The 144179-nt window shown below is 35.9% G+C and overlaps 1 protein-coding gene across 6 annotated transcripts; it reads right to left on the bottom strand.

Annotated features, from left to right (window-relative positions):
- Positions 1–64299: 64299 nt before the first annotated feature.
- Positions 64300–140213, bottom strand: LOC149545108 (E3 ubiquitin ligase BIG BROTHER-related-like). Of its 6 annotated transcripts, none has more exons than XM_089790514.1 (9): positions 140118–140213; positions 137824–137911; positions 136438–136682; positions 109421–109697; positions 109229–109269; positions 95796–95840; positions 95534–95655; positions 64896–65004; positions 64300–64609 (listed from the first exon to the last, which is right to left on the bottom strand). In XM_089790514.1, the coding sequence occupies exons 3-9, from the start codon at positions 136636–136638 to the stop codon at positions 64556–64558; spliced, it is 849 nt and encodes a 282-aa protein (XP_089646640.1). In that variant the 5' UTR covers positions 136639–136682; positions 137824–137911; positions 140118–140213; the 3' UTR covers positions 64300–64555. The 6 variants fall into 6 exon arrangements, with proteins under 6 accessions (XP_089646640.1, XP_089646643.1, XP_089646644.1 ...); XM_089790517.1 differs by having other exon boundaries at positions 109229–109260; XM_089790518.1 differs by lacking the exon at positions 137824–137911 and having other exon boundaries at positions 109229–109260; positions 139921–140213.
- Positions 140214–144179: the final 3966 nt, after the last annotated feature.

Raw genomic sequence — 144179 nt, 5'->3', positions numbered from 1 at the left:
TCCCAAATGGGAAACCTCAGCTACTGAAATCCAGGTTGAGTCCTATATTGGCCATCCTTTCCACTTGACCAAATACTCTTCATACTACCTATTTCTGGTGCTACTACCCACACGATGATCTAGAATGTCTTTTATCTCCTCCTTCTTAGAAGCAGGAATTGGACATGGCTCTAACATCAGTTCCTCATCTGCACCATCATCATGATACTCTGTTAAGTCTACAATGTTGAAAATAGGAGAAATGTGAATACCATCTGGAAACTCCACCTCATATGCATTTCCTGAGTCATGTTTCTTCAGAATTTTGCAGGGGCCAAATTTCTTCATTTTCAGCTTGTTGTAAGTACCGGCTGGAAATCTTTCTTTTCGTAAGTGTACCATGACTAGATCCCCTACTTGGAATTCCTTATGTCTTCTCCTTTGATCAGCCCTAGCTTTATACTCTTGATTCATCTTGGTAATGTGTGCTTGAACCTCCTCATGTAGACACTTGATATGTTCAGCAAATTCTTCAGCTTTAGCACTTGTCCTTTCGCCTTGCTCTATCTTCCTCAATTCTGGCGCAGTCCTTGGGCTACTTCCATATACAATGTGGAATGGTGATCTACCAGTACTCCTATTTACAAAGTTATTGTAAGCAAACTCGGCTTGTGGTAGAATCAAATCCCACCCCTTGGACTTATCCCCAACTAAGCATCTCAACAAATTACCCAAACTTTTGTTTACCACTTCTGTTTGGCCGTCAGTCTATGGGTGATGTGTGGAACTGTATTTCAAGTCATTCTCAACTTTTTCCACAATGTTCTCCAAAAATACCCCACAAATTTAATGTCTCTGTAAGAAATTATACTCCTTGGAAGACCATGTAGTCTTACCACTTCTCTGGAAAACAAGTCTACAATATGGACAGCATCATGAGTTTTGTGGCATGGAATGAAATGTGCCATTTTGAAGAACCTATCAACCACCACAAATACTAATTCATTACCCCTTGGTGTCCTCAGAAATCAAAGAACAAAATCCATACTTATGTCCTCCCATGGCTTTGATGGAATGGGCAATGGCTGATATAGTCCGGTATTGTGGCTAAATCCCTTGGCAACTTGACAAACCTGGCAACTCTGTACAAACTTCTTCACATCTTGTGAAATCTGAGGCCAAAAATAATGTTCTCTAAGAATGGAAATGGTCTTATCTTGACCAAAATGTCCTACCATCCCTCCACTGTGTTTCTTTTTAATCAGATTTTCCCTCATGGAACTCCTTGGAATGCACAATTGGCTGCCCTTGAATAACATATCATCCTGAATCAAATAGTCTAACCACCTAGTTCTATCTACAGCAACAGGCTCTTTAGAAGCTTTCCACACTTCAACAAAATCAGGATCTTTAGGGTACAGATTCTTGAGTTCATCAAACCCAACTACTTCAACCTGCATTACTGTAAGCAACAACTATCTCCTGCTTAGTGCATCTGCAACCCTGTTAGATTTTCCACTTCTATGTTTCAACACAAATGTATAGCTCTACAAGAACTCTACCCACTTCATATGCCTCTGATTCAATTTACCTTGGCTATTTAGGTATTGTAATGCCTGGTGATCAGTATACAAAACAAATTCCTTTGGCAATAAATAATGCCTCCATTTCTTTAAGGCCTGAACTATTGCATAGAACTATGGATCATAAATAGAATACTTCTTTGCATCATTCAATTTTTCACTAAAATATGCAATAGGCTTACCTTCTTGGCTCAATACAACCCCAATAGCGCTGCCACTAGCATCACAATTCACCTGGAACATCTTTCTAAAATTTGGAAGTGCCAACACAGGTTGTTCTGTCACCTTCTTCTTCAGCAATTCAAAACTTCTCGCAGCTGCTGCAGTCCATTTGAACTCTTTTCTATCCCCTCTTATTGTGTCAGTTAGGGGTGCACATATGCCACTAAAATTCTTAATAAACTTCTTGTATAAACTAACTAGACCATGAAATGATCTTACCTCAGTAGCAGACCTTGGAGTAGGCCATTCCAAGATGGCTTTTACCTTCTGTGGATCCATTTTGAGTCCTTCAGGTGATATAACAAACCCCAAATAGACTAACTCCCTTTTTTCAAAGATACACTTCTTCAAATTAATTAACAGTTTCTCTTCCCTTAACCTTTCAAGGACACTACGAATATGCAATAAATGTTCTTCCAAAGTCTTGCTGAAAATTAAAATATCATCCAAATAGACAATTACAAATTTTTCCAAGAACTTCTTAAGTACCTCATTCATAAGCTGCATGAAGGTGCTTGGGGCGTTTGTCAATCCAAAGGGCATGACTAACCACTCATAAAGACCCTCCTTGGTCTTGAAGACCGTTTTCCACTCATCTCCTTCTCAAATCCATATCTGGTGATAACCACTCTTGAGATCTATCTTTGTGAAGTACTGAGCTCCACTCAAGCAGTCCATAAGATCATCCATTCTTGGCAAAGGAAACCGATATTTGATGGTTATCTTATTTATAGCTCGAGAGTCTGTACACATCCTCCACTCTCCATCCTTCTTTGGTGCCAATATTATAGGTACTGCACATGGACTCAGGCTCTCCCGAATCAAGCCCTTCCTCAATAGCTCCTAAACCTGTCTATTTAGCTCCTCTGTTTCAGTAGGAGTCATCCTGTGAGCAGCCTTGTTAGGAAAACTAGCTCTTGGAATTAGATCTATCTGATGACTGATTTGCCTTACTGATGGCAATCCTTCTGGAACATTATTAGAGATAATATCTCCAAACTCACCTAGTAAATCTGAAACTTCAAGTGGTATTTCACTAATACCTTCTTTATCTTTCCTAGGAATCAAAGCATAGCACATACACTGATGTTTCATTCCATCTAAAAACTTTCTTCCATCAAAAAGACAAATCCTAGCACTGCTACATACCTTTTCACCTTCCTTTTTCATGGGCTTTATTTTGTGGAAAACTCCATCCTTTGTTAGAGAGTATGTGTTTGCATGACCATCATGTACTGCATGTCTATCAAACTGCCATGGTCTACCCAACAATAGATGGCAAACATCCATTGGAATAACATCACAGAGAACTTCATCATGGTTCACTTACCAGGACCTTATGATCATCTTTCACCCAAACAATCCAATAGGGTTGGGGATGTTTCTCCCTCTTGAGCTTCAGCTTAGAGACCATCTCCTTTGAAACCAAGTTGTCAGTGCTACCACCATCAATGATCACATCACAACATTTTTCCTCACATTTGCACCTAGTATGAAACAAACTCCTCCTTTGTCCTGGTTCAATCTCACCACTTAATAGGACCCTTTCATTTACCAAGGTCTCTCCTCTTTTTGCATCCTCTAAATGTGATGACTGTGTATCCTCATCCACATGAGCAACCCTAGCTTGACCCTCAGCTCTCCTATCTGTCCTTCCTTGTCGTTGAGGGCATTCAAAGGCATAATGACCTTCTTCATTGCAATGGAAATAGGCACCATAGAAGCCTCCTCTTCCTTTTCCATGTCCTCTACCTCTTCCTCTCTGATTTCCAAAGTCTTGATCACAGGAGCAGTTGAAACCCTCATTCCTTTGGTTCCTGCTAGTACACACATCTTCATTTTTCTTTTGGGTTTCATTTCGACCTCCAGATGACCTACCAGTTCCCCTTCCTCCTTGACCACGCCCTCTTTGTCTCCCTTCAAATCTCTTATTCAGCTTCTCTTCAACTTGTAGGGAAAACTGGTATGCCTCTTCAACGCTAGTCATTCTTACCAGACTTAATTCCTCCTGGATGCTAGGTCACAACTTACTGATATAACGAGCAACCTTCTCCTTATTTGCTTCTACATGCCTTGCTCTAATCAAAAGTCGATAAAACTCCTCTGTATATTCTTGGACTGATCTTCCTGCTTGCTTTAGCCCATGCATCTTCTTAAACAAATCAAGCTCATAGTCCACAGGAATGAACTGCTTCTTTAATTTGTCCACCATGCGATCCCACCTTGTGATCTTCTCCTTTCCTCTTATGTTTCTTTCCAATTGAACCTCTTACCACCAGATTTTGGCATGGCCTTTCAGTTTGGCCTTTGCAAACTTAACCCTATCTGGGTCCCTGATATTCTCATGCTCAAAGTATTCTTCCAGTTCATTGATCCAGTCGATCAACTCATCTGGTTTCAGATTTCCTAAAAATACACCCACATCAATTGTAGGTCTTTTCTCAAATTTAGTAATGGCCCTAAAAAGCCTTTCCTCTGCCTGATTCAAAACTTCCCCGTCAAATTCCCCTTCTGGTCCAATTTCTTCTTCTTCATTGTCATCCTCACTGTCGTCACCTGTGGCAACATTTGTTCCTCTACAGAGCTCCTCCTGCAATGCTTGTACCTGCCTTTGGAGGTCTCTAACCTCCTTAGGATTAACAGCTCCAACCCTTCCACCATGCTCTCTTCATGGAGGCATCTTCTTAACTCAAACCCACAACCACACAGTCCTTATGCAAATTGCCTCACAGTTGGCGCTCTATCTACACACTCAGGAAAACCCGCTCTGATACCACTTGATGGGGACACAACCCAAGCACAGAATGGACACAACAGGAAAAGAGAAATTGTATTAACTATGAAAATAAGCTAGTACATTTAGTACAGATAAAATAGACTTCAAAATATGCCCTAAGGGCTTACAATAGCACAAAACTGGAGATAATTTCTCCTTTTGGTACCTCCTCTCAATTTCCACTCCGAACTACCTTTTACAATGCCAAAAATGTCCTTAAATAGACCTCAGATGGTTAAGGACTAGGAGTACATTCTAAAAAGTGGTAGTAGGCATCCACCGACCAAGTAGAAGGCTCTAGAAGCCGCGTTAGAAGTTGGTGCAAATCTAGAAGAATCCAAAAATGGTAACCAAACTTTCGAGAGACATAACTTTTGAACCGTAGCTCCGATTGACGAACCGTTTACATTTTCAAAAAGCTCTTGAAGTGCTCTATAGCCTTATGGACAAGCTTTACTCGTCCCCATTTTTCGGCCCTTTTTGAGGTCATTTAATGCCCCTAACCTGACTTTGAAGCATTCTTAGGAGGTCTCCAAAAACTAAAAAACTATGATAACTTTCAAATTGTGGGGCCTTTTGACCTGATTCTTTTTCTGGAATGCTCTAAATTGCAATTACATTCATCTGGCCAATTTACACCTCCTATTTCACCAAAATGATGGCTCAATTACATACTCCTATTTTTTTGGCATTTACACTTATCCCAAGGTGTTCAAATACTCTATCCTAGAACACTGATAGTGGAACTGTGAGAGTTGGAACCTTTATTTGACCCAAATGGGTATCCAGAAATGAAAACACATGAAACAAAAACTAAGTCTAAGTACTTTTTTTTTTGGGTGACACAGGATTGCCCTTATACCTCTGGATGCTCCTGCATCAGATACCCAAGGTGGAGTACAAGTATAGATTGCCTGAAAAAGTGCCTATATGATTTTGATGTCTTAGAAATCATTGTAGATAGAACAGTATGAGAAAAGCCACCAACCCTAAGAAGAAACCCAAAATTATATATAATATTTGAATCATGGATTTGGTCACAAATCAAGCATGCAGAATGACTATGGTTTGTTTGAAACAATGTCACATTATTTTAAAAATTGCATACATTTGGAGTCTCGTGGATGTTTATTAAGAGGCACACGTGAATTCTTGCATGTAAGAAAGTTGTAGAAAGAGTGATGAACCAATTTGTAATGCCAAAGGTCCTTGATTGATCTTGGCTAAGTTATCTTTTCCCATGACTAACTGACAATGAAAGGTCACCTAATGATGTTCACAGGCCAAATGTAGTCATGTCACATTTAAAAAAATGTTCCCTTCCAAATTAGATTTTTGATGCCACCTGTCTAAAGAGGAACGTGTGGACTCTTTAATGTGATACATATATCCACTTGTATCAACATAATTATAAGGACTATAGAACATTAAGACACAAAAGAAAAGGGAAACACTTATTTACAAGAATCAATTCAACATAACTAAAATGTTATGAGAATAGAGATTTTTTTGGAATGGTCTATAAGAAGGAGATTTTTCTAAGGAACATGGGTTCTTTTGTTTCTAGCAGTCCTAAGGCTATAGGGGAAGATCATATTTTATGGATGTTGCTTGTAATAGAGAATGAGAGAGTGGTTTTATTTTCTTTATTTTGTTTGTAATTGTAGGGACGGGTTATCATATGATTTTATGTTTTGTGTTCATAATAAAGATAGGTTATATTTGTCAGATCTTATGATCTAAAAATGTAATTTTTGGATCCTTGTTGATCATATGCTCACATCTTTCATGTTTTAAATCCAATTCGGTGGTTATTCATAGTTGCAAAATAAAATAATATCTCTCTCCATTTCTTTGTGATGTAAAGAGGATTGATGGATTCTTCATATGGTTATTTTCTATTCTTTCTCTCTTTATTCTATTTGTAAACCTTGTAATTGTATTAATTCCATATTGATGGGTGAATGTTAGCAAACCTTTGTGTCTCCAAGTTAAAGACATAATCAATTTATCTAATTCATTGAATATGTTTTCATGAGGGTGTTGTACCTCTCATCTTTTAGGAGATTTATCAATCAATGATAACTCATCCAACTGTTAGTATCATTTTGTTCTTCCATTTGGGCATATTGAGTCATATTTTGCAATTCTTTTTGAAAGACAAATCTATTTACTAGCATAATGAATGCACCAAATAACTTCAAGGCTTTCTTAGATTAACATAAATTGCTAATAAAGACAATCAAGAACTATGCTTGAAGATGATCACTAGAACAACGTTGATTCAAGATTCATGAATGTTTACATAAAACCATGAAAACATTCACTACAGAGAGAATTAACCCTATCATGCTTCAACAATTAAGATTTTAGAAAAAGAACTCGAATGTGCTTTCCTTTATTTTCTTGCACTAAGAAAAGAGGAACTTTCGATTACAAAGACAAATCTATTCACACTTTTCAAAAATTGTCTTATCATCAAAATTCTAACATAAGTATTCCTTAATTCCAAAGTCCAAAAAGTCCCCTTACAAAGAAAAATGACCCCTTACGAACTACCCTTCTTTGGTAAATAAATACCTTCCAATTACACATTTTGAAAGAGGTTAATTAACATTAACAAAATTAACCAAGAGTAAGAAGGTATTAAGATTGAGATTGGAGAAATGTTTTGCTACGAACTAGCACAAGGGCTTATAAAATACATATGTATTGGTGACACACAAAGATAAATGCCATGATCAAATTACAAATCATCATTGGCCGAATCATCAAAATGGTGTTTAGTATATCAATTTTCCATGTCTTTGTCCACTTGAAAATGTGAATCTCTTTCTACTCATGGTATGGTTGGTGTTTGATGTATAATTCCTCAAAATGAGATTTCATCGAGGAATTTTATAAAATAATTTACCACTATTTCTCCACCATATCTGCTCCTTATGGAACTTATAGTCAATGCATTTGCAAATCTAAACACCTGTCCTTGTGTTATTTCAACTCAAGGCATCACAGACTGTGACAAGGTAGTAGGTTAGAACACTTGTCACCTCTCTTGTTTGACCACTTCATGGCCACAAATCTACTTGAGAAACCTTCACATTTAGCTTGTTTTACCATTGTATTCTACCATTTGATTTGATTGATAATTATAGTATGAACATGAGGCCAATCACCTTGTCATATAATAAGTAATTGAATCAAATATCCCCTAGCAAGGTGGTGACCCGAAACCCATGTGTACTTCCTTTTTAACAAGTCGTATCTCTGTCCATGATGGTATGATTTAATAAGCATGATGGTATCTATTGTTGTAGGCTCCTTATTGTAAGTGAAATGGCTCAGGCCTTTCAAGTTATGAACTAACTTTGTAACTCAATTACAATTGACGTGCAAACTGGTTTAAGCTCAATAGAAGAAAGCGTTCAATCGAACTAGATAGTATTTACATTCCTGGTTCCATTTCATTTTCCAGGTTTCAGTTGGGTGGAGTTTATATTTAGGCATCGTTGATAACTAATTTAACTAATTTTGTATTTTCATATATAAGAAACCTGGGTGCATTTCCACTATTCCCACACAATTTGCCAATATCTATACCTGCATAGCTTGCAACAGACGATCTCTTATAAATTTTGTTCCCAGTAGGCTTCGTTCATAACGTGGTTGTGCAAGTCACCTATGACACATTGCCGAGAGGGTCAGTATTAAAGATTTTATTTTTAAATTAGTTTCCTTTAATTGACACGAATAGTTGGCAACAATTTTATTTCCAAAAGATTAGGTTGGTTTTATAAATAAGACATGTATGTTATGTTCCTCAGCCCTTTGCTTGTACTGCCAAATAGGAAAAATATTTTAGTTACATAATTATAGACAGTTTATGATCATTGAAGAGATTTTTGATAAAGGGCACAAAGACCGTCATGACAAAGAAAAAGTGGAATAATCTATTTACTTATATGGTTATACCAATAGCTGTTAAAAACCTCTCTGTATTCAGGATGTTGATTTTGACAAAGCTAAATGTAGGAGTATCTAAGAAGCTTCTTGTGGAACTACTACATTTCTTCTTCTGAAATAGATTCTATTGTAAGATATTTCAAAAGATCCTGTTGTAAGATATTAAGGTATTGTATGTATATAAACTTAATTGAATATTAAGGTATTGTATGTATATAAACTTAAATATTCAATTAGATGCCAATGGATGTTAGGTACAAATAAATTGGCCATTGATTGGTCAAATGATGTATGCATTTATCCATCCATAGTAGTCAGCTGTTGAATTTGGCAATTCAATAGTACAAGATCAGTAAACACATAAAGTACACTGAAACAGAACATAAAACAATATGAAGACAGAATTTGAGTATTTCAATCTTTCTTTTTCAATCATATTTCCATTGTGATAAGTAAAGGTATTTTTTACATATATTAATTTGAGAGTTTGATTAGGACTTTTTTTTCAAATTTATTTATTTGTATTTCATAAGTGATGGTTCCTGTGAATCCATCATTCAAGGTGGAAATTATGAAAATCAGTCTTTAAATTATAGTTAATGGAAAGGTTCTATTCATCAAAAAAAAAAATCCATGCACTCATAAGTTTAATGTTGTTAGTTTTAAAAAGAGCACTACGGACATCATAGCTATCATTTCTAAAAAGGATTAAAAGCACAAAGGAAAAAAATAATAGAGATTGAATCTAACAAAATCAGATGATTTCCATTATAACTTAAGTTTCCTTACTATTCACATCATGACCACTTCCAGTAGACATGTTTTCTCACCACAAGTACCATCATTCAGCACTTATTGAAGTCTAAACCATTAAAATATGACTTGACATGAAGTGAGAAGATTATAAAAAACATGAACAATAATATCTAAACAATGTTTCAAAAACTATTCACATGTTGATATTGTTGCCTTAATCTTTTCTCAATTTTGGTGATTTTAGGTACCAAGAAAAAGGAGAGCATGCATCCTAATAAAGGTATCATTTCTTCTTAACAAATTGTCAAACACCCTTCTTCGCAAGCCAATTGAACATTAGAGTTTTAGAAATGAATAAGGGAAATAATAGACTCTTAAGATGGGCTCTCCAAGTGATTGGAATTTAGGGATTCCAAAGACAAGCCTAGTGTTTGAATCCACATAACACATGATAAACTATTGAAATTAAGTTGCTTGATACTATTATCCCACTGCTATGCCACACTAGCATCTTCCATGAGATACATGTAAGGCTAGAATGACCACCATGAGCAATTGATCAAGTATTTATAAAGTACTCATGGTTGTTGCTTAGAATAACCACACCCCTTTCAAAAGCTTCATCTCCAACACCAACCCTTTGCAAACAAAAGGTTTACGGTGTATTCTTCCATTTTCTTTTGTATTTTCTTTTACTATTCGTTTTTGGAAGTTAATGGGCAAGTCTATAGGGTAATATGTGTGACTGTTGGCCATAACTATTATCATGGTGGGCAACATTTTGAGATTCAAAGATTATTTTTGGGTTTAAGTCCTTCAAAATCATGGGAAGAGGATTATTTTTTGCTTAAGTAGGGCTTTAAGCATGCAGGTAAAATGGATCTGTATTTGGGCTTCAAAGTGCTTAGGGAAATGTGTTGAGGATTTTAATATTGAGATCATCATGAGTTGATTTGACATTGTTAAAGTACAAAGGGAGGGTGAATATCTTAAAAGGTAATGTGGGTTTCCTTATAATATTCCAACATTCTTAAATTTTATACTATTATAGATATAACATATTATTATTGTGAGACTCGGTGAACAAATTATTGAATAGCATCCATCACAATACTGATTGGCAAATGCACAATTGGAAATAGAGAGAGAATTGAGAAAGAGGGAAGAAACAAGAGCTAGAAAAGCATGTGAAATAGAGGAATGAAGGAAGTTGCAAAAGGGCTTAGCAAGACTATGTAAAGAAAGAGTTCAGGCTTCAAATTTTTGTTCTAAGAATAGCTTGGTGGTTTGTCAAAAAGTAGTTAGGAGGGCTTCAGAGGACAATGATAGGTCAAAATTGAGTTATAAATGTGTTAAGCTATGATGCATGACTATCCTGAAATGAAAGTATTGACCTTCTTGAAAATTGTAGAAACCTAGGACAACTCTAATACACCTTTTGAAAGGTAGATGGACAAAGTCAACTAAAATAGAAAAATAATCAATGTGTTGCAGTACTAGCATTTTTCATTAACCATTTTGTCCATATCAATTATATGTTGTCCATATCAATAACATTCCATATCAATTACATGTTGCCCGATGAAATTTGCAGAGGCTATTGAAAAAATTCAAAGAAACTTTTTATGGACTGGTACTGAGGTAAAAAAAGAGAATGCCTTTAATTGCTTTGGATCAAGTTTGCAAGCCCTTCAATGAAGGAGGATTGGAAATTAGAAAAATTAGAAGTATGAACAAAGCTCTCTTGGCCAAACAAGGATGGAGAACTTATCATGATAACAAAGAATGGAGTACCATTTGGAAACATAAATACCCTTTCAATGTTAATTCTCTAGCTGAATTCCTCTCCTCTCTTGATGTTATTCATCCTTCTTCTATATGGGGAGCTATTCAGGGACAAAGAAAACTCTTGGAAAAGGGTGTTCTTGGAAAATTGGAAATGGGTACAAGGTGAGATTTTGGGAAGATGTTTGGTTAAAGGATCATCCTCTTATTGAATATTTTTAGGATAAGGCTTAGGTTGATATATGCAAACAAAGATATGGCATTTTAGTTTCTCACTATTGGTAGAATAATTCCAGGGTGAATTTGTCTGATATTGATCAAGGTTTCAATAACATTCAATTATCTCTCAATGTTGTCTCTCTTTATCCTTCTCTTGAGGACAAGATAATATGGAATGTTGATCCAAGTGGCCAATTTAAAGTTTCTACCATCTTTGCTTCTAAGGAAAAGGGCAATCAACCTTTGTGGTCTTATGCTTGGATTAAGGGTTTCATACCCAAAATTAATATCTTCTATTGGATAATGCTTCAAAATAAAATTCTAACACTAGACAATTTGCAAAAAAGAGGCATTAATGTGGTTAATAGGTGTACTTTATGTAAAAATGGATTTGAAGATAGAGATCATTTGTTCATGAATTGTGCTTATACTCAACTAGTCTGGACTGAGATACTTAATAACTGGAGCTTGACCTGGGTTCATCAAAACAATGTTGAACTCTCTTTTAAAAGTTGGAAATGCCCTTCAAAGGACCCTAATGTTCAATTTCTTTGGAAATTAACTCTCCCTCATCTCTGGTGGGGCATTTGGAAAGAAAGAAATAATAGAATATTTAGGATGGGTGCTTGGATAGAATATCATTAGAGCTATCAAGGAGAATTTTAAATCTCAGAGGAAAACTGATCCAATCTTTCAATTTGATACTCCTTTGCAATCTGAATATCCTAATTTGAAAACTGATAATCAAAGATTAACCATAAGATGGAATACTCCTCCTAATGGTTGGATTAAAGGGAACTTTGATGGAGCTACTAAGGGCAATCCGAGAAGAGTGGGATGTGGAGAAGTTTTGAGAGATCATGTGGGAAATGTAATAGATGCAATTGCAGTTCCTATAGGTCATTCTAATAGTCATATTGCTGAAGCTATTTCTGCCCTATACACTATAAAGCTAGCAGTTGATCTAGGATACCCTAATCTATGGTTGGAAGGTGACTCTATGAATATTGTTAATATTTTGAATAATAAAAATTCTATTTCATGGACGATAGAAGCAACAGTCATGGAGATCAAATCCCTAATGCATAAATTTGAAAAATTTGTCATATCCCATACATATTGAGAAGCCAATAGGGTTGTTGACTGGATAGCTAATCATGTTGTATAATCGGAGTATAAGGTGAGGTGGCTTGATGAATTAAACAAGCACATTGATTTAAATGCTATCATTAATTATGATGCCATTCATTCCAAAGTGGGAAAGATTTTCTAGGATTAGAAATTTAATGATTTTATGGAGTGGCCTTATGGATGTCAGATTACCTTCCCCAAGGAAGTACAGTCATGTGAATGTAATGTGGCCTTTTCACATATCATTGAAAAAGTGAGCTCCTTTTGAAGTGATGAAAACCTGGTTTCATTTAAACCTATTTGCTCTTTGTGTTTGTTTGTTTATGGTTCTTGGCTCTTTCTATATTCTACAAATGGGGGGTGAACCGTGAAAGCAAGAACATAGTAAGTGTGATGATTGGAAGGTTCGGAAGGAAGTGTGAAACATTTTATAGAAAGGGAAGGTGACCAACTACCTAGAGAGACTACATGGTTTTAAACCTCATGTCACGACTGCCTTTTTTAAAAATTGGTCTGATGATAGGGTCACTCTTTATGGAGTCACTGTGAAATTAACGGAGGACTTCATTTCCAAGATCATAGGGCTCCCCACGAATGGCATTAAGTTCACCAAACAAACCAGTATCTCTAATGCTATCGACAAAAAATTTCTGAAGTTGAATACTAAGGAGAAATAGCTGGAAAAGAATGGAGATTTCTTTGATGTGGAATAGATAAAAGAAATTTTGAGGGATTTGCTATGTTTTATCTGTGAGTATTTCATCCTCGATGGTAAAAATAAAAGGTTTCATAAATTTTGTTTTGTTTTTCTCAATCATTTCAAGCATAAGGATAGACTTTCGTTCCCTTTCTATTTGCGATTCTCTTTGCTTCAAAATTTGCATGCTCATAGGAAGGAGTCTTGTCCTATTTTGCATGAAGGTTTGATACTTCTCATAGAGGGTTATTGTAAAAATAAATCCATATCCTCCACCCCTTCTAATAAACATAAGGGTTCTCACTCAAAAAACATTAAGAAAGAGGACAATGTAAAAGTAAAGGAGAAGGTTCTTAAACGTAAACCCTCTAATACTCAAAAACAAATTGTGGAGGAGGTTTATGAGTCTAAGAATACTGAAAGCTCTAAGAATGATATCAATGAGGAAGAGGAACGTACAGATGTTGGGGATTTTAGTTCCAATTTGGAAGGATATCCGAAGACCAAAGGTAAAAATGAGAAAGGGAATGAGAAAGACATAAGTGAAGGAAATTCAAAACAGAGCAACTCTGATAATGAGGGTAATTAGACTATTTCTGGTGGAGGTGATAAAGAAAAAGAAAAACAAACTAAGAATCTTTTTTATATGGGAGAGGAGGATTATATGGTTAAACCTACTTCACTTGTTATGGAGATTGGAGGACAAGAAAAGGAGGACTTTGTTCAGAATGAGAACCTTGTTGAGACTAGGGAGGAGGAATAAATGGAAAGGGAGGAACATGTTGACAAGGTTGGTTCCCCTCCTCATGAGATTGTAGAAGGTACCAGTGACTCTTTGCAGAGGGAAACCAAGCTTTCCTTCCTACATTCTGCTAAGCTCAAATTTGACTCCATTCTCCATGTCGATTCATGAATTTATAATGAATTGATGGGGCTGAAGAAGAAAGTGGAAACTCTGCAACACATCCTGTGTGCTAGAAAATGTGACCTGTTAGTAGCATGAGTTAACAAACCAACATTAGTTAAAAACCTTGAAAGTGTATCAAAGATTCATCAAAATGAAAGAAAACTAAACTAATGCTTGCTTGGGTTTTACAACCCTAAGCAGCCAATAAATCAAGTCTTCCAGCCACCTCTACAGCTCAACAAAGGCACCCATAAGAGGCCTTGTTGGTGTGTTAAGTGTAAGGAAACTCAGGTGTGGAAACAGCTTCCTACACTAATCTCATAAGGAAAGTATGATGCAAATCCTATTAAAATCTTCTACACTTGCAGATTCAATATCATGTAAACAACAATATTGCAACCAACCATGCATATAGAAGATAGACAGAGAAAGGAACACATAACAGAAGGATTTTTTGGTGGGGAAAAACCTTTTGGTAAAACAACCCCACCCCTTCAGAACCTGCACAATGTATTATCTTCAACACGAGATTACAATACACTTGCAATGCAAGTTCAACATCAACAACAGAAGACTCCAATAGCTACTCGCAGTACCAACAATACACCTTTTTCGCATTGCATCTCTTCACAACCCTAAAAATTCTTATAACGTGCACTTCACTTTAGGGCTACTCCCAAAAGGTAAATCGTATTAGGGTTTTACCATTCTTCGAGAAAATAGGAACCCCAAAAAAAATTTCAGGGCGATGCCTCGAACCCCACTATTGGAGTAGAGTGTACAGTACTCAAATATCTTAGTTGCCACATGTCTTCACCTGTCATTGAATCTTCCTAACATAGGTTTTCCATGTCATAGGAATCCATCATAATCGTTTTAGTCATGATCTCCTTACACACAATTCAAGATGTCGACACATCAACATTATTTGCAAGAAATACATTTTACAAAACAAATCATAAGAATAGGAATTATACAAGGTTGAGACACCTTATTCCTAACATTAAGATGGGGGGGTATGTTTGATGTGCTCTCCCAAACACAACAATGGAGTGAATCTCTTGAGTGATTATGCAAATGTGAGTGCAAATGCAATATGAACCTAGGATAAATGAGATGAACACCACCTCAAGAAATGGCCATGGAGAAAGCCATACTTGAGAGCATTCAAGGATGAAACTATGGAATGCAACTAAGAAACCAATGAGATGTGCAAACTAAATTAAGATGTAAATGAAATGGAGATGCTAATACATGAAAAAAATAGGCTAACAATGCATGAGATAAACTAAATCAGCTACCAAATAGTTAGTATGCACCTAAAAATCATTATGAAAATCAAACTACAATGCAAACTCTTAGCATGAGAACTCAAAACTCAAAATGGCATGGTAACAATGCAACAATGGGAGATGAAAATGCTTGAGACAAACCCTCTATTTATAGGCTCAAGAGAGAGCTTGGTGAGGTCGCATCCATGTAGATGCCACATAAGGTGACATGCAAGCCATGCAAATGGTCAAGAATTCTAAATTTTCTCACACATGTGTGAGAAAACTTGAGAAGAAGAGTGGGAGACAAGAGTGCAAAGGGGAGTGTGTAGGCATGCCATCTCACACATGTGTGAGCACACTCTTAGGCTAATGAGGGGGATTGGGAAGAAGATTAGGAATGATTAAGTGGGATTAGAGAAGAAGTAGGCTTAAGAGGATGAAAATGATGGTCATAGGCTAGGCTCTAGCTTAGGCTTAAGATTAAATTAAATGAAATTTAGTTTAATCATGGGTTTAGAGGAAATATAGGATGTGAGGCTTTAAATAAATAAAATTTATTTAAAAATGGAGAAACATGGAGGATCATGCATTAAATTAATTTAACACATTAAGGCTAGAAGTATTTAAATTAGATTTAAATACTTAAGAGAATGAACTAATTTAATTAAATAAATAGAAGAATGTGAGCAATATAATTAATTAATTAATAATTAATTACAATGTCATGGGCAATATTAAAATTAATTAATATAGTGTTTAGGGACGATTTTAAGCGTCTACACATCCAAGATACCAATTGTGCCAAAATCAATCAATTGGAAGAGTAAATGGGAGATATCCCAAATAAACTCAAAAACTATGAGCAAAATCTCAGAATGCTTATCAAGGAAAGTGGAACAAAGGATGGAACAGGTTACATCTAGTATCTGTATTGCTATTGCAAGCCTTAACAAAAGAGCTAATGAAGAAATAATATCTTTCGAGGGTCCAAGCAAGAGAAAAAGGTAGAGCTCGAGGAAGAAAGCCCTAAAAGATGTTGTTTCTTTGGCTACTAACTCCATCCAAGATAATACTATGATTGGTAAGGAGGCTATGAAGATGATTATGGAGCTGCAATAGCAGCTTTGGGTTTTTCTCTTTGGTTTTGTCCTGTTCTGGTCCTATTTACTGGATGTAGTATATGGTACTTGTATTTGGTCCTATTTTCTATTTTTTGGTCTAAACTTTATTTTTGGTTCTAGATCCTTGTAAAACCTAGGTACTTTTATTGGACTATGTTTGTGGTTTCAGGTCCCTCTAAAACCTAATTTTGATACTATTTTTAGTAGGTTTTAGGACTAGTTCTCCTAGTGGTTTTTAATGCTTTATCTTTTTTTCAGATGTTAAAGGGTTACAGGGTCCCTTCAAAACTTGCTTTTACTATAATCTAAAACATTACAAGATGCCTCTATTTATAGAGGTGTTTGATTGTTTCCAGAAAAAATATCTAAATTAGCTGACATAGGACAAATAGACTTTTCTAGAACTATCTAAACATAAATAACTTCTAGAACTTTACGAACCTAAATATTAATTTGACCTAACCCTATTCGAAAATTTAGTTGGAGTTTCTAGAATCCTCTAGTATTTCATTTGAGGGTGAAATTATGCATTCCAACACTCCCCCCTAATTTCAACCTCAAATGTTGTCGCATGAAAATTCTAATGTGCCATGATTATTATTTATTTTTCTTTGTCTATTTTTCATGTCCACATCCACACCTATAGACATTGAAACCTTTTGCCTCTTTGATGCCTTTCTCTAATTTGTTTCCCAATGTTTTTTAATTCCTTCTTATGCTTGAACATTTGTACCTAAATAAACCTCTAATCATTCCTGCAATTTTCTACCAATTTGATCCATAGCTCCATCCACAATCCATTTTGATGCAACCTACTATAAAATATTTGTTACACTCTCTTTTCAAACATGTCTTATCACAAAGTGTTGGGAATATGACCAATCAGTCAAATAAGATGAGATATGTGGTTGTCATTTATGGCAACATATGTTTTACAATATAGCTATGATTGTTTGTGATGAAAAATTGTCTAAGTATTGGACAATGTTACAACAACATGATGAGGTTTATTGATAGTGGAAAATTTCTTAAGAATATTCTTTTGTGTAGTTAACTACAAATGCATGACATCATCTTGATGATGTATACTAGTGTGCATGTTTGTACAGACAACGAAGTTCAAGTTATGAAGGCAATATTGATGCAGATACTTCATTATATAGAACAGAGCAAGTCAGCAAATTGAGTTGTACAATTTAAAGAATTATTTTGATTATTAATTCTTGATGAGCCAACTCTCAGGATGATATGTGAGCTAACTAAGGAAGGATTTATTAATATGATTGATATAAGTAAAGAACTTCATTTGTAAAGTTAGGTGTGAATGTGAGGTCATGTTATTTGATATGATAATGCGAGATATGATGCAAACTGATATATGTGCAATTACTCCTTGTTTATGACATTGATAAAATAGGGAGGAATATTATCTATAGCCTACCAAAGGCTTGTATGAATAGCTGACAATCAGAAGATTTGTGAAGTACAACAAGTGATCCAGTATTTTATGTATATATATTCTCTTGAAGAACTTAATTGTATAGTTGCATGTTAGGGAAGTGGGCTCTTCTTGCACACATTTGTATATGATCCACCAACTCCTAATAGGGTTGAGGCTTCTAACAATGCCTGGTCTCCTGATAGGACTCAAGATACTATACATTCTTCATAGAATCCTAATAGGGTCAATATCCTTAACCAAATTCTTTATATAGTGAATCATCTCGTGGGTTTCATCCCCACCGATGTTTTCCCTTGACCAGAGTTTCCCTAGTTAACAAAATATGGTCTTATGAGCTCTCTTTATATATGGTTTTTTATACTATTTAGCATTATTGGTTTACTTTCTTATGCATGTGGCAAAGTAATTAATAATATCCAGTTGTGGGAAAAAAGATTGAAAATACTAATTCATCCCCCCTCTCAATATTATCTATTTTTGGCAATTGGTATCAAAGCCTACTTATTCAGATGATGCTTAACAACTTGAATAAAATACCTATGGATATGGAACAATTGAAGAAGAATTTTGAAGAATCTCTTGAGAAAATTGATCTCCTTACTAATGAAAGAGATGGATTAAAGGATAGATACAAAGATGCAAAAGCTTATATTAGTAAACTAAAGGACAAGATAGATAACCTGAAGAAAAAAGGACTTGGTGAGTGAATTAGTGATGATGATATTGAAGATCTAAAGAAAGAAAATGAGATCTTGAAACATGAGTAAAAAATAGTAGAACTCAAGCTAAGCCTTTAAGAAAAATGGAGGAAAGAATGATTCTAAAAAAAAAGCTGAAAATGCAGATCTAAGATTCTAGTTACGCAAAGTAATATCTGAATTAGAATCTATCAATTTGGAACATGCAAAATTAAAGAAATACAATATTATTTTGAAAGGTGAACTGGTGCAAACCAAACAAAAACTTGAGAAATTATATACCAGCGGTGAAAAGATTGAAGAACAAATGTTTGTGCAAAGACCTAGTTATGATAAGACTCGACTTGAATTCTTTCTTAGACAATCTGTTAAGAAATCTATTGAGAGAAAAGAACTTGATCCTCTTGAAGTCAAGAAAGATTTAAACATGAGAAAATCTAATGATACATCCAAAGTCAAAGAGAATGTTATTTACTAAGAGAAATCTAAGGAATCTTATCAATATGGGAAAAGTAAAGAAAAAAAGGAATCTCATGTTAAATTCTTTACATGTGATGAACCTAAACATATTGGAGATGATTGCAAAGGTAAGTCTTTTAAACCTATTTCAAATTTTTATTTTCATAATTTTCATGGATATGAACATTATGCAGTGGATTGTAAGAAACTTAAATTTGATAATGATAATGCAAATAGTAGAATATTTAGGAACACTAACTATGCAGGTAACAGAAGAAGATCTCATAGCAATGAAAGTGGAGAAAGAAGACAAATTGTTTGTTACAAATGTAATAATCTTGGACACATTGCAAGGAATTGTAGAACACCTGACAACCAATATAATGAACAAAGAAGGAATATACTTGTATGTTAGTTATGTAATAACTTTAGACACACAAAAAAAATTGCAGAATGGATAGAAGAAACTAAATAGGAATCAGAACTAAAGAAGGAACAACAAAAGAAATGATGACAATCTGAAGGAAGAAGTGAAGGATCAAATAGAAGAATTCAAGGAAACATTTTTAAAGGCAAAAGAACTTGGAAGTTCTCATATAGTTTTGGAAGAAGTACAACCTAATGTACCTGATAATATAGTAAAGTCACCTATTGTCTATGATTCATCCTACCTGAATTAAGCATTCTCAATAAAACAATGCATCAGTCAATAAAAACTGATGTTAGAGAGAATACCACAAGTTGTGCAGTTAGTAGTATATACTAGACACTAAGAGAAGTATATAGTAAAGTGCACATTGCTTGATATGATCAATATAAGGTTATGTAGAAAAATAATCTCTCTATTACATAGAGACGATATTTTAAATTTGTGGCAGATACGCATTTAATGCAAAGTATAGATTGTAAAAGATTTAAAGAATGCAAATTGATTTACGAGCATCATTTGCTAGTGTAAAATCTTAAGTTTAATATTGAAGAGTACTTTGATAGCTATTTGAAGTGGTGAAGCTTGCAGATATGTGTGATCAGGCCTAAAATGTGAAATTAAGATATTTTTTGAATTTATTGAGCATATTTTTCTGATGCAGAGCACACAACAGAAGGGTTTCTTCTATTTTTGTTTAGAAGTTAGGGTTAGGAGCCTGTAATTCTTGGACTATGTCCATTTTGTCTTGATCATTTTTGTCAACATCTCCATCATCTGGGAAAATCATTTCTTCAACCATACCTATCACTAACTCTCCCTCATCTGTAAGAACCTTTTCCTCACAAGGTTCAACAACAACCTCTTGTTGTTTACTCTCACTCTCTACACCAGCATTCATCTGTTGTCCATGCCCTTCCAATGGAATGTGTACCATTTCTTGATCCTTGTCTTCATCAACAACTTCATCTTCATCTACTACTTGTTCCAAAATCAATTCTATCCTCTCCCACTTTGCAATACTTTTATCTAACTCTCTTTTAAGATTCTTGTAACTTTCTTCTTCTTGTTCTTCCAAGACCCTTCTTAGGCTTCTCAACTCCTCTTGTCTCATCCATTATATTTCTTTTTTTCTTGCTTCTTCTTCCTTCTTCTTTCTTTCTCTTTCTTCTCTCTCCTTTTTATTTCCATACAAGTACTCCTTCAATTCCTTAATAATTTCTCTTTCACTCTGTGTCAAAATCATCTTCTCAAACGAATCTAGGGTTTGTTAGATATCTAACCACCACCTTGGAACACTCTCAGAGGATAGTTCTACTCCAAGCATCAACGAGGGACCTTCAACCAACCAAATCCTAGATCTTCCTCCTAGACCTTTTGTTGTGCTCTGACACCAATCTGATGCAAAGCACATAGCAGAAGGGTGAATAAGCACAAAATAAAATTAAAACATGATACCTTGATCAGCAAACACCATCGATTCCAAACACAAATAGTCCCAAAATCAAAGTTCTTTTGAAACTAAATTATAAACAAAGAGTCACAATTAAGAAATTATAGAACCAAAGTTCTTTAAAGAAAATTCAATCTTTCTTTTCATTGTTCAATCCTCCAATACATTGCCTCATTATTTTTCGTTGATTCTTCATACCATTCTCCTACTCTACCCCTACTCCTATCAGATTTTATTGCATTGTATATATAACTTTGCAAAGATTGAATAGACCTAATAACTTCCCATAACTGGCTCCTCAACTAACCCTAACTTTTAAACAATTCATTATTGTATCAACAACACTAATGTTTGCCCCCCCCGATTACATCATTAAAACAATCATTTTAAAACTAAGACATAACCCAACCATTAAAATAAATTATGAAAAATGCAGATAGAATCTTGGATCATTGAATAATTGTTAGTCTCATGATGCCCCTGCATCATTTTCAGTAATGGTAACACAAGAAGTGTTTGATATCAATGATAGATCTAGATATAACTTCAAGAAACACCCATTTATTTCTCTACTTGATGACCCCATTGGAGCATTTTCACAAGTACCAGAAAATGTTCTTTATTTTGAGGACATAAGAATTTATATTCACTATAAGATAAAAAAACATAGGAGATATTGAGATCCATAAAGAATTGGATAGAATGTGCAACAATGATTTATCATTGAAACTAGAATATACATACCTAGAACAACTTAACCTAGCTAAGTACATGTTCTATACGAAATTTGAAAACCATGAATGGACAAGAATCATTTTGAGTAGAATTCATGATGACCTTCTTTGGTTAAGAGATTAACTTATATGTATTGATAATGACCTAATTCACAAGGTCACGGGTTTGAGCAATGAAGGATGCAATCCAGTGAACATAAAGAATGTGTGCAGAGTAGTTGAAACAAATCTCAACACAAGATTTGATGGCAGAAACATGAAGATTAACACCATTCAAGATAATGCGGTAAGACTCCTAAGTAAAATTTTGGGTTATAAGTTCAACCACGGATCTAGGATAGATTCGGTCTTAGATGGATTTCTTCATGCGGCTTATGTGATGGCAGTAAAGGGTGAAAAGGTTAATATATGTGATATTATCTGAACTCAATTGTTGGATAACATATCAAAGATCAAGAAGTCTAAGAGTGTAGTCTTTAGCTTTGAATCCCTATTGACTCATATTCATCTACGTAGCAAAGAAGTTTTCTAGTATTTCAAATTAGGATGGAAGCGATTGTGCAATGCAAACTATCACTCAAGTTTACAAATCTAAATTGGAAACAGTCAGGGATAATGATATTGATAGAATGATGAAATTATTCCAAGCTGAAATGAAGCAGAGGTATAGGATACCACCTGCACAAATAGAGAAATATAAGGATGAATTGTGTTTCATGGTAGAAATAGATTTCACATGCATAGAGGCAGTAGTTCCTCAAGTAAAGTTCATTGAACCTATGGGTTATGAAATGAGTACTGAACTAATTGAAGGCTATGTGTAGATAATTATACACTCTGAAGTAGATTCTAGATGCCCTAGATGGGGTACATATACTAAAAACATGAAAGAAATCCAAATAAATCTAATGGACAAGGACATTAAGAAGAAAGTAGACAAAGTAATTGATTCTATCTTAAAAGAATCAAGGATGTCAAGAATAGAATTTGAAGAGGTGAAAGGGATAGTCTTGGAGATGAAGGCTACCAGTCAAACTAAACTATTAACTCCTACACCTATTGCAATCACTAGACCTATTGTAGAGGTCACAGTTGCACAGATAAGTGTGCAAAAACCTATAGTGCCATATGCAGTAGTTGCACAACAGCAACCCTTGAGGAACCAAAAGAAAAAAGAGGAAGCATCAGTGCCAAGAAATTCTATAAGGTTTGAGAAAACAAAAATCATGCAGATCCCCTCTCTTGAGAAGAGAATTAAGCAAACAACATGTGGACTAAGTAAGAGGAGGAAACCCCTATAGATCAGTTCCTCAGAATCTAAAGAAGAGACTGGTGATAGACCGGTAGAGCCTGCATATCAAGAAGTAAAGACTTTAGTAGGAAGGAAAGCATGGAAGCCAATGGTTGAAAATATTAATATGCAAATTATTAATAACAAGAATTTTGTGCAATTGAATAAGTATTATAACTTGTACAATAATATGGATAGGAGACAGCTAGATAATGTTGTAGTTAGAAATATGATTTTGAAAGAAATAGGTTTGATAGCATAAAAGGTCAAATCTTTAAAGATTTGTATAATATACTGAGAAATAGAAAGAGTAGAGTAATTGAGGAAGATTAAAAAAAATAAGGATGAATATGGTGAAAAAGCTATGTATAGTAAACAATGAGGAAGAGTTAAAGTAAATTTTGAAAGGTATAGCACCCTTGCTAAGGAATAAGAAGAGATCCATTCTTCTTAAGGAAGGAAATTATGAAGAGGTAAATATGGAAACTCAAAAGGCAATAGTCACATACGTGTCTACTATGCCTAAGGAGGCTAAAATGAGTGTGCAGTCAAGGGAGACAAGCCCTACTATGGCAGTAGTCAATCCTTCTCCTAGTTCTAAGCAACTAGCTGAAGCTTCAATTCCAAGTGGTTCACCACACATTACCATTGACTATAAATCCATGCAAGTGGATAATACTAATTTAATAGTGGATAGAACTGAAGATCCATTCAAATATTTTGGCTCTGACATTGTTGGAAATATTGTTGACTATAACAACTCTACTGATGAAGAAGAAGAGTAGGAGAAAAAGAAAGAAGATGTATCTTTTGAGAAGAAATTTGAAACTATGTCAACTAGCACTGAGGAAACTACTACAAGTGTGCCCATAGCCACAGTAATTGTAAAACCCTGTACACCACCTACACAAGTAGTAGTGGTCACCACAACAGTACAGTCAGATGATGAAGATGAAGCATAAAACCTTATATCTTCTTTGAGTAAATTTCTTGAAAAGAAGAAATCAGTTAAGTCAATTGAGAAGACTTCAACCTCAGTTTTGGATAGATTAGAGAAGATAGTAAGTTATGTTGATACATCTACAGATATTCACTAAAGAGTAGCAAATATGTGCAAAATTTTTGACAATGAGTTTACAATGCTTACCAATGTTGCTACAATGCAAGCCTAGACTAAGCATGATGCTAATATTCTTAATACTATATGTACAAATATAAGGAATGACATAGAAATATTAAATATGTGCATTAAGGTATTGAGGTAGAGTATGTAGGAAGGGAAGAAGATATATGCTAAGTGCAACTTGGCATATCTTCACTTTCACAATTTTGATGAACAGAACAAAGGAAAGATAACTGAGCTACAAACGCTTACTCATAACTTTATGAAACAAGATCAAAAGTTAGAAAACTTTGAGCATTCAATAGAAGCAATTCATGATAGCATCTAGGATATACAAGTAGAAAAAGAGAAAGCCCTAAAAAGATCTACTCTTTTGAGAGATCATTTATCCCCACAAATTACATTGTTACAGAATCAGTTGGAGGAATGCTTGATAGCTAAAACTTCATATGACAAGTTTGTGGCTATAGATTTGAAAGTAGTAGAGTTAGCTGCATATGCCTTATGCGCACTAATAAGTGTGTCAAATGCACTAAAAGATAGTTGGAAGAAACACCTTGTGTAGTTGAAGACTGACTTCAGTGATTGTTTCTCCAGATTTTGATGCAACTTTCAAACTTTGACAAGATTTTTTCCTTTGTTGACACCTTTTTACATTGATGTCAAAAGGGGAGAAATAAGAAAAAATGTAATTGTAAGTTATAGAGTTGTATTTTGAAGTATAGTAGTAAGCTTTTCTTCAAGAAAACTTTGTAATCAGACTTATAAGGGATGTAATCTTTTTGATATAATCTAAGATGTGTTGTGTTGTGTATATCTTGTTTTGATTGGTATGACAATATTTTTTTTGGGAACTTAGCCAATTTTCCCAAAATGTTGCTATCAATGCGAAAGAGGGAGATTGTTGAAAATATGACCAATCAGTCAAATAAGAAGAGATATGTGGTTGTCATTTATGGCAACATATGTTTTACAGTATAGCTATGATTGTTTGTAATGGAAAGTTGTCTAAGTATTGGACAATGTTACAACAACATGATGAAATTTATTGATAGTGGAATATTCCTTAAGAATATTCTTTTCCACAGTTGATTAAAAATGCATGATTTCATCTTGATAATATGTACCAATGTGCATGTCTATATAGACAACCAAGTTCAAGTTATGAAGGAAATATCAATGCAGATAATTCATTGTATAGAACAAAGCAAGTCAGCAAATTGAGTTGTATGGCTTAAAGAATTATTTTGATTATTAATTCTTGATAAACTGACTCTGAGGATGTAATGTGAGCCAACTAAGGAAGGATTTATTAATATAATTGATATAAGTAAAGCAATTCATTTGCAGAGTTAGGTGTGAATGTGAGGACATGTTATGTGATATGATAATGCCAACTATGATGCAAATTGATAGATGTACAGTTAATCCTTGTTTATGACATTGAGTGAACAAAAAGGAAGATTGCCTATAGTCTAGCAAAGATTTGTATGAAGAGCTAAAAATTAGAAGAATTGCAAAGTACAACAAGTGATCTAGTATTGTATGTATATCTTTTCTCTTGAAGAACATAATTGTATAGTTGCATATTAGGACAATGGGCTCTTCTTACACACATTTTTATATGATCCACTAACTCCTAATAGGGTTGAAGCAACTCTTAATAGGGTTGAGGCTTCTAACGAGGCCTAGTCTCTTAACAAGGACTTGAGACACTATAAATTCTTCATAGACTCCTAACAGGGTCAATATCCTTAACCAAATTCTTTATATAGTGAATCATCTTGTAGGTTTCATCCCCTCTGAGGTTTTCCCTTGGCCAAGGTTTCCCTAGTTAACAAAATATGGTGTTATGAGATCTCTTTATGTATGGTTGTTTATATTGTTCATCATTATTGGTTTACTTTCTTGTGAATGTGGCAAAGAAATTAATAATATCCAGTTGTGGGCAAAAATATTGAAAATACTAATTCACCCCCCCTCTCAATATTATCTATTTCTAACACAATGCTTTTTCAAACCACAAATATTACAGGGATTTAAATCCCAACATCTATCCTACGTATGCCCTTTCCTATTATAGTGTGAACACTACACAATCTTTATGCCTCAATTAATTCTCTTAAACCTTTATTTATCTTTCCACTACTTGCATCATATCTAAGACCTGCATATTTTGGCCAAACTGTAGTCTCAATCAGATTCCTTAATCCTTGTTCATCCTTTCCTAGACCTTTACCTTTGAAACCCATTCTTTCCATGATCTTCAAACCAATACTATTATTATCATAACAAACAAAATCTACGAACTTCTTGTCATTTTCGTTCTTAAACTTTACGTAAACACTTTCAACTTCAACAAAATCACATTTCTTAATTATATAATCACTCAAATCATTTGTGTCACATGATACATCACATACAAATGATTTTGTATTCAAACATTCTTTCTCTTGTTTCAGAGTAGACAATTCCTTCTTTAACATACTATTTTCCTCTTCCAATTTCTTCACATTTTCTTCTAAAACTTTTTTCTTTTTCTCAATATCGTCAAATAACTTTTACTTTTCTTCTAATTCTTTATTTTTCTCTCTAAGCTTGCATGTTTCCTTCACTTTCCAATTATGTACTTCTTCCATAAATTTTAGCCTATCCTCTAGCTCTTCCATTCTCTCTTTATATTCACTAATTTCATTTAAAAGTCTACATTTTTCTTCTAACCTCTCTCTAATCATTGCAAACTTTTCTATCTTTAGTTTCAATAATTTTTCTTTCAAACAATCCATCTAAAGAGTCAAATTTATATTTTCTTTTAACACTCATTTTTTTCCCATTTTAATAAACTCAAATCTATCAAATGAAAATCCAAGCTCCCTCTTAAAACAAAAATCTGAAAACCTTTGTCACCATCAACTATTAACATCAAATTTCATACTTATCGTGATTCATATTGACACTCCTCAATGATAGAAATTATGATCTCTTTCCATAGACTCAATGTGCTCTGCAAACACTTCAATGCTTTCTTTACAACAATAGTCTCTTTCATGGAAATAATAGAAATCCTCCACAACAAGTGTCTCCAATAAAATGCTCACTCTTTCTTTTGATGGGAGCAATGATTTTCTTCTTCTCCAAACAAATTTCTTCACACCAAAAATTCTTCATAACTTCCACATGATCTAACTCATTGGCTAGATGACAACAATCATATACTTCTCTATTTCAGAAGATATTATCTTCACCTTATGAACTTCATAACCTGGCTTTGATACTAATTGTAGAAACCCAGGACAGCTCTAATACACCTTGTGAAAGGTGGATGGACAAAATAAACTAAAATGGAAAAATACTCAATGTATTGTGGCACTAATATATTTCATTAACCATTTTGTCCATATCAATTATATTTTGTCCATATCAATTATATTTTGTCCATATCATTAACATTACAAGATGCCTTTATTTATAGAGGTGTTTGATTGTTTCTAGAAACATCTAAATTAGTTGACATAGGAAAAATAGACTTTTCTAGAGCTATCTAAACATAAATAACTTCTACAACTTTACAAACCTAAATATTAATTTGACCTAACCCTATTCTATAATCCAACTGGAGTTTCTAGAATCCTTGAGTATTTCATTTGAGGGGAAATTACACACTCCAACCTCAGTTCAAAAAAATCATTTCTTTGCCAATGAAAAAATAAAATATATCATAGAGCATGTATATAAAAAATTTAAATATGAATTGTGTCTCTCTCCTTGTTTATTTTGCATCTCCAATTTATCAAGTCTCAAGGGGTATCAATTACTTTCTCAAGCACCGCACCTCTTCCAAACCAATAACTAAAAATTAAATTAAAAAATATGTAACATGGTGCGTAATATAAGTTTATTATTTAGCTCTAAAAACCATGATATCAAAGATGATGAACTGCTTGTAGATTTTGAACACTCCATATGACTTTGTCCCATCCAACTATAATGACCTCATGAGCTTCTATCTTTTTGTCAATTAGCATTGTTGCAATTATTTTTAATCTAAAGACAGTGACTGTAATGTTCCAACCTGTCTATTCTATGTTGCATCATTCCCTTATAACATCTGTGCTTGGTGATTGGTGATATTGCAAAAGAGAAACACTTCATCATTTGTCGTGAATGGTCAAGCGGATCACTATTTTTCATGCTTAAATATCCTTCAATGTCACTACTCTTGGTTCATTATTTAATACAAAACCTTGTCTTCATTGTGTTTCCATCATTCAACTTCATAGTTGAGGGTTTCTAAAAAAAATCTCCCTACACGTGTCCATTAATACTATACTTTTTTGCACTTTAATTGTATCGTACTCATAATTTTTCTTTAAATCTGGCTTGTTGTGTTTGGACTTTATGATTCCATGGAAACTCTTCATCTTACAACAACACATAATAATGTTAGATATCAATGATAAACAAAAAAAACAAATGTCCTTGGATCTAGCAATTTTGTAAGACATAGCTACTCAATCCTTCATCATTGGGTACCATGCCATTTGCAAAAGAAAGTCTTTAATTTTACAAAATCCTCCTTCATGTGGATTTTGATGCATAGCTTTTAGCACAGTATATTTTTACCAAAAAAAGAAATTTTCTTTATATGTTCCTATTTTGATATTGTATCGATAACTTCAATATATTGTCATTGATGTCAACAAAACTTCTATCTACTAGATTATTTGTTGCAATCATAGTCATACCAAAAAGATAATTATTTATTTGTTCATATTAGCAATAGATTCAAGAGACTTGAAGCATGCAAGAATCTAATGTTGCTCACATTATCCTACCATCATCTATACCTTAATTGATCTTGGAATGGACAATCACTCCAAGTAAATATATCTAATAATACTACTTAAGTGTGAGCACACAGAAGATACATGAATGCAATAACCTCAAATATAAAATGGCTTCATATTCTGCCATTACTTTGACAGCTGAATAGTTTGTTACTACTTGAGGGCTTGGCTCAAATAAATACTATATACATAACTAATGCCCTTTGTTATTAGCAGAGGATAATCTCAACAAATCTCAACAAATCATGAAGAAATTTGAACAATAAGACACCTCACAACCATAATGAGCTTTCCTCTTGAGTCATTACAAATTTCCATCAGTGTTTTCTTTAAAAAATATCTTAATCTTCTCTAGATTTCACTCCCACTCTTTAGTTTCCCAATTGTCTATTGCTCTAGAGAATGTTGCTTATCACCATAATCTAGATAGGACATGAATCTATTATGTAATTCAATCGCCTCTAATACTCATTTTGTCTATACAACAATTAAACTTTCTGATATTGACAATACCATTTCATCATTCATCTCCCATATCATTTCACAAATGGAGACTAAAATTTTAGGCTCCATCAGTGGGTCTGATTGGGGACATATGTCCCTTGTGGACATAATGAGATTCTAGTTATCTCTAGAGGAGCAGACATAGCATCCATGCTTAACATGGTACATAGTGAAATTGGGTGGCCCAAGGGCCCCCAAAAAGTGAACATCACTTCTTTCCTCTATCGAACTCTATCAAATACCTTATTCTACTCATTCAACACTTTGGATTTCCTAAATATGATATCATATCTCTCATTAGTAAAATATGATCTGTTAGTACATATAAAACAATCATCCCATGATATGTTCTTTTCTTGCTCAAAATTAGAATTTACATTTGTCTTACCAATAGGATTATTTGAGAAAAAGTAAATTTCATCATCTTTAAATCAAAACATATGATCTCTTACTTCATTTATTTGATTAGTATACATTAAAAAAAATCCTCAAAAGAAGGATGATGAACTTGAAATTAATTCCTTAAGCATATCATTAACAAATGTTATCATAGAGTCTCCATGGATACTTACCTTGGTATGTTGCTCATACTTTATACATGTGTCAAATACATCATCCTTATGAGTAATACTTACAAACTCTTCTTCATCAATGCAATCCTTGGCATATGACTCTTGTTTGACCTTTGATAGATCCACATATACATTGTGTTGCTCACTATACAAAAAATCCCTTGAGTTGTGCTCTTGATCAGTCATACAAGCATCCAAATTAGTTTTTTCTACACAACTTACTTGATCTCCATACCCTAGATGTTTTTCTTCACAACAAAGAGGCTTTGAAGACTGCTCAAAATCAGCAACTTTTACTCATTTTTTTAAAAGATCTGATCAATTGAGATATTTGAAAAAATCTCAGGACTAACTTCCAACATGTCCTTCTTATTATATACATTTGATTTCATCTCATCTTCACATTCTAAATGCAAATATTGACCATAAAATGGATTGGAAAGTGGCTCTTCCTTTGAAAATATTTCTTACATATGCTATGATTTTCATTACTTTTAGAATCATCCTTAGGCATGTTATCATAGTGCTGATATATGTGACATAAAAACATTTCTTCAAATAATGGACTCAAGAAAGAAACCTCGGGAATATCTTCATGGGAATCTTCATCTAAAACTTCTTCATGTTCATATGTTATCTCGGATGCACTTTCTTCCTATTCCTAAATATTCCCATTCTCCTCAATAAATGTATAAGAGCTATATTCTTCATTCCATTTTGCCAGTCCATCATATATAGGATCTTAAAATTCTTTGAAATTGTATCAAAATAGATCACTTTCTAAACTTAGACCACAATGCACATCTTCAAAAAATATGTCATCCTCCTGAGAACTATATGCTTCTTCTAGTTCCTTGGCTTCTTTCTCATGAAAGTAATAAGGATTTGACAAGATGAATGGATTTTCTTGTTTATTGAATGTTTCAAAGGACATTTTTGTTGTCTCACATAAGAGTTGGATAAATTAGATGATTGGATAGAGAAAATATCTTTGGTGAATAAGGTCATGAAAGGATTACATGAAGGTATTCAACATATTAAGAATAAACCTCAAGAGCAATTTTTGCAAGTAAATAAGTACTAACAACACTGCCAGCCTTGAGATTTTTGAAGATGAGTCAAAGACCAAGCTTTCCTCAGTACAAATAGTAGTTAAACCATTTAGAGATACATTTGAAAATGCTTCAACAAAAAATGACGCAAGATAAGAATTTAAAAATAGAAGAGGCATTGTTGGAACTAGATACTAAGCTTGAGGATTTTGCCATTACAAGAATAGAAGTAAGCAACCACCAAAAAGTAGTTAGGGATAAGTATGAATCATTGGATTTTCTAGAGGCTAGTGAAGTGGTGAATGTAATAGTGAAGTTCAAAAGAAAACATCCAAACATCATTTTGGTATAAAGGGGAAAAAGAATTATTAGATGAAGGAGGTCATATTTGGAAGGCCCATGGTGGATATGACAAAGGTCTTGATTACTACAAGTCTAAAGCAAGTGTTTAAGAACATGGAGAGAGATGAGTAAGAGCTAATAATGTTGCAAAAGAAGAATGAGCTATTGAGAGGATACCTACACAAAGTGGTGGGGCTGATAAACCTAGATCATCCTGAGATTGGTCTAGGAGCCAAACTGGAAAAGAAACAAGTTGGACCATAGATGGATTCATTTTTGGACACATATCAATAATAGTGTCACATTTTTTAGGAAAAGGGAGTACAAGTAATATAGGGAAATTTGAGCCTCTTGCACAACATCTAAAATAACATTGACAAATTAATTTCCATTATAAACCAATATTTTGGGCTAATGGATGAAGTGCATACCTGGGCCAACAATTTCCAAGCACTCAAATCTATCAAAGGGAAAAGGTACTAGATACTTATGGAGATATACTCCACAAAAGAGTTGGATAAATTAGATGATTGGATAGATAAAATATCTTTGGGGAATAAGTTCATGGAAGGATTTTATGAAGGTATTCAACATATTAAGAATAAAGCTCAAGAGCAATTTTTTCAAGAAGATAAGTACTACAATGTCATTAGCCTTGAAATTTTTGAAGATGAGTCGAAGACCAAGATTTCCTCAATGCAAATAGTAGTCAAACAATTCAACAATATATTTGAAAATACTTTATTAGAAGATTATGTGAGACAAGTATTTAAGATAGAAGAGGCATTGTTGGAACTAGTTACTAAGCTTGAGGATTTTGCATATACAAGAATAGACGTAAGAAACTATTGGAAAGTAGTTAGGGATAAGTATGAATCTTTGGATTTACTAGAGGCTAGCAAAGTGGTGGAGATTATAGAGAAGTTCAAAAGAAAACATCCAGACATCATTTTGGTATAATGTGGAGAAAACCCAGATGTTGGAAATTTAATTTTTACACTTAAAAGAATTTTGGATATTTTGGTCCTATCACCAAGGTGCATAGGTACACAAGTGCGCTTTTCTCATAGACACACTAGCAATTTTGAAGAAGAAGCAGTGCACTGACAGTTGACTGCTACTTGCTATTTTAGAGAATTTCATGCACCATTTATCACCTAGATAAACCTAGAGACCTACATAGCACCATTTAGAGAGTCATATTGTATATAATTACCTTTGTTTTATTAGTTTTTGTAGACACCTAAAAATCCTTTAGAAAATAAAATATATTTATTTTTTGAAAAAAGTCCCTGATGACATCATCATTTATTTATTAATTATTTATTTTATTTATTTATTTATTTTTATGCCATTAAATCCCTTTATCTTAATTAAAAATATTTAATTAAGGAATCCCTCCCAAAAATGTTTAAATCTTATTTAAACATTATTTCCTTATTTATTAATTATTTAATTAATAAATTGACCAAAAATTCGAAAATAAATAAATAATTTTTTTTTGCCCAAAACTTGGCCAATTTCCTTAAGACCACTAACCTCTTCCAAAATCTTCTAATCCTTCTAATCCCAACTCAAAATATTTAACTAAGATTAAATATTAATCCTCATATTTATTAAAAATATTTTAATAAATATCTCCTCAACCCAAACCCTTGAAATAAATAAAACTTTATTTATTTTCTAAAAAACCTTTTTTATCCTCATCCTAGAAAGTTCTAGACTCTTCTAGAAAGTCTTCATCCTCATCCAAAGCCTAGACTCTTCTAGAATATGTCAATCCTTATCTTTGACCCTAATCCTAATCCCCCCCCCTAACCTTGTCACATTCCCTAAACATGGGTTAAGACTTTCTAACCCAAGCAAAACCAACAAATATCTCCTCCTTCACCCACCCTCATTAAATTCCATCCACTTGCCCATCTCTAACATCCCTAATCTAATCCTAAGCCATCTCTAATCCTACCCTTAATCATTTGCACAATCCTAAACAAGCTTAAGACTTTCCTAAGCCAAGCCAAAGTCTATCCCCTCAAAATATCCCAACCATAAAACTTTATGAAGCCCACAAAGTCATAAATGACTCTTACAAGCCCATTCATTGCTCTTACAAGCCATTATGAGGGTCTTTATGAGCTTTGAGCCTCCTTTGTTGACCCCTCAACCCTTCTTGCTCTAACCAATGACCCTATGACATGTGTCACTCTCTGATTGGATGTAAGGAAGCACAATCCATGTGCTTTCCTCTCATTCAATCTAAACCTTCCATAAGCTTTTTCCCATCCTTGCATCCTAGCCCTTGATCCCTCGAGCCCTTTGCCTATTCAAGGAATCCTCTCCCAAGCCATTTTAACATAATCTAGAAAGTAAAGCCATAATGCCATTTTGAGAAGCCATTTTTACATCAAATCCATTCACCAAAATCTATCAAAAATCCTCCATTGAAGCCCATTTGAGCATTTGAGCATACATACATAATCAAGTCATCTTAGCTATTAGACACACCTCTACATCAAGTGATCATCCTCATTGAGAGAGCCTATCTATGGCTCATATTCTCATTTGAGGACTTCACTTTGTCTCTCATCAAGTTATGTTAAATTAGTATGCAAATGTTTTTTGATTGTTTTAATTTAGTGTTTCTAACATACTAAAGTAGCATATACAGTTTTTAGCATAAGTTTTTCATTGAAGAGCTCTCATTACTTCTAACACAAATGAAGGAGAGGGTTTCTTTTAAATACATGAAATTAATATGTATTCAAGGCTGTTATTTTAAGGCAACAATATATGCTATTAGTGCTCTCATTCTTAGTGTAGTTATTCTTATCAGAGTGTGTTTTTTTTTTAATACATGTTCATGAATAATAATGGATCCAATGGTTTTATTGTGTTCTTATAATTGTGTGATCTTTTAGTTCTAGTGGTTTCCTTATGTTGAACAAATTTTCCTGTTGTGACGAATTGGAGAAAGGATCATCTTTGTTCTTGCATAGTGTTTTGTCTCATGTGAGTGCACTTTCCATGGGCTTGCAATTTGATGACACATGAAACATATTTTGGTTATTATTGAAGATCTCATCAATGATTACATTAGCAGATTTGAGGAATCATTTCTCCTAATTTCATTGGTTTCCTACCAAGATCATTTTGATAATTTAATTTACAGACATGTTGTTATTATGGCTTACATCCATTAAGAATTTCCCTTTCAGTTATTTGCTTTATCCTCTTGTTACTCTATCTTTGTTTTTTTTTCTAACACTTGGTTAAAATAGGAATTCATATAGTTACATTGGTAAACTACATTCAACATTATTTTTTTAAAGGATATCTCTTTTGTGGTTATATTTGAGCAATAGGTGTGTAGATTGGCAAGTACTAGCAAAGGTCTCCTTTTGAAGATACACATTTATATTCAATTGAGTTACATGACAAGTTGATAAAAGTCATCTAAAACCTTGGAGTTGGTCATTGATCAACTTGTCAAGAGAGAAATCCGAAAGGATTTCTATTGTTAAGCATCGTGCAAAAAGACAACTTAACAAGAACAAGGCATCATAGAAAGCTCGAACAAGGAACATAGAATAAATAATAGAAAAAAAATAAAAAACTACATATTTTATTGATTTATAAAATAATTTACATTTTGTTCTTATATATTTAGAGATTCAACATAATTGAATGAGCATATGTTGGGTTACATAGATATCCCCAATACTACAATTAATTTTATTTCATCAATAATTAAGATCATGTGAACTATTCATTATTTTCTAATCTAGAAGTAAATATTATTAGTTTTTATACATCCAAATAAATTGACATTTTTTTCTCCCTATCAATGTTTCAAATGTTCAAAAACTCTTATATGCATCTTTTTTCTGAAATAAGAAATCTTATTTTACTTCTTAGTTTTAATAAATTATAATGAAAGATTTTTGCAAAGTTCCAACTTCTAAATCAAAATATTAAATGCATGTATCCTAGTAACAACAATATGTTATTCAAGTCAATCTCAAAGAGCATAGGAGAAATCGAATAATTAATAAGGGCATATATTTATGTTAGTTTGTACTGATGATGTAAGTGAGAATGTTGTTATTGTATGTAAAAGAGTCATATCAGTTGTTATGTTGTCATTATTGTCAAACCTTAGTTGGTTATACATTGTACTAATTTTGTAGATTAGGATATCATTTGATTGATGAAAAAGAATTAATTGATGAAGATATTTGAAGAAAGTGTGATGATAACAAAGTTTATAACTATTGGTATTCAATCATCTTAAAATTGGTATCAAAGCTTAGTGTTGGAAGAAAAAGTTTGAAGGAACTTGAGCTAAAGATCTGAAAATGTATAAGGAGAGGTACCAAAGATGAAAAAGGAAAAATTATCCTCACAGAAAATTAGAATGAGGCTACATGTATTTAGCATTGGAGACAATACTCTACATTGACTAGAAAATGTATATGTTGCTCCTACCTCTCTTATGACTGTGAAGAGTTGACATAGAAGAAGGATCATAATAGTATGATGATTATGATTGCATCTACCCTGAATGATGTCAAGTTTGATGATTTTATGAACTATAATAATGCAAAATAAATGTGGAACAAATTTTCACTTGTACATGGTGGAGATGAGAATGTACTAAGATAAAGAGTAAAAAGTCTGAGATGAGAACATGAGAATCATGAAAGGTGAAAATGTGAGTAAAATAAAAGTTTTTAAATGAGTTAACAATAATACTAAAGTTGTAAGGAAAGTCCTTAAAACTCTCTTACCAACCCATGCTATAAAAGTTTCTACAATTCAAGAAGTACGAGCATGTTTCTTAATTTTGATAATAGTGTGGTTGCACATGATAATTCAATCAAGACCTCACTAACCATTGGTAGTTCAAAGAAAGAAAAGAGAAGTAAAGATGAAAGTGACTCAGAATTAGAAGATGACATGGATGACATTGAAGCATTTCTTGAAAGGGGGTTACCTCTTGATAAAAATAAATTACCTCTGATGTGTTTCAAATGTAATGAAGTTGGTCACTTTTCTACAAGATTTCCTAACAAGTACAAGAATTAAAAGCAAGATAGAAATAATAAGAAATATCGTAAGTATAGAAAGAAAAAATACTACAAGTAAAAATAGAATAAATCATGCTACATTGTTGAGGAAGAACACACCGAGTAAAATACTGAAGATGAGAAAGGTGGAGTAGAAGTGATGTATGTTTTTGTTAAATGAGACATTAATGAGGAAAGGTATGAGGGTGATAAAGCACTTACTTTCACATATTATTAAGAATTATAAATGAATCATTGATAGTGGATGCTTACATCATATGATTGGGGATCTTAGTATGTTTGATAAATTTGGGGAATGTGATGGTGGAACTGTTAAATTAGGGAATGGCATTCCATGTCTAGTAAAAGGTAAAGATTCATTGACGTTGAATGAAATTAGATGTGATGATGCATATTGGGTGCAAGGACTAAGATATAATCTAAGTATTTTTCAATTGAATGATACATGTTAAATGTTAGAATTTCATAATAGGAAGGTCAATGTCTATGATGACAATGGAAATATAATTGGCACTTGTGAATAAACTAAAGTTAATCTATTTCATCTTCATCCTACATGTAATACATTCTTGTGTACAAAAATTGAATATTTATGATTGTGCCACAAAAAATTATCTCATGTTAATTTTGAGAGTATGGTCAAGGTCAATAAAAATAAAAGAGTTAGAGGCTTACCGAATTTGCATAAACTTGAGAATGTTATTTGTAAACAATGTCAGCTTGATAAGAAGACCAAATAAAGTTTTTCAAGTAAGACACATACTTCTAATGAGATTCTAGAGTTAATGCATATTAATTTGTGTGGACCAATGAGAGTAGAAATCTATTATGGTGACTGATATTTCATATTATTTGTTAATAATTATTTTAGGATGATGGTAGTCATATTCATGAATTTGAAGTCACTTTTTTTATATGCTCAAATAGTATAAAGCTAGAGTTGAAATTTTGACCAGTAAACAATTCAAATATTAAAGGCCTGATAGAGGTGGTGTGATGCAGGAGCATCCTGGTGTAAGAGAAATCTTGCATTACCCAAAAATATTTCCATTTTGTTTCTTGAATAAGAGTTGTCTCAATGCATTGTTGTTATTTTTGGAGGCTTCCTACTTAGTACTTCAGTCATACAAGCTTAGAATGTCCTAATTTCAGAGGTGGATGTTCATCTTCAATATATCAGCTTGCCAGTTGAGGCACAATGTTATATCATGAGTATTTATGAATTTGTTGCATATTTTTAGTTCACAATTTTGGTATAAAAAATAGGCTTAGTGTTGAAAGTCTTAGAGGCCCTAGATGGGCTCCAAAATTGTTTTAAAATTTTAGAATAATTGAGGGGGGGTGAATCAATAACTCAAGGTCCTTAAGTACCATTTTTACAATAAAACAAACACTCATTGTCTTGCTTGTCCTATTGTTGCTCGATCTCTACTATAAAAATATTTTCTTAAACATAATGTGCTTTGCATAAAGAAAATATCATCAAATGTAAAACATATAAAGAATGCAACATAGATTTTGACACTAGGATTTTATGTGGAAACTTAATTGGGAAAAACCACCAGTAACATGTCACTACTTTTCACTCTTTTGAAGTGAGCTCTATTAGGAGCCAACCCTATTAAAATTACAAAACACATTGTTAAACATGACCTTGTTAAAGGATTTAATCACCCTATTAGGAGTGGCATTGTTAGAGGAATTTGATCATTTCATTTAGAATATCACCTAGTTAAAGGATTTACATAGACTATTAAGTCTTCCAAATGATTGTTTGGTCAAACTTTGTTAAAAGGATTTCAATACAAATGATTTACAATGATAAGAAATAAAATAGTAGGTTTTGATCTATGTGATTGCAACTCACTTTTGTAGGTCCATATCTTTGTTCGGTCCTTGTGTTGACTCATAGATAATCCTTCCATTTTCATCTCTAATATTGATTCGCTTGGCAACCCTTCAAGCAATCATTTTTTCCTCTTCAACAATACTTAAGCCTTATTGCTCTAATTTCACTTATCACTATCAGCAACATCTCTACAAGCTTTCTCCTTTAGCTTGGCATTCACTCACACAATTGTACATCTCTAATCAACCTTCTTTTGTATGTGTCTATTATATACACTTGCACCCACGCACACACACACGCACACACATATGGTTCGTCTCTATACCTCTTTATATAGGCAATTCTTTCTTTACCATTTTTTATGGCCATCATAGATATTTGGGTTTATGATCAGGTTCAACAAAATTTATTATATCTATCCATCTTCTTGATCTTTTTCTAGAAACTTCTCTAGAGTCCATCTATTAGGTCTTTACCTAATGCTTTTCTTGAATTTAATGATCCAACCCATCAATCTCATCTTCAACATAGTTTACATCTCCCAAGAAATCAACTATGTCAACTTGATCTCATAATTTCCTTGAGTTCATTCTCATAATGTTACTCAAAAATCTCTAATTTATGACACTCGATCATCACCAAATCACTCAGTCACTGTAAAACTTATGGCTCAACATCAAACATCAAGCTCAGTCGATACAAATGCTCAGTCAACATTATATTTTCTTGGCACGAAATATGGCTTGGTTGACACTAGAATCACTCAACATTCCTTAGCCTTTTACTCTATTAATTGGCTTGGCTTGTCTTTCTTGACATAAAAAAATTAATTTGCTTTATCAAAGTCTATCTAATCAAATTTCCATTGTAACTCCCTTTTCATAACTCAACCTTTCCTCTAGGTGCTATTGTTATGAGAAACATCTCAAATCCTCTTTATCAATCAAAGCAGATATAAAATTTAGATTAGGTATCAATCTATCTTATCAATAGATTTGACATCAATGAAAAAGAAAAAATTGTTTCAGTTATAAGTATCCAACAATTTCCCTCTTTGGCATTGATGGAAACATCTCAATATGTAGCAATACCACTTGTTACTATACAATCCAAAAGATTTCACTATGATTCTCTTTTCTAAATTTCTCCCTCTGAAACAATAATCTTTTTTTTCCTCTTTGTAGTATATCTCTGTCTCTATAGTAATCTCTCCCTCTTTAGTAATCTCTCCCTCTTTGACAACAATTCCAAAGTCATTTAGTTGTCTGAGCTTCAAACTCTTCATACATCTGAATTATGTAGATTTTACATGTCTATTTGATTCTTGTCATCTATATATGATTGATTTTTTATGTTTTATTGAATTATCTACCTTAGGCATGTCCCAAAGTAGAGTTTTATTACATCACTGTGTAGGATATTCTAATTAGCACATGTGATACAATACACCTTGTCTTCTTAAGTAGATTTGGTTGGGGGAATCATCCCTAATTTTCCTCTAAGATATTAATGATCATCTTTAGATAAGGGTTTTGTGAATATGTCAGCATCTTATTCCTTGCTATTCACATATTCTAGCTTCACTTATTTATCTTGAACTAATTCCCTCAAGTAGTGATACTTGATAGCAATGTGTTTTTTCTTAGTATGCATCATTGGATTCTTTGAAATGTTGATAGCACTTGTGCTATCACAATAGATAACCATTGGATATGTAATTTCTAATTCATGCCTTTCAGTAATTTCTTGATCCGCATAATGATTAAATAGGTTACTACAACTGCCATGTGCTTGGCTTTTGCTATTGATTGGGAAATGCAATTATGCTTATTGCTTGCCCATGACACCAATCTCTTTCCTAGAAATAATGCACCTCCACTAGTTATTTTTCTTTCATCAATATTTCCTACCCAATCTAAGTCAGTCAACACGTTTAGTTCAAACTTATCATTTCTCTTGTAATATAATCCATATATAGTCTTATGTACCTTTTAGATATCTTATTATCCTTTTTACTGTCATCATGTGATTCTCTTTAGGATTTTCTAAAAATCTAGCAACTATCTCAACTATTTATTCAATATATGGTTTGTTGTAAAGAATATACTATAGTTTTCCAATCATGGATGTGTATAGGGTTTGGTTCACATCAGTAGAATCATCATCCTTAGAGAGCTTATGTCCTATAGACATAGGTGTACTCATTGGCCTAAAATATTCCATACCAAAAGTATTTAGTATCTCCTTGTTGTATTTGGATTGTGTAATAAAAATACCAAACTTCATTTGACATACTTGTAATCCAACAAAGAATTTGATTTCACCAAACATAGACATTTCAAATTCCTTCTTCTTTTCATCAGCAAATTATTTACATAATCCTTCTCTTCCTCCAAATCTAATATCATCAAAAAAAAAATCAAAAAAAAATACTTTTCTTACCATTCTTCAAATATAGGTTATTTTTATCATATGTCCTTTCAAAAACCAATCTTCACCAAATAGTTATGTAATCTCATACCATGCTCTTGGGGCTTACTTCAGTCCATAAAGGGATTTGTTAAATTTGCATACCATGTTCTTCTTGTTTTGATCTAAATATCCTTTAGGTTGTTCAATGTATACTTCTTCCTCAAAGATACCATTTAAAAATGCAAATTTTACATCCATTTGATATACCTTGAAATCATAACTCCTTCAAGTCTTTGCACAAGAGAAAAAATTTCTCCATAATCAAATCCTTCTTCTTGAGCATAACCCTTGCATACCAATCGTGCATTGTTTCTTGTTACTTCTCCATTTTCATTGATTTTTTTTTCCTAAGAACCCACTTTGTCCCAATGATATTTTTGTCTTTAGGTCTTGGCACTAAAGTCCAAGTATTTTTCTTCTCAATCTAGTCAATTTCTTCATTCATTGCTTAAATCCAATATTCATTGTCTTAAGTGTCCTTTACTATTTTGGGCTTAAACTCACAAAGTAAGCATGTATCATATTTGAGTATTTTCCTTGTCATAACACTTGATTCAGTATTACCAATTATTTCTTCAAATTTATGATGTCTTCTCACATATTTTGCTAGCACAGGTAGTTTCATTCTCTATTCTTCTACATGTTCATCTTGGAAAATAATATCAGGTTCATTTGCTCTTTCTTGTTCATGTTTTGGTTCATTTTTTGCATGCTCAAAATTTTCTATCTGATTGTCGGTATTTCTTATATGTGACTCGACATCTTCAGTCTATTGCTAGGCATCCACTTTCTATTGCTCGGCAATTTGTATTTGTGTTTCATCATTTCCTGTCTACTGAGAGAATGTACCTTGATTTTCTTAATTGTTAGGAGTTCTTGGGACATCATCATCCACATAGATGAATATACTATATTCTTCAAGTTCTTTTTTACATGCAGTGTCACTTCTTTCTGTAAACTCATCAACTTTTACATTTGCACTTTCCACAATTTTTTTAGTGTTAGAATTCAAACACTTATAGGTGTTTCTCTTGGTGGAATAACCTAGGAATATACCTTCATCAATTTTTTCATCAAGTTTTTCATTCATGTTATTTTTAAGTATATGGCATCTACTTCCAAATATTTCTAAATAGAGTCTAAAGTGCTTGATATTTGACAGAGGTGGTGAATTTATTTCAAATGAATTCAATATATTATGCAATAATAGATGAATTAAAAGATGGATGTCAGCACCAATGGACCCTCCTCAGAATGAGATAGCTGAAAGTTGAAACATATCAATAATGGTCTATGCAAGAACATTAATGATGGAGTAGAGTGTGTCAAAGAAATATTGGAGAGAAAATTTTAGTACTATGGGAAATATATGTATTAATTGGGAGTTAATGGTAATGATGACAAGGCATGTTTTGGTAAATGTGGAGTTTGAATGAGCTTTTAATGATGGAAAGTACCCCTCCTCTCACCTATCTTGTTATCCATTTGGATGCTTTTGATCTAGGTCTTATGTTTTAAAAGAAGTTACCTCACTTTCATTCCTTTTGTCATTGTTGTTTTAAGTAAAGATTTGTCTAGTCTTGTTTGCAGATACACGAAGGTAGCCTAAGAATTTCTTTCAAAAAAGCTTGCATGAACTTGACACATTGAGTTTTTTTCCCTTCATTATCAGTGTTATTTCTTTTCCTATATTATTTTAAGGGTTGTGAGTTATTTTTGTATTGTTCTATTCTGGTTAACCTTTGTACTTCTATGGCTGCATTTCATCCTAAATTACCTAATAAGGTTAAGGAGTTTATCATAAGTAGTGTCTTACCTGATATTGAGGATACATTCCTTCCAAAAGAAGACATGGGTAAATTATTAGCTAGATTCTCAAACCCAAAGCTCAATTATATATCCTAGAAGGTCTCAAAAAGTGGGTTGTTACAAGTCCCTACCTTCCCTAAAGCTTTTCCTTGTCCTAAATTGGTCCTAGCATGTAGAGATAGGTATGACACAGCTGAAAAATGTATTTGTGCCTTAAATGATGAGGTCCTAGTATATGTCAACTGAATTATTGTAATGGGTGCGTTGAGGATTCCTCTGCATGAGGTCTATGAGGATTGGACTATTAGATCTTCTTATACACAATTCTCTACAAATCTCATTGAATTTAATAATGCAATTGCTCAAAGTTGTCTTTTCAAATCTAAGAGAGGAGGTTCCCACCTTTCGCATCCATTAACCAGAGAGAATATAATTCCTAAGATTAAAGATGTCATCACACTGCTGAATAGAGTGAAAGGAAAATCACACACTTTTCATTAGGAGAATTGGATGTAATTTTTCATTCAAAAAATCTTAGGAGAAGATAGATTTATTGTCTGGGAAAATATCTTAGCAACTAGGCTTCAAGAAGAACTTTCTCAAGTTTCTAGAATTTTTGGTTTTTATATTTCTTCCTATTTGTTTTATATTCTAGCTTGTGTCAGAGAATAGAAGGGTTTACCACACTTAGATAGGAATTTAAGCATGTTGATTTATGAATAATATCCCCTCTTGCAAAAGAGTAAGAATCCAAAAGGTTTCAAAATAGATCAAGATACCTTCTTGGCCAAACTGGTGTTTGAGCTTCAAGGAAAAGAGAACACAAGAATAACAGAGGAAGTCACTCAATTGGTTGACATTTATGGTAGTTTCTTTCTCAATTCCCTACCTAAGAGTTAGAGTATGAAGCAAAACCCGTAAGATTTCCCCAACACTACCTGAATCATTTTGTGTTAATTGAAATATGTATACAACTGGCTAACGTAGAAAAGAGTTGTAAAACTCCAAAAGGCTCTAGTTACACATTCCCTATTGAATTCGGGCATTAAAAATGAAAGAGAATCCATGATTCTCTGAAGCTTAGGGATGAAATTAAATCTATGAATCTATTGACCTATTCTGCTAGACCTAACTTTGACAACCAAGAATTTTCCCTAAGATATTCTGAGCTAAGTTCATTTGCTCTCCATTTTCCCCATCTAGAATATTTTTGGGCTAACTGTTTGGATGAATTTGAGGTTAGAAGAAGGTTATGGTATAGACTATCACTAGCTCAAATCAAATATTTTGATCTCTCACTAGATGCCTCTAGAGTAGTCGAAGAAGAAAATGAAGAAACTGTCAACCCGGCTTATATTGAACAAGTGGAAGCCTACCCATTTTCGACAATTGACTGGACCATACCTGAAGAAGATGACTTGCATGCAAGAACCATGTCTGTCCTAAATAAAACAAAATAATGCCTCCTTAACAAAAGAAAGTCAAAATCAATGACTCGTAGTGTTCAAAAAGTTCATGTGAGCCCTAGTTCGCCTATAGTTGTTCTTGGTACTAATGAATTTATTCCCTCTCCCACTATAAGAAAACTAAAGTCAAAAGTTGAACCTGAACCCCTTTTTCAAGGTTTAGTTTAATTTCCTCCCTCTATCAAGTGGACTCTTTCTCGTAGTAAGAAGAAGCAAGAATAGTCAAGCAATTTGAAAGACAATGGTATCAGTAAGTAATAGAGGGAGCCAACACTTAATGTTCAATGGTATTTAGCTCATCCCCTAGTCTAAAAAATCCTCCTCCTAAGGAAAATCCCTCTATTCCTACTTGGTTTGATCTTTTGATGAGCAAGAAAAGGAGTATAGTTACAACAACCCTTCTGCTAGGTGACATGGTAAGAAAATATCTCGAAAAGACTCCCAAATCTAGGAAAGAAAAGATAGAGACTGTGTTGAATATTGATGAGAATATAGGACAGTGTGTAGCTAAGGTGATGAAACAAATGGCTGACAAAGGTATAGATGATGTGCTTCCCCAAGATTACACAGCAGAGAAAACAATCCTTGGTCCTACTTCTAAGATGATAGATATGAAAATATGGAGTGTTGGAAACTCAAGGATTTCTCACCACATATGGAAGGATCAAAGGGATATACAAGATTTGAAACAATCTTTGTAAAAGATGGCAATATACATTCATGAAATTCAAACCTAAATACATAAGCTCTACCTCCTACTATTTCTATCATTGATGTTGCTTCTCCCCTTAATAAAAGATCTGTTGAACAGGTCAAGAGGGATCGTTCTATTTCTCAAGTGTATTATGAGAGGTTGAATGCAGTTCATGCCTAGGCAACCAGTTATTTATCCCACTTCACTAATACTAATGCAAGAGCTGACAAATCGATGATCACTCTAGAATCATAAATGGATGCTTGGGAAGCTAAGAAAATTAAGTGGGATGAATATGTCATTGAAATCTCATAGGTTCAAGAATACATATTAGACAGGTTCCTGACTGAAAATTCAGAGGCTAAATTCGATGTTGATTTTTTGTTCATTGCTAGAGCCAACCCAGAATCAAGGAATATAGTGATTGAACAATGATTGGAGGAATTCTATGAACTGATGAAAGAAGTGGGGTTTCTAAAGGAAATCCTAGCATTTGACATTAAGTGCATCGATGTTAAACTCATAGATAATGAGGATCAAAATGAGAAACCTCTGAAAGAAGTGGAAATGGCATTTTTTATCCAAGGTGAAATTGTTGAAGGAAATGAGTGAGGTCTTTATTAAAGACATTACCATCATTGCTAGGGAAGATTCCATGATGATCATCTAGTTATAAGTATAGGATAAGAAACTCGATCATATCTGCAGGATCATGAAGATGTGGAAGCTTTGACTGGAGCATCTTAGTGTCTTGCAGCAATAGGAACTAATCGGTTTCCTCATAGCACATAAGGCCTAGAAGGAAAATGGTGGTTTTTTCTCTAACTCACAAGATTTGCATGCCTATGGTTGTGACATAGTTGGAGCTTAGGAGACGATAAAGGGGCCATGTGCCTTAATTTCTTGTTTTCTTTAGTTTTTTTTTTAAACTAAGTTCTATTTAAATAGTTAGTAACTCCTTGCGAGTTAGTTTTGGAACTGATTCAAAAATCCCTATGTCGCTATATATACTTTTTTTTAATCAACTTGCAGGGTCATCTCTCTGGACTTAGATATTTTGTTTTTTCTAATTAAGTCAGTAGTTATTTCCTTTTGTTTGAAGAATAGTAATTTTTTGATAATAGAATTAGTCATATGGTTATTTCCTATGCATCTCTTTCATAATCATGTGATTGTCTTGCTTGATGGTGGTTAAATATGAAATTCATTTTTGCATTAGTGTTGTTTCATTAACTATGTTGGAGTTATCATTTTCCTTTTATTTAGTTTGGCAAGCTTGATCATAAATATAGAACCTTTAAATATGTGCCATGTGGCATGTATCAAATGTCAATTGTATAATTTGTAACATTCTTCTTGTTTTCATGGGAGAAAAAAAAAATCTTTCCTTAAGTTTTTTCAGGTTAATAGAGAAAATGATATAATTTATTTACAATAAGAGTATATTGATAAATAATTGTAGAAGGGAATTGTGCCTTTAAAACATAGAGAGTCTTTGTAAATTTTCAAGATTCATTCATGGCGAAAACTATTTTTCCTATTAATGTAAACATAAATAGCTGGGAAGGAAAAAAATTCACTAATAGTTTTTTGGTGACTTTTTTGGGGATAAATCATATTTAATACATACATATAATGGCCTTGCCTCATCAAAAAAATTTCTCAAGTCTTCAACCTGGCCTAGGGTTTGATAATACTCAAGAAGATATTATTTCTAACCTAAATACCCTAGCTTGAAATAGTAGGACTAGCAACAAAAAATACTAGTAGGTTAGTCAAGTTCTTGAGGATGAAGAAGAAAGGATTGAACTTAGATGTCGCTCAAGAAGAAGAAGTGTTAGAAAGATTGCCTTAGCAAGCTCCAAATCCTAATCCTTCTCAATAAACCTAGTAAGAAATCTTTTCCTTCATCAGGTTGGCTAGAGGAAAGTACACCCGGTATGATAAAAGCAAAGGCTCCATAAACAAATCTTATGAGCTTGTGAAGTCACTAAACTTTTCCCTAGATCATACTCAAAAGAGGAAGGGGATAAATAAATGTAGAAGTAGTCTCGCTTCTCCTGAGAAATCTAAACCAGTTACCATTTCCCTGCAGGCTCTATTATTTCTTGGAACACTCATCCCCACACATTTTAGCCTCCAACATATCAATTTTTGGTTCGTCGTCATGGTTGCAAATCCCTGGGGTGCTTAAGTGGGACCTTTAGCCCTTGGACCTAATCTTCATCCATTTCCTAAAGGATATTGGGATATTTTTCGTAAGTTAAGTAGAGATGGAAAGAAATCCACTAATGAACATATGAATGCCTTCAACACAATGTATGGAGTTCTCGTTGTCAACACTAAAAATGTTGCAATCATATTGTTTCTATATACTTTGACAGAGGTTGTTGCTGATTGGTTTCACCATCTTCCAAATGAAACTATCACTGGCTGGGCTTCCATGAGAATTGCTTTTGAATCGAGGTTCAAAGTTGCTAATGATGAACATACTCTCCTGTTGCAATTGTTGCAACTGAAAAAGGAAGTTCAAGAACCCATGCATGATTTCACAGCCAAATTTAATAAAATCTTCTATAAAATCCCTGCCATAAAGAAGCCCAATAAAAATAAATAGAAAAGGTTTCTTTGTGAATGCCATGTCCCCTGATATAATTTTTCACTTGAGATGAAATAGAGTAGCAAATGTCGATGCAACACAAAGATTGGCCATAGAATTAGAAGATGACCTCTTAGGCATAGGGAAGCAAAGACATGAGATGCAAGATCCTCAAAATTAGGCACCACTTCTAGTTCAATAGACCCTATAGTTCAAATATTTTTGAATGATGTCTTAGAGATGAAAAGTAAGATGCCTGGAATGACTTATCATGATATCTTTAGGAATTTTAATCACCTAGGAGCATCTAGAAGAAAACCTCATATGCTATCAAGAAATTAGAAGTTAGAAATTGAGTCACCTTCTACTAAGAAGGTGAACATGTATATCTTTCACTTAACTAATGAAAATTATGGATCCCCTTGTCTAGAAATGATTTGTCACAAAGAAATGGAAGTCAACAAAGAAGTTATCAAAGAAATACCTGCCAATGAAGAGCCTTCTGGAGGACCTAGCGACTCTATAAGTTATTACTTGGAATACGACTCTAACTCAGAATGACATGGTGATGTGTATACTACTCTAGAAGATCCTTCCTAGATAGTACTTACAAGGACTAATCCTAGTGATAAACCTCATGCTTCTTCATCCTCTTCCATGTCTACCAATAAATGGCACGATCATGCTAGACAGCAAAAGGTTGAATTCAAAATCCAAAAGAATCAATCTCAAGAAGAAAAGATTCCTAGAGAAACTAAACACAAGTCTAAATTTGACATAGTGGAATTTTGTAAGTCCTCCCGAATTCAAATTTCTACTTTTGATTATTTAAGGCGTAATCCTGATGAATTGAGTAGGTTAATTGCATGTGTTAAAATTTTTGTTCAATTGGATAGCTCAAGAAACCACTCTAAGGAAAATAGTGATCCTATAGGAGGACTCAATAAGAATGAACTTTTGATAATGCGGAAATAACGCAGGCTTATGCAATTGCTGAAAAGCTTGACCCATTTTGTGTATCTATGTTCGTCCATGGTCATAGGTTAAGAAATTGTATTATTGATTATGGTGCCTCTGATAACATTATGCCTACCACAATGGCTAAATCCCTAGACTTACCTTTGACCAAAACCTTCGGTAAATGCTACATTGTGGATTCTAAACAAGTTCCTTTTATAAGATAGATAAAAGATGCTCAAGTATCCTGACAATAGGATCAAATTGACCATCCTAGTTGCAGATATCTCTGCTAGCAATGGAATTATTTTGAGTAGAAATTGTTGTAAAGACTTGGGCGGGGAAATGAAACTAGATTGGTCTCAAGCTACTATTCCTAGTAAGGATAAGAAATTTTTCCTAAAACCTAAAAACAAAGCCAAATATAGAGTCCTGGCATTTGAAGATCCTAGATCCCATATCCTATACAGTGAAATTGATTTTGCTAAAAAAAAATTCCTCTAAAGAAAAAGCAGGTTCAAAAGAGGTGTCTAGGGAAGGCCTATGGACTTTGGAATTCAATGGCAATTGTGCTTCAATTGGTTAAGGCACTAGAGTTATTCTTATCGCACCCACAGGTGAGATTATACCTAAATCTTTCAAGCTTGATTTCAAAAACACAAACAATATCGTAGAATATGTAACTTTTGTTGGAAGGATGAATGTTGATGATATTCTTATGGGGGAGTATTTTAGAAACATGATTAGATCATTATCATGATGATATGTTACATTCATGAATATGTTTTTCATTGATGTCCACATAGCAGTTTTTTATGGTATCTGATAGAAGAACAACGAAAAGCTCAAGTTGGCATGGATAGACAATTGAGAATTTTCAGTATTAAGGTTAAAGGGATATACTACTAGGTGTCTAGTATATGCAGCTAACCTCGAAAGCATAAGATATTAAGTCTGGAAGAAGTTATGCAATTTTTGATGAAGATTGTTCTGAGATAGAGTTTACAGAGGCATAATCTGATAAACTTGTTATATCTCTTAGTAGAATTGTTATTCTGAGAAGCCAAAGTTAAGATGTGAAGAATACATTTTGGAGATGATGAAGCTAAGCTTGCTCATCATAATGATATGTGCACAGAAAGATATTCAAGTTGCAAGGTGAAAGATTAATGTTATCTCTAAGTGTAACATGTTCTTAACGTGGTCCTATAATAATTAATTGAGAAGGTGTAATAGCCGAATCAGTGAATTGTTTTTTGGATTTGGTATAAAGGAAGGACATTTTCCTTTGTCATGATGTGAAAAAAGAGAATGATTGTAAGCAGCACAAAGAGTGGAATATGAAGTTAAGAAGAGTAGAGCGAAGGTGAAGGAAACTTCGTTGCCAAGATTTTATTGTGTGATCCAAAGTTGGATACTTGGATTTGAGGTTCGTAACCTGGTCTACAAGTTCAGATAGTGATTGGTCTAGTTTATAGGATAGAGTAAAGAAGTTAAAATATAGTACATACAATTATTCTACAAGGAATAGTTGAGAGATCAATTGGATAGTAAGTTTAGTGATCTTGCCCCATAAGTTGTTTGGATAGTGGGTCCTTCTATCTTCTACAAATCGTAACAGGGTTGGCACAACTCCTAATAGGGTTCGAATCTTCTAATAAGGATTCAAAGTCTCCTAATAGGGACTCATATGTGCTAAATGTTGTAATAGACTTTTAACAAGTTCCACCCTCTAACAAGGAATATTTATATTAGTACATCATCTTGTGGGCATCATTCCCACCAAGTTTTCCCTCTAATCAAGGGTTTCCCTAGTTAACATATCTAGTGTAATTGTGCATGTGCATCTTTTATGGTTGATATTTACTTTGGTTGAATGGTTAAGATTATTTAAGGTGGATAAATGTTTTAATTATTGGATAATTGATTCACCCCCACCCTCTCAGTTATCTTGGTGGACTATTGTTTCTAATAGCTTTACTCTTGGGTATTGAAGAAGCTAAAAGGAAAAGGGTCAAATTGGTAAAAGCTAAAGGATATGTTGAACTCATTGTTAAAAAAAATACAAAATATCTTTTCTATGAAGAATCCCAAACTGAAACATTATAGAAATAGGGTGTCGAACGAAATTGAGGGTTTTGAAGCATTCTCCATAGAATCCATGCCTACAGAGTACAATACCAAAGTAGATTCTTTGGTAGGGTTAGCATTGCTCATCATTCCTAATCCATATTTTCAAGATGATGTTTGTACAATTGAATTAGTTAATCATCCTAGTGTGCCTAACAATGCAAACTCCTAGAAAAAATTTGATAATGATGCTCACATTAATGCATTCCTCCAAGGGTTTGTGCTAATTTCAATCTCTTCACTTTGATAGTTCAGATTCTTTTGAAATTTTGAACTTCCTCTGAATCATGTAAATGATCCTGAAGATGGTCTTGTTCAATTGAAGAGAAATCCCATTCCTAAGGGCCTACTAACATTGGAGTCACTTTTTACTAGGAAACAATGTTATTTTAGTAAAAATGTAAATGAGATAGAGGGGCTTTCGGATGAATGTAAAAAGGTGAACATCGGTTCAGAGGATAATTCTAAGTTGGTTAACTTAGGAAAATGTTGTAATGAATCGAAAAGAAAGATATTCTTGAAGTTATTGAAAGAGTTTGGTGATGTGTTTGCCTGGTCCTACGAAGATTTGAAAGACTTTCACCAAAGGAAATCCAAACATCAAATTCCCTTAAAACTAGATGCTACTCCTTTCTACCAGAAACTTAGAAATTATAATTTAAGGTTGGTAGATGCAAGCTTTAAAGAGGTGGATAAGATGTTGAAAGCCTGCATAATTTATCCCATTCATCACTCCACATGAGTGGTGAATATAGTCCATGTCTAGAAGAAAAGTGGTAAGATTAGGATCTGCGTTGATTTCATAAATTTGAATTAGGCAAGTCTAAAGGATAACTTTTCTCATCCCCACATGGATCATGTTTTGCAGATGGTAGTTGGCTTAGAAATGATGTCCTTGCTCAATGGTTTTTTTTGGATATAATTAGATCAGTGTAGCTCCAAAAGACCAACATAAAACTAGCTTTACCATACCACGGGGATGTTGAAATATACAAATGGGAAGATTACTTCTGAGAGGGGGGGGGTGAATTAGAAGTAATACACTTTAACCATAAAAAATTTTAACTGAAAATAAATTGCATGCATGTAAACATATCATGTAAACATAAAGTAAAGACATGCATCAAAACACATAACACCAAATTTTGGTCACCCATAAACCCTCCAAAATGAGAAGGTAAAACTGGGGTGGGGACAATACCCACAAATTATCACTGCAGCAATATAGTTTGACCACTTCCAATGGTCTACCCTGTGAGAGGCTTGCCCTGTTAAAAGATTTGCACCCTGTTAAAACTAACCTATTCAAAGGATTTACAAACACTTACTTGAAGTGTTACCCTATCAAAGGATTTATCATCCTGTTAAAAGTTCTACAACAGAGTTGTTAAGCTAACCTATCAATATAGGATTTTCCTTCCTAATACAATTACTAGAGAGTATTAGATCGAATTGACCTGATAGCTTACAATCCTTTATTGCTGATTTCAGGCTCTTGATCTGCTCATTCTATTCTAATCCTCTATGATCTGATGTATGTGTGTAACCCTTCTACTCTATTCTGACCAACTGTATTCTGCAATGCTGATCAATTCTCTAAGTCTTGACACCCCTGTTGCAATTCAATTTCTTCAACTTCTCAACCACTCAACAACTTAGCAATTGCTTAATCGTGGGGTCTTTATCTTCTTATAAAGGCTTCAAAGACTTAGGGTCAAGTTTGAATCCACGAACTTATTTTCTCGCTCAAATTCTTGTATTTTTCCTATTGGTTGCATGCATTCTCCATTTTTTTGATTGGTTGCATGCTGATTACATAGGTAATGTAAAATATTCGACCTTATCTCTAAAATCCTTTGTGATTCATCCTCAAAATGATTTACATCTGGGTTTGTGAAGGCAAAAACTCATATGATGATTCTGTGTTACTCGACACATACAAATTGTTGATGCTCGGCACATATAGGATTTTTGGCTTTCTCGGCATCCAATCACTACTCGGCACCTACATTGACTTGACACATATAGTTTACTCGACACCTGAAGTCACTCGGCACATATTGGATTTCTGGCTCGACACATACTATAGCTCGGCATGTATAGTGTACTCGACTTCAACTTGAAAATTGGTTAAGTGTGTTGACACTCAATTGTCAAAACCAATCTAAGACCAACAAGGGAACCTTCACATACAATAGGATTCCTTTTAGAATCATTAATGCAGGGACAACTTTTTAAAGGATGATGAATTCATCTTTTGGACATGTGTTGAACAAAATAATCATCATTTACTTGTCATTTACATGTTATCTTGTCAGTCAGTTGAATAGTTCATTTACCTTTCACAACACATGGAATATCATTACCAAATTTAACACATCCACCTTTCTATCGAAGTTAATATCTTTAAATTTATCTTTATCACTAGTCATATGATTTGAGCATCCAATGTCAATTATCCATCTGTCACTTTTGTTTATGAAATTAATGCAATTTTCTCATCTTCATCAGAATCTTCTTTCATAGCAACATAGATAACTTCATCATCATTGCTCTCAGATTTATTATTAGTTCCTTCTTCAACAATATAACAAGATTTCTTACCTTTTTCATCCTTGTTTCTTTTGAAGTGCTAGTGATCTCTTCTTCCTTTGTACTTGCTTTCCTTCCTTTCATCCTTATCATCTATGTCAGGACACCTAGCAACAATATGATCAACCCTGTTCCATGAAAATTAAATGATAGGTATTTTACCTTTGTATTTACCTTTTTCTCTTCCAAATATTTTTGCAATAAGGGCTTCAAGATCATCAATCCCATCATCAGAACTATCACTTTCACTCTTCACATGTCTTTCTTTCCTTTTGCTAAGAACTAGTTGTGACTTGAAAGCAGATTCAATAGTAGCAGGTGTGTAGTTATCAAAGTTGGACATCTCAAAAGCAGTAAGTCTAGTAATTACACCTTCTAAGGTCAAATTGTTACCTAGTGTCCATCTCAGTTCTTGGATTACAGATACTCTAATGGCATAGATAGGGAGTATAGTCCTCAATACCTTACTTATCACTATTTCATCTTTGATCTCTCCATTTGCACCATGAATAGCATTGACAACCTCTTTAACTTTTATGAAATATAGCACTATGTTCTCATCTTCCATCATTCTCATGGAATCAAATTTTCCTCTTAGACTTTTTGATTTGGCTCGTAGGACATTGTCATCACCTCCATAAATAGTCTTTAATTTTTCTCACAATTTCTTTGCACTGTTATAGTCTTTTAAGTCATCAAATTTAGCATAACTTAGGGCAGAGGCAATCTCCAACATTGCTTGGTTGTGTTATTGTTTTTGCTTCAGTTATTCAAGTGTTAGAGGAGTATTTGTTACCTCTACATATTCATTTTCCACAAAATTGATAGCAGCATCACTAATATTGGATATGTGCAACCTCATCAAGGTGTGCCATGTAGGAAAGTTCTCCTTGTTCAACTTGGGTACATCTCTCTTAGGATTCATAATATTTAGCTTTTAAGTACCTTCAAACTTTTCTTTGTAAGCAATGAGCTATGATACTAGTTGTAAGAAATATTTAGAATAACTGAAGTGGGGGGGGTGGGGATCAGTTACTCAAGGTCCTTAAGTACCATTTGAACAATAAAACACTCATTGTTTTGCTTGTCTTGTTGTTGCTCGGTCTCAACTATAAAAATATTGTCTTAAACATAACTTGTTTTGCATAAATAAAACATCATCAAATGTAAAACATATAAAGCATTCAATAGAGATTTTGACACTAGTCTTTTACTTGGAAACCCAATTTGGGGAAAGCCACTAGCAATATGTCACTACTTTTCACTCTTTCAAAGTGAACTCTGTTAAGAGCCAACCTTATTAAAGGCTACAAAATACACTATTAAATGTGACCTTGTTAAAGGATTTAATTACCCCGTTAGGAGTGGCCTTGTCAAAGGACCTTGATCATTCCATTTAGCGTGTCACCTAGTTAAAGGATTTACACAGACTGTTAAGTCTTTCGAATGACTTTTAGGTCAACCTTTGTTAAAAGGATTTCAATACAAGATGTTTACAATGATAACAAAGAAAATAACAGGTTTTGATTTGTGTGATTACAACTCACTTTTACAGGTTCTGGTTTTTGTTCAGTCCTTGTCCTAACTCACTGATAAGCCTTCCATTGTCATCTCTGATCTTGATTCGCTTGGCAACCCTTCAGGCAATCAATCTTTCCCCTTTAGCAATACTTAAGCCTTCTTGCTCAGATTTCACTTATCACTATCAACAACATCTCTACAAGTTTTCTCCTTTAGCTTGACATTCACTCACACACTTGTGTGTCTCTAATCAAATTTCTTCTATATGTGTCTTACATACACTTGCACCCACACACACATATTAAGAAACTTCCTGGGTGGTTATGTAAAAATGCATGTATAAGGAATGCCCCTAAATTGTCTAGGATAGCTTTGGGTGCCAGTTCACAGCTTTGTGTTGCAAATTATTGTAAGGAATATGCTCATGTGGGTTTGCATATTATATTTCAAAATTTTGTAATTTCGCATTTGCAATGATAATAAGAGGCCCATATTTGATTCTTGCAATTTTTTGTTATTTATTTATTTATGTTGTGTGTTTGTAGTATTAAAGGCAGCACTCTACATCAAATGCTATCAAGGGAGTTCCAAAGTGTGTAAATAGATTGTCAACTGTGACGGAGTTGCACCAGGACCATGGTTTGAGTTCAACATGTAGATAGATTGTTGATTATGAGCCAGTTTGTACTAGGGTTTCAACGGAAGCGCAAAAATCCCACTACAAAGAGTGTGGTGGAAGAATTGTAGGTTTAATACCTGAGGGTTTTAGAACCCTCCAAAGACAAATGCAATTATTGAAAGATCAGATGCATAGAGGAATAAATCTTGTTGTAAAAGATGAAAGTGAGGATGAAAGAGAAGAAGAAGAAGAAGAAGAGGTGGTGGTAGTGAACCCTGAAGAAGGCTTTTTATGGGCATCTCCAAGATTAGAAAAAGACCTAAGTTTGAAGTTCCCACATTTTTGGAAATCTTAGCCCAAAGGAGCTAGTCTATTGGATCAAAAAATTGGAGGAATACTTTGAGTATGAAGATATTGAGGATCCTAATAATGTCAAATTTTTGAAGGCGAAATTGAAAGGTCATACAAAGATCTGGTCGTAGGAGATTCAATTAAAGAGAAATAAAAGAGGAAAAGATAAAATCACCAAATGGGATCAAATGATAGCTAAATTAAAGTGACAATTCATTCTCATGGATTATGAGCTGGATCTGCTAAAGAAAATTCAAGGGTTGAAGCGAGCAAGAAGATATGTTCAATAGTATACCAAGGAGTTCTACTGAGTTCTCATTAGAACCATCTATGCAGAAGCTAATAAAGAGAAAGTTGCATGTTATCTTAATGGGTTGAGGCCAAGAATTCAAGAGGATATGAGTCTGGTCCAAATGAACAATAATGAAGAGTCGTACTAGTTTGTCCTAAGAGTTGAGTAAAAGTTGAGCAAAAAGTTTGATAACAAAAATAGTGTATGACATTGTTGTAAGTAAGTGAGCTCGAGCTAGAGTAGTACTAAGATGAGCAACCTCCCAGGAATTCCTGGTACTTCACCTTTGTGATCATCACCTAGATCCAATGAGTGCTAAGTTTTTCATTTATTCTCATGAGATATGGATTCATGTATACAATAATGAAAAAACTGAGCTTGTGCTCCAACTTGGCCTTACAGAAGTAGAAATAGAACAATTTGACATAAACTCAAGCATGTTCATTGTCACTTGGGATTTGAGAACTAGCTACACTCGTCACAAGAGGGACATTTTCGAGCTAGATGGAGAAAAGGATCACACTAAATTTTTCTTAAGAAGAAAGGGCTTTGGATTTTATTGTGAATCTCCTCAACCAACAAGATGGAAATGTGGACGAAGAAGAAAAAGATGAAGAAAATGTGAAAGTGGTCCCAAATGGATTCTAGGACGTTACTTTTCTTGATAACTAAAACAAACAATTTTCATTTGTTTTTATAACTATTACCATAAATAAGTGGTAGTTAGTGTTATATAAATGAAATTCGTGTATATAGAAAGGAGGGAATAGAGGCAAGGCATAATTATGGTTTTATCTGCCATGTAAAGATTGTGGTCTTTTTGGTCTTTTATACTGTTGGTAAAAAAATTTGTCACGATAGAATTTTCTCAATGCAATGTGTGGAAAATCGATGTCTCCAACAGTTGGATAGGCCCTTGATATCTGGCCTTCCTCTACATTTAGAGGGGCAGCTCCCTCGTAAGATAAAATTTGTGCTTTTTCAATAAAGGTAAACAGAACTTAGAAAATAGGAAGGAAAACCATTGACAGCGAATGCACCACATGCCTTCAATGTTTTCATAAAAATGACATAAACTATTAATGAGAGCAATCAAGGACTATGCTTGAGGACTTTCACCAACACAATGCTAATTCAATCATTCACAAATACTCACACCATACCATGAAAATACTCATAAATGAATCAACACCTCAACAATTCAGACCCTTAAAAAGAGAATGCCAAATGTACTTCCTTTATTTCTTTGCACCAAGAAAGTAAGAAATAACTGATTACAAAAACAAAAATTGTACACACTTTCCAAAAATTGCTTTGCTATCAGACCATAAGTGTTCCCCTGTATCCAAGTCCAAAAGTCCCTTATTACATTGATTTTCAAGAAGGTATAGCCAATCTAGATTAACCAACTTTTCGGGTTCATAACTACTCAAAAAGTTAGAGTTTGGACTACTTGAAGATGGTTCGTAACCAACTCTAACCTTTAAAGCTTAACTATAATTAGAAAAACCAAAACCAGAGTTAACTCTAAAGTTGACCTTTTTACAAAATACATAAATAAAATTCTAAGACAACTTTAGACAAATATACTTCTAACTTTTAACTGTGACCACTGATATTCCCTGAACTCCTCCTTTGATCTGTAGGTGTTGTGAGCAACTGAGTCAAGTTTCTTATGTGTTCTTCACAAATTCCTTTTCTTTGATGGACTGTCATCTTCATCTCTACTAACACTCTCCTGACTCTCAGAATCAGCCCCTCATGTGTCTTCTACCTTTGGAATCTCAGTAAGAAATCATTCCCAAAACAAATCATTGATTCTCTTCGTGTGAGACCCATTACTCATATCATCATCTATACCCTCCCTATTAATTTTGTGACCTTTTTCATTAGCCATCTTCTCATCAAACACCACCTTTGAAGCATAACCTAGCAAACTTGTCTCCATAGTTATTACTTATGAAATTGTCTCTCTATTATCTGTGTTATTATGTGCAAAACTTCCATACACAAAGTTGCCATTGACCTTTTTTCCATGTCATCTGTGGTATTAATTTCAATTGGAGAAGATAGAGGATTCAAACTTAAGTTACATGATATATTAGAGGCAATGCATCCTACAGACCCTGTCAATGGTACTGTCTCTTTTACCTTTGAAAAACAAGACAATTCTTGCAATTTAAAGGAGGAATTCAAGTCTACTGAGGTGGATCTATGGATATCTTGAAAGCTCCACAAAATGGGTGCATCAAGGAAACCAAAACTTGCATGAATGTCTGCAATAGCTACTTTTGGTGGGTAATTTGAAAGATTTCCACAATGCTTTGATTCACGAAGATCGTCACTTGCAATACCATGGAAGAAATTTATTAACATGTTTGATGATGTCTCAAGCTCCTTAGTCAGATCCTTCTTGTAAATTTGCATAAGCCCAGACTTCATAATATCACTCATCCATATGTATTAAGTTGCTTTTTCAATTCACATCTTTGCAAAAATCGAAGCTTGCACCAAATCTTGTAAGCTCAGAGAGGAGTGACGATTTGGGAGTGCAGACTAACATAGCAATTAATATGAATTTTCATTTAACTGCTCAGAATGTTAGAGATAAAATTGCAGCATCTAGCACTCCCACATTGAAACCTCTTCCCAAGGCCAACAAGATGGCCACACTAGCTTTAGAATTGGTATTCTGAGCACAGTAATGGGGCAACAACATTATGTCAAATAGATTGCATGTACTATGTTGAAATAAGCATATCCACATGCTTTGAATTACATAAAACACTCAACATGATTGTTTTGGAAATGTTTTGCAGGTGTCGTTGTTTATAAAAGTCCTCCAACCACTTGGTAAACATCATTTTAAAGCTTCCACTATAGCTTTGATAATGATTGCCATTAAAGCTACGGGTTGGAGAAATGAGCAGATCCTTGCACGTAAATTATATATCCTTGCTAGGAGATGAAGTGAAGAAGTCATGCGTTTTGCCTAAGAATGGACGTGCTAGAAATCTTGCTATACATTTGTTGTCTGCAATTTATTGAGCTCGATGCACGATGAAATGTTAATAGGACTTAGTTCTTTGCCTGTTTGATGCGTCAACGCATTGTGCCAATCATTTGAAATACAAATTCTGCTCCAAATTCTATTCTCTTTGGTTTGCTCATGTGTTTGGTCTAAACTCTACGGTTTTGATTGACTTTGAGAAGATTTAATTAAATAGTGCATATGCCTTGTCTTGCGTGGGACAGCTTGGGAGTGCTTTTGTTAGCATTCTGATTGCTCATTTTGTCAAACAAATTGTAGGTACGTTTTAGAACATACGTTCCTCCTCTGTTGGTGAAGTTTCTTGTTTTTGCTTGGTTGTCGAATGTCTTCAAATGTTCTGCTCACATGTTGGTCTACGGCTCGTATTGGCAACTTAGAAGTGACTGCTTTAAGGTGGGAGTTTTAACAATCAAATGCCAATACCCATATTATCCCATTTTTCCATGTGCCATCGTGGTAGGGAGGACCATCTACATTTACCATATAATTTCATCAAATAGTTTTAATGCATGTAGATGTTCTTTATTGACCATTCTTTGGAATGCGTTATTCTACTTTCCATAGCTTCATTGATGGAGGAAAAAGCTCGGGTTAATGCAAAGATGGAGATAAAAGTTGCAAAAAATGTAGGTAGAGCAATGAGCCAGGGCTTGGCACGATGGCTGGTGAAAGAACCAAAGAAACTACGCCTCCATTTTCTCATGTAACTTCAGTGACCTTCTTCCCCAATCTATCAAGCTCCTCTAGTGAAGAATTGGTTGTACTTTTGCACAGAATAATAATCTCTTGTCACAGGAACCATTTCGCTAATATCAACGTTGAATGAAGCCACACGCCTGTATGGTGCATGAATAAAGATGACCCTGCTAATTATATGACATGGCCTTCAAACAATTTGCATGCTTGGTCTGTGCTTTTCAAAGCCACAGCTCTTGATCTAAGTTGGATAGTTTATCAAAATGTATTTCTAAAGCAACGTATCAGAATAGTTTAGCACTTTGAAACCACAGATCATGTTGTATTTCCAGCCGGCAGTTGCCTACAAGTTAAAGTTTGGGTTGGGAGGTTTGGGTTAGAATTAGGTTAAAAAGTTGGAGTACGGGGAGAGAGAGTACTTTAGTACGTGGAGAGAGAAAAAGTGAAACTCAAACCCAAACCCAAACTCGTACTTCTCTCTACAAGTTTTAGTACGTGGAGAGAGAAGATTGTGAATGAGAGAAATGAAACTCAAACTCAAACCCCGAACTTCTCTCTACAACTTTTAGTACGTGGAGAGAGAAAAAGTACGGGGAGAGAGAAAACGTGTTTAGCTGAAAAATAATCTCTCTTTCCAAAATTAATATAATTAATCCTCCCTCTGAAATGTCTGGGTAACATATATGAATGCATATCAAAAAATTATGTTGTCATTCTCTAGGCCTTTGTTCTGATCCTTGGTGTGAATTATTTCCAAATAGTTATCAAAGTTGTGTGTTGCATTATTTTTTAATAATGATCCATGAGCATCTCAAGGTTTATCTCCCCTATTTGTATTGTGGAATATTTTCTGTAAATGAACTTTGTTTCATGTGCACTTGTTACTCTAATTTAAGAATAGTTTATTTTATTATTATGTATACATGTCCATTTCCTTTCTTCATTTCTAGTTAAAAGCACATTGATTTCCAATTATTACATATTTTACACAAGGGAGATGTACCTCTAAAATTTAGTGATGGGTTTGGCATAATTGGGCCTCCCATTTGTCTATTGTGAGAATTATGTTACTAAACTGCATAAAGAAACAACCAAGTTTAATGACCATATGACATAGTCAATCAATTTGTAGATATTGAGTCTCCTAGTTATCAATAGGTAACACAAAATCAAATGTGGTGAGATGTGATGGTTAAGGAATAAACTTTTAATAATGCAAAATGGTGTTTGGGTGGTAGTGTCTAGACCAATAGATAGAGTGGCAATTGGATCACACTAAATCTATAAGATCAACCACGATGCAGATGGTAGCAGAAAAAAATACAAGACAAAGTTTGTGGCCAAGGGGTTCTCTCAAAAGGAGGGAATAGCCTATAACAAGATATTTTCTTCAGTGGTTAGATATTACTTCTATAAGAGTTTTGATCTCATTTTAGCACAAATGAGATGGAAAATCCATCAAATAGGTGTCAAAACAACACTCTTTAATAGTGAGTTAAAAGAAATGTACTTAGAACAACCAAAAGGCTTTGCACACAGAAATGAGACCTGCGTGTGTAGATTGAAGAGAGCCTTGTATGGACACAAACAAGTTTCTAGAGCATATGGGTATTGTAAAGAGAGAGAAAAATGCTAACCTCTATTTCTTTGTTATCGGAGGTGAGATTCTCATTCTTTTTCTATATGTTGACTTATTTTTAGCAAGTTCACTAGGTGGGCTTATAGAATAGTGCAAGAAAATCTTGCAACAGTGTTTGAGATGAAGGATGTGGGACTTCTATATTACTCTCTAGGCATGGACGTGTGGCAAACAAATAAAGATATTTTCTTTAGACAAGGAAATATTATATCAAAATCTTGAAAAGGTTCATAATGGAGGACAGCAAAGCCATATATGCTCCTATGATCAAAAGTTGGAAAAAGGTAAAACATCAAGAGAGATAAGTAGATCCCACATTATATAGGCAATTGATTGATTCTCTCATGTATTTGGTCAACAAGCAGCAAGATATAGTCTTTGCAGTAAACTCTCTTAGTCAATTCACAGTTGAGCCAAAGAGAGTGCATTAGACAAAAGCAAAGCATGTGTTTTAGTGTTTGTAAGGTATTGTTGAGTATGTGATTAGATATTCTTGAGGTGAAGAAATCAAGTTAATAGGGTATCTTGGCCTATATTGGGCAAGCAATACGGTAGAAAAGAAAAGCACTTCAACGTGTTCGCTTTGGTATGGGATCAAGAGTTCTCTTAATTATGCAAGAAGCAAAAGTTTGTGGCTCTGAATTCTGTAAAGTCATAATACATAACAACCAACATGGCCACATGTAAAGCTATATGTCTCTGGATGTTGTTAGTAGAGAGAGTCACGATTATTATGATACACTGTGATAATCAAAGTTGCATTAAGTTATCTAAGAATCTTGTGTTGCATGACAGGACTAAACATATAGACATCAAGTACCACTTCATCAAGGATTGTGGCATAGATAAATTGTCCAACTATAATATAAAACTACAAAGGAGCAAGTAGCAAACATTTTGACAAGATACTCATGACGGCAACAAAATAACTTCCTCACTAAGAGGGACTAGTGATGGTGTAGCTTGGACTATTGTTCATCCATCCCCAAGAATTAGAAGAGAATTATTTTGTTGTTAAGAATGGAGATAGTTATTGTTTAATTAAATTACTCTTTTGGAAACAAATAGAAACTAATTGATTAGGTATTGTTAAGTTGTTTGTTGATTGAGAATAATCCTCCATCATTCATTTTCCAACTAGTACATAAGGAGAAACATTTACAATGACAGCTAATAAATTTGCATTATTACCAAATAGTTTGGCAGTGTTAGAAAGGGGACAATAATAGCATACGTGATAGCAATGGTGGAATCTCAACATGAGAAGTTAGGAGTTTGTCGGAGCTCTACTAGTAAAAGGCAAGCAATTTATGATTTGACCTAAGACAATTTCTCCAAAAATATTGTGTTACTTATGTAATCTTCGTTATTTTATTGTGTTAATATCAATTATTCTATAAGATAGGATATTAATTACCTACTGCAATAGAATTTTTACACCATCATACGAATGTTTACTTTCTTCATAAGTTCCATATCCATAATTTTAGCTTATCTACTCGAGTCTTTGGTAACTTGTCATAAGGCATATATTGCTCCTCTCAATCACTTATTTTCTTTGACTTGGGGGAAGGGCAGGTCACTCGTATTTATTGGTTGGGTAGTAGCATCAACAATAAGGTAATAGGTCAAAAAATTCATCACTTCAATTCATCTTTGAATTGCTTTTCTTTTATTTTCCATTCTTTCTTAAAACTATTTATGTTGCCCTTGTCAAACCTTAAGTTGGGCATCTCTGCTTTTACCTCTGGGCTTTCATTATAAGTCAATGGTATTTTAAAGTATTAATTCTAATAAATTATCTAAAAGACATAGTTAATCTTTGTATATGTGAATGGGTTGAGCCAATGAATTCTTCTCAAAAGAACATTACACTACAAAATTTGTCATGTAACATTTCAAAGGTCATAAAAATTGTGATTTTTTTTTTTTTTTCAAAACACTGTCACATAATAGAAAAGTCCATTGTTTCAAAAAAAAATTAAACACAAAAAATCCAAATATATGATAATTATGATGCTATATACATATTTCAATAATATTATATTAAAACTAAAATATTCTATTATCAAACTAAGATGTGAAGTACAAACATGTGTGATTTGACAAATTATTAAAAAGGAATCTTGCAATTTTTCCCCCCTTTCATTAACATTGACAGAGTACCATTTCTTTAAAACTCTATTGGGAAATGTTTTAAATTCAAAATTTTAAAAAGGTCAAAATCGTCAAAGCTTGGCCTCTCTTGCCCTAGGCGCACAACCTACACCAAAGCAAACCACCTATCATGAAGGCGCCAAGGACGCAAATGACAAGCACCTCATCATTAAGCATATGAATTCTAAGCCTACTCCCACAGCACTATGCCTTCTTTACATGGCGAACCCCACAGACAATCCCATAACATTTGGGTTGTGTATGTTATGTTTGCTTTCCTTGGCACAAAATTGCACACTACATTAATTTTGGAATCTGTAAATTTGGTCAGTTTCTGTAAATGTTGAAGGAACTGCTATTTTAATAAAGGTTCAAATCTGCTAGAGGCTCCATTGTGTCTTGTTAAGAAATTTTATTGAAATTGGCATAGCTTTTTATTGGAGAATCAGATTTTATTTTTTACAATTAAGTCAAAAGCTATTTGCATGACTAGCACATTGATGTCATCTATTCATACTCAATTGTTCATAAAAAAGTTGTAATTTGAAAACTACTTGTTGCATCTATTGTCACAAATCATCATAATATTTTGCCTTACATACCACGCACAATCGGCAACTATAATTGTCCACGGCACATAACTTTGCATATCTACCAGACATACAAATATGAAAGAGAAGCTAATACAAAAAGAAAGCCTTTTGCCCAAGTACGCTCGAGTAAAGCAATCAGTGGGCACCTTGTTCAAGGCAATTTAATTTTGCAGTAAGTTGTTCTCTTTCAATAGATCGGTGGTGTTTTGCAACACTCACCTGGTCTGAAATGGGAACAAAAGAGCATGTTTCCCTGCTCAAGACTCTTCATGTGCAATTAACATACAAAATTGAATGGAGATGTCAAGATGCCACAAAATAAATCAAAAAGGTCCAAAAAAAGTGTCTTAAAAAAAAGTGCTATTAAGATTTCATTTCTATGAAGAAGTTAAAAACCAATTTGCCTATGTATTGGCCATTCAGCCATCCCAATGTACAGTTTCCTTACAGGCAATCACAGTTCTTAACTTCTGATTATGATTTTGAAGCAGAAGAATTCAATGTATTTTTCACCTATACTTTAAAGTTCTTAGAAAAATTAAATTAAACAATGTAGCCAAATATTGACATGAAAGTTGATTTGCTCAACCAGGCAGTTATTTCTCACGTCAATGTTGATTTATCATTGGAAACCTCTGCACTACATACTGGGCATATCTGCATTATAACACAAAAACACAGATACATTATATGCATGGAAAGTGAAGTCATTTTCAGAAATCGTGCACTTAAACTAGCCTTCAAACTACTAGTTCCACACCATTTATCTTTAACAAATAAATAATTTATAAACTAATATCTAGGAAACCATTGACTTCGAGCACAGGGAAAAGACAATTTGCATGCCTGACAAATGATTAAAACAACTCCTAAGAACAGCCTTTATGTTAGTTATAATGAGCTTTTTAGTTCATTTCAATGCATCGCAATACTATAATTTCACCTTATTTATTTTAAGCCAATCTTTGATGCAATCAGAATGGTACCAATGCTTGCAGGGAAGTGTCAAGATTGTATCATCTTCTTCATATTCCACACGACATATGACACACCTGAGAAAGAAAAAATACGTAAGATTGTGCAAGACATTAAAGAGCCAAAATAAGACTAAGATTTATTTGCATGTAACCCAATTCACTATGCCATTGAAGGTCCAACATATAGTGCTCTTTTTGCTAAATAAAAGATGATTTTTAAAAGGAAGGTGAAGGCACTGTGAAGCAAAACATGACATCATGTTTGCTCATAAAACTTCAGCAGGCACTCGTTTGAATGCCGAGAGTAACTTGATAAGATATTAAGGAAAATATCAGAACAGACATGATTTAAACATGTGAACAATCAAAACATAATTACAGCAAGAGGATTCTTTAAAGGTTATTGTTATCGGCACTTCAGATACATAGACAGTGGTGGTCATCTACAGATTGCAAAGATAAAAGGTGATTGTGCGACACAAGAACATAGCTATTGGAAATCAACAAAGATATCAAACTGAGGTTAAGTAGAATAGACGACATTTCCTATCTATAGGTCCTTTAGCATGGTGTAGAAGTTGAGAACTATAATTAAGATGCCTCAATTTAGTTATCTGTTAGTAAACAAACTTGTACCCACCAACTCTATTCAAAATTGACTCTAAAATGCTCAATTAGTAGTGGCAAATAAACCAACGGTTGGAAAACTAGCTGTTATTTAACAAACTTCCTAGGAGTGGCAAATGAGCAAAAAATTGGAGATATTGTTGTTCTTATATTAAATCAGCAGCATAGCAACAATGCTGACCCTTACACAACCACAGCCCATAGGTGTCAATGAGGTCAACAGCACATTAACAAAGAAGTTGGCTATTACAAGTAAAGCCCACTAACAGCACACTACCAGAAAAGTTAGTCACCCCCCCTCAAGAGTGGATAGGTGCACGGTGTGGGAAAGTGAATGAGAAGCTGCAAAATGATTTTTCCTACACTATCAAACAACTAGGCAAGCAATACTATCACTAGGATCCCCACCACGAGGGATAACTAGTGGTGAAACCCTATAAGAAAGGCTGTCAACACAAGGAGCACAGTGCAAAGAAGGCTGCACATTGTCTGCCGAAAAATAGAGCAGATCAGGAGCAGCAGACAGAGAAGAGTCCATTCAGCTGGAGGGAGTTGTACCAGCAGAAGGAGGAGCTGTAGAGGCCTAATTTGCAGTTGAAGATTAGAGTAGATTAGGATCAGCAGAGGAAATGTAGTTGTTAACTAACAACTTCCCTCTGAATTTTAGAGGGATGGCCCCCTCTATGCTGAATTCTGAATTTTAGAGGGGTGGCTCCCTCTAGGCTGATTTCTGAATTTTTTAAGTTTGCTTTCAACTAGAAAGCAAAAAACGCAAAGAGACAACTACAATGAAAATAAAGCAAAGATGTGTAAAGAAATGAACTCGATGTATCCATTCTTTACAAACTTAGAGCATGCGATGCAACCAAAATTCCTAAGTTACCGATTCCGATGCAGATTTTGAAGCGGACACAAGATGCGGGAATTTTTTATTTACTTTTGGATGCGGATGCAAGAGGAAACGTGTGCATGTGCTTGTGCGCAGGGAAAACAGTTCTAGATTTAATGCTGCGAGGAGGATAAATCTGTTAAGTTTTAGCCTAGAAATCAATGGTGATAAACAGCAATAAGGAGCAAAAACTGAACCGATAAACACCAGAAATATCCTGGGAAAACCCTTCAAGAATGAAGGGAAAAACCCAGCCACACAACAGAAATATATCTTTATCGATAATGAAATGTTCGAATATACAATATCTTTTGCTTGATGCAAATATATAAAAATAGGAGAGACTCTTCACATTATAACCAAAGGTCTCTTGAGATTCCCATAATTCCTATAATTAATTATAACTCTTTGGATATTCGTGCCTCAATGCATGTGAATGACACATGTTATTTACATTTAATATTACAAATTAAACTTAAGTGACCTTTTTAGCTAAAGATGACAATAACGATAATAACATCTATATTTTCAGAGATAAAGATCTCTATCGTAACTACCATCTTCAACACTCCTTAGCCAAAGAGAGATCTTTAGTTGAACAATCATACAAGACTGCAACCAAAATGTAAATGATAAGATCTCATCCCATATATCATATAAGATTTATGAAAAACCTATGACAATTACTCATATTAATGGAATCACTCAACATGAAAACCTATAATAAATACTCATATTCATGGAATCACTCAACATGAAAACCTGTAATAAATACTCATATTCATGGAATCACTCAACATGAAAAGATTTGTAAGACTCATAGGTAAGCCTTTAATCATGAACTCTCTCAACGTGAACTGTCATGGAATCTCTCAACATGACATCCAACTCCCATCACGGAATCTCTCAATGTGATGACATCATGGACTCTCTCAACATGATGTTCACTATCGCATAGTGAAAGAGTTATCATAGCTGATCTTACAATCTCATTTATCCATACAAGAATAAAATAGGCAATAACAAAATAAGACTGGGTTCCATTTAAGTCTCAAATTTTGCAAATACCAGTCATCACAAACGTATATGAGAATGAAGGGGATTCCATAAGCACTCCCTCTTACTTATGAAGCCTCCCTCTGAAGCTAAAATCTCCTAAAGATCAAAATCTCCCTCTACGGATAATTATTTTGTAACATGATTGTCCAAACCGCATACTATCATTGCATCCTGTGAATATGTAACAGAAACATTCATCTCAATGCTTAGTTCTGTACCAAAAGAGATCAATATTAATGTTAAAACATAAACTATTCATGTAATCTCAGTATATTAACATCTAAGATCAACATAATATCTCCAACTCGAGTGCCAAATAGAGTTTCTTCTCATGACACATTATGTAGTATAGAAAACTAACACAAAGCCACGAGAGATATTAATTGTTTTCTATTGTCTTCCCATAGATTCACCATTTTATTAGTTAATGCCATCTCAAGAATTATATTGCAGTCAGCCTCAGATATTTATCCAAAAATGTGTAAAAATATAACTATAAACAGAAGATACACATATTAATTATATATAGAAAAAGAGATTACGTACCTCAGCTGTTACAAAAATGTTACCTTCATGAAATTCTACAGATTACCAAAAGATGGAGTTGCAACGAAGACCAAGCTTTGTAATAAAGCGAACAAAGGACATCCCGATTGTCGAGGGCTACAATTTATGCACCAAAGATAAACTCTATAAAGTAGACCTCCATTTTCAGCAAAGCTAAATCTTTCCATCTTTGACAGGTACAAACACATGAATGAGCGTATATCCTCCCCCGATAGCTGAATCGATGATATGAGCAGGAAGCACATCCAAAACACCGAACAAAAAGAAGACTCAAAAGGAGCACATCCAAAACACCGAACAAAAAGAAGACTCAAAAGGAACAGTAGTTTTATTTTCTATTCACCAATGATGGTCATTGCCTCACAATGTTTAGGATTCCTCTTACTTCATCTAAAGCAGGTACCAAAAAAGATAACATTAATCGAAAGGCTCCAAAAACTATTCAAAACCCCTTCATTGTGCGTTACGCTTTACACAATTACCATAATACTAAGATTAGTTAATAAATCAAGTGCGTCGGTTACAAGACAAGCGAAGATGCAAAGATGATCTCCTGGCAAAGATGACCACTTTTAACAAAAATCGGGCCAGTGTGAGAATTTCATATTTCACTAAAATCACCTAACGAAATAAAAAATTCACCAATTATTCCCTTGAAGATGCCCATCTATAAGCTTCGCTAGATAGGAGAGAAAGACGATGGAAAACTATTGTCGACTAGACAAAATTGAAACTGAAGATGAGCTGGCAAGAGCCAAGAACGGCAATATTCATAACTAGTGAAGAAAACTCGACAGCATCTACTCTATCAACGCGCACATCAGACGCATTTATCTTGAACATTTATGCAAAGGCACTTGACAGAAATGGAGAAAAAAAATATGGTCAAAAATAGGGAGACTTGAAACCGATACGAGGGCATAACAGTATACTCTAGCAAGTCATCTGAAACTTCACCCTATAAATTGCATTTGATATTACCAAATCTGCATACATATCACCAAATCTTGTCCTATCCACTGAGCCTTCTGCCATAAATTCTTCATATTGAACCTTCTATCCAATCCTGAGCGTAAGGTTCCAATACTTAAGATGGGATTCACCCAGACAAGACTCTGCCAAAAGTTAAAACCATAGTCAAACCAATTACTCTACATGCAACAAGATCTCACCAAAAATACTTTAAAAAAGCTAAATGAAATCTCAAATGCAGGAGACATATGAACAAGGATAGAGACAACTCAAATAAGAAACGTTATAAAGAATAAGATCATCAAATGCGTCAATAATATGAACCAAAAGATAGCCAACACTGAATATAACATAGGCATCAATACGCAATAAAATCCAAACTGAAAACCGATGAAGGAAATCATATGATCAATTAAGGAAGATATTTGATCTTATCATCTTTGAGGGACAACATATCTGTGACTAGGGGATTGAAATCCAAGGCTCGTGATAAAAAAATATGCTTGAAGAAATATGAAAACATTGCACAATCACTTAAATGAATAGACATGAAGAAATATATAAAATAATCTTGATTTATCTCTGCAATCTCATGCACTGAACTGCATCGAGGGTCAGAGAATGATGAAGACACATCTCATATCTAGACTAAAAAATATTTCCCTTAGAGACATGACATACACTAATAATCAGAAAAACCCTCTTCTTTAATTGCTATTATCCAACGTGGCTCTGATATTATGTTAAGTTTTAGCCCAGAAATCAATGGTGATAAACAACAATAAGGAGGAGCAAAAACTAAACCAATAAACACCAAATATATCCTGGGAAAACCCTTCAAGAATGAAGGGAAAAACCAAGCCAAACAACAGAAATATATCTTTATTAATAATGAAATGTTTGAATATACAATATCCTTTGCTTGATGCAAATATATAACAATAGGAGAGACTCTTCACTTTATAACCAAAGGTCTCTTGAGATTCCCATAATTCCTATAATTAATTAAAACTCTTTGGATATTCATGCCTCAATGCATGTGAATGAGACATGTTATTTACATTTAATATTACAAATTAAAGTTAAGTGACCTTTTCAGCTGAAGATGACAATAACGTTAATAACATCTATATTTCCAGAGATAAAGATCTCTATCGCAGCTACCATCTTCAACAAAATCAACCCATTAATAGATTTTGTTTTGCTCACTTTTGATGTTGTTCATACCATCAATGGCAAGATAATCCAAACAGCAAGAGGTCAGGCAAAGAATGGACAATAGAGTGGGATGCATACATGCAATCTAGGTAGTGGCTTGTGCTAACCAATGGATGGCCCAAGTTTTTGATTACAATGTGAAGGATGTGGTAGAAGTGCGTTATGAAAATTATGCGAAAACCTCCTTTTACACATATTAAATAGATACTTCCAATGAAGTTGTAATTTCTAATTAATAAATGTGTGAGTTTCAGCTTGAACAGTATATCCATTTTATCAAGTGCATCATCATGTCTAGTTGTCGTTGGGCCCACGACTGCTCCTTGAAGCCCTGCAGATGCTGGCCGAAAGTCAGTCGCAAGCTCCTAGATAAGTCTGTAAGCCAGATGTAGTAGAAGTGCATTATGAAAATTACGAGAAGACCTCTTTTCACACACTTTAAATAGATACATCCCATGAGGTTGCAGTTTCTGATTAATAAACAAGTGTGAGTTTCAGCTTGAACAGTATATCCATTTTATCAAGTGCAACATCGTGTCTAGTTGCCACTGGGCCCGCAAATGCGTCTAAAAGCCCTACAGATGCTAGCAAGAACCCAACCATAGGCTCCTAGATGCATCCACATCAGATGTGGACGCCTAGCCTGTAAGAGACAAACCAGTATCCTAGAAATTTTCAAATAATAGAAAAGTTCAAACCTACGTTACTGGGTTTGAGCCCTGGAGCTTGAGTCTGGATCCGGATTCATCAAGGTCTGGATTCGAGCATGGGTCTGCTATGGGTCCAGGCAAGGTCCCTCCCTCTTTGGGATTGTGAGTCTGCCCGAGTCCACACAAGCTTGGCCCCGGGTGGACCCACAATCCCAAACAGGGACCCTACCCGAACCCGTGGCTTGTGGGGCCGTAAAGTAGTCAAAAAAATGATTAAAAAATGAGTTTTGAAAAAAAAATTTAAAAAAATCTTCAAACCTTAAAGAAAGGTATAAAAGATACTTTTCATTAATCTAATCTCTCATTTGCTTTCTCATTTTGTTCTCATTTTGGTGTGGCCATTTTGCAAGTTTGAAGAGAAGGTTATAGAGATTGTTTGTGGAGTCTCAAATCCTTCAAATAATCAGTGTTGAGTGTCCCAGGTATGCATTTGATCCTTCCTTTTGCTTCTTTCATAGTTTGTTTTTAGTTTTCTTTATTGTTCTAATTTTTTATCAAGTTTTGTATAAGTTTTTAATTTTTTTTATTTCTATAGCTTGCAAGAATCATAGAATGGGTAGTCAGAACTTAGTGGGTGGGGAGGGATCCCAAAGATTTTAAATTGATAAAATCTCTCCTTTGTGTAAGTATACAACAAAAATTGAGCAATGTGTTGGGGGAGGTGTAAATATGGAAATGCAATTTTTGCCAAAGCCAATATAGAAGCTCATATTACTAGGTTAAACATCATTTGATAGGCTCAACAGGTCAAGGGAATAGCATGTATGAGGGGCCCCCAGAGGGAGGTAAAAAGGGGTTGGCTTCTCAAATAGCAGGCATGTTAAAAGAACAACAAGAGGCTGATAGGTTAGTGTCATAGGCGAAAAAAGATAGATCAAAGCAAAAACCGCCAACACCACCCTCTCAAACAACCACTAGACCACATCCCTTCCTACCTACCCCATCTACGGATGAAGATGAAATAGAAATACCCACATCCCACAAGAGAGGCCCATTAGATAAGGCATTTCAAAATGAAAAGAGAGAAATTGCTGACATTAAGGTTGGGTGTTGCCTCATTACGAATGGTGTTTCATTTAATCTTGTGAGATCACCTTATTGAAGAGAGATGGTGCAAGCAATAAATGAAGCACCTCATAGTTATCGAGCCCCTAGATATGAAAAGTTGAGCACCACCATATTCCACAAGGAGAGAAAGAATGTAGAAAACCTCCTCAAACCAATAAGAGATTCTTGGATCCAAATGGGGTTGATCACTATCTCTGATGGATGGAAAGATTGCAAAAAACCGTCCATTAATAAATGTGATTGTTGTCTTCCCCAAGGGGGCAATGTTTTTGAGGGCGGTTGATTGTGAAGGGCAAGTAAAGAATGCAAATTTTATTGCCGAACTTCTCATTGAATTCATAGCGTCCGTAGGAGTTGACAATGTTGTCCAAGTAATAATGGACAATGCTAAAGTTTGTAAAGGCTGCAGGTGCTTTGGTAGAAGCATGATATGAGCATATATTTTGGACACCATGCACCGTCCAGTCCTTGAACTTGGTGATGAAAGCAATTGGCACCCAAATTGAATGGGTGAAAAAAGTGTACGAGGGTGAGGAGATCCAAATGTTAGTGACAAACCACCATATGTCACTAGCAATTTTCAGAACTTTCTCCCGCTTGGAATTATTGAAGGTAAATTTAAACTTTATTTAGCTTCATTTATCATTTTGTGTCATACTTTACATAATTGAATACATTTTTTTTTTTTTTGTTTACATATTTGATATTTGAAATGTGTTATTATATTAACTTACAATTTGAATTAACATGGTAATAGTTGCTGAAACAAGGTTTGCTTCACACACAATCGTCCTCAGATGACTTGTGAGGGTGAAAGAAGCATTGTATCAAATGGTTATTAGCAACAAATGGGGTGGATGGAAGCAAGCCAATACAGACAGAGATAAAACTGTGAAGGATATGATCTTCAGTGATGATTTTTCGAAATAGGATGGAATATGAATCTGAACTCATCGAGCCCATCATGTTCATGCTTCGATTTGCTGACACTGATGAGCCTTGTTTAGGGGACATATATGATGCCATGGATTCCATGCTAGATAGAATGCAATCGGTAAGTTTACATTTTTATACAATACTTTATCCTTGTTTATTGAGAGATTTTAATTTTTTATTTTAATTAAGTTATTAACACTACATCAAGATAACTTATATGTACATCATTTGACATCCCAGGTCATTTAGAGAAGAGAACAGGATCCTAAGAATACCTTGTACAATAAGGTGAAGAAAATTTTCTATATCATTGAAACAAGATGACTACACCTTTACACCTCCTGGCATATGCACTTTCTCCCAGGTATTATAGTGGTGAGATAGAGATCCTGAGGTTGCTATTGGGTATAAGAGGGCATTTAGCAGGTTCTTTAGTGATCCTAATGTGGCATCGAATGTTAGGAGAGAGTTTGTAGATTTTGTCTCAGGCAAAAATGCAGACCCTAATGCAATCAATACCAAAGTAGAATGGATGTCATTGGATGGTGGTACTTACATGGGCAAAGTTACATGTACCTCCAACCTCATGCCATTAAGATCTTGTCACAAGTATGTTTTTAAGTTTTTTTTCCTTTGCTTATGGCCACTTAGCTTGCTGAATTAGCACTCTTAAATTCCTATTGTATTGTAAAATTACAATTTCTAATTTTTTAAAATTGTGTTGGTTGTCTCTCTAGGTTGCGAGCTCTTCTGCTACTGAGCGGAATTGGAGTACATACTCCTTTATCCATTCAGTGAAGCGTAACTGGTTCGATTTGAAGAAAGCAGAGGACTTGGTATTTATTCACAACAACTGGCGCCTCCTGTCACACAAGGATCCAAGACATAAGAAGAGGCCAGAGAAGTTGTGGGATGTACTACCCCATACTTCTAACTTGGATATGACCCTCCAGGATATATCTAGAATTGCCTTGCTAGATGTTGAGGAGGACGAGGAGGATGTGGTTGCATATGGGACTAGTGGAACCGGTTTGGGTTCTAATGATGAGGAAAATGATATAGATGAGGATAAAGCCATTGATCCCTCATATTTTGATGACCCATTTGACCCTTGAAAATTATCACCATAAACTCTTTGATGCTATAGGTCTATGATCATCGATAAACTATTAAACATTTGTCATTGACTCATTTATTACCATGTTTCAAACTTTATTAAATTAAATTATTATCTATCACTCTGATGAAGTAGTCTATGTTTTGAAATACCATTTTGCATTTCAGTAATTCAATGTATGATTTTATTTACAACATTAACATAGATTAATGAGTGAGTATTCAATGTTTATCTTTGACATTTGGCATTGATCAATAATCAAGTAACACTAATATATTCATACTATGAAATGACTTAGTAAGTTAGTTTTACAACTATGCGAGATTCTTTTATATATACACACACACACTCACGAATCCACCCATGAATCCAAATGGGAAAAAAAAATTGCTCAAACCCACGAACCTAAAACCCAAACCGGAATCTGTCCCTGAACCCGAATCGGTAACTTAGGTTCAGACCAATAAGGATTGACTTTCAATTGCCCAAATTACATAACTTTTGAGAATAAAATTGGATGACAATCAATACAGAAAATAGAACACTTGAATCATAACAGAATACTAACACTAAAAAAATAATTGCCAACCCACAGAATCATAACAAAATACTAACATTAAAAAATAATTGCCAACCCTCAGAATCATAATAGAATACTAACATTAAAAAATAATTGCCAACCCACAAAATCATAACAGAATCCTTTAAAATGTCCAAAATTGTAAAGCACGTGCTCTTCAACTGTCATACCAAGATTATCCAATCTTTCTAACACAACTACTCTATGAGCAAGAATCAATATCAGGAACTATGATTCACCTACCACCCACTATTATTTAGTACCTACATTCATAAGAAATACAATGACCTTAATAGCTCCCGGCTTGCCTTATATTCTCCCACCAACCCCATGCAAGGTGGGAATTTTATAACATTAAATAGAGCTTAGCTTTAGGGACATCATGTCCCCTAGTACCTTGTACTGCCCAGGAAATCTCTTCTCCAGTCATCAGGAAGCAATTTTTTTTCTCCTTTCAATAAATGCTAGAAAATGTAATATTTGAATTTCTCTGTCGAGGGGTTTGAGGTGTTCATCAAACCTAGTCAACTTTCAAAATTGATTGTGAAATCATGTTAGGATATTGGCATAATAATTTACCTTGTATTGTTGCCTTTTATTATTTATATCTTTGCCAAAACATCTAGGAAGCCTTCCTCTTAACCTTAATGATTGTCAATAACACATTGGGTTTCGACAAGTTGGGCACAACTTGTCAATAGCCATTGTGCATTTCATTCCTACAAATTGGGCACAACTTGTCAATAGCCACCGTGCATTTCAAAGCCGACACCATTGTCAAAGACTCATAATAAAATATTATTAACTTATTTTCAACAAATTTCACAATCACTTTACATCTATGCTCAGCCAACTACTCATCTCTTGGGTTATGAAGAACCCATCAGTCTCCAACTATTACGATAATAGATAATCTTCTATTATTAAATAATGGTTATCTATTTGTAATCTATTGTAAATATTAGAATGTTACTAATATTTAGTTAGTTGTAGTTATTTGTTAGCTTTCTTTTAGAATAGAATATTTCTATTCTTTACGATCATTTCCTAAGGAAACACCTCTTTATTCTTTTGTATATATAGACCTCTCGATCTGATAATTTGTCCATTTTTTCTACACATGTAGGGTCGGGATCAACGCCAAGGGTTTCTTAAAACCCTCGATACCAAATTTGTGCCCAAATATTGTGTTTTTTGCTGCAAATTTGCCATTGATTTCAAGCTTTTTTCAGCTGAGGACTTTTTTTGTTCGAAACCCTAATTTTTGGGCTTGAAAAAATTCTATTTACAAATTCTTCATGGGTTTTTTGAGAACTCAACTGGTTTGTCGTCCATTTTTTGGGTGCCTTGATTTTCATGCCTCAATTTTTGAGCCAACAAATCCAAAAACATACAAAATATTTTTCCAGGGTTTTTGGAGCTCTCTTTTGGATCACCTTTCAAATTTTTTGGGTCTTCCATTTTTTGCCTCAAACAATGTGCCTTCACAGATTGACTAATATTATGCTTGAGAGCAATTCAAAATTCCATGGTTGAAATTATGGGCACTTGGAAGCAGCGGGTAATAGCAATTTTTGAATATTGAAATGGATCAAATTGTTCTCGGTTTTACACAGTGTCTAACTACTATTACATCCCAATTTTTGAACTAGCTTGAAATATAGCCATTGAGATTCGCATGAAGTCAGTTGGCAATTTAATTTGATTTAATCTGGCGAAATGGTATGAAAGTTGGTCGTTATGATTTCAAGTAAAGATGACATGTTAGTTGATCGTTACTCACGAATTCATGGAATTAAGATGAAAGGTTAACTATTATGATTATTTATGATTAAATAATTTATAATTCAATCTCGGAGAAATTCCTTGCACGGAATTTGTCGAAAGGGTGGAAGCATTGTCAGAAAAGAATTAGGCAGGACCATCACCATCACTAAGCAGATGGGTAAAAAACCTAGTGACTTGGAACAGGATACATTTGTGAGACCCACATGAGTTATTTAAATAAATAATTTAATTAAAATAATTGAGTTAAAAATATAAAACATATCTCAAAGGATTTTAATTTATCTTTCAACATATTATTTTAATAATAATTTATATTCGTGCATATAATATAAAAATGATTTGGTATCATTATAATTTAATATTAAAGTGATGTTTACATGTACCTTTATAAATATAAGATTATAATAATAATCGAAATATAATAACATTTGAATTTTAACGTTCGAATTTTAATAATAATGGAATTATTATCTTCCAACTTTATTCTTTCTTTTTAGTATCCTTGTTTTTGACATTTGGCACAATTAATCGATTAGCCTTTTGGCAATTCGAATTGTTTTACAATCTTTTTTCCAACCTTTTTATTTTATCTTTTAATTTGAATTTTTAATAGCCATCTTAGGAATTTGAATGGTTTTCTTTATAACTGTTGGAAGCCGATGAGCCAAGTTATTCTTTTATATTGAGTCTTATGATTGTATCGGTTTTTATCATCTCTTTCCCTCTCTAATTCGGTTGCTCTCGTCCCTCTGCGTTTTAGGAGGAACTTTGCATCTCTTGTTTTGAATCACTATTTAAACCTAACTATTGAATTATATAATTGTCTCAATGTTATGATTATTTCCGGAACTATTTAGCGTAGAGATGCATTTTGGACTGAAATCAAATCAGTGATTCATTGTTCAAAAGGCGGTAGAGACCTGAAAGTTTGATTGCAATCCATAGATGATTGATTAGAGGTTGAAATGAAGTGAATTCTCTATGGTGGGAAAACTTGCAACAATGGTAGCAACAAAATGGACGAGAAGGTACAGACATTACCCAGTTCTCACAAGACACTTGTATGGAAGTACCACCAGTAGTTCTACTCACAATACCATCTCTGACATGATTAGGAGGTTGTTACTTGTAATGGCAACTCTTTACACAAATAGAGGAGATATCAGTGGTGCCATTGAAAGACTTCATGATGTTTCCAAGATGAGCCTTTCATCCTTAGAGGAGGAGTTGAGTATAGTTTCCGATTTCATTCTCTACTCTTCCGCTAATCCATACTGCCTCCATGTCTTCATATCCACAGGTTCTAAGCAAGGAGTGGAGTCATTTCTTCCTGTCCCAAGATTCAAGAAAAGACAAGAATGTCATGTAAGTTTCTACTGAACTTGTTTTATTTCCTTCCTCAATACTATGCCTGTGTGCGTTTTGATTACCATAAGAACTGGGTACACAAACCATCGAACCATGACTGTATTTCTTTCATATTTCAATATCAGTTGTATATCTTGTTTTGTATACTATCCAAATACTAATGCCAATTCATTACAGACTGAATTGTGGTGAACAGTAATAATACGACTATCATACGTTGAGTTACAACTCATGCTTAACCTTGTTTTTAATTTGCTGAGTCTGCAGCAAGAGCACAGAATACCACACCCATAGTGCCGTGTTGCAATTCATGTTTCCTTATTCCTTTCCGGCCGTACTTTCCATGTCAATAACTCACAGATTCCTTAACACTGTTATATGTGTATGTTTTGGACTCAAGAAGATTGATAACATAAATCAAATAAGGATACTATATTATAATGATGTTTCTATTTTCCTGTTTTGGAAAACACGACCATAGCCAGCTATGCATTGTTAGATTGAGATTAATTTATAATATACTACCGTTGATTCTCTGCATTATATAGAGTTCATTGAAGATCTTCATCAATTATTCTTGTAGTTAAACATCACTTATGAATTCAAATATTAGTGTTTAAAAAAAAACCTGATTGTATATCCAAATATTATTAACACCGAGGAATTCACCAGCAGAGAAGCCATGAAATGGTGAAGAAGTGGAGTTACAGAGAAATCAGTTATGATTAAATTAATTAATTGAGCATTCAATTTTGAAATCGTTAAAGAACATAGTTATGTAATCACAAGAATGAAATATTGGATGTATGTAATCTTCTTGAATAATTGACAAAGTTGTTTGCTCTGAGAATTCCGAATACCTGGGACTCACACGGCTGTATAGCCAAGAAGATGGGTGATGAGGTGTGAGAAATGAATCATCAATATATGAATCCGTATCAATTATGACATTTCAATATTTATCATTTAATATGAATCAATTAATAACTCATGCACATTCCTACTATTGTGATCTCCTGCTACCAAGTTGTATGGTGAGTTAAATTACCAGGAAGCCCAGTAGATGGCAAGATGATTCCCCTAACTATTCTGAATAGGAAGGGCCTTTCTCATTAGAGATCGTGTGAGGACAAGTTGTGGTTCGAGGTTGGGTGGTTAAGCCCCTAACAATGTTTCACCTCTCCTTAAGTGCCAGACGTACATCGGACAAAGATAAGTTACACATTCAATTGTTTATCAGAAATCAGGTATTAATACTTTTATATAGGAGGTAAGATTAAATTAAGTTATTTCATTATTACCGTCATTTTACTTTCATATATACATGATATCGAATATAAATATATTTTCTAATCTTGAGTTACTGTCACAGAAAAGCAATTTGAAGGAAAGTAATCGGAAGCCATAATTGAATCTGTTGTTATGGAAGCCCTATTTGATTCCGTCCTTGCGGAAGCCCTAAATTAAATCCGTACTAGCGGAAGCCCTAATTGAATCCGTGGTGGCGGAAACCCTAAGTAGTAAAGTGGTATCAGAAGCCCTAAATGAACCGATGGTAATTGATGCCCTAATTGATACAGTGGTTTGCGATGCCCTAATTTTAATTATAGTGGTATGTAATTGCAATCATCATTTGATTTTGAGATAGTGGTTTTTAGATGATAGTCGTCATTTGAAATTGTTATAAAGTATTTGTGGACTAATCCAAGTGGTTCCAGAAGCATCCTTGGTTTGATTTTCGGTCTCAGTTTTCCGAGGTATGTGATATTCAATTTCTGTAGTAATTTCATCTAATGGTATTTCAAGTTTTTAGTTAAGAAATTTTGTTTAACTGATTTTAACGCTAATTCTTTTTCACATGAACATGAATGATGTAACTTCCTTCCTATGAAATTGAAGTTATAACTGAACTTTTTGAATATGATATTTGTTAATTTAGACCCAAGAAAATCAAGATGTTACAACTACCCCTGGTATTGATCAAGATACATGAGATTTGAATAATCGGGAGGCGGTGATGCTTCTCAAATTATTTGTAGCTGATGATCAGCTCTCTCAGATTCCATCCAACAAAACAACTACTGAGATATGGGCACATCTCAAAAATCTTCATGAGACTCTTGAAAAAACTAGAGCGTCACCTAAATAGGATTCAAGAAATCTGTGATCAATTGCTTTCCATAGATCACAGAAATGAGGAAGAGGACATTGTGGTTATCACTCTCTGGAGTTTACTGAAGTCGTACGAGCATTTTATCGACTCTCAACATCACGTCTTCTAGTGTTGATCTGAAGTTCACAGATTTCTGCACACTTTTGCTTCAACAAGATTGGTGGAAACAACAATTCAATAGTAGTTCCAACTCCACCTCTACAGAGCAAGCCTTTGCTACTAAATCCTTTCAAAAGGATAAAGGCAAGTCTCAACAGTCTTCTCAGCAAAAGTCCTCTGCTCCAGCTTCAAAAAGCCCCAAAAGAAGAACATTCAATGCAACTTCTATCACAAGTTTCATCACATGATGGTTAAATGTCGGAAACACTTAGCTGCCTCATCTAAGCAATCAGGTTCGTAGCCCAAAGCAAACAATGCAGAGCACACTGAGGAGACATAATCTGTCTTTTACGCCTTCATGGCTAAAAGACCTGCAAATCATGTAAAGTTGTATGCTTAGTATATTGATTCAGGTGCCTCTTGTCATTTCACCCACCACAGAGACTGGTTCACTAACTACCAGCCTTAGATTTTGTTATTTTTGGTGGTGGAGAAGAGTACACAATTGTTGGTGAACGCAACATTCAGATTTAGTCTGTTGGGAGGAATCTCATTTTCCTCAATGTGTACTATGTTCCAAGGATGGAACTAAATCTACTCTCAGTCAATTAGTTACTACGACATTCTCCACAGTTGGATGTCACCTTCAGTTCACATCAATGTACCATCACTAATAGGGTGACTCAGTCTATTGTTGCAATAGGTCTTGAGGATCATGGTCTTTTCCAACTTACTGATTCAGGTGATTCTTGGGACTTAGTTATGAGTGCTCGGCAATCTTCTATTCGCACACTTTAGACTTAGGTATGGGCACTCAAATGTGCAATATCTCTCTCAACTTACTTGGGAAGAGCTTATCCTTGGTTTGCCAGAGATTAAGACTCAATAGCTTGGAGTTTGTGATGCATGCGAGGCTAGGAAGCAACATTGCACACCTTTCCCCAGTAGCAATTCAAAGCGAGCTTCTCAAGTACTCCATCTTATTCATGCCGATATCTGCGGCCCTATGGCTACCCCTTCTATTCTTGGGTCAAGGTATTTTTTGTTGTTTGCTGATGAATTCAATAGAAAAATGTGGGTGTATTTTCTTAAAAAGAAATCAGATGCATTTCCTATATTTCGGAAGTTCAAATCTTTAGTTGAAAAAGACTAGGAAATCTATTATTACTCTTACGTCAGACAATGGGGGGAATTTTGTTCTAATGAAATCTCTAGCTTATTGGATACTCATAGCATCAAACACCAATTAACCACACCCCACACACCACAACTAGAACGGTGTAGTTGAAAGTCCACCGCGATGGCTCAATCCATGCTCAAACACAAACATGTTCTGAAGAAGTTCTAGGCAGAAGCAATCAACACTACAGTGTATCTTTTGAATCAGTCACCCACAATGGCAGTCAAAGGTAAGACTCTAGAAGAGGCCTGGTCAGGTGACAAGCCCAGAATTAGTCACTTGAAGGTTTTTGGCTCGCTTGCTTTTGTTTGGACCCTACATGCATCACGCACCAAGTTAGATGCCAAGACTTAGAAACTCATACTTGTTGGATATAGTAGTCTTCACAAAGTCTGCCGCTTGATCGACACTGAAACATCTCCTGTACAGTCTTGATGTAGTCTTTGATGAGCAACGAGGACCATTCATGTTTGTTTCTCTTATACCTGATCCAACAAACCAACCTATGAAGGCTCATGATCTGGGATTTAGGCTTCCATTAGGTCCAACTAATGGGAGAACTTCAATAGAACCTGTAGCTCCAATTATAACAATGATCCCTGTAAAGACATCTCCAGCTTCTCGTGTAGGATCACCTCGATTTGTAGATGCTTCACCTTAGTTTGATCCAAATTCTTCTAATGAAAAACCTGATCACCAAGCATAACCTGATATTAATGTCAGTTGTTCTCCTCTCCTACCTAAGTGGTGGATTAAGACACTTGCTGATGTTCATGATGATGAGCTCATTGATGGGAGAATTGCTCAAGAAAAGAGAAAACCTACAGAGTCCATTAGCTTTGCTCTCATGGCCAACATTCATAGTGTGTTTCACCTCAAAAATATTCCGAGGCAAAGGAATTACAGAGTGGGAACAAGCCATAACATCTGAACACCAGAGCCTACTAAAGAATAACACCTGGGTCCTTTCTAATCTTCCACTAGGGAAGAAACCCATTGGCTGCAGATGGTTTACAAAATCAAATACAAATCTAATGGTACTTTGGATAAGTAAAAATCTTGTTTAGTTCCAAAGGGCTATTCTTGGCATCATGGTATTGATCATGAGGAGACCTTTGCTCCTACTGCAAACATGAGCACAATCAAATTAGTCCTAGCCATAGCAATAGAGTTTCGCTGGAAGGTCCATCAAATGGACGTCAAGAGTGCTTTCCGAATGGTGATCTCAACAAAGAGGTCTACATAACACAACCTCTAGGTTTCAAGGTTGCTAGTAAAGACCACCAAGTTCTCTAATTGGTGAAAGCTCTCAATGCCTTGAAGCAAGCCCTTAGGGCATCGTACATGAAAATTGATGAGTACCTCAATGATCAAGGCTTCGAGAGGAGTTCTTCGGACTCAAATTTGTATATCAAGACTACTAACAATGACATCATCCTTCTGGTTATTTATGTGGATGAGTTGATCATCACTGGCAATTCAACATCTTTGATTCAGGGAATCAACCAGAATTTATGCTAGTGTTTTGATATGGCAGATCTCAGGCTCATGCATTATTGCCTAGGTATTAAGGTTTCGCAACAGTCTTTTGGTATATTCATCTCTCAGTCCAAATATGCCATGGCTCTGTTAGACAAATTTCGTATGCAAAATTGCAAGCCTGCATCTACACCCATGGAGAAAGGTCTCAAATTGTCAGCCAAGTCTAATTCTCCTCTTGTTGATGATACTATATAAAGGCAACTACTAGGAAGCCTCATCTACCTCTCTACTACTAGGCCTGATATCAGCTTCCCAGTCAACTACATCTCACGCTTTATGACTGATGCAGGAGCATCTTGCATGGGAAAATTATTGGAAAAAAAATTTTGAAAAAAAAAAAAAAAAAATTGTGGAGGAAAGAGAAAGTGACGAAAATTAGAGGAGAAATAATTAAAAAATAAAAAAAGGGAAAAAAGAGAAAAGAAAGGAAAAGGTGATTTTTATTTTCGAGGTGCATAGGTGGCATAAATAGAAAAATGAGAAATTAGTTGTCATTCCATTAATCGAGGTGTGTAGGTGGCATCTTAAAAGTTTGTGGAAAGTTTCTTAAATCTTGCATTTAATATTTGTTGTGATCCATAAAGGAAATGTAATTTTCTAATTGGGCCACATGGTGGTGCTTAGTTGTAATTCTAGAAAGTTATGGAAGTTTTAGAAGATTGTGGATATTGTGTAGAAGGTTGTGGATAAGTCATGTATTGGGTGGTAAGTGCCTATTTAAGCAAGGCATATGAACATTTCTAATCAAGCTTGGAGAAGCTTGAGAAGTGGAAGCTCAAGGAGTAGCTTGGGAAGTGGAAGCTTGGAAAGCTTAGAAGGCTTCAAGGTGTGAAAGAGAAGGAGGAAGTGAAGGGTGAGTTTTCCTGAGTGTAGACAAAGCGCCAAATGTGAGGCAATTTACACTTGGATCTTGGATTAAGTTGGAGAAGAGCTAGTGACTACGGTTTAGAAACAAGGAGGTCGCTTGGTGACTTGCGAGCACAAGTTGAGATCTCAGAGGTTTCTACCAGAGTGTGGATCTAGGCTAGCTTGGGTTTGCATTGGATCTTGAGAGATCTTGTTGCATTCTTTGTCATGAGTTGGTAAGGGTGGTGTGGCCCTTTGTCAGTGGTATCAGAGCGTACCTTCGTTAGGGGTATCAGAGCGTACCTTCGTCAGTGGTATCAGAGCAGGAGTTCCTGAGTGTACAAGTAGACCGCCGAAGTGCGAGGCAGTTTGTACCAGGATCTTGGTTGGGTGAAGTTTATTAGAGTGGGAGTTCTTGAGCGTGTAAACAGATCGCCGAAGCTGAGGCAGTTTGCACCAAGACCTTGGGAGGACATATAGATTGATCGATGGATGCGGAGATGGAAGACTAAACTTGTTGAGGCATGATTGTGGAGAGCTGGTGGATTGCAGATCCGTTGTCCTAGACTTGTGATGTGGTTCCTGATTGTTCGTGCGAGGTGGCAGGTTGCGATCTGACTTGCAAACAATTTGGTTGTCACAAGGAGTGTAGGAAGGATTTGTTGCAGAGGGTTTACGAAGATCTTGGAAGATGGCTCCGAGAGGATTGGACCCTAAGATGATTGCAAAAATTCATGATATAGTGGAGAGAAATTTTTCTAAGATGATTTCTCGGTTGGATGCTAGATTGGCTAATCAAGCAAAGAAGGTCAAGGTGGAAGAGGATGGTTTTGCTGATCAGTTTGTGGAGTCTGATGCAGAACTTGCAAAGCAACTAGAGGTTGTTGCTGAAGATATTCCTAATGTTGTTGATGGTGGGACAGATGTTGGTTTTCATGATCAATTGGTTGAGGAGATTGTGGAGCACTCGGTTGTGGATGATCTAGTTGATGTTGGTGGTGACTTGTATGTTGCAGAGCACTTGATCGTGGATGATCCAATTGTTGTTGGAGGTGAGTTATGTATTGCAGAGCATCTTGTTGTGAGCAATGAGGTTGTTGGTGTTAAGAGTTTGGCATGTATTGATGGAGATCTACATGTTGGTGTTGATATGGAGTTTTTTGTTGCTAATGCGGGGTTTTTTGCTGCTGGTGTGGATTCACTAGTTGTTGATGTGAATGGGAGTTTGCTAATGAAGCATTATGTTCAGTTTGTTCCTGGGAATGAGCATGTTGATTGGATGGTTGAGATTCTAGTGTTTGATAGAGTAATGCTGATGTGGAGGATTTGCATGGTGGTTTTGTTGTCCCTATTGAGGTGGAAGCCTTTGGTGAAGATGAAGATGGTTGTAGATTTTCTTTTTGGCGTACAAGTGTGGGACACACTTTTCTATCTACCGGGGGAGTCTGATGCAGGAGCATCTTGCATGGGAAAATTATTGAAAAAAAAAAAAAAAAAAAAAATTTGAGGAGAGAGAAAGTGACGAAAATTAGAGGAGAAATAATAAAAAAATAAAAAAAGGGAAAAAAGAGAAAAGAAAGGAAAAGGTGATTTTTATTTTCGAGGTGCATAGGTGGCATAAATAGAAAAATGAGAAATTAGTTATCATTCCATTAATCGAGGTGTGTAGGTGGCATCTTAGAAGTTTGTGGAAAGTTTCTTAAATCTTGCATTTAATATTTGTTGTGATCCATAAAGGAAATGTAATTTTCTAATTGGGTCACATGGTGGTGCTTAGTTGTAATTCTAGAAAGTTATGGAAGTTTTAGAAGATTGTGGATATTGTGTAGAAGGTTGTGGATAAGTCATGTATTGGGTGGTAAGTGCCTATTTAAGCAAGGCATATGAACATTTCTAATCAAGCTTGGAGAAGCTTGAGAAGTGGAAGCTCAAGGAGTAGCTTGGGAAGTGGAAGCTTGGAAAGCTTAGAAGGCTTCAAGGTGTGAAAGAGAAGGAGGAAGTGAAGAGTGAGTTTTCCGAGTCTGTGGACAGAGCGCCGAATGTGAGGCAGTTTACAGCAGGATTATGGTGGAGTTGTGAGTGTAGACAGAGCGCCGAATGTGAGGCAATTTACACTTGGATCTTGGATTAAGTTGGAGAAGAGCTAGTGACTACGGTTTAGAAACAAGGAGGTTGCTTGGTGACTTGCGAGCACAAGTTGAGATCTCAGAGGTTTCTACCAGAGTGTGGATCTGGGCTAGCTTGGGTTTGCATTGGATCTTGAGAGATCTTGTTGCATTCTTTGTCATGAGTTGGTAAGGGTGGTGTGGCCCTTTGTCAGTGGTATCAGAGCGTACCTTCGTCAGTGGTATCAGAGTGTACCGTCATTAATGACAGCTCCTGAGGTTGATCATTGGATGGCAACAAAGTGTGTGCTTCGTTATGTGAAGAGCACTTCAGATTATCTTTACTCTTGAAGTTCTAATCATAGACTCAGTTGGTTCGCAGATTTAGATTGGGTGTAATAACCCCAACCTGGCCCAAACTGTTATACTGATGCATAAACTGATATTTTGTATGTTTGATGGTTTTCTGATTTTTATAAAATATATACGTTGAAATTCTTTTTTAGAGATAAATGGCAAACAAGTAGAAATTTCCCCTCATCCCTTCCCATCTACCTACTAAGCGCTAAAATTGTTCAATAACAAACATTATGCCTCCTAAGAGTGAAAATTTGAGATTGATGGTGTTAAAGGTGACCCTAGCTCCAAGGGTGGTGATTTTATTTTGCAATTAAATTTAAAAATCTAGGCGTCATCACCACTAAGATGCCTAACTTTAGAGGGTCTAAAAGGGAAATCTAAATTACTTCAAGACCTATTGAATGAGTAGAGTTGCAAAAGAAATGAATTTTAATGCAAAATGGGATGAATCATGTTTATTGATGTGATTTTGCTTTTCAGATTTTTCAAAAGCTTAATTCTCTTCTCCTTTGTTTTGCCAAGTGAATTCAAGGAGAAGCTAGAAGGAAAGGCGATGAACAAGGCCTCAAAACTTCATGTGGATACTACAGGAAGATGGCTCAATCCTAAGGACTCAAGTGAGAAGGATTCATCGTTAAATGTCAAAAATACTCTATAGGCCAAGACTCCAAGCACAGAATAAGGATGATGAGGTGCCAATTATTTGCCTCCAATTAGAAAATCTCAATATCAAGCACAGTATATCGAATTGTGCCCAAGTGTCCTATTTCTCATTGGCTATCAAAATCATTGCAATTTTCTTACTAGCCCATTAATTGGTGCCTTCATATAATTGGTTGCAAATTTAGTAACCCTAAATAGGATTTGTAGAAAGAAATCTTGACCCTTGATCTTGATTCAATCTTGGCCCTTGTAACAAAACTACTACAAAAGGCCAAGGCCTTCTCATTTGTAAGTTGTTAGATTCAAGGAGCTTGGGAGATTAGCTAGAGATTAAAAAGCTAGAGTAGAGTAGGACAGCTAAGGGAGAGACTTGATGAAGTTGTTACTATAATACTTGTCAAAGTAATTTATAATTCATTGTTGGTTCTTCGTGGTGTATTACTTGTCATTGCTTTGGAGTGTTGCACGATTTCCTCAATCTTTCACTTGGAGTAGACTTCTTTTCATGTTGAAGTAGTTTGGTTGAATGAAAGTTATTGTGGATATTTTCTTGTTTGACTCAAACAATCTGAGCCACTAGCCTTTTTGCCAATGGTTAGGTGCCTTGCGTGGTAAGACAATGAGAACACTTAACTTCAATTGATGTGCAATCTTTAGTTTGCATCCAGATGATGGGATTAGATAGAGGATATTGATATGAAAATCATGTTTATTCCTTAGAAGTTTTCACTAGGTGAGTGTAGTCGCTGGTGAAATTACATCTAGTAGAGTCGAAGACCTCTCCCTTCGAGTATATAGTCGAGTGCCTAACCTCTCCCTTCGGTCAAGTGCAGTATAGAGATAAAGATAGGGCCCTTATCCCTTATCCCTTTGTTAGTAACCAATATGAGCATGGTTTTAAAACTTTCAGTTTCAAATGTTGAACCTCTTTGAACCACTTCGAACTGAAGTTCGAAGTAGTTCAAAGTAGTTCAGAATGGTTCAATTGATTTGTCCTGCAGGTTCAATAGAAACAAAATTCAGACTCTCGGTTCGAAATTGCAAATTTGTTAATTCAGAAAGGTTCAGAATTCTGTCTCAATTCACATTTCAGGCTCAGACTTCAAAGCAGTTCAGTGACTTAAAGATGCGAAAGTGCATATCAAGATGAAGACTTGGTTTGATGGATTCAACTGCAAGACTTCCAAAGTGCAGAAACTATGATATGCAGTATCAACCTTCATAGGAAGTTTCATGGATTCAGAATTTAGTTTGGGTGTTCGGTGTTACTATTGTCAGATTATAAATGTGGTGGTATTTAATTAAAGAAGGACCATCCATCAAAAAGAAGAAGAACAAGTTGGCACCTCCCTTGAAGACAACATAATTTGCTCGAGTTTGGCAGATGTATGGCCACTGAATCACATTAAATTAATTGTTACACATGTTGATTCTCATCAGCTATTGATTTATGGTAAGGTTTCTGTGTAATCTCCTTGCATTGTCATATAAGAATCTCATAAAGGAGACCTGCGGGCATGAACTGTAGAACCTATCATTCAGAGGGACCAATGCTGAAACGAATTGCACCAGGAGCACAACAAATGTTTCATGCAAATTGTAGATTCTTGATTGGGCTCAATGGAAACAAGAACAGGTTCAACATGTGCTTTGATGGCAGTAATTGAAGACAAATGTGATCTCATTAACATGTGTTACGAATTCTTGTCGAAGACATTGTTTCTAATCCTCAGGCTCACTGTCGAAGGTAGAGAGGTTGCTGTGATAAGATTGACCAAACTCTATGAGTTCAACATGTTGCAACTCATCACCATAGCCGTGGGGTCATGGAAATAAAATGAAACATCCTCGCCATCGAATCAGTAGTGCATGCAAAGTGTTTGAAGATATGGTGACGATATATATTACAGGCAATGCTCCACCAAAAATAGCACCATATCCAAACCAAAAGCAAATTCTTATACACTCGAGCCTCATCTCTGGTCAAAGAAAAGGTGAAAGCATAAACAGAACCCGCGGTTTAACCCATAAAGGAAGCCAACCTTCATCACGAATACCTATGATGTCCAGCCTCCAAACCCGAGCTACATTTCAAATTGTTGGCAACTTCATATATAAGCCATGGGCATATGAATAGTTTAACACATGTCGAGGCCAGCAAAGTCGGTGACGAGAATGATACCAAAGGAATAAAGAACTAGTAATGAATGCTGTCACCAATACTCAGAGTTAGGAATCAGCGGCATATATGTTGTGAAGTATACATGCAAGGTATTTGAGGATGAATACTAAGATACGCCCGTGATTCTTATATGTAGATTTTGAGTTTGATAACGTTCAAACATTGCCGAGAGTAAGAATTGCAATAGAATTATGTATCAGTGAGGTCTCCAGAACAGTTATAACAGATAGGCCGTGAGCTATTTTGATAAAATACATCGTTGGTGACAAGTGTTTACTATTTAAAAGAGTCTACCGCAATAGAATTATGTATCAGTGAGGTCTCCAAAACAGTTATAACAGATAGGCCGTGAGCTATTTTGATAAAATACATCGCTGGTGACAAGTGTTTACTATTTAAAAGAGTCTACCGCAAAAGTACCTCGATGAATTAGTAGGAAATGAATATATTACATATTCATTCAAATATATTATATATTGTGTCAAAACATATTCCCGTGGGCCCCAGGACTCCATTTAGAATGGGAAAGGTGATATATTATATTTCAATCTTAATGACATATGTCATCAGATTTGTTACCTAACATTTGATTAGGAGTAAAACATTACAATCAAGGGAGATTGGAAATAAAAGGGGAAGAGAAGATCAACGATAGTTCCAAGAATCCGTTATGAAACTGAGAGGTCACGGGAAGGAGAAAGATTAAATAAGTGAACAGCAGAGTAACATGGGGTTCCGAATTCTTCCAACTTCCAAAATTGCAGACTTTGGGCTTCAGGCAAGGAAGGAGGAAATTTTGACAGAATAGTTCCATCTTCTGGGTTCCACTTTGGTTTCCGGCAGCTACAAACTGTGTGCTATCGGCAGGGGGAGGTTTTTCAGTTCTGAGGGAAGGAATACAGACTTTGAAGCTGTAGCAGAGCAGAGCTTTATTTGCTAGACTTTGTGTTAGTGATTAAAGGGGATTTTGATTTTGAATGTAATGTAGGGGAGATGGTTTTCATTTTCTGATGCATGTGTAATAGGATCTTTGTAGTCTTTTACATCTTAAAGAGGGGAGGTTTGAAAGATATCTACAAATCAGAGCTTTGAGTCTATGTAGTTTTCTTTCCACTGATGGTTATGTTGCTGTAACTTTCAGTTTTCTTTAAGTGCATCAAATGTGTTGTTTCCTGTATGCATTTGATATCAGGATCTTCTGAAAGCTTTGGTTCACCTTTTCTCAGGAAGATGGAAATTGTTCTTTGACTTTATCCTTCGTAATGCAGTGTACAGCAGGTTAACTTTGTGTAATCTGTTTTATTCTGTTTCCTTTCTTTTTAGTTCTTAGGCTTCACGTCTACTCTATGTTTACACAGTAGATGTTAGATATCCTTTCGTGCTTTCTCGCAAAAGCACCCACATTTAATTCATTGTAAATCTTGCACGGGGAGCTGTACCCGATAAAAATTCAGAGGAAGGTTATCAATTCATGATAATCTATCCAACTGTTGGTGCTGGTTTGTCCTCTCACTTGGGCATTCAGGGTCGGATTTCCACATATTCTCTCAAAGGACAATCTGTTCACTAACACCCTTACAATAATATTCATTCATGATTCCTTGCATTTCTAGTTAGGGGTAGAAGTATAAGTACAAGTTAAGTTTAATTTGCATGGAAAAGTTGGAAAATCAAACTACATTTTCATTGAGCATTATAAAACCAAACCTTTAGAAGTGCAAGAGCTGATATCCATTAAATGAATCGAGTAAGTCCCTTTGTGATAACCATCATATCACATCATAAAACTGAGTTAAGTCCACAATAAGAAGGAACCTTGAAGTCATTTCATAATCTAGTTGATATCCATTAAATGAATTGAGTAAGTCGCTTTTTCATAACCATCATATAACATCATAAAACTGAGTTAAGTCCACAAAAAGAAGGAACCTTTAAGTCATTTCATAATCTTACTTTGCAAGCTTAACATGAGAGATGACCTTATATCAAAAGAGGATTGAGTGTTTAGTGTTTCTCCTTGAAACATTAAGTATTTGATTATGCATGTTGTAGTGGAACAAAACTCACATCAACAGGAACGTCCAAGTGACTTACAATACATAGTGTATAAATGGAGCATAAAGACCTCTAAACGGCAAGCCAAATGACTCATCAACAAGCAGAGGTACAAATGACTTTGAAACAAACTTTCTTTGACAAAATAAATCTAAATCCTTCGCCTTCCTTATCACCTCCTGTAAGAAAGATGGATTCAATGACTTTACCCATCCACAAAGTGGCTCAACCAATCCCTTCATAAACAGCATCACTCGTCGCTCTGATATACCATAAACCATAAATGAGAGCCTTTGAAAGTCACTGATATAACCCTCTAACCACCAAACTACCTCAAATGAGCCAACTCACAAAAGTAAACTTCAAGATCCTTCCTATCAAACCTCTGAATCAAACAATCCACAAACTCTTGATAGGAAGTGATATGATTATGCCACAAGGAAACTAACCCATGATACCACCAATCATGGACAATTTCGTCCACATGTAACACTCCAAACCTAATAACGTCTTCCTCAATCATAGGATGCAATGCCAAGTAAGTGTAAGCTCGAGCTGTAACTCTCCCACTATCATCGAAGTGCTCTAGTGTCATCTCACTGGCAACCTCATGCAAATCAGTCTATCGAGGCCTTTGTCTCTTATGCGTTGGCCTTGCTCTAGAATGCTCCCACTTCTGAGTCAAGGCCCTATCAAAATTTAAATGTTTCTTTATCACCTGTGGTAAAGCATCCAATTCTGCAAAGTAAACCACCACGTCTTCTGCAAAAGGAGTGGCCTCACGAAAAATACCGCATCCTCCTCAAACCTCAAAAACATGGACTTATGCGGCCTATCATATACCAGTCTATCTCACCCCGTCCACTCTATCAACTATCCTTGCCGAATGCCATCAGCTTCAGAATCCACATGCGGAAGCCTTGCTGAATGCCATTTCAGTTATTGATGTTGAGTCTCCCCTGAACAGGAGCTTCATCACGCAGGTTAAAAGAGATTGCTCCTTCACTCAAGCTTATGGTGAGTGGTTGAATGCTGTGCATGCTCAAGCAACTAATTATTTTTCTCATTTTACCAGTACCAATGCAAGCGCTGATAAGTCCACAATAGCCTTAGCAATATAAATGAATCCCTGGGATTTTGAGAAAATCAAATGGGATGAATATATCATCGACATTTTTGACGTTCAAGAAGATGGCATAGATAAATTTATGAATGAAGTCCCTGGAGCCAAGACCAATGCCAATTTTCTGTTCATCGCCCGAGCTAAATTGGAGTGGAGAAACATAGTGATGGAACATGGGTTAGAAGAGTGCTCTGAACTGCTTAAAGAGGGAGGACGTCTAAAGAAAATCCTGATTGCTGACATAAAGTGTATTGATGTGAAGATCATGGAAAATGAGGATCGAAGAGAAAAGCCCCCTGAGGAAGTAGAGACAGCCTTTTTCTTCAAAATTAAGCTGCTGAAGGAAACAAGTGAAGTCTCTATTCACGACTTAACCATTGTCGCTAGGCCAGACTCCATAATGATTATCTCTACTGATCACCTGGAGGTACAAGACAAAATGCTGGATCATATCTACTGAATGATGAAGATGTGGAAACTCCGATTGGAGCAGCTAGGTGTCCCACAGCAGGAGGAGCTGGTTGGTTTTCTTGCAGTGCACAAGGTTTGGAAAGAAAGCGGTGGCGGTTGTTCTAATTCCCAGGAAGGTAAGACTAAGTCTACGCCAAAAACATTTCTCAAAAATCAAAGAGATTCTCAAAGGATTGTCAAGCACAAACAAGGTTATAGGAAGCATAGTCAAGAGCTAACAACGCTGTAAGAATCTCTTCAAAGGTCCACGCAATTTTAAATCCCCATGTTTTACCCACAACTTTGCTCATCAAGATTTTTGAAAAGAAGACCCACTACTAGGAAATGATTGGAAAAAAGAACATTGACAAAAACCAAACTCAAGAGAACAAGAATGAAGACCCAAAAGAACAATTGCTGCCATGATGTCAACTCACTATTCTTGTTAATTAACCAAACTAATAAAATATGAATAATATAAACCTTGTTGCTACTAAAGCGTAACAACTTAAAAACCACTCTTGAAAAGCGTCCCTTTGCACACTACAAAAGTGGGTGAATCTGTATAAAACTATTAAACTTAAGCAATCACAGAGTGATAATCACAAGTAAAATCAACAACATTGAAACAAGATGCACACACAATTTTACACCGAAATCCTTATGGGGGAAAACCATGGCCATATATCTTCTTACAAGCTTCATAGACACCAGCCAGCTGAAGATGCCAATCTCCTCCACTGAGCACCAATTCAGCAAGAGACACCGATCTCTTTGAGTGAGAGGCACCACCCTCCTAAACTGGCAAAATAAAAGACACCAACCTTCAACAAGAATGAAATGATGAATGTGTGACCTCCTCCAATCAGATTTGAAACCCTTCATAAATTGTTCAAGAGGTCCAATAATATTCCCCTAATGGTCTGCATAAATTATCCTTCAAATCTGCATTAAATAGCCTTTAAAGTTTGCAAACCTCACCCTTGAAGTCTGCAATAATTCACCCTTGAAGATCTGCAGTTAGGTCTACAATGATTTGCCTTTTAGGACTGCAACAATTCACTTTAGAATGATCTGAAATCTTCTGCTAAAAAGTCTAAAAACTTATGTGCATATATGTTCCTCAGATCTGCTCCAATTCTGCTTTCAATAGAAAGAATACTCGTGAATTTTTGAAAGCGCAACTAGAGCAGATCTATGGAGCTTTTGTGAGCATAAGTTTTTAGACTTTATTAGCAGAACATCTCAGATAAATTGCATGTCAAATACAATAGCACGATATCATAATCTTGATTGCTTTAGTTGATGAAACTGTTGTATATTAGTGTATACAATCACCTACTCTTATCCTTCTTTGTTAGGCAATTAGAAATTTATACATCTGTCTTCCATGTGATTAACAATTTTATCAAGATCTTTAATCTGAAAATACAAGACTATATCTTTACCACAATAATATAAAGGTGTATACCATAAAGGTCTCCACCTCTTCATGTGATGATACTCTCACTATCCTAACACACCTTGAAGAGCATACATCACATCAATGTGTAGGTGTTGAATAATGCATTTGTATTTCTTTAGCTTTGGGATTTGTATCATCATATCTTAAATAGCAAGACCAATTTGTCATCAATAACAACAATCGACATTTGATCTTCTTACCTATGACAACAATTCCAACAAGTAGGCCAAGACAAACCAATACCTAATGACTTAATTCAATTGCAAAGAACCGAATCATGTTGACAATGATGGGACAAAAATGGCATGACATATAGCAACCAATATGAGTCAAGACCAAAATATTTCAGGGTAGCAAATTTGAGTACCAACAATCAAGAACCCTCATAAAAGCAGCACATAATTAATTTTTAAATTTTGAAAAAAATGTATACATTATATATGGTAGTTTAAAGGCACAAATATAAACAATACCAAATAATTTCATGTATTATGAAAATTGAAATCATTCTTACAGAATTTGAAACCATATTCTACTTTTTTACAATACAACTGTGTCACCAAAGTTGATTTCAAACTAGGTTGAATGGCTACGGGTACCCACACCCCTGGGACTTGTACCCACGTACCCAAGTACCAGGTACACATACCCCAAGTACTGGGTACTCAGTGGAGAGCATCATAGCTAAGAATCTTGATTAAGTTTTCTGATTTTTGTTTCTTTTTTTGTTCGTGTATCAACTTGTTGTTTATCAAACTTAATTCACTATGTAATCAGTTTGAAACTTTGACACAATGCTGATTAACAGTACAATTTGTCACTGTTCAAGTCAAAATTTTATCATTTGCAATATGCCATTGTCATATGATTTGCGATCTTCTTGTTAATGTTTAAAGTTTGCCTTCTCTGTTATGCATCTCTAAACATTTGTCATATATTGTTATTACAAACATATTGCAAATCAGAAACTGATAACAATACAATACATTAGCAAACTTCATCACTGTTCTTGTTTTGAAAAACCATTGTCATTACTCATAATTTCAGAGTTTCAATAAAATATTAAATTAAATCAAAAAAAAAGTTTGACATACCCAAGTACCCCCATCCCATATTTCGAAAAATAGCCGTACTCATACCCACACCCATACCCAAGTACCCCTGTCCCCATGCAACCTTGGTTTCAAATTAAAAACCATCATCTTGCCCCGGCATTTCTTGAATTGATTTTTCTTCACTATTTTCATTTTCTCATATGAAATAACACAGCTTGTGGGAATCTAGTGACCAATCACATTTATAACTTTAGGCAAATAGAATAGATTGACGTTATCAAGCCATGTTTGCAAACAACAATTTTTCATCTTATGTCATTTTCTACTCTGAAAAGAAACTTAAAAATTCAATCAAGCTATAACCAAAAACGTTACTTAAAAATGTATGGCTCCAGAATAATTCTTACTGCTCACAGTTGCTTGAACTTGGACTTTGTTGAACATGTTTAGACAAAGGTAAAGAAGAAATTGCATCAGGCTCAAGACCTTTGCTTTCAGTCCCAACCACTTCTCCTAGTGCCACTAGTTCCTGCCAGATGAAGATTATTGATAAAAGCTAAACAGCTATAAAACATTGCCAGAAGTTTCAGCCACTCAACTTACCCAAGATACCTCATATCTTGTTTGAACTTAGGACTAAATAAAGAATATTAAACAAAAGCAAGCTACCTCATACAACATATTGTCCGGATCAACATCTTGCCATCGATCACCCTGAAATAAAAGTGGGAAAAAACAAGAAATTAAAAAAATATCATTATACAAGGTTGACCTAGCTTAGACAGTTAGGAAAAGGACCCTTGCAGGATGCAGGAAAGCTAGAAATATCATAACCATCATCATTTTAACCAAAAATACAACCAAAAAACACACAAATTTTGAAAGCAATATTTATTGTGCCCTCAATTCTCAGCCAACAGCTGACTAAATTATGACATGGATATACATAACATGGTATAGTTAATAATCTACCACTTAGTGTGTCAAAACTGTCACATATGTACATGGTTTTGCATTTCAAACACAATTACTGTTTCAGACACAACTACAGGTAACAAGTTTAACACATACAAATAGATAGTAACAGAAAGTAACATAATACAACACAAAAGAGTTATCAAAGAACTCAACAAACTTCTTTATTAATCTCAAGAAATGCTTACATTCATTTATGTTCCAACTCACAATGACAACATAACTCCTTTATTCACAATCATGATGATGATCAAATACAAGTACATAAAGTATATAGTGCCGAAGGGGTGCGACTATCAAACATCGCGATTCCTAACTACCAACCCCTTTGGACACACTAATCAATTGATAACAACTAGTTTTACCAAAAACAAAATCCCCCTGCCCAAAAAAAAAAGTAATTTGTGGCCAACACAAATCAAAATGGATAATGAAGTAATACACCAACTATACAAAAGAAAATCAGGGCTGAGTAAGGGGTTCAGAGGGTGTCCCTAAAGAAGGGGTTGGTGGACGTGTGGATGCTAGCCAGGCTAGGAGCTAGTACACCAGATTCCTGTGCAACTTCAAGTCCCGATCAACCACCAGCTTGAGCTCTATAGTTGTTTGGATCGTAAAGGCAGCTTCCAGAATCTCCTTATCTTTTTTGTCAGCTATCTCCGTCGCACTCTTCAAATGAACCTCAACCATGGCCCACTGTGCATGCTCCTCTAGTTGTGCGATCAAAACAACCTTCCTTGCCTTTTCTACCTTAAAATGGTTCATCGTAGCAACCTTCTCTACATCTCGTACAACCCTTTCTCGAGCCCACTCATCCCTCTATTAAGTAAATTGTTCCCCCGCCCATTGGAGTAGGGTGGACAAATTGTCATGAGAGGTCACTACTACCAGTTATTAGGCTTCATCCCCTACAGTTATATGTTGGGTTTGTTGGTTCCCAACACCGTAGATTGGAAATCCAAGAGCTTGCCACTTCTCCAGTAGGATTCCGCAATCAATTCTGGCCAATGAACAAGAATCGCCTTGATTCCTTTGCACTTTTGGCTCTGCTACACCTAGGCAAGTATACCTTCACCTTAAACATTGACTGCTTAGTTCAAGGCTTTTTAATAGAGAATTTAAGATTTGTGATTTCTTTGGTTGGCAAGGTCCTCAAACTCGATCAAAATGAAACTGAATGCTAAGTGTTCGAATTGAATGAATTGTGTAAAGTTTTAACAATGGATTTGAGATTTGTAAGAAGAATGCTATAGATTTTCTAACTTCAAATATAAATCCAATACTTTAATGATAAAAGACCAATGCTTTAGCTTATTAGGGCAACAGAGTCAACTACAAAGAAGATTATAATGCAGAACTGTATAATGTTCTATGTACATAAACTATAAATAGTTAATATTCAAGACACGATGGATCAAATATATATACACATTCTAAACTAGTCCAAATTGCGCTTTAACTCCGAAGGTCGAGGAGACAGATTGGACACAGATTTGGAAACAATTACATGTTTCACAATATCTACAATGATCAAGTTTAAAATGCCATAGATGACCTTGTCCACTTATTTGACCAAAATTGTTTCCAGAATTTAAAAATGATTATAAAGGACAAATCAACTGCAATTTAAATCCCATGACTTTAATAAAAATAAACAAAGGGTCTTTTATTTTATTATTAAAATAAAATATCTGAATTCATATTACAAAGTCATATTTAAAACTCCTTATTCCTCTTTGCAAATAAATATATGAATCTCTCTTCTTTTCAAATGTCGAATATGTCTTGTCTTTTTAATTTTTCATTTCTAACTTGTATTTATATTCTCTATATGTTGAAGATGTGACTCTTCAAATGAAGAGTTTATTCCTTTTCAAAATTAAAACCGCACTTTTTCATTAATATTAATTGAATCACCCATTATCTTGTATCTTTTAATATTATTACTTTTGATTATATTTTCCATGAAAATCGTTGATGTAGTTTAATATGCCTTTAATATTCAATGCGATCCATCCTTGACATATATACACATCATTGCCTTTGTTTTCATTTGTCAGCTTCATGTACATCTTTGTCGATATAATTTTATAGACCTAACACTCTTTGAAGGCACACCATATCACCATTCTCTTGTTCTTTTATTATCTACCTATTTCTGTCTTCTTTCATTATTGTATCTTTTACTGGGCTTCGAATATACTTGTCTCCGAGTTCAACCAAACTCCAAAATTCACCACTTGTGCAAACACCTTAGTCTCTTTGTATCCATCATGGCCTTCAAAGTCTTCATCTGCAACCCGATAAATATCATGGGCCAATTTTACATCACCTTCTAATTTCTCATCACTTTCCTCATTTACTTGTGCTTCAAGCTTATCACGGTCCATGTGTGACTTCAATTTTGATGATGGGTACGAGGGTCTCTGGTTTTAAAGCAACATACGCTTTATAAGGCATTGCCTGCCTTGGATAATCCATCTCCAAGAATTGTGTATGTGTGAATATCGAGTGCCAACCTCTCTTTCCATAAATTTATTTCTCTAATGTGATAAGACAAAATGGCTCGTGCCTCATAAACCATTATTGCAGCATCCTTATTGCTTTCTTTCTCAAGTTATCTAACGACTTCTATTTGCATGTTCACTGGGTGAAGATTATTCTCCAAGCAGCTCTCGACACGTCTTAGTTAATTTTCCAAAACCGCACCCTCATATGTAGCAGGCTTCGAGATATTGATATCCACATGTTGCCAATATCACTATCATGTATTGTTTGATAACAAGTCAACAAACTTCATCAGAATTTTCTGAGTCTGTACGAAGTGACTTTGAAGAAATATTTCATTGGCCATGATACTTCACATTTGAACATAGACAATTATACTGGAATGTTTTTGAAAAATATCCTCAATGGTAATTTTCATGACGGAAAATTTTGAAATACAAGGTGATATGTTCTTTTGAAACACACCTTTGTTAGAAGCTTATTAAGAATGTGTAAGCAATCAAGACCTCAATGCATCTTTAGAGAATCTATGAGAGAATATAGGGTTATCTTTTCATAAGACTTTTACTATTAAGTATATAATTCCATAGCACAGCAACACCACTGCCTTACTTTGCAATCACTTCATTGACTATATCATATTGAACCGTCTTTGAGACTTTGCAAATTTCTTTTTAATCTGATGGTTTGTGAGGGATTTCTTCAATATGGCTACTGATAACTTTAAATGCAAATCACTAACTTGGTAACTGACGATTTGCTACTTTGCAAAATTTTGACATCAATGACTATCTCCTTCAAGTCTCCAACATCATAAATGGAGGCAAAAATTTGGGCTCCATCAAGGTCTATCTCCACTTGTTGTAACTCTTACAAAATGTCTAATTGATCCTTCAAAATTGTCTAGACTCAAGCCTCCTCTACCCCCTCTTGGAGACCCAACACGTCATCATATCCAAAGTCTATGTACTTGGCCAACTGTGGACTCAAAGCATAAGTAGAACTCTCGAATGCAGCCCTCACTCACAAACTCTAACAACTGCTCAAGAAATATATTTTATCTATGCTAAATTCCCTTAGACTTATTTGCAATGATGGTCTACTTATTTATTTTATTATGTTTGCAATTGAATGGGAGTTGTTTCAAAGTTTTTTTTTCAAGCGTGTATGATTCACAACTTAAAGGATTGAGTTTGTTTTGGTCTAAAATTTTCTATTTGTGCTATCAATTTTTTTTGTAAAATATAATCTTCGATATTCTTGTGAACCTAACCTTTGAAATAAATGCTCTGAATGTTGAGATTTGTTTTTAGATTGTTTGTATTTGAAGACTATTTTATCTGGAGCACAAAAAGTGCTCCAAAATTTACAAGAGCAAAGACATTTAACTACTAAATTACTAGAGCCTGGTGCAGCACATTTGTTTTCATAAGTAATGGTACAATCGTAAAAAAACTCCTACTTGTTGCTTTTGGAATGAAATTATGAACGATTGAAGGAGCTGGCTTTAGAGAAAGAAGTCATTGGAAAAATAATTAATGGATCAAGCAAATATGTTACTAGCACAAAGAGCATTTAAAGAATAGGTAGCATTCACGTCTTTGTACGTTTCTTTCTAATGATATCGGTTGATCTATGTCATTACGTAATCATGTATTCAAGGAAGCAATTATTGCATTATCGACAATCCCCTTATTGAAGTCAACAATTCATTTCATGCTAGCTTGTTATTGTGTAACGATGTTTGATTGATTTTCCATCGTTATTCTTCTTGCTTTTGAATTGTCGTATGTTATTTTGTGGGAGGAAAGTAAGTTTAGGCAGACAGATTGATCTCATTATGATGTTGCGTTTATACCCTAAAGAAAAAATGCAAGCACTCGGAATGATGTGCATTGAAAGAATATGAAGTTGCTTTCAAAAGTAGTGTTGCGCAAGGGAGCTTACTTTTCAAAGAGACAATCAACATGGATTTGCTCAAATAATAGCAGTGAACAAGGATGATGATGTAAAGTTGGCATTTAAGTCCATTACCTTGAGTTCTCGGTAAAAGATGTCACGAGATTCTATATCAAAAAATTTAAAACAATGTTGAAGATTTGAGGGCCAGGTCCTAATTTTTATCAAAACAGCTGCAAGACACAAACTACGAGAGTGTTGAGTTACTGAAGGAGTCATACTCTGTGGGGTGGCTCTCGGCACGCCTTGCTTGATTGACTTCATGTGACCCTACAATTTCCTATACAGTACTGCACTTGTATGACACTTCGCACTCCTTAGCCAGCAAGCACATGTACACTAAGTCATGATCGTCAATTGCCCTAGTCCACTTATCTTTGTACGCTCTACAAAATCCTTTGCCTCTTGTTCCTTCCCCTTTGTGCATACAGTATCGAATTTAAAATCTTTCTCACACTCATTATTCTTGATTTTGTCTTCCATTTTTTGTTTTCAACTTAGGTTTTTTTTCAAACTTTCCTTTTCTACTTCCAAGTAACTTTTCCCTTTTATGCCAAAGTTTCTCCTTTGTTCTTATTTTATTTCTAGTAAATTAATACTGTAAGTCTCTTTTATTTCCTTATAAACCTTCAATTTTGATCCATTGACAAGGTTTGTCAATAAATTATTGTAGAGGGTGGACAGTCTTATTTCTCTATTTGCTCCAACTTCCTTCATTTTGTAAGGCCCCAACCAATGGACCTTAAATTTCCCTGGCCTTAACTCATTCCTACCATTATATTTAAGTACCAATTGTCTTGGTTGAAAATTCATTCTTCACAAATGTTTGTCATGCCATAACTTCCTTCTCATTTGTGCTACCTTTGTAGCCCATTATGTCATCATCCTTCTTTCATCCAATCTTATTAAAGAATTGAGCCTCTACCTTAGGATTTGTGTATCTCCTAATTTGTGTCCAACTCCAACTCTCAGGCTTGCAACTATGTATTCTACAGAAATCACCACCTTTTGTTCATACATTAATTGAAACAAAGTGCCCTTTGTAGTAGTTTTGTAAGTACTTCAATACGCCCATACCATAGCAAGAAACCTTCCCACCCCACATATCCTGTAGAGGATGGATATCAATACTATGATTGTGGCCTCCACCTCACCATTGGCCCGAGGGTAGTATGGGTTGGAGTGTATGGAAGATTTTGAACTCAATTGTCATCATCTAGATCACTTGATTTAGAAAGTATAGTCCTCTATTATTTGTTATTTGAAGAGATAGACCAACTCAAGTTACTATTTGTTCATACAAAAATCTAGCAGTAATTAGTGTTGTGTTGTTAGAGAGAGCCCTTGCCTTTGCCCATTTCGTAAGATACCCAGTGGTGACTAATACATATTTGCATCTATGCATGTTGCTCACCTGCAAGGGTCCTACAAAATCCAATCCCCACCTTTCGAAACACTCCTGTGATTGTGATGGAAAAAGAGGCATTAAGTCCCTCTTCCAGGATTTACTTGCACTTTGGCATGTGTCACAGCTTAGTACCCATTCCCAAGCATCTGTATGTAACGTAGGCCACCATAGTCCTACTAATAACACCTTGCATGTTGTAGCATCAAGTCCCATATGGCCTCCTGCAATTCCTTCAAGGGCTTCTCTAAGTACTCCTGGAATCTTTTCCTCCATTACACATTTGTGTATCACTTCATCGGGCCCCATCTTGTACAGCTATTTGTTTATAAGTTGAAATGCCTTACTTTTAAATGCAAACCTCCTCCTTTCACTGACAGGCATATCTCTAGGAAAAGTAGAAGTTGATAAGTACTGGCTGATTCCTTAATACCAATGAGGTAGTACTGCAGTCTAGAAGAAATGTGCATCAGGAAAATCCTCATTCACTCCCTCCTCTATAGCTTCTCTTGATCATATCCAGGACAATCAATCACATGGTTCTTTCCTGCCAAACTATGATTTTAAAAGTAAACTACCACGTACATCAGAGCTTGATGGTCAACAAAAAACAAGAAAGGCGTGGCTAATAAATAATGTGTCAATTTTTTAGCGGCATAAACCATACGTAGTGCTTCTATCTCCATTGTGTTCTAGTTTCGTTCGGCTTTTGAAAGTAGTCAACTTGCTAGGTACAATGGATGGTCCAATCCCTCTTGTCTAGTTTGAACTAATGTCTGTTGCATAGTTATACACGTCCACGTAAACATGAAATTCCTTATTCCAATCTAGATACACCGAGATGGGTGCTCCTACCAGTCTTGACTTTGGTTCTAGGAATGCCTCCTCTTCCTTTTGCCAAGAAAATGGTTCTCCCTTTCTAGTTAGCTTTTCCAAAGGTAGAAACGCCTCTGCAAATCCTATTATGAGTTACCTATAGTATCTGACATGCCCTAGGAATGATTTGATGCTACTTACATCTGTACGCCTTTCCATCTTTATTATAATCTTGATCTTGTCTAGATCTATTTTCAGTCCTTTGCATACTATGTGAACAAGGAGTCTACCTTGCAAAACCAAAAATCGACGTTTCTTCAAATTTAGAACCAATGTTGCCCACCGACATCTCTCTGTGCACTCCCTAAGCTCTCTCAAACGGTGCCCTTTTCCACTATAGATTGATCCGTCATCTAGAAAGGCTTTGAAGTTCCCTATCAACATCGCATCAAATATATGGAATATAATCCTTTGGAAGGTGGCTAATGCGTTGCATGGCCCAAATGGCATCTGCTTGTATGCATAGACTCCATTTTTCACTACAAACGAGGTTTTCAACTTTTCTTCAACTATGTTAATTTGATTATACACCGAAATCCCGTCCGTGAAGGAGTACATTGCTTGGCTTGCCACCTCTTTCTAAATATTATTTGTAAATGAAATTGGAAAGAGATACTTGACAATTACAGCACTCAGACATCTAAATTCTGCACAAACCCAAATCTGATTAACCTCATTTTTCAAGGATATGACTATAGGCAAGACCCACTCACTAGTTCACACCTTAAAAATAATGCCTGCATCTAACATCTTGGTGATCTCCTCCTATAATTGCCAATATAAATAATATTTTTAAATATAAAAAATTGAGAGATTCACCCAAAGAAATAATTTTGTTTTACAAAATAATGGAGGATTCACCAATATTTTATATCTTTTTTTTGAGGTGGGTTTCTTAAAGTTTACCCTAAGAAGAAACAAAACAACACACCAGGAAACACAAGGTAAAGACTAAGGATCCTTCCTTGGTACAAACAAATCAGTCACAGAAGGATATAACCGTAGACGATTCCCAAACATAGATCATCGCCGAGAACCGTTGGAGGAGTGTCACTGCCTGCAAAGACTGGTACAATGTTTGACCGATCTGGAAGGAGTGATGTTGGATGGCCTTTTCACAACCCATGGTGGAGACAAGGGGGAGAAAAAGGCGATGATGAGCTGGTTTGAGGTATGGCCCAGAAGTATGACTGGCTGCAAAGTATGCTCAAAAAGTTGGGTGGCCTCCTACAACACAGTTGAAGAACTCTGAAAGAGAGAAACAATCTCTAAATAAACAATGAAATCTCCCTCTGATCTCGTAGTAGATAGGACAATGGAATATGAAGTGGGTCTCAATCTCAATCTCCGCCAAAGTACACAATCTAAATCCAATCTTCTCTATCCATATGGTGATCATATGGTGATCGGTCTAGACCCAAAGACGATGATAGCCAACTTTGAAGGACCCCATAGAGAATCGCAAGGCATGACACCAACGCCGATAAAGATAAGTAGGACGCACAATAATACCATTTTGAATCTCAAAAAAATGCTCTGCATAAAAGGCCATCTTAGGACATAATCCACTAGGAGGATTACTCCAAGCAGTGATAATGTATTGTTTATAGATATACTGTCTGACATACTCGTTCAACTCCTGGTGTGAGGGGAGGAGATGAGCGGGAGCATCCAACAAGAGTTGGTATGGAGGATTACGATCAATGTCAATCCCGATCAAACCCAACAGAGAGGTGGCCTGAGTGTACAACAGTGAGATCTAGTGCTAGTGTCAGATCTCATAATCTGAATAGAAGAATAGTATGCCAGGTGAGAGTATCTATGACAGTCAACCTCAGAATCCATAAAGCCACAAAGCTGATGGAGAAACCAAATCAAGTCAAAAATGGCCGTAAGTTTGTAATAACCCTCAATAGGCTATATCCTTAACAAACATCAATTTGCTTTTGCTAATCAACAGTTTGATATTTTGTCAAACATTTGGTAGGAAAATTATTATCACTAAATAATGCTTTAAATTCACAGTGAGCTGCTCACAATTTTAATAGATTAAGTCGTTATCGATTTAGACAAATGAACACCACTACACAATTCAAAAGTAATTCTATAATTGATGGCAATGCTACCAATATCCAATTTAGAAATTGACTTCTGGAAATTTACAAAAATGCAATAATGAACGTGGAAATTGACTTCTAACATACGAAATATGGATTGCAGCTCTCAAGAAATAATCCAATTTACTCGCAAGTTCAGAAATACATGCTCCTTGCTTATAATCGTAGGTGCTCTAAAACCTGATTGCTGCCCTCCAATAATTGATTGCAGCCTTCCACAAAATCTGAACTCGCTGCCAAATACAAGGATGACAGCCACAGTACATTCCTCTTTAACCACGCCAAACAGTAGACAATAATGGCATTTCAAATCACAAATTCTCCAACCACAATGAAATTCCCAGGTACAATACATAACAATCGAGAAATACTCAGAATTAATTCACAATACCTCAGCTGTAAATTACCAAACACTTCTTAATTCCAAACCCTTATACTTCAGCAAGGGCAAAGAAATCAGCAAACTTAGAAACTCTTCACAAGCAACACAAGAAATAATCAATCGGATGCTTTACTCATCAAATGGGCTCATATTTATAATCTCCAAATGGCACAAAGTTTCCCAAATGAACTTCACTTAAGAAGCTTCCCACAAACAACATTAAAACATAATAAAGTGCCATTATAAACTAATTTATTAATTGCTTTTGGCTCCGAAAATGACCTTTTCCACCATAACTTCAAATTCTGACATATAAGGCCATTGTTTCTTGTTCCCATGATTTAAAACTTTTCGTCCCAATTCCAATGAGCTATGATACCGAAGTGACAACCAACAACAGTAACAAAAATAGCAACTTCAACGTATTTAGATGAATAATAATAATAATTCACTCGTCTCGCGAAAACAACTGAAGAAGCTTCAAAATCAAAATCCTACAACACCAAAGTGATCCTGATGATGAAAGACGATGAATGAACCTGAAGGGGCGACTTACTATAAATAGACACTCCCTCCAAGATTCTTGGAGCCCAAACTAGAAGCTCGAAATAAAAACTGAGAGCATCCTCCAACTCCTCTAACTCAATTGAGCTCATCAGAACCAACAGATTGACTTACTATAAATAGTAAGTCCCTCAAACAGAGCCAAAAAATATCATAGGTTGTTGGAAAGCCTATAATCACACAACTAAAACCCTCAAATCCTATTGTCAGCTCACGAGGGTCGCGATGGTGAACTAACCTAGCCAACTGCAAGAACCTGCTAAAAATGGGGACATTACAAAATTTGAAAGGAAGAGCTCCAAACTTGGCTAAGACAATGCAGTGAGGGGTGAGTCTATGACACCTAATGATGCGCCATAAAAGCAATGTCTGAACACGCTCAATAGAGGCCCAATCAGATGCAAGAAGAGGAGGCCCCCAAACCACCGAGCCATAAAGAACAGTCGGTCTAACCAAGGAGTCCAAGAGGGACAGCTTGGACGAAATGTCCTGAAAATGATATTTGAAATATTGTCTCTCAATCATGGTCAGGGACCCCATGCCCTTATTGATTCTAGACTGAATAGCCGGTCTCAAACTAAAGCGAGGTCTCGAAAACTTTACCCCAAGATACGTGTCAAAAGAAGTGATCTCAATCTCATGCCCCTAAAAAAAGAAATGAAGATGAGAGGTCTTTAAGCAGTTAAAGATCATAACACGAGTCTTAGCCAAATTGTCCACGAGCTGATGCTGATCACAAAAAAAAAGCCAAACCATCAAGGAGTCTCTGTAAGCTATTAGAAGAAAAGGCCAAGAGAATAACATCCTCTACAAAAAGGATGAATGGAGATCAAAACCTGATGCAAATAGCACTTGTCACTAGGATGCGAGGAGTTCACAAGGAAATCCTCGAGCTCGTCAATATACAATCCAAACAAAGTAGGAGAAAGAGGGCAACCCTATTCCACTCCAATGGTGCTCTGAATCAGAACAGAAAAGCCCTCTGGAGTCCTGAGCCTACCAGTCACCCTCTCGTACAATCTCATAATAGCAGTCAACAACATATCTAAGATCCCAATCTCTCTAAGTCTCTGAAATAGGGTCATCCTAGGAATAGAATCAAAAGCCTTACGAATATCGACAACAGCAGAAGATTTTTTCAGAGCGATGCCTAGCCTCCTCAATAATAGCCCTCATAGTGAAGATGTGATCAATAGTCTGATAGTCAACAAGAAAACCAGCCCACCCTTTAACCCTACAACCTTTCCTGTCAAGCTCTCTAGATAACGTGGTTTTCAGAGCAGTGGCATAAAATTTGGCAAAAGTATGCCCAATCATACTAGTCCTGTAGTTACCTGGGTCCGAAGGAGGCCCGGATTTATGAATAGGATAAATCACATGCTATTTTGTTGGTGTCGTTTGTTGGTTACCTCAGTATCATAGCTCATTGGAATCGGGATGAAAAGTTTTAAATCATGGGAACAAGAAACAGTGGCCTTACGTGTCATAATTTTAAGTTATGGTGGAAAAGGTCATTTTCAGAGCCAAAAGCAATTAATAAATTAGTTTATAATGGCACTTTATTATATTTTAATGTTGTGCGTGGGAAACTTCTTAAGTGAAGTTCATTTGGGAAACTTTGTGCCATTTGTAGATTATAAATATGTGCCCATTTGATGAGAAAAGCATCTAATTATTTGATAATCTTATTTTGCTTTGTCGTCTTTGTGACGTTTCTAAAGTTCTGATTTTTCTATGCCCTTGCCGAAGTATAAGGGTTTGGGATCTACAGCTGAAGTATTGTAGATTCAATTTTCAGAATTTTTCCAAGATTTCTTAGCAAATTGTGCTGAGGTGTACAACTTGTCATTTCTCCTACTGTGTTAATTGTTGCTAAGAAGTTAAATTTTTCTTGCTACTAGAGGTTGGTCTCAAATTTGTGAAGGGATTCGCCGGAATTGTTATATCAAATTGTTTGTTGGTTAATTTGGAGTTGGTGGAGTGCCATTTGACTAGTGAATCAAGTAATCAATCCCAATTCTACTAGCGGTGTACAACAAACAAGGCCAAATGCAAAACCTAAGTGAACTTGACAAAAGTGATGAACTTGGATCATGGAAGCTCGAATAAGAGTCATCACAAGCATATAATCTAAAGCTATTAAAAACATGATTAAGATTCACACTACTGTTGTTAAAAACCAAAAGTACTAAACCCGTGACAAGTTGTTTCAAAACAATAAGATTCCAACAACGTCAAACATTATTATTGAAATATTTCCCTAGCTTTAGCCTACAGGAAATAAAGAAATAACATGTGGATCTCTTAATTGTTTTAGTTCTGAAAACAGGACATGACAATGATGACCAAAAGGCAACTTGCACTTTTGAACAAAGCTATTCTACCCAAAAATCTTGTGTAATTAGGATTCCCTTACAGATATGTTAGATCTGATACATATCGCATGCAAGTTTTTGGAGTTACGAGATAACCATTACCGTTATTCTAATTCAAATCACTCTTTCCACCACAGATTATCCACTTATCATTAACTAAACTCACCAATTCTTCCTATTAAACTCCATTCTTACTACTTGGCTTGTATCTCTTAGTTGTATGAACTTTAGGAGTGTCCTATCATGCAACAAAGAATTACCAATCAAAATGTAAAACATTGTTTTCTATCATTTGCTCTAAGTCTTAACTTCTTAGTGAAACTTAGAAAACTAACATATTTGTTAGGAGTTGGTACAAAACCACAAAATGCAAAAAATACACCATGCCACAAATGATGGATCACCAGCACATTGTTATGGTCTTCAAAACATTCATTAATCTTAAAAATGCATTGCCTTGAGTTTGGGCACAAGATTAGTACAACATTAAATATGACTAAAGTTCAATTGCACTCCCTTGAGTTCAGGCCCTGTATAAATACAACATTCACTGTGACTTTTGTACAACTGCACACTCATGTGTCACTATTAAACATGAATATTCATATAAAGATTTCTACTTTGTCAGCTATTTGTATTTTTGTTTAATTCCATTTTTCTTTTCAAGCTTAGATATATGTACACTGTTCAGTGATTACCATTTCCAATAATGCATATGACATTTCTGAAATCCAAATAGCTAGTTTAAGATAATAAGCTAGATGCTGATCTAGCATATTAGAAATGGCCTGTTGGAATAAATGTTTGTGGTTACAATACACAAAACAAAAATTACTTCTGATCTCTTGATGCATACCAGCATAAGGTCCACAGTTCAACAAAATATCCATAAATAAAATTCATGAACCAATTCTAACCAGTCATACCACAAATTGTTATACCTGAGAACTTCCATCATTGTCTCCATTGTCATCTTCCTTCCCTAAAAAAAATTTCCATCAGAAGACAGCATTCACAATTGTGCAAGGGTATACGTGTGTGTGTGTGTGTGTGTGGGTTTATGTGTATGTGGTTAGCATCAACTGCTTCAGATCATGAAAGCTCTAAATCAATCTGATACTGCTTAATCTTACACTGATTAGCCAAAGCCATCATACGAGCAGTCATTTCACGGTCTTCCGCATCCTGAAGTGCCCTTGCATAAGCTTCATCGCTGTCAAATAATGAAGGATCAATTTCTTCATTTGGATCATCAACCACTGCATGAGCTTCAAGTTCATCAGCAATGGCATCAAGCTCGTCATTCTCACCACCATCATTGATATAGTCTTCGTGTTCATAACTGCCACTTTCAGATGTTTCATGGTCACTAGATTCTGCATTTATTTGGAGCAGCATGTATGCCCGTTCCTGACATATTGAGCTCATCAGAAACAGTGGCAATTGCAAAAGTCCTTATAGCCTAACAAACAGTATAGAGAACACAATGGAGGCATAACTTGGATTCTGAATATCCATTTAAAAAAGAAAATGGGTTGTTTAACAAAAACAGAGCATATATTAGTTATGTACCTATGCAGAAATAATGATGATAATATAAGCCCAACAAAGGTGAGTAATAAGTTTGTCGACCAAATTTTGATCTTACATGTCGTTAATTTATTAGACTGCAGTCTATTTTATGAAAATTGTAAAAATACAATTTGTTGCCTGACAAACATTTCAAATTCTGCCAATTTCATTTATCCTTTTATGCAATCTCATACAATAAAATTGTTGCAAGTTATTCAACAAATATCACCTGATAACTTATGCTTAAATATATCATCAAATTATTTCCATGGTCAGCACGGTAACCATGCAAAGATATATTTTGTCAGATTGCAAATCAAATTTCAGACATCAAATACCTACAGAAAATGATCATCCATTGCAATTAATGACATAAAATATATGGATTCACTCAAGCCCAGGCTGCGCTCAAAGGGCAACACGTTAAAATGTGTTCCACAAATGCCCTATAAATAGAAATAAGTTAATGACTATTGCAAATAGAGTACAAATTTCAAATTCCAACAAATCTCAAGAACAAGGAGATACCGGACCAGAAGTATGAATTGCATGATTGTATAATTCATAAGTTCTAATATAAGATCCACAAGAACAGACATGCCATAAGATATCTTAACCATACAACAACTATACTGTTTCAGCATTGCTATCCAAAAATAGCCATGTTAAATTAATATACAAATGTAGAATGCAGAAGAATGTCGTAGCATGTACAATTGTATAAGAGTTGCAAAGAACCAAGTTGAACACCCTGATGGAACCCAAATTTTGCGAAGAATTAGGGCCTCCATTTAAGAGATTAAGTTGAAAACTTAATGAGGTATCGTTTGTATAAAAGAGCAGTGTTGTCTAAGGACAAATACACCATTCTTAGGCTTCATCCAAATATCATCATCAAATTTTTATCCAATATGAAGCTTTGATACCCCATGATCTGTTGAGGATATTTTAATGACAATGCAATAGTTACTGCACCTATTTATATGTGTTAAAAAGGTGAGCAAAAGGATAATGCAGATTACTGTACAACGAAATGAAATCAGAGTCGGTGCAGGACAAAAATAAAAGAAATTTGAAATTGAAGTCTTTCATATCTATAAGCATGAAGTCGCAGAATTGCAATTGATGCAGAAATGAAATTATCTTTCAATTGTTACCGAGTTGATGCTCATTTTTGGTCGAGTGGAATTAGAGGAAGATTCTTGTAAAAGAATATACAGATTGTGTTAGAATTTAAGTCTTTACCATACAACTATACCTGCAGCAATGAAGACAATGAAAATGAATAACACTCCAGTCAGACTGTAATCTGCCAATCATCAAGCAGGATACAAGATGAATAATATTCAAGCAATAAAATTCAGAGTAAGAAATCAACGAACATGGGAATGAAAGAAAGAACAAGTCTCAGATACCAGAGTGTGGTGTCCAGGAGATTTTAATGGCCATATCTCATAGAGCCGCTGGAGCATTGTTTATTATTAACCTTTTGTTTATCAATATCAAACGATAATCTGTGTTTGGTTGCAGGTTCAAAAATTCCGGTGGAAAAGAGGAGGAATTAGTTCCAGCAAAAGACAAAAAGTATATGTGCATAATGCATACAATTTTTCTATCAGGAAGTGCATCCTGTTGAATATCGGGTTGAAGATGGAGTAGTGAAAAGGATACGATGCATTGAAGCAATTAATAATCATCTTGCGTTCCTTTGAAAGGGCTCGATTAAAACAATATTAAAAAAAAATTGCACTGCAACAGATACATAGACACATAATCTGCAGTGCAAGTGATAGGACGTGTGGGAGTGCAAATTTCTGAGGCCCAAGCGAGTGACGGGATGTGTGAGAAGTTTCAGTAGGGAGTCTGCATAAGAAATCCGATTAAGCATGCAGCAAAACCCCCAGATTAACATGACTATGGCCGGTGCTATCAATGGAAACATCCAGCGCAAGGAATATGCATTGAGGTTGGGGAATCGCCACTGAAAAATAGGAGGAAACAATCTTAGCGAATGACGAAGACATATAAAGGAATCGAGCATATGACTGGATATCTGCAGTCACAGGCATGTAGATAATGGAGAATCACCGTGGAAGCAATAGAGAACAGATATTTTTCAAGACACGCATAGCCTCTAGGAGATCACCTGTCATGAAGAAATACAGGAGTAAAACCGATATTTGCATGCTTAGTGCCATGTAGAGGCTTGCTCAATCCTGTAGCATTTGTTCAAACTTATTTCATGTATTTAGCAAGGCTAAATGAATTATTTTGGGCACTTTAGAATAATTCATTAAGATAGTTAAACTCACAACTTTGTTAGCAAGTAGTTGAGATTAAGTGCAGTGAAGAGATGTATCCATTCCTTATGCACCTTTTCATAGTTTATAAATATATGATAGAAAATCAAAACAAAAACACAATATATATTCATATACAATTCATATTTTTCTAAAAAACTTTACATACTATATAATCACTAATTTTCTTGTCAAACATATAAAAGAAAAACTAGGAAAGACATAACCAGTTTAAGACCCTCTTGACATCGATATAATGACAGTGCCACCAATAGTATGTACTTTCCTTCAAGTGTAGCGATTGAAAGTCAAAACGAATCATTCATTTTTCCATATTCAGACCCCCAAGACATTATTAAAGGTCTTAGACAGAAGCCCTACTTATTCTCAGCAGTTGTGGCAGATTTAACTGGCCTCTTGCCTTTGGATATTATATTCTTTCATTGATAAAGAAATGAAGTTTTGAACTAAGCTGGTGGATGTTGGATCATTGAGTATAAATTTTTATATGTGATCCTAGAATCGAAATGCATTGGATGGATCATCCATAAGGAGTGTCTCTAGTGCAATTTCTATTTCCGGCACAATCTGTAAGTGTCTCTATTTTATTTATTTGCATTAGAGTTTAAAATATTATTAAGTTGTGTCCTTTATAATTATTTTTTAAATTTTATATATATATATATTTTAATGTTCGGACAAGTGGACTGGGTCATTATTGCATTTTAAACTTGATAATCATAAATATTGTGAAATATTCAATTGTTTTTGTATCTATGTCTAGTTTGTCTCCCAACTATAGGAGTTAAAGTGCATTCTAGACTAGTTTAAAATTGCATCTGTATATTTGATCTGTCGCGTCTGGATTATTAAATTGTTTATAGTCTAAGTACATTAAACTTTATAAAGTTCATGTACATTTCAACTTATACTATTGACTCTGTTTGCCCATTTAATTAAGCACTGGTCTTTATATTACTCTTGATTCATAATCCATATGCTGGCAATTGTTTCATATCTTTTCTTTGAAGAATTTAAATATTCATTTGTTGCATTAATCCATAATTATTCTTATTTTAAAAGCATTCATATATTCATTTTGTTGTCAATTCATAATTTGCAAGTTAAAAGCTTACAAGAAAAAGAATATCATTACCAGAGTGTTTAATATACAGATTACTGTCTGACAGACTACGCTGAAATCCTTGAGCAACCAAGTAATGATCAATCTTTATGTACCAAGCCCTAGGGGCCTATTTAAGACCATAGAGGGCCTTTTGGAGTCTACATACTTTGTGTTCTGAACCGGCAACCTTAAGACCTGGGGGTTGCGTCATGTAGACTTCTTCCTGTAATTCACCATTGAGAAAGGCGCTCTTCACATCCATCTGATGAACTTTCCAACCATACTGAACTGCAATTGCAAGAAGAATGCGAATAGTGCTCATCTTGGCTGTCGGTGCAAATGTCTCCTCATAATCAATACCTTCACTTTGGGTGAATCCTCGAGCAACAAGTTTGGCTTTGTATTTGTCCAAGGTACCATCTGCATGGTACTTGACCTTAAAGACCCATTTACAACTAATGGATTTCTTCCCAGGAGGGACATTTGAAAGAAACCAAGTGTGGTTCTTTTGAAGACTCTGAAGCTCAGCATCCATTGCTTGTTCCCATTCTGGAATTCCTTTGGCCTCTACATATATCTGGGGCTCAAGGATACTGTGGATGTTGGCCATAAGAGCTATATTAACTGTGTTGTGCTGAAGGCTCTTATTTCTGGAGGTTCTACCCTCAATGAGTTCATCAAGACGAAGATCACTAATCGTTTGAGCCCACCATTTTGGCCGAAGAGTCGAGGAGCTAATATCAGATGCTGTCGAATAGTTGGATGAGAAGCAGAACCAGGAGTTGTATTATCTGGAAGTGACTGAGGTGGTGTATCAATAGCATCAAATGACTCATATAAAATAGAAGAACCCAAGTCAGAGATTGCTGAAGACTGAATCTCGGAATGTGGTGGGGAGTCAGAGAGCGGAAATGGTCCAAATTCCTCATCAAACACAACATCACGACTGAAGATTAAACGATCAGTATTTACATCAATCAGTCTGTAGGCCTTATGTGTGTGACTGCATCCTATAAACATAACTTTTTGGCTTTTGGAATCCAACTTAGTGCGTTTGGCATCAAGAATCTATACATATGCCAGAGAGCCAAAAACTTTCAAATGGTTGATCCTAGGTTTGTGACCAAACCAGGCTTCCTCAGGAGTCTTATGATTAACTGCAAGGGTGGGTGACCGGTTAAGAAGGTAGACAGCTGTGGATACTGCTTCTGCCCAATATTTTCTGGGAACATTTCTGTGTTCTAGCATAGCCCTAGCCATTTCTGTGATGGTACGGTTTTGACGCTCTACAACACCATTTTGCTGAGGGATGTGAGGTGTGGTGAATTGACGTCTAATGCCATGAGTAGTACAGAAGGCAGAGAAAGTAGAAGAACAGAATTCCCCGCCATTATCGGTCCTAAGAGTACGGATGGAGGAACCAGACTCTTTTTCTACTAGAGCTTTAAACTGCTGAAATACAAGAAAGGCATCTGATTTTTGCTGAAGAAAATATACCCACATTTTGCGACTAAAATCATCCACAAAGAGTAAAAAATACCTGTTCCCAGTAATAGGAGTATTCATAGGACCACATACATCAGCATGGACTAGTTGGAGTACTCTGTATGCCCACCATGATTCACCATTCTTAAATGGTGTCCTATGTTGCTTCCCTGCTTGGCAAGCTTCGCAAACGCGATGGTTCTGGGTCTAAATATTAGGTAGGCCATGGACTAAATTATCCCAAGCAAGTTGTGGTAGATATTGAATGTTCAGATGACCGTATCGCTGATGCCAGAGACTGCCAAGAGCAGATGATTTGGCGATGAAGGCATGCTCAAGGGAATCGCCTGAATCTACAAGCCTATAAATACCATGATCCTCAAGACCAAAAGCAAGGGTAGTGCGAGAAGCACGATCAATAATCGAACACTTATTTCCACTGAAAATGACATCCAACTAAGGAGAGTGCTTCATAATCTGACTAACAGACAAAAGATTATGTTTCATGCCAATAACATAACATACATTGAGGAACATGAGTTTTCTTCCTCCACATTGAATCTGACCATTGCCCTTGCCGACAATATTGTAATCTTCACCGCCTCCAAAGATTACTGAGTCAGAATAGGGAGTGAATTCAACAAACCAATCACGCCTATGAGTGAAATGTCGGGAGGCACCAGAATCGATGTACCAGGCAGAAGATTTCACATGATTTGCAGGTATGTTGGCCATAAAGGCATGGTAGATAGATTCTTTCTGCTATGAGTGTTGGGCAGCATTGGCGTGCTGTTTAATTGAGTCCAACTTCTGATGCTGCTGATACAGATGCTTATAATATGTGAATATTTCAAATGGCACAAACTTCGAGGTGAGAAAATGAAAGACCCAAAAAAATTGGAGAAGTACCCAGAAAAGAGCTCGAAAAACCCAAACATAAAATGTTGTCAGAATCCGAATCCACTGCCTCGAAAATTGAGGCACAAAAAACGAGGCACCCACAAAAATTTGATGAAGACCCATTTGAGATTTCAAAAAATCCACCAAGAATATGTGATCAGAATTTTTTTCCGAAGTCAAAAAACTAGGGTTTCGAGCAGAATAACAGTCGACGGCCAAAAAGGTCAAAAAGGCAGAAAAAAGATGTTTGCAGATGAAAAAAAAAACAACAAAACTCAACAGCTGAAACGCAAGCAAAATATCCAACCGGGATAGACAGACCTGTTTTTGAAAAAAAACAACCAAAAAATCCCACTTTTTGAGATCTAGATGTGAACAGATTTGAAAAAACGACCTCCCGATTTGAAAAAACGACCTTCAAATTTGTGACTTACAGACTAAGCCACGGGTTTCCAAGAACGCCAGTAGCTGAAGACACAATTTTTCAGTCGATTTGCACAGAGGGTTTAAACCCTAGCTCTGATACCATGTTACAAATGTAAATGGCAGAATACTTGAATGAATTAATCAGAGATCAAACTGATCTATATATACAAAGAGAAGAGTCGAATAGAATAGAAACATTCTATTATAGATTACACCTAAATATTAGAAACATTCTACTATTTACAGAGATATAATAAGATACAATAGTGAGCATTAAAAAGAAACATGAAGGTTATTTTTAAAAAATTTCCCTAAAGCAAATTCTTATATGGTATCAAAATACCAAATTCTTACATGGTATCAAAGCCATAGATGCATCATTTCATAGCCATTGGAAACCATTCTTGCTTCACCTCTCTGAGGACACCTCGATTCAAATACGAAGTATCCGCAGCTATTGGGAGCGTCTAGAGCCAAAGCGGACCTCACCATTGCGTCCGGAGCGTTGATTTGGTGAAAAGTAACTATAAATTCGCCTATGTTGGGCCATAGTCAAATTTGAGGCAAAAAAAATTTTGCAAACAGAACCCAAAGGCTCGATTTGCACAATTGGTATGATCATTTCAGATCTCTAAATTTAATTTTCAAATCTGCATATTTTAATATTTCAGTCTCTGCAATTTCTTTGCATTATTTTTCGGATCTATGTATTTTGTTCAAAAAAATTTCGACCATCAAGCCTGTAGAGGAGAGAATTTTTTGCAGGACAAGATTGGAGGTTGCTGGTGCAAATCAGATATTGGCATCATATTCAAAAGGTCAAAAAACCCCCAAATCGACTTTTGTTTCACCAAAATCGTACACTAAGGTGAAAATTAGTCATTTGATTTTTGGAGGCACAACGGCGGCAATTTAGGAAAAAAATTACAGAGGTGATTTTCAAACAGCGATATCTCCCTCATACGGACTCCTTTTTTTGAGCAATTTTTTTTTTGTTTTGGGGTAGAATTTTGTGATCTACACATTGGTGCAAGATGTTTGAGCTCTCTGTTCCTGAATTTTTCTGCAAATCGCAAATCCCAATTTTTGCAACTTCAAATGCTTAGTACGGGCTCATCTGGACTCCAAATCAGGTTCTTTTTTAAATGAATAATTTTTTGTCTATTTTCCGGATCTGCAATCAGATTATAGGCTTGTGTGGACAAAAATACCACTTTCAGAATTAGGTCTTTTCTTTGGATTATATTGCTTCAAAATTGTTGTATATTGCTAAGTACCAGATTTGAACACCAAGAGGAGGTTGTAAACAGCAAAAATCAAAAGTCCACTAAGAGCTACATTGGCAAGTGGCCTATTGTAAATGCACTGCCTATAAAGTGCCAAATCATACATTAAGGGGGGTTAATTGTTTATTTTTGCATTTTGAGAGGTGCATACATTGATCTCATGGAGTCTTGTCACATATATCAATCTGGTTCATGACCGAAGTTGACAACAAGGAATTATCCTAAATGGAGTGCTTTGATGCTTGATCATCTAAGATAACATCAGGAAGAGTTTCCTTATCTCTCAAGATATTGCCACCTAATCCTACTTAGAAACATCTTTCTACACTTCTTCGCTTTCTGTATCGGATTATGAGTGAGGAAACTTTTGCTCCTTTTAGTACGGTAAGTTTTCCTCATGACGTTTGGATGGCTCTTTGGGAAGCATATGGAGATCCACGAGTCCCTCCATTTCCAGAAGACATTCTACCTCCAATCACTCCAGTTATAGTACCTCCAACTCCAAATAAGATCCCACCTCCTAATGCTCCTGTTGCTTCTACTGATCCAGTTCCAACAACAGATGCTCCTAATTCAGTGCAGCAGGATTTACCATGTCTTCCTACTTCAGCTTCATGGGATGACTTCCTTCCAGACATTGCAGAGTTGTTTGTGGAGTCTCACATTGAAGATGTGAGAGACATCATTGATGACATCAATCTTCTCTTTGTTGAGGAGACTTCTTCACTCGTTGTGAGGGCACACTCTGACCCTCAACCACTTGATCGTTCTGACATCATTGTGGATTCTTTACAGCAGATGGAGAAGGTCTCTTTCACTTATATGCATGATGTATGTCATAATGGGGGGGTCTTGATTACTCCATCCATTCATGCATCCTTCTTTATTGTACTTTTCTCTCTTTTTGGGGGAGGGTTTTTCCCATGAGGTTTTCCCTTTTTCTCCATTTGCAGAAAGATTTCATTGCATTTCAGCATTGCATTGTACTTGAGTACCTAACATGGCCTCGTAGTCGGGACCTATTATGCATTTCATCATAGCTTTTGTGAGCTTAAGTGCATTCCCCTAAGTTGCACTTGAGGGGGGGTGTTAGTGTAAATAATTATTATTTACGCTCTACTTAAGTTTACTTAGGATAAATGCATTATTTTATTATTTCTTAGGATAGACACCTAGGAGTTTGCGTACTCATATGAGTTGTCATGTGGACAACACTGGAGTAAGCAACTCTATTTTAGCACATGGTGTCTACAACACTGGAGTTTGCATAATCAACTGAGTTGTCATGTTGACAACACAATTGTTCGCACTCTTAATTAAGCACATGGTGTCTACAACATCATTTTATGTGACACACCTTTGTAGGCTTAACCTCTCATCATCACACTGGCTCTTGTGCTTAATGGAGGATAACCCATTCCTGGTGGACATATGCTTAGTTGTGAGGCTTATCATATTGCTAACTCCTAGACATTCTAGATGCATCTTAGAGGCCTACAACACTAGAGTTTGCATAATCAACTGAGTTGTCGTGTTGACAACACAGTTGTTGGCACTCTTAATTAAGCACATGGTGTCTACAACATCATTTTACGTGACACACCTTTGCAAGTTTATTCTCTCATCATCGCACTAACTCCTGTGCTTAATGGAGGATAACCCATTCCTGGTGGACATGTGCTTAGTTGTGAGGCTTGTCATATTGCTAACTCCTAGACATTCTAAATGCATCTTAGAGACCTTTATATACAGGCACCTCTAGTGTACTATACAATCAATTGAATATCATATTGTTATTCTAATCATACTCTGTTGGTCTATTTGTGCTAGTTATTGTGCTTCTTGGTATTGGGTGAATTTTTCCCTAAGGCAAATTCTTACATGGTATCAGAGCTATACCAAATTCTTACACTCCAACACATAAATAATAATGGAAAAATGTCAAATCTGTCATATCAAAATCCTTGCATAGGTCTTGTTTAATATTTGCAATCAAATGTGTTGAAATGTGGGTAATTATCAAGTCATCCACATGAATAAGAAATAGAATATCATCACCGAAGTGTTTGATATAAAGATTATTGTCAAAAGGGCAACATGAAACCATGAGCAACCAAGTACTGATCAATCTTACTTGGTGGTCTTTTTCAGCAACCTTGAAACCAAGAGGCTATGTCATGTAGACTTTGTTGTCGACAAAAGTCTAAACACAACCAACGGGATTAGTTAGTGTTTGAAAGGTTGCGTGATGGTTGAGTTACCCCTTCGAGAGATATATGTACATCGTTTGAATTGGACTATGGATCATCATTGTACTTGTGATTGTATACTCTGCTTGTATTAATAAAATAGTATCTTGTTTTGTGTCATATTCTAGTCTCTTAATGCAATAACTATCTATTTACCTTGTACAGTAAACATTCGGCGTCATTGCTTATCGAACATGGTATCGTAGATGTGTTCTGAAGATTAATGCCTAACTTGCTCAATAAAGATCGAAATAAAATAAAATAAAAGGATGATGAGCGCATAGCACAGGAAGCATTAATCCTCAAGCAACAGGCAAAACGAAGGCAGAAATTTCAACAGCTCGCCGATGGGCACTGAGGTGGTTTCAGTGAAGGAGCACTAACCGACAAAGTGCATTCACCTAACCGACCAAGAAGTACTAAAAACTTGTTCGAGGAGATGCAGCAAAGGTTGAATTTGGTTGACGAGACAAGGGAGTTCCTAAACTTGTATACACCAAGGGTAGAGAATCCGAACAAAAGAGAAAGAATCTACATGGCTCGAGGTGCCAAAGGAGCACAAGCGTGGGGTGAACTATTCATCCCCGATACACCAAACGAACAGATACAAGTTGAGAATCGAACAACCTTGTTTATAGAAGAACCCTTCAAACCACAGAGTAACGCAGTTGTCCGGAGTAGCACGGTTGTGCAGAACAACACGGGTATGAAGAACAACGCAAATGCACAAAACAGTGTGGGCGCACAAGTAGCACAGATCCAACAAACAAGGCAAAATATAATGACAGAGCCAAAGGAAAAATTACCTAAATTTAATGGCAATGGGACAGTCAATCCAGTCCAGTACTATAAATGTGTGAAATGATATGGACTGCAAATGGTGTAACAGACAAAGATGACTAGATCCATCAATTTCCAGCTACCCTAAGAGGCATAGGAATCAATTGGTTTTCAGATATCAACCAAAAGAAGCTGCCACATGGGCAAAACTTAAGAAAGAATTTACAACAAAATTCTGACTACTCAAGCATGACAATGAGATCGTAGCAAAAATTTACAATACAAAACAGGGGAAGAATGAAACAGTCCGCGTATACACGTGGAGACTAAAGGAGTTGGTAGGGAAGATGGAAAACCCACCAACGGACAGATTGAAGAACAGAGGGTTTGTCGAAGGACTACGACCAATACTGCAGAAAAAGATGAAAAGAGGACCTTCGACATCGTACATTGATGCATATAACCACACAATGGACTTAGAGAGCAAATACAAAACCGGGGAAAAAATGAAAGACAAATCTTTGGATTAAAAAAACTCATCCTCCAAAAGCAAAGATGAGGAATCAAACAAAAAGGTCTAGGCATTACAAAAAGATATGTTACGTATGATGAAATAGAACCCTTGCCAAAACAGAGAAGGGGAACTATGCTCTGCAGACTGCAAGGAGGGCCACACAAAGGGCTCTTGCCCTAACAATAATTTTGCGATATCTGACAAATTGCGGGACATGCCACCAAAGAATGCTTGTTCAATATGAAAACAAAAGGAGACCAACAAGTGTTATTGACACAAGAAGTGCCCACCTCGGGAGCTACAGGAACAAATAACAATGCGGCAACTTCAGGAGGGTATCGAAACAACAACCAATGCAGAAGAGGAGGTAACAACAATAACGGGGGATGTAGCCAATTACAATATGATCCTATCAGACAGCCAATGATACAATGTTGTGCGTGCAACCTCTGGGGCCACTTCGCCAAAGATTGTACTATGAAGGGAACACCACAACTATTGTGTAAATGGTGTGGGTCTTGGAGACCACGGTGACTCAAAATGCCCTAAGCCCGGGAGAACCTATTGACCACAGAAAGATGCGAGGACAAAACATTAGCAATAACTTGCACACAAGTGAAAAAGGCAACATACCCAGATTTGAAAGAGGAAAAGAAAAGGATGCAACAAGTAAAAACAGCAATAGAAAAAGAGATTAAGGAAGAAAGAATGCAAATGCAGGACACTGTCGGTACCTCAAGGAGGAACCAGGTAGAACAAAACATTATATGATAGGTAATGCAAGCAGAAGTTCCTATAAAACTAAATGACCTTCTTGCAATGCCTCAGTTATGGACAGCAATCTTAAACATGACACCATCCCCAAAGGCAATGGATGAGCCAAGGAAGAACACCCATGGTGGAAGCAAAACTACCATAGTAGACCCAATGCTACTTGTGCTAAACACAGGAAGGCACCCTGCAGTAGTTGAGATGGGTATTCTTGAAACCATCCTAACAAACACCATTGTGGATGATCGGGCGTAAATGTATTGCCTAAGGAAACGTGGAAAAAGTTGGGATAACGAACCCTATGGCTGCCTATATTGCCTAAGGCAACGTGGAAGTTGGGACAACCAACCCTATGGCTGCCTACATTCCAACTACTTAGCGCAGATCAACACAAAATCAAGCCCCTTGAAACTCTAATGGCGCAAACCGTAATGATCGAGACATAACCCTTCTTACTCAACTTTGTGGTCATTCCGTGAAAAGGAAAGGTTACGACACCATACTCGAACGGGGTTGCTGGTACAGGCAAAGGTGAAACATGTCTAGAAAAGGAACACTCTGTCCATGGAAAGAGGGGGTCGCAGGTTCATAATTGACCTACACACCCAGATGGTGGAAGATGTAGCGTCATCAGACTCCAGAGACGAAGGAGACGACGAAGGGAAGAAAGGGATGGAACCCAACTAAGAAGGAATCCTGAAACTAGGAGGATTTGACGATGATAACTTGGACTCGATGAATGGCCTACTACATTGGCAAATGGAGGACTATAAACTCTTTCCGAGTTGCCACATTTTAGGGGTGAAAGGAGGAAGTTACCAATTCGTGAAATGAATCTAATTCGAGCACATAAATCGAACACGTGGATTCAAAATTTTGTTTTCCTAATTATGATTCGTGGAGGATTTGTGTATATTTAAATCAGTATATGTCTGTGTGTGTGAATCTATGGATCAAATCCATTACAATTATAAGAAAATATTCGAGAAAAACAAAATCAAAAAAAAAATCTGGAAGAATTCAGACGGATCCAACCTCCAGGGCACGAATCCAGTAACTAGAATAAAACCTTTCGTGTTGCACAAGATTTACTAATTTTTTTACATCAGCATATTGTAATTCTAATGAATTATATCCTCATTTTACAACTCTATTATAAACTGGGTGCTAGCAATCTATGTGCAGTAGAGGTACTTTGGTCTTTACAGTGCTTAGCAGGAGTTGATAGTGAATTTACTATAGGTTGTGTTATGTCGCACACTTTACTATTCTATCTATTTCAGCTCTTAGTTACACAATAAATTTATAGCATTGCCTTCTCTCTAAGGCTTTTCAAACCCAATCCAAAGTACCATTGGGGTGAAGCAGAGTTGCCCTCTCTCCCCCACTTTGTGTTGCATTTATATTGATGAGCTTGAGGCTTTCCTTCAGGATTCCTCGCTCCACGATGACAGTTGCTACTTACACCAAGCCATGATCTTTATTCTCCTCTTTGTCAATGATGTGATTCTCTTAGCATCTTCTCTCAGGGGCTTCAGAGGCTTCTTGATAGGTTGGCCTCTTTATGTGACCAGTGTCAACTCGTTATAAACCTGAGTACGACTCGTGTTATGGTCTTCAACTATATGAAGACTTCAAACCTCCATTTTTGTTTATAGGGCCAAGATATAGAGATCGTTTCTTCATACACTTACATCAGGGTAAGGATCTTTGGCCCCTATTTTAACATGAGACTCGTTGTTCAACCTAGGATTAATAAAGGGCTAGCCTCCCTTGTCATGTTAGAGAGACAGTGCTTCAAACACCATTTTCATGACACTTCCTCCAAATTTTCACTCCTAGACTTTTTGGTCAGACCCACAAATTTATATAGTTTAGTGGTTTGGGGCCCCATTTCAACATGAGACCCACTGTTGAGCCTAGGATTAATAAAGGGTTAGGCTCCCTCGCCATGTAAAGAGACAATACATCAGACACCATTTTCATTGCACTTCCTCTTTGGTTAGACTGACAGTCTTATATGGTTCAATGGTTTGGGGCTCCTCTCTCCTAGACTGCAACTGATCCTTGGTTGAGTGGATTCAGACGCTTTCCACTTTTCCCAAGCGGATCATCAAATGTTATCGTTCCACTCCCCGCAATGTTATTTTGGCAAAGTTCAGGGCTCAAACCTTCAAACTTACAGTCGTCTTCGATCTCATTTGGTTTCTTCACTGTCTCTGGGGCTTTGTGGATTCGACTGGTGACCGATACAAATATTCTTACCTAGCTTACTAATCTTCAGTCACTATTGCTAGTTCTGATCCAACCACTAGGGCCCCTGTTTGTGTGCTCAAGCCCGCTGCTGGTACACTCAAGCCACTACTCTATTGGGTTTGATTTGGGTTAAGATTGATCATCTCCCTCCCTATAAGTTCTCTGGATGCTCCCATTCACCTCCTCCCCTCTTGTCAAGAGCTGAACAGGCAAGTAAAACTCGATATTTATAGACAATACATTAAAACAACTTGGATCAACCCTCTAGGAGGGTTGCATCCACGGATGGCCTTTTATGTCGAGCACTTCTTAGATATTTGTGATTGGATTATCATGCGTCTTGCATATTTGACCAAGCATTAGTGCCATGTCATTTGTATCTCTCCTAGTTCCTTTAGAGTTGGATCCCACTGGCTTAGATACTAGACTAACCATCTCACATCAATAGAGAGGACTGCATTTGTCATTTACGTACCTTGGCAGAGACAAAAACAAAGATTCACTTTAACTTTCATTGTCTCGTCTACTATTAAGATCAAAGTGAGGTTTTACCATCTTTTCCAAAATTGTGGGACCTTATCAACTTTTTTAGTTACATTGACTAGCATTGCCTGGTGCTCTATCTTATGGAGGCCACTTAGCTTCGAGATGATACTTTACGGATTTTTTTCCTCAACAACAAGGTTTGGTTCATTATATCACCAACTTTTAAGCGCCTGTTGTCGGTAAATTTTATATTGTAGCCGACAAGTAGAATTGTATCCAAACGAGTGTGTGACGGTTGAGTCAACCCTTCGGAAAGGTATATGTACACCATCCGGAATGGACTTTGAATCATCATTGGGGTTATTGTAATAAGCATATTGCGTATATGAATAAAGTATTTGTTCTACGTTATATCGTGCTATACTACATGTGTTAATTATCCTTTTACCCTGTACAGTAAACATTTGGCGCCATTGCCAATTGAACCTGAAACAAAGGAGGTGTGATGAAGATTAATGCCTAATTTGCTTAACAAGGATAGAAATAAGATAAAAGATAAGGATAAAATACGCACAGCACAAGAAGTTTTAATTTTAGCATAGCAAGCAGAGCACAAACAGAAGCTTCTACAAATTGCTGATGGACACTGAGGAGGTGAAGGGGCATAGACAAAGGGAGTGCACTCACCTAATAGGTCAAGGAGTACCGAGGAATTGCTGGAGGAGACTCGACAGCGATTGAATTTGGTAGAAGAAACAAGGGAGGAGTTCATTAACCTATATACGTTGAGGGTAGAGCAGTCGAACGAAAGGGAAGCAACTCACACCGTTTCAAGGGCCGAGAGAGCATGAGCATGGAGTGAACACTTCATTCCCGATACACTCGAAAAAAGGATACAGGAAGAGAATTGAACAACTTCGCTTGAGAAAGATCTTTTCTCACCAAGTAACGCGGTTGTTAGAAGTAGGACGGTTGTCCGAAGCAGCACGGTTGTACAAAACAGCGCGAGTGTTGTGTAGCGGGTATTTAGAACAGTGCGGGTATTCAGAACAACGTTAGTGCTCAGCAAGTACCTCAGAATCAGAAGAAAGTAGTAATGGCAGGTCCCAAAGAAAAATTACCAAAGTTTAATGGTGATGGAATGGTAGATCCAATCAAACATTGCAAAACATGCGAAACCATATGGACAACAAATGGCGTGACGAATGAGGATGATTGGGTCAAACAGTTCCCAGCAACCCTACGAGGTGTGGCAATTGATTGGTTTTTGGACTCCGACCCTCAGAAACTGACTACATGGGCGGATGTTAGAAAAGAGTTCATAACAGAGTTCTGGTTGCTACAAGACGATAATGAAATAGTAGCGGAGATATATAGCACCAAGCAAGGAAAGAATGAAACAATCTGGGCCTATGCCAGACGGCTGAAAGAGTTGGTTGGGAAGATGGAAAGTCAACCGACGAACGGATTGAAGAAACAATGGTTTGTGGAGGGGCTACGATCAGCTTTGAAAAAGAAGATGAAAATTGTACCACGCATTGTACGCCGACGCATATAATCATGCGATGGATCTGGAAAGCGAACATAAGACAAGTAAGAAGAAAAAGCATAAGTCATCGGATTCAGACGATTTGTCATCCGAATAAGAAACTTCGAGCATTACAGAAGGATATGCTAAGAATGATGAAAGAATTTAAGAATTTGAAAAAGAGTCCAGATTCAGTGAAGGGAGGACTGTGGTGCACTGATTGTAAAGAGGATGGCCATACAAAGGGCTCATGCCCGAAGAAACAATTTTCTGACATCTGCCAAGGTGCGGGACATTCCCTAAAGGAGTGTCCATTTAACATGGAATCAAAAGGACACCAGCAAGTGTTACTAATGCAGGAAGTTTCTACCAGAAAGAACACAAACAACGATGCAACTTTGGGAGGATATTGCAACAATAATAGACGCGGAAGGGGTGGCAATAACAACAACAATAACAATGGAGGCCGGAGTCGAATATAGTACGACATGAGTGGACAACCAATGATACAATGCCATGCGTGCAATCCCTCGGGCCACTTCGCTAGAGACTGTACTACGAAGAAGATGCCACAACTACTATGCAGATGGTGTGGTCCAAGGGACCACAAAGATTCAAAATGCCCAAAGCAAGGCATAAATCTATTAAGCATTGAAACATGTGATGAGAAGGTATTGGCAGTCACACGTGAGCAAGCGAAGAAAGCGAAATACCCTGATGTAGTAGAAGAGGAGAGGTTACAAAAAGCACGAACAGAGTTGGAAAGGCAAACAAAACTAGGAAAATCACAAGTAAAAGACACTGCCGAAACTTCAAAAAGGAACTTAGCGGAAAAAACATAAGGCAAATAATGCAAACAGAAGTTCCTATTAAATTAAATCACCTTCTCACGATGCCATAGTTGCGAAAGATTATTATGAATGACATCGCTCCCAAGAGTGACAGAGGAAATAGGAAGGGATAGTAATGGAACAACGGCAGCAAACCCGATGCTACTGGCACTTACAACAGGAAGGCATCCAGCTATAGTTGAGATGGGCATTCTGAGCACCGTACTGACAGACACAATTATAGATGGAGGATCAGGAGTGAACGTGCTACCAGAAGATATTCAGAAAACGCTAGGACAACCAACATGGCATTAAGCCTCTAGGGATCCTGATGGCACAACCAATAACTATTGGAACACAGTCATTCCTGCTCGACTTTGTAGTCATCCCGCTAAAAAGGAGATATGATGCCATTTTTGGACAAGGATGGCTCGTACAAGCAAAGGTTAAACATGACTGGAAGAAGAACACACTATCAATGGAGAGCAGAGGACAGAGATTCATTATTAATTTACACACACAAATGGTGGGAGAAGCCAGATCGTCCGATTCAAAAGGAGAGGACGAAGGGAAGAAGCAAATGGAACTGGACGAGGAAGGAGTCCTACGGTTGGAAGTTGGATCGAAGGACGACGATATGGATTCGATGAACGGTCTATTTCACTAGCAGATGGAGGATTATGAACTCTTCCCAAGCTGCAACGTGTTGGGTGTCAAAGAAGAAAAAGAAGGAAACGAGTTTTTGAAGGAGTATAGAGAAATAAAGGAGGAAGAAGCGCAAGTGGATAGACATCGGCCCATACTTCAGTGAGGATAAACCGATGAAGTATGAAGAGCCTACGGTGAAAATAATGAACTTGGGAGATGAGGCGATTACGGCTAAAGCTAAAGGCATCAAAAGAAAAGATTCCATCATACGGTACACAGTGAACGGACCACGCAGAAAGAAAATGTTATGCCGCACCACACATATAGTAGAAAGGTACCAACAACAAGGAAAACACATCATACAATCTGCACAGGAAACAAAGAGGAAGGGCATAATAAAAACTTCAGTAATACAGAGTGAAGATTCTAAAATCAAGAATACAGTTATTGATGCCATGCAGTGGCAGCGGATGGAATTCATAGTACCAAATTCGAGGATTGCGATTGAGAATAAGTTAGGCAACATGGAAAGCCTAAGGGAAAGATTGCATAGTCTTAATAAACTCGAGAAAAAGCAACTGTTGGCACAATAGGCCACGGAGGTGACACAGAATAGGCACAAAGCATGGCATGATAAGCATCTAAAAATAAATAAGTCCCAACCTGGCCAGTTAGCACTAAAATATAAGGGGCGTAATGAGGTTAGGCCTGGAAAGTTCAAGGTGAAATGGCTCGGACCATTTAAAATCCGAGAAGTAGACAACAACAGAAGTATTAAATTATGGACATTTGATGGAAACGAGGTGGCAGAAAGGGTTAACGAGTCAAAACTCAAAATTTAACGTCAGCAAGGCAACGCACATGATGGGAGCTGAAACTTCATTTCAAAGTTAGAACCCTAGAACGAGCAAATTCAGAAAGAAAACAAAATAAAGTAATAGTAGAAAAAGTAATAAGTAAGAATATAAAGTAGGACAATAATTGAAGGTTCAGACTAGATATGACGTCAAAAGTAGGAAAAGCATACCATATGAAATCTGGAAGACATTAATTGAGCAAACCACATGAAGCACTACAAGAGAAGACCGTACGGCCATTGTTGAGACCATACAACTAAGCGAGTCATAAAAGTGGATACCGTACGGCCTTCTAAAGCAGACAAGGAAGTACCATACGGCAAAAAGGAAGCAGGCAAGGAAGTCTCATCCGGCTTAAGACAAAGCAACTGTACAGATCCAAGAAAAGACCGTACGAACCAGCTAGAGTACCGTACAGTACATTGAAAAGACTGTAATAGAAGACACTATATGACATCCAAGAAAAGGGGACCGCACGGTCAAGGGCAAGGGTGTTGTACGGACTGGAGTACAACATCACCGTACGGTACATGAACACAACCGTACGACCAATACGGAATTCATGAGGAGTAAGTACAAACTCAAAATAATATCTAAGACCATATGGCATAAACAAAGAAGAAAGTAAGAGAAATATTTCATAGTACAGCAAGCCGAACAAGTTGCCATCACCGTACGGAAGGGACTAATGTACGGTTAAGAAGAAAAGTTGTCATACAACTAAGCAAGCACCATACGGTGTTGAAAAACATCGAACGGCCCTTTAGGGGAGAGCAAAGCAAGTGCACCATATGGCTAAAAGTTGTGAGGAATCAAATCACCTTACAGACTCTCTTGAATGGAAGGAGATTGCAGTACACTGGTAGACACAGAAGAAGGGTGATAAGAGGTTCTAAAAAAAAAAAAGACAACAAATCAAAACAGTCCATAATGAAGAACGTATGCTACCGAAGGGAAGGGAAAGACATAAATAGGTAGTAAAACATAAGGGGTTGGCAGAAAGAGCGTGGGATTGGAAGAAAATCACAAAAATGATGTGTTCCATGGACTTTTCTGTGGGTTTGAGAGTGCTAATTTGGTCTTGGCGGCAAGGGCGCTACCCCTCGACCCCGCCCTGTATCGCGCTTAGAGCAAAGCCCGAGAGCCCCGCGAGGGCACTGCCCCTCGACCCTGCTAGGGCCGATGCCCCCTAGACCCCCAGTAAATTCAGTTATCAGTCGTGAGAAGTGTGACCAGTTGATATGACTTGGAGCTGCTGCAGGCATAGAGTGTCTATGTGCCAGAGGTGGAGAGAGCACTGGACCAAGCCTTTCGAAAAGGATGCTACGCTTTGAGGGACTCGGAGTATGTGTTGGACGTAAGGTTGTCTTGGTGGATGCATAGAGAGCTCGGGAAAAGCTGATCATCCAATTGGAGGCAGTAGAGCGACACTTGGCACAGCGTACCCAGGTGTTTGAAGCAGAGAAGGCAGCACAGGTGGCCATCAAAGTCAGCGTAGCTAAGGTGATAGTATTGTGTTAGCGGAGACTACAGGTGCAACGTGTTTGGAGACCAATTTGGTGCAAGCATGGGAGAAATGTGAATGTGATGTGACAGAAAAAAGATCTATCCTGTTATAGTTAGTCACAGTTAGTGTATTCTATTTTGTTAATTTGTCTTGGATATTTTGTAATTGTCGTTTGGAGACGACTTTTTTTTTGGGGGGGGGGGAATGATGTTGTCAACAAATTCTATATTGTAGCCGATTGGTAGAATTGTATCCGAACGGGCGCATGACGGTTGAGTCGCCCCTTCAGAAAGGCGTATGTACACCATCCAGAATGGACTTTGAATCATCATTGGAGTTATTGTAATATGCATATTACGTATATGAATAAGGTATTTGTTCTACGTTATATCGTGCTATAGTACATGTGTTAATTATCCTTTTACCCTGTACGGTAAACAGCGCCCATGTCCCCCACTAGGGCATGAAGTGGCAGTTCTGCGCTCCTGCTCCCATCCGCATCATATCAATGAAACCCTTGTTTGTTGTCATGTCCCCATTTTGGAGTCAATTTGATTTAATTAATTTAATTAATTAGGTTGTCCAAAATAATGAATATTTTATGAGGATGACTAATTAATTATTTTAATTAAATAAATAAGTGGTATTAAGTTAATTATTTATAAAGTTATCAAATAAATAAATATTAAAAGGTAACTTTAAATTTAATTAATTTAATAAAGTGACTTGAATTATAAAATATTTTATAAAATCACTTTATAAAAAAAATCAAGAGTTCCCCTTTCGAGTACATACATGGACTTTGTAAAAGGAAAAAACAAGTAATATTAAAACTCATGTATTATCCCACATTGGCAAGACGGAAGCATGGAGCGAGGAAGGGATTAAAAGAAAGAGGATAGCTCTCATTTATTCATGGTTGGAAATATTAAAGAAATTGAAAAATTTTCTGAAGATTATGTCTCAATAGTTTGAAGGACAAAATCCCTTCAAGCTGGAAATCTTGACGCCATTGAAAGATATGGTCTTGAGATTCAATATAGTAGCAATCCGAAAAAGCAGATACGAAAAAATAGTTCGAAAAAGCGGAACCAAAAAAGCAGACTGAAAAAGCGAGTACGAAAAAGCAGTTTGAAAAAGCATAACCGAAAAAGCAAGCCGAAAAAGCAGTTCGAAAAAAGCAAAGCAGAAGGGGTAGCATTGAAGGAAATTATTACAGCCATCTACAACCGGCATTTTTTAGGGCTGATTTGAGGAGGGTTATTACAGTGGTATCAGAGCCTGCTTGCAAAGTGTTTGATGAAATGTCAAACAACTGAAGTATAAAGATTTTTGGTGTTTGAAGAAGTTATAACCTATTGGGGCCATTACAGTGGTATCAGAGCTATAAGTCCTGCCATCCTATGGAGGTCTTATAGGGAATTTGGATAGCCAGATAAAGAGAAAAATGTTTGACAAAATGAATGCCGGTCCAGATCAAGGAAAGGAAAGATTCTTACAATTATTAGACACCTTAGCACAGGAACAGCGATCAGCAGAGCAAAAAGCACAGGAACAGAGTCAGAGATTTGAGCTTATGATGCAGATGATGGCTTGTCAAATGGGGTTGAATGCTAATGTGGGTGGAGGAAATAATCAGAATGGTAATAATCAGGATGGGGCACATAATGGAGGCGAACAAGTTGGGAACAATTTCGGTCATGCACCCCAGCAAACTAGGATAGTGAGTTCGCGGCCCATGATTCCCATATTTCCTCCTAGAGCTCCAGAGCAGCCCGTACCAGAGCCCCAGATCACTGATATACAGGACCAGCTGAGGAGAGATTGGGAAGCCGGAGGTCTAGATTTTATTGCTGCAATCACCTTTAGGGAGTATATAGATGTGCGAATGAAGCATATGCCACGTGGACATGACATGAACCAGAGCTATGAGCTACAGAAGAAAGTAGGGAAACTTCAGTTACCATATTATGATGGCTCGGAGAAGTCTACAGCAAGAGCTTGGGTTCAAAAGCTTGACACATACTTTCAAATGAACCCTATGCCTGAGGAAGAAGCTATTAAGTATGCAGCAATTCACCTGGATGTGTTAGCACACGAGTGGTGGCATCATGGTATGGTCACTATGGGTCATGCACACATTACCTCATATGTGGAGTTTACGAAGAGACTGATTGAACGTTTTGATAGGCCTAAGGATCGTACCTTCCCTATGACAGGCAGAAACTTGTATGAGTTTAACAGACATGCTAATTCAATACAGGGAGACATTAGCACATCTTCAAGTAATGGTTTATCTGCATCATCTTCACAGGCAGAAGGGGTTTCAAATGTTGTGCAGGTTGAGCCAATTGCATCAGAAGGTGATATCACAGGCACACCGGATTGTGTGATTGACACAGATAGTGATTCCAGTATAGTTCGGCTGGATGAAGTTATAGCAGTTGAGGATACTGTCATGTTTGAGGATAGTACAGTTGATCAGAAAGTGAGCATTCAGAACTTTGCAGAAAATGAGTATCAAGCACAGTTGAATGCTTCTTCACATGAGATAGAGGCTAGTAGCTCTTCACTTGGTTTGGCAAGCCAACTGAAGACAGGGGACAAGGATATTGTCGCGGCTTTATCTCATCATGACAGGATGCATGGATTGATTGAGAATCACATTTGGATGATTCAACTGCAAGAGAGACAGAAAGGAATCACAACAGGTTCTTCTTGTGACGACTTACAGCAGATCAAGCAAGGCATAGAGGCAATGAAGTTGGCTCTCCAGGATTCTAAGAGACATGTGGATGAGCGTTGTCTTGAGGTGAGTTCAGTTCGGGAGTTAGCGCATATAGCAGGGACTCAGTTTCCTTTTATAGTCGGGTCACATGTTGATGATGATATGAGTACGTTTAGCATTCACAGTCCGGATTTAGAGACTGTAGACAGGTTCGTGAAGTCAGTTGGTATTGTTCACATTACTCAGGTGAGAAGTTTACTTGAATTGCCAGTTGGTTTCCGTTCATGGATTAGATGTTGGGATCCTTATCTTAGTACGTGGGATCATTTTGACCGGAGATATTTATCATTCTTTGATAGTAGTATCTGTTGCACCATCATGGACTTGATTAGTAGTTTGCCAGATGTAGTTCTCATCCATGCCAGCAGCTTGTTTGATGCTGGAATTAGTTTTTACACACCTTTGTTGGGCATTGTTCATGTATCCAGTCGACCATTCTTGTTGGAATGGGTTGATGATCTCTCAGATATGACAAAGTTTACAGAAGAGTCCCAGAATCTGATTATTACAGATGAAACCCAAGGGGATGTTGTGGACAATTTTGAGGACTTAGTCTCCTCAACAGTTTCCTTTCATACGAAGGTTTATGTTGATGCTTCAGTCACTCCGTTTGATGATACAAGTTCAGCAGTTGGACAGCAGAATTTGGATGGTAGTATTACAGACAATAGCTATTATGAGGTTACTCCTTTGGACAATGTACCAGGGGTAGAGTATAGGAGTTTGACCAGCCAGCACAATCATGTGTCTAGTCAGCTGAGAGTTAGTAAGCGAGACATTGCTATCGTTTGCAAGCATTTCGATGCTACTCACCAGTTCTTAGCAATTTGTGGATGGGGTTCTCCTACTAGTGATGAGCAGGGAGGCAGTTATCTTTCCTTGATAGAGATCCACTCTTTATGGGAGGCTATTCGGATTCTGAGACAGAATTATATGCAGTTGGTAGCTGACAGAGATTATCTTATGGAGTGGGGGAGTACAGCATACGAAGCATTATTGGCCAAGGAAGATGAGGTGAGTGAGCTTACTCGGCAGCTCGAGGTGACTTCTGAGATTCTTGAGAGTACACAGTTGGCTTTCGAGGAGTCACAATTTCATTTGGCTAAGGTGACCGTGGAGTTAGAGCGACTGCAGTCTTTACCAGATTCTGTACAGTCACAAGCTGTGGTGTCTAGTGATCCGAGGATGTCCATGGTCGAGATCGTCAAAGACAGTGGAGATGGGAATGCATCCATCCTTGATACTAACATTGGCATATCGGGTTCGTTCCCACTAGAGTCAGGATCAATTGAGTTGGGTGTTGCAGCAGATTGTTGTGGTATGCCTGACATGGTGGTGGCCTCTAGTACTGATGGCATGGAGACTAGAGATGTTGTATCAAAGATCATGTGTGATATTGGTGAGCCGGCAGTTGGCATGGTTCCTGCTAGTAATACTACTCCCTTGGTGATGTCTTCGAAGGTAGTAGTCAGTTCCAACATGGTTAATGATCGATTGCAGTCTGAGCCACTGACTAAGATTGGCGCATTCTATCGGCATTACACTGTGAGGTATGCTCATCAATTTACCTTTGATGACCATGTTGATGAGATGATGATACAGAGATGTACTTTGGTTCCTAGTGCTTGTCATCAGTTATGGGATGGTTTGACGCCTCGGGATGAGAGTTGTGATGGGCATGACATGGCGATAGGTTTTGCGGTTGACAGCTTGATAATACATGACTTAGAGCAAGAGTTTGGGAGTGATGCTTCAGCAGTTGTTGTTATTGATTCTACGCCTTTGGCTATGACATCTCCTGACTTAACTAGTGATCAGTCACAATGGATTGTATCACTTGTTCATGGTGAGCTGTTGACTGAGGTTGGTTCTTTTTATCAGTATTATACTGCAAGGTATGTACATCAGTTAGCATTTGATCCTTGTGTTGAGGAGTTGATGGCAGGCAAATTTGGTTTGGGTTCCATTTCTTGTTGTTTATCTTGTGATGTCTTTTCACCATCAACGGTGCATGGGAGTTATGGTTATGAGACAGTGGCCGGTGATCTGCAGAGTTGTGTTGACTGCAGGAGTTGTGTAGTGTGTGGATTCTCCATACTTGGTACAGTTTCATTTAGGAGCGTTCACCATTGTTGCAGAGTTGGATTATACATTTCGTATAGGCCAGTGGGATGCATTGATGGTATTTACTGTGTTGGCAGCTTGATTTGCCCACTTTACTTGGGTTCTGATGTTCTAAGAGTTTGTGTCTCATAGGTTTCTAACTGTGGCAGTTGTGATTTTGGAGTTTGGTTGAGCTGTAATTGTCAATTTGATTATGGATTCCTCTTGGTTATATTGCAGAGGATATTGCAGGAGCCTATGTTAATTAACAGTGGTATAGTTCATGACTACATTTGGGATCCAGGCAGATTGATTGGTTTATTGTTCAGCCATTGCTTGGGGACAAGCAATTTCAGGAAGGGCGGACTGTCATGTCCCCATTTTGGAGGCAATTTGATTTAATTAATTTAATTAATTAGGTTGTCCAAAATAATGAATATTTTATGAGGATGACTAATTAATTATTTTAATTAAATAAATAAGTGGTATTAAGTTAATTATTTATAAAGTTATCAAATAAATAAATATGAAAAGGTAACTTTATATTTAATTAATTTAATAAAATGACTTGAATTATAAAATATTTTATAAAGTCACTTTATAAAAAAAATCAAGAGTTCCCCTTTCGAGTACATACATGGACTTTGTAAAAAGAAAAAAAAAGTAATATTAAAACTCCTGTATTATCCCACATTGGCAAGACGGAAGCATGGAGCAAGTGAGGAAGGGATTAAAAGAAAGAGGATAGCTCTCATTTATTCATGGTTGGAAATATCAAAGAAATTGAAAAAATTTCTGGAGATTGTCTCAATAGTTTGAAGGACGAAATCTCTTCAAGCTGAAAATCTTGACGCCATTGAAAGATATGGTCTTGATATTCAACACAGTAGCAATCCAAAAAAGCAGATACGAAAAAGCAGTCCGAAAAAGCGGAACCGAAAAAGCAGGCTGAAAAAGCGAGTACAAAAAAGCAGTCTGAAAAAGCAGAACCAAAAAAGCAAGCCGAAAAAGCAGTTCGAAAAAAGCAAAGCAGAAGGGGTAGCATTGAAGGAAATTATTACAGCCATCTACAACCAGCATTTTTTGAGGGCTGATTTGAGGAGGGTTATTACAATAGTATCAGAGCATGCTTGCAAAGTGTTTGACGAAATGTCAAACAACTGAAGTATAAAGATTTTTGGTGTTTGAAGAAGTTATAACCTATTGGGGCCATTACATTTGTCTCTTGCCCAACATTAATAAATTTATCTTATCTTTTCTTTGGAGGTTAGGTAATCCTCAGATATATAAAATTCAATATTATAATGATTCCTTCCTCCTAGAAAGAGAAATTGGTGTGTTTTCAATTTGACTGGATATACAAAAAAATAGAAATAAATCACATGCACAAAAAGAAAAAAAATTTAAAAGAGGAATTGGGGAACAAAGCAATACATGAATATATGAAACTCTATACAGCATTAATATAAGCAGTATTTAAAGAATTCTCTGATGAGCAGCCTGCTTCTCGCATAGTTTCAAATATTTACCAAAATGAAAGCCCCTTGTACTGTTAACCTCAATGGATAAGCGTAGCATAACATATGATAGTACAATGACAACAACCCTTAGTGGGAGCGTACTCTACAGACTAGGAAATACAGTTAACAAACATTTAATTTCACATTAAAAAAATATATGAAAAATATAAGGTAATACATTCAGGAGAAGAAATTTGATTAAGAGACGATCAACAAACCTGTTCTTGCAAAGCCCGAGCAAGAGCCATGTCTGAATCTTCCTGGCTGAGGGAGGTAAATGGCCGTCTTGAAGATTGTTCGGATGATAAGTCCAACTCAGAACTTATAGATGTTTCTGGCTGTGGCACTTGTCCATTCTCTTTTACATCATGTGTTTCTCCTTCTTCAATCTTAGCACTTGCCCTCTTATCATCCTCCATGGAACAAGCTTGGTATTAAAATAATTTTTTCCTCAAGCAAGCAACTGTCCAAGAAATTGTACGATAGTTGTTATGCATTGCACAAGACAAAAACAAAGACAAATAGTCTTTTCTAATTAATCCATTGATTTTAATGCCAAAAAAGGCCTCTCCCAGCAAAAGAAAATCTTAACAAAAAAATATGGTATGAATACCATCAGGTATTATATCTTAACCTAGACCCCAATATGGATACAGCTGGACAAGACGTTAATAAAAAAACACATACAATATTTTACACAATTTCCTAAATTAATAGAGGAATTTTCATTGCTTCAAATGCAATTAAAACACATAAATGCTATATAAATAACTATAATAGGCAAAAATTGTAGAATTGTACTGGAAGATAGAGACACATTTCAATAGATTTGGTGCAAAAATTGTAGAGTTGTACTGGAAGATAGAGACACATTTCAATAGATTTGGTGTAGACTTGGTTTATACCAATTTTTTTAAAAATCTTTTTCAATTAAATGTGGAAAGATTTACATCAATTTTTAAAAAGGTGAAATCGCATGGTTGGAAAATCAAGGCTCTTTGGGCACACAATGGTTACAGCAATCAATGTGTATCCAGACTGTATTGGATTTGTAACCAAATCAAATACAGGGATCCGGGTGCCCAAGGAGGACAAACGCGCTTCTGACTGCTCCGTTAAAAACACAAACTAAAATCAGCTCTTGCTTGTTTATTTCCCATTTCTTTCTTTTTCCTTATTAATTTAAAAAGGATTATACATGTAACTACAAGGCATTGCCTCCTTCCATAAAAGTACTCTCACTGCTACTAACATGTCGATGCCTGTATATGAGGTTACCAGTTTATTTTCTAATCACAAAGAGAGTCACATGCATTTCAACCTTGAATCAATCAGCCTATTTGAAAACTAAACCATCCCTTATTCTGCAATATCTCATCATCCCTCTCACAGTAAGTTCTAGCTTAATCAAATTATATGGTGTTTATGAATTTTCAAACAGTATAAACATTGTATATATGAATATATGAGAATAGGCTACATTTATGTCCATGATATATGCTTTCAGCTATTACGAGTAAAATAATAGTAAACCATTTTTTCAACAAGACCAAAGAGAGGTCTTTGCCAACTCTACTTAAAATTCAATTTAGATGATGTAATACCAGAATGGGACGAAAAAAACAGCTGCAAGAACTCTGAATTACTGATTCATTATAGCACCTTGGAACACAATTGAGTCAACAATTCCACCTGTATAAATTAATTTTGTCAAGGACAGTTCTATTGCATATGAACGCTGAGAATGATAAATAATAGAAAACAATGCAACTGAAAACAATACAATATTTCCTAGAACAAATAACAGAAATATACATAGATATTTAGAAAATCACGTTAGAAGAGGGACAGTTAAATGATTCCCAGACTGCTCAAATTATTTAGCAAAGGCTGTTGAGGATGATTTCATTTTATATTAAACTCATCTCCACAAAAGCATATACAGATGCCTGTTTCATTTTCTACCTACCCAGCTTATATTTGCAATAAATAATATGCAAAAACTGGCAGCTAATTGTGTGCACTACTCTGAAAGCATTTTCTTGAAAGATTCATCATACCTGACCATCCACGCCCAAATCAGAGAATCTAAGTAACCTAATTTCCTGTGCAAAAATAAAGACTTCATCTCAATTTGCATTCTTGAAGACTTGTCAAAAGTGTCCTCTGTCTCTAGTTTCATTCAAGCCTTCTTCCAATTGCCTTGCCTCAATTGGTACATTGTCATGACTTGTTCCATTCAAATTCAAATGATAAATACAAAAGTAACTGGCAAGTTAGGCAATGGGCTGTGATGCAGGTATGCCTCTGAGTTAACCCAAAAAAAATAATACAAAAGTGATTATTTGTGTCTCTTTTCATCGAGAACTCAAAAAGAATACACAAGCAAAAAACTCAGTAAACATCTAGACAGCCTTACATGGAATTTCAAAACAAACTCAACAAACTTAATTTTCAATATTGAACTTGTAATAGATGTGCTTGTGATAACCACTAACTGGATTACTAATTTGATTATCCAATAGGTATGGATACACCTATTGCTCTAGTAAATCTTGGATTCTGGGGTTTCATTCAAACTTTCACATCTTCTCTTGGTGATTCAAGACTAGAAACAAGGTATAGGTTGAGGAAAAAAGTGAAAAAGATAGTAAAGCCAAAATACTTCTACCCTATGCTAGATACTAAACCCTAGCCTAGCGTTCACAAATGTTGCAAAGAAAAGCTTCTGGGAAAACTGTAGATAATGTAGAGGAGACTTTCATAGTCCATTATATTGAAAGGGAGCTCTTCATTTCAACTGTAGTCTACTTTGAATATAGAGTTACGAATTCCCTCATTGAGATGAATTACCTACACAGAGTAACCTGGAATATTGGTGATTCACTCCAACTTCAATGTCTGTTCTATTATATTTTCTTTACAATGAAACTATTGTTTGAGGAGCACTTGGCATGTTTAAAGCACCCACAGTATCTGTTCAATGATTGTCACCTGCGGACTTGTCTTTTGCAATATTCTACATTCCTTGCACTTAAGGTACTGTTTGCCTGATGTTATTGGTTTAGGGTTCAGGTTGAATTGGCTTTTTGACGCTTGTCTCTTTGGTTTAGGGTTCAGGTGGCTTCTTTAATCTGGTATCTCTGGTTACAGATTCAAGTGGTTTTCTGAGGCTTCTCTTTCTGATTGCATGTTCAAATGGTTTCTTGAAGCTTCTCTCCAGTTGCAGTTTAAAGTATTATTTAGTTTTGGAAAATCGTCCACAACAACATTAAGAACGAAACTAACATCTTTATATTCAAAGTAATGCACAATATATCAGCGTAACGCAGGACAGGAGAGAAAATAAAGATTCAGAAGGCCTGGTAGGGCAGACACCTATCCTCCTTAGCTTACCAGGAATAAGCATGTAATACATTCATGTGCTGAGAAGAAGGAGAGCACTAGCAATGACTGAGTCCTAATTTAACCTTTAATTTGCATTAATGGGAAAGCAAATAATAAAAAGAGACTCCCTTTCCCGGAATGAGAAAATTGAGGTAAAGAAAGCATACTAGCTTATACTCTAATTTAACATTAACGACAAAGCAGATAAGCAGAGACACTAGGCCGACGATGCAGAGTACTAATAAGGAGAAGCACATACTACCCAGCCTCAACTTTACATATCACTATCTCTAATTAGCCTACAAGACAATTACCAGAAATGTTCAGCCTCTCCAAACGTGTTCTCTTTCTCCACGGGTATGACTCAAAAAGATTTGCAATTATTTCTCTCCATCGCATAATAAGGCACGAAGCGAAAAAAAAAAATCCGTAAAACATCAACCGATAAAACAGAAGAAGAACAATGCGAAACTGTGATGTAAAGTGCATATCTGAGAAGTCTAATAATTACCTGAACAACTCGAACTGGAATATGGGCGCGCTTATGAAACCCTCCCTCACAACAGTACTCTCGAGTGCCTTGCGGTTATGTGTTGGAAAAGAGTATGATCTGGATGAGAACTACCCCCAGTTCCTTTTAATCTACGGCCTCCTTTTCAAGTTTGGGCCCACTTTTTATACAACCGTTTATACAAACCTCAGAGATCAACATTTGCCTGGACTGGAATCTAGTACCAAATGATTCCGTTGCGCCGACTTTCCTGTTTCCCAACTTTTTAAATTATTGAAAATGGCGAACGACCCTTGGTTCTCGCTGATATTTGAGTGAAAGCTATCCGTTCCTTCTCCACGAATGAATGAATGAGATAGGCATTTCTAAATTTCTAAAATGTCTAATTTTTCATTTAGGTGCGTTAAATTGTGATTGAGAATTAAACTACGTAATTTTTTGATGAATAGTCTTGTTTTATTAAAAAAATATACTTAGAATATAATTCACAGAAAAGGGATCGAGAGATACAAGATCACTCCACGAGAGAGTTCAAACAGCCTAAGTCGGATCTAAATACACGGCATCAACCGAAAATAGCAACTATTCATCAAAAAAAAAAACATATATAGCAACCTCAGGCTGCCAAAGCAATGGCAGCCGAGGGGGGAGGATCATCTGTCATTGAAACCCCAATCATTGGTAGGATTGGGGGGCGGGCTAGGCACAGACCAGCCGTCATCAGGAGCAGTCGCAGAAGGGGGTCAGTGGCAACCTCCGCATCTTTGACCTCAGGTCGTAGAGGAGAGATCGCCAGCGCCAGGCGGGGCCATTTGCCAGCATTATCTCAACGAGCGCCAGGAGGAGGAGCCGGGGACCAGCCAAAATATGTATTTCAATTTTGGTTCAAAAAAAATATGTATTTCAATTTGGTTCAAAAATAAGTATTTATAATTCCACCTAATGATAGGGAGAATAGGGATGAACCAATCACTGATTCATGCTTCTTGTCTATCTCTAAGACTTAGGGTGTCTTGCTAGACCACCACATGGACTTCTAGAACCTTTTTCAAGTAAAGATACCCCAATTCAAAACCCTACTGCACTGTCTTGGTCAATTTTCACTTTTTGTTGTCTACCAAGCTCTCATACTGGATGAAGAGCATTCAAGGTCTTCAACAAAATTAGGTTTTTAGACCATTCTTCTCAACAACTTGCAGGATCATGGAAAGAGTCTCAACACCTTGCAATGTGCTCCTTTGGCATGCTAAAACAACTTTCTATGGTTAAGTTTCCACCCGGTTGCACCCTTTCTCCTCAAAATAAGGCTACAAGGAAGAGCCCCAATTAGCCCTATTTCACCTACAAAATAGGGATTTGCTCACTTTTCTTCCACTAAACCTTCCAAGGTGTCTTCATGGGTGTATGTTCATTTAGTGAGAGCTTTGAGATTTTCTAGGTTTTAGGTCGTAGAATGGTCGTACATTCCTTGTTCTAATTTTGAGGGTTTTAAAGGGTTTACAAGACCACAATGTTGTTTGGTCTTATTAGGTGCCAAGATGGATTAGTGGAACCTTTCCCTTCCACCCAAAGGACCTCCTCTCACTTCTTTGCAATCTCCATGTTCAACTTTCAAAAGTTCTCCATGACCCTACAAGAAACAAGCTTTGTAACAACACTATTCCCTAGCCGGGCATGTTTTAGCTAGCTTAGGGCAAGAGCTTAAAATTGCTTGCCAACATTCTAACAGGCCCTACTTTCGCCATACTATAGTACATTGAGTATACTCACTATCCCTAAGAGGTTGTACAATTCCAACGGTGGGATAGTGAGCTATGCCATTGTTAATGCAAGTTGTTGATAACAGGACAACGAACTAGTAAAAATGAAAAGATTTTTAAAACTATGAAACAAAAGACTATCAAAACAAACTCCCTAAAGAAAAGATGTCCTAAACAATCCAATCTACCATGAAAACTAGTACAACACACAATAACACTATTTGAAAGCCTTAACAACTCATAAAATCAGTCTTTTTGCAAGCAAAAACCATGCTACAACATGTTGTCCATACAAATGGCAATCACTTATGTCTAAAATAGGGTTTGGATAGTATTTATATCTCCTCCTAGGTCTTTCCCTTTCATCCTTAGGGTTTGCATCGACCTCCTTCAAGTTTCGAAAGGCAAATCCACAATTTCTTGCAAAATCAACATTTTTGCAAAAATTGCAAAATTGCAATATAGCAACCTTTGCAATTTTTCTTGCTTGCTCTTTTTAACACTTCTAACTTGTTATTTAAGCTATCCCTTAGCAATTCCATGTTAGGGACCCTTCCCTAAGCTAATGAATCATCCCTTTGGGTTACTCATTGCCCTATGGCAAGGTATGCCTTGATTTTTAGGCCAAAATAGTGACTTTTCTAAGGACATTAAATGACATCCAACACCCTAGCTATCACACCTAGGTCCAATGACCCTTATTCTACTTACAAGGCTCACTTGGAGCATCACACAACAAAAATGAAAAGGTGAGGGTCGTATGATTCAAGGTGCCCCTGCATCATACTCCTCGCCAAAGAAGCTAAATCCCCTCTAGAGACAAAAGGTGGAGATCTATGCCTTTAAGCTTAAACTGATTCTCAAGAATCCATGTAACCTCTGAGACTGGTTTACCATGCCATTTGACAAGGTATTTGTTGTATGCGTCATGTTTAGTCTTGGTATGAATCTGAGAACCCAAAATCCTCGCTGCTTGAAGCTTTGGCTTAGGAGGTAAAGTTGTTGTTTAAGCATCCTTTTGAGCTTCTTCCACATGTTGATCCACCTTAGTAAGAGGGCCTTTATACCTGACCAAGTCTACTACATTAAAAATGGGAGAAATAGCTAGATCCTCTAGCAACTCAACCTTGTAAGCATTTTGCCCATACTTAGCTAGTATTGGACATGGGCCAATTCTTCTCATTTGCAGCTTTGTAGAGGTTCCCTTATCCATTATGGCTTTGTTAAGGTGAACCATAACTAAGTCCCCTACACCAAAATGGACTTCTCTCTTCTTGAGGTCAGCTTTGTCCTTGATCTTCTTGGTGTTATCCATAAGGGACTCTTTGACTTGCTCATGCACTACTTTCATTGATTGACTGAAATCTTCAACATAACCATTGTTAGGTACTTGTCCATCTAGGTTTCTCAATTCACATACACCCCTAGGATGTATCCTATATACAATCTCAAAGGGACTCTTACCCGTAGTTCTATTAATGCTATCATTATAAGCAAACTATGCTTGGTGAAGGACCAAATCCCATGTCAAACCATACTGCTTGGTTAAGCATCTTAACAAGTTGCCAAGTGCCCTATTGAGTCTAACCATCAGTTTGAGGATGGTAGGCTGAACTAAAAGAGAGATTGGTGCCTAGCCTTTGTCATAAGGATCTTCAAAAATGTCCCATAAATTTGTTATCCCTGTCAAATACAATGCTAGTTGGCAAACCATGAATCCTTGCAACTTCCTTGAAAAACAAGTAGGCAATATGACTTGCATCATGAGTGACCTTGCATAGAATAAAATGACTCAGTTTGCTAAATTTGTCCACTACTACATAGATGCTATCAAAACCACTCTTTGTTCTAGGTAAACCAACCACAAAACCCGTACTTACACATTCCCATGGTCTACTTGGTATTTGGAGAGGTTGATAAAGTCTTGCATTTGTAGAAGTCCCCTTTGCTTTTTGACATATGATGCATTACTCAACATAAACTTTGACACTCTTTGCATTTTAGGCCAATAATAGTACCTTTGAACCAATGCCAAGGTCTTATTTGAGCCAAAATGGCCACTCAAACTTCCATTGTGTCTTTTTTGAATAAGGTTCTCCCTCATGGAACCTTTTGGTACACACAGCTACCTACCTTTGAAGAGTAATCCATTTTGCAATGTATAGTCTACAAACTCACTATGAAAATGATTTAAGTGCTCTTGACACACCTTGTATGCTGCTACAAAATCTTCATCAGTTTGGTAGAGTTCTTTAAAATTATCCAACCCTATGCTCCTTACTTGGATTTCTTGAACTATAAG

Source organism: Cupressus sempervirens, chromosome 7, assembly GCF_028749045.1.
Source record: "Cupressus sempervirens isolate cs-2001-9-10 chromosome 7, ASM2874904v1, whole genome shotgun sequence".
In the NCBI taxonomy this organism is placed as follows: domain Eukaryota; kingdom Viridiplantae; phylum Streptophyta; class Pinopsida; order Cupressales; family Cupressaceae; genus Cupressus; species Cupressus sempervirens.
The sequence above is the reverse complement of the archived record's forward strand: the minus strand, read 5'-3'. Positions and strand labels throughout refer to the sequence as shown.

Coding starts and splice junctions, on each gene's coding strand:
- LOC149545108 (XM_089790514.1), bottom strand. CDS start 136,638: ATGGAGGATGATAAGAGGGCAAGTGCTAAGATTGAAGAAGGAGAAACA. Junction 109,698..136,437: donor CTCGGGCTTTGCAAGAACAG/GTTTGTTGATCG, acceptor TCAATATGTCAG/GAACGGGCATACATGCTGCT. Junction 65,005..95,533: donor AGTTCAAGCAACTGTGAGCA/GTAAGAATTATT, acceptor TTTCTTTCTCAG/GTGTGTCATATGTCGTGTGG.